The following is a 121,896-nucleotide window of genomic DNA, read 5'->3' on the forward strand; positions in this document are numbered from 1 at the left end:
GCTGATCATCAGTGATATTTTTTTAAGTGATCTAATATTCCAGGCTACTTCAATGGCACTTGGATAAATTGATATTCACCAGATTCCCCAGCCCATCCCCATTAAGAAGAAATTATCTTCTCTTTAGGAACCTGTTCAGCTTTGTCATTATGGCCTAGTAGACCCTGAGAGGAAAAAGAATATTGGGCTTTTAACTAAAATGGTTCTTTTGGTTTTCAGAAAATGATTGTGCAACTTTTTTTGTGCAGATACAAGATTCTACATACGAAACCCATGGTAGATTCAGAGAGAATTCCCTCTAGGAGTAATCTGAACCTGAGACTGTGCTTGCTCTGCCTAAACAAGTAGGTTGATTCATGTGTGTATTTTCAGAAAGAAATTAAATTCCAGGAAATTCAGTCAGGCTTTTCATATGTTTAAAAGTTTTCATCAGTTTTATTGTGATTTTAGTGACCATTTTCCTTCTGATGATATAACCAAATATGATAAGGAAATACAGATACATTCCCTATTGTAATTTCACACATCCTAACAATGACAGCAGCATTAGAATTTACAGTTACACAAGTCACTATTATTACACATCTTCTAAACTTTGGCTTTCTGCAGAATTTGCTGGCAAATGCTCCTGATGGAATGACTTAATCCCACATAACTCATTCTCAATATTTTTTCCATTTCCAGTTATCTCCAGTAGCTAAAAAAGCAGAGGGAATAATTTGTGTCCAGAGAAGTTGGTGTATTTTGAGGTCATACTTAATTCCAAGAAATTCACAAAATTAAATACTGGGTTATTAGTGCAGTGAGTCCAGCCTGCTTTGCTTAGAGGAGTCTCTTTTTCTCACCGTAGTAATTCTGTAGTAGCCAGGTATTCTTGAGGGCCTGGTTTCAACAACAGGAAGGCTCCTGCTCACTTCAGCATGCAGGCATCAGCTCAGGTCAGTAATCATGTTTTGCTTTGTTCAAATGTGGAATGCATAAACCACATACCAAGGACTGCAGATAATAAATTATTCTGTTTCTGAAGAAATACTAATAAGCAGGCACTGTCAGAGATGGAAAACACATTTACTGCCAGTATTGTTATTGTCTCATTCCTTATGAGACAATACGTAAAATGAAAGAAAATATTCTAGCTTCATATGAGAAATAAGGGGAGTGTTTGATAATAGTGGCCAGAAGTGAAGGAAACCTGCGTCATCGGCAAACGTTCTCAAAGTCGGCAGGATTTTGAATGGTTTTGGGAATCTGCTGAAGTTCACAAGCCAGGCCATACCTGGGTAACGCCAAACCTGAGTCTCCTGTGACTGGGGTGCCGCACCTGCCCACAGGGACCTGCAGGTCAGCTGGGGTCAAAATGGTGCTCAGCAGCTGCTAATCAACTCCCTTTGACACAGGGCACCTTGCAGGGTGGGGGAATCAAAGGAAATGCTGTGAGCAACAAGTCTTTAGATGTTAAATAAAATGCGGGAAAGGAAGAATTTCTGAGCAGCTTGTGAAACCAAGCTTCACTCCTGCCGCATCCTGCAGGAGCACTGTTAAGAGGTATTTGAAATTGAATGCAAGTCTCTTTATTTATGACCAGTTCAGCCTCAGTCGTGTTCTGTTCTGGAGAAGAAACTCTCCTTCGTTATTAAATTCTCCTGTAATTCTTTGTGTAACTATGAAGTCAAGTATTATTTGAACAGGTGAACAGTGAATTTTTGAATCATTGTTTTTCTCAAACCCTCCGGACTGCAGGCAACAGGTCTTCCTTCCAACCTCCATTCATATACTCGGCCAAGAACCCAGCAGAACCGAGGGGGAAGGACCTTCTCCGGCGCCCAGAGTGCAGCCGCCGGCAGCGCCATCCGAGGCAGGTGGGCAGCAGGCGCGAGGGGCCCGTTGGGATATGGGGAGTTGGGGGTGTTTGTGCACCTTGGGTGAGCAGCCTTCGCCTGTGCCCTGCATCAGAAATGAAGTGGATCCATTGCTCTATAGGGGTATAGGTTTTTATATACACTCACCTTCCTCTGTAAGTGTGCAGCTGGCTAAATCATGCCATGTGTAATTGCTGTTGGGAGGCAGGCACGAAACCACCTCGTTCTTTGGAGGGTCCAGTACCATGCTACTTGTGCTAAACAGCACCAGCATCTCTAGGATGTCCGTTTGATTTTAATGAGTTAATTAAAACTTGAATAAAGTGAGACTACTGAAAAACGCAAAAAATCTTCTTCAGCCGCTTCATCTGTGCCTTCCACGTTTAGTTTGAATGTTCTTGCTTTACTGGTCTAAACAAAGAGTATTTGAGGCCTCACAGAGAACACGGGCATCTGAGTTCACAGTGTGTTGGTTTGCTGTAAGACCGTAGAGTGAACTCAGCTAACGTTCCTCCTCGTTAGCTTGCTCGGAAGGAGTAGAGGGTGTGCGCAGAGGCTGCAGGCTTACCACCGAGTGCCACTGCACTCCACGTTATCAGTAAGCGTTTGATAAAACAAAATCTGGCAAAGCCAGAGTAAATATTTGAAACAGTATCTTCATTTTTTGACCAAGCTCCTCCTGGGAAGAAACTTGAGATTTGTTAAATCCCTTTGAAAATGTTGGTGCATCATGTGAAGGTTCCCTCGGGCATCTCTGCTGTGTGTTATGTACCAGGGGACTAACCAGTGGGTTTGGCTGCAGGTCTTGCAGGTTTGCCAAGAAGTTTGGGGCTTATTCTGCTCACACAGCTATAGAAGTAAAGTCGGCTGCATTCAGTGTATTGAAAAATACAGCTTTGTTAGAGAAGCATACCAGTTGTGACTCATTTATGGTACATTCTCATTATTTTTTCATTTTGTTTATTTTCAGCAGAGAACTGGTGGAACACTTAGTATTTCTGCAGTTAATCTGTGTGTTAACCTTGAGAATAACAGTGCAGGAAAAATTGAGCCTATGACATGAGAAGAGCCTAAAAAAATCTTGACTTGGTAAAATGAAGCGGAGGTGCTTACGAATCCTGTGATGAAACCCAGGAAGCTTGATTCAGCGAATGGGGTTTTGAAACCCACAAAGCCTCCTACCTTCCCCTGTCCTATTTACCTGAAGATATAAAGCAGGTAGAATTTTGTAATTGATAGCTAATCTACTGCTATTGAATCTGATAGTTTACAAATAATTGTGGTTCTTTGTGGCCTTTGATACCAATTACTCTCCTTTTTATGTACCACTAAAAAAGGGGGAAAATGAAGAAGTGTGTGCAGAGGGAAAGAGAGTCAAGGACACTTCCCTGGTCATTGACTGATTGATTCTGCCCCCAAGTAGGACCTTCAGTCATCGCTATGACTGCTGAGGCAGCCAATTTCTAAACTCTGTTTTATCTTAGAAATCCATTATAGGGACAGGAGGAAAAGGCAATTGTGATAATTTTTAATCAAGATTCCTAGATGGTTTCTTTTTTGTGAATGGGATTTGCTTTCCATCTAGTATCATCCTTCTTTTTAATATTTCTGCGAAATTTGACACTGCGGTAGTGCTGCTGGCAACATCTTTCTTCTTTTTCTCTTGAATTCCTTAAATTATTTAGATCCATTTTTTGTTTTAGTTTAATGATTTTTGTTAGGTCACAATAGAAGTTTGGAGTTTTGTTGTTGTCAGCTTTGATGTATAATCATCAATTTGACATGATTTTGGCTGCATCTTTCATCTGTAAGCATAATGGGCTGCAAAAAAGAATTTGTTTGAAACCAGTTAGAGTTATAGTCAAATGTTAATAACCACTAAGAAAGGAATTTTGTCTTGTTGCTTCTTTCAGTGTGTGTGGTCAGTGAAAGCAAACTGAACAGAATGGAAATAGCTGACATGCTTCTGGAATACTCCCCTACTTTGGGAGCTGGGGAACAGAAATGGCTCTTCATTATGTTTCTGTCTTCAATCCAGTTGAACTGCCGAAATGCAGAGCACTATTAGATTTTTTAATAGAGCTTTTCCAAAGTTCACAAGATGATGTAAGATGTCTGGGTCACAATTTTGGATAGATTCTTATGGAAAATGAGCCCAAACTGCTATGTCACCAACCTTATTTTACTGTGCCTGAGGCTGCAGAGGTCTTTATTATGAAGGGTTTTGTTTGTCCATCACTGAACAAGGAAGAAGACATATAGTTTGTATCCAGACTCTTCCAAAAAAGCACAGGAGAGTGTCTAGACACTATGAGAAAGAGTCTTTTCTTGGTTAAAAAACTAATTCCACCTGTAAGATTGGTATAGTTAAGAGGAAAATGAACCAGAGGGTTTGAGTTTGTCCCCCAAATGGGTCTTCCGGGGGGGTTTATTTATTTTCTTCTTTTGCTTAAACTGTTTTATTCACCTGTAACTGTAAATGTCCTTAACGATACCTTGAGGATGTCTGAACAGAGAAATGACAATTAAAACTTCCAAAGAGTAAAAACTCTCTGGAAGGCTGAGTATTAAAACCAAAACCCACTGCTGGCAAAAATTCCTGCTGCTTTGATTCACAGCCAATTACACCTTCTCAGAAAACAGTTTGTTACCCTTTTCCCAGTCATACCAGTTGGGACTACTTGGAGGTTATGAGTTCTAACCAATATAATAAAAGCTTAACAACATTTTAAAAAATACTCATCATGATTTGTGTATATGTGAAATAAAAGACAAGGAACATGATGACTTTTAATGTCTAAGAGCAAATACCACAGGAAGAGTCCTATCATATCCTGACTATTACCATTTGTATGCTTTGCAGAAAACAATCTGTGGAACTATACAAGAAAGAGAATATATACAAAAAATTTAAAAATAGAATTTATTTCTCATATAATTGATACATTTACTAAGCTGATAAAAACTATGAACAATTGTTCTCCAGACATTCCAATGAAGATTTGAAATAAATCCAAGTGTAACTTAAGTTCAAAGAGCTTGATTCTTCTTCAGTTCTCACAAGGTTATTTCAGAATTAAAAGCAGTTAGTTGAGTTCATCCGTGCAAATTTTAAGAAAGATTAGAATCAAACTGGATGTTTGGCTTACAGTGAAATGTACAGTATTTGATATCTTGATGATAATCAACTAGCAGTGTTGCACACTGCATATAAATACTGCTTTACTTTACGACTTTCTCCAAAAGTCTCTGTTTAGAAGCCTGGTAACAGCCTATCCAGTCTGTAAGATTCATGAGTGGAGGTGTCCCCAGACATAACATAGGGACCATTAGTTGGGTGGTTGATAACAAAACGCCAACGTCAGTCTTTGTCTCTGCCACAGAAGTCATAGTTTAGCTGGGCTGGGAGCACACTGATGTGGCTTGACATTCTCACTTCAAACCTGGCAGCCCAGAACTTAGGAGAACTTGGATTCAAACTGCATTTTATCTGAATAATCAGAGATGAACTTTTGAATAGGAAACTTTTTCCTTGTCTTTGCACAATCAAAATTGAAAGTAAACCTTGGAAAGCTCAGCGCACAAACCTAATGTTGAGTTTTCTTTCTCGTTTGCTTTTGTCCATTTAGAAAATCCTTAGAGATAGGACTGACATCATGTGAAACCATATGATGTTTAACTTTTGTTATTATCTGGATTTAGACTTTTACATCTCACAATGTGGATCTCTGTTATTTGAGCAAGAACGATGAAATAGCAATAGTAAGCGGTTAGCCTCAGGCTGGAATGGCTACCGAAGAATGAGACATACATACATTTTAAAATTTATTTATTTAGCATTTTCCCTCTAACTGGAAATATATGAAAAATCAGAAATTAATTTTAGGATATCATGGTTATAGACTTATTCACCCTCTCATGTTTTTGATTTCCCATCCTGGCTCCTCTCTTTCTGTTGCTGTTGTCCTTCCAGATCCAGGCTCTGCCCAGATTCACAGGTCCACACAAGACAAATACCTGACACAGAAGTACCTGCCTTGACTGTGTTAGCTGTTCACTCCAGAGCATGATGGTGCGTTGTAGCTTTACAACATAACAGTTGCAAGATTATTTAACATGAGCAATGCCACTGTTTCTGTATACCTTCCCAGACTGTTTTTCAGAAACACACATATGTTAAAAAAAAAACAAACAAACAAAACCAGAAGGCCCATCTTGAAGCGAGTGTGATATAGAAAATACCAACTATGGTGATTACATTTTCACACAGTTACTAATGTAGAAGCACTGTCATGATGGTAGGTGTTGCAGTGTTCTAAGTAGGTTTGGAAACAGGCACCATGCGGCTTCCCCCGTGATTTCTGTAGGAGGGCTCTTTCTTAGTCCTTTTAGTCTTAGGAAGCTGGAAACCCTGAAGTGCACTGTTTCCGATATGATTCAGAACACGTCGAATGAATTTTAGGTAACATTTAATATTAGCTGAACAAATTCAGCCAACCTCATGTGGTGAAAGCTCCAAGCTAATAGCTTCAGCACGATTCTACAGGCAATCTGCCTGTACCACAAGAGAGAGCCCTTGCTATCTTACAAGCCTCACTTACAAGAAATAGTATTATGCCTTCTAATTCTGCCTTCTTTCACTTTCCATTATGGGGCACTACACCACTGTTTTCTGTTCTGCAGCCACTGTGCACGACTGTCTGCACAGACTTTTCACCACTTCTGCATATTGCCAGGCATGAAAACCGAAACTCGGCATCTTCTTCTCTATGCTGAGATGACAAGCCATGCCATTTTTGATACAACTGTTACGTAAAGAGACAACAGTGTCTTCTTTCTGTCTGTTTCAGAGAATCACGGAATGGTTTAGGTTGGAAAAGACCTTTAAGATCATCCATCCAGCTGCTGACCTAGCACTGCCCTCTCTTGCCCAGGACTCTGACAGGCGCTTCAGCAACTGCATAATTTAATCCCCGAGTGATTTTCTGTGACTCAGCGCCTGCATTTCACATTTCGGTTCCCGGTGCCCTGCCCGCCCCTGCCCCTTGCTGCAGCCCGCAGGCAGCACTGCCAGCTGCCCCCACGAGCCTTTCTCATTCTCCCTGTAGGAAAGTTACACATCGATAGTATTTTTACAGGCCTGCAACCAGCCCGTGTTTCAACCATTGCAGGAGCTGATTGTGGCTCAGGAACGCTGCCTTAATGAATCCATGCACCTGAAGGGCTTAAAGGCAACCATGTCTGTCTGGACTTTTTCACTCTTCCATATTTGCATTTAAAAACACCATATGTGTTTAAATCCTCTTATAGAAAAAGAGATCCTGAAATGAAACGTGTTTGTGACTGTCACTTGCCTACCCAAATACCCTGATAACAGCTGGCTGTAGAGACAGGTTTTGGGGGTGGTGCACACACGGTGCATTTTTGCTCAGGCTCATGAGGTCAAATTCAGCTGAAGCGTTCAAGGTGCTGGTGATGTGATGGAACCGAACCAACTGCATTACAGTATAGGCCAAGAGAAACAGAGCAAGGTGTATGCTAGTTGTGTGACTGCCAGCTTATCGTGGTACATCGCTATCTATGACATGAATGAATGTCTGTCCAACTACGCTTTCCTTTTTCAGCAAGTGCTTTTTCTTCTGCTAATTTCACCCATGTAACTTAAACACTCTCCCTGCAGAGACACCTATATGGTTGGCAAACAAGACGTGAGTTTCTTGTAAGTGTGGGAACTTGAGATCCATGTTAGCGTGAGCTGGATCCCATTCCCATTGTCACAGCATTGTTTGCATGGGGTGATGCGACCTGAGGTGAGCTTGAACACTCATGCACGGAGTGCAGTTTTGTGTGCCGAGGGTGGCTTCAGTCCCAGCAGTGTATCCTTTCGGCACAAGGCTGGCTGTAGGTGCACAGTGACCCTGCCAAAACACTGCCCAGTGCTGGCTGTGGTTCTGCGTCACGTTGTGTTATTCAGTGTATCGCTTAATTTTATTCTTAATTGATGTTTCTTGTCTCATGATCTGAATATGCTTGGTGCTAGAGCTCACCACAGTTATTGCTCCGTACCCTACCCCTTTACGCTTTCCTCAGGTAAATTTATCACTTAATTCTTCAGGAACTGTGTCTCATTAGGGACTGAAGAGTCTAAATCAACACTTGGTGCACTGGTAGTAAATAAGCCATCTTAAGTTGTTCTCATTACTCCTTATTTTCAGTTCTTTCACCAGCCTTCTCCCACCACCCTTTCATCCTGCTATGTTTGCAGAATACGTAACATAAGATACTCCATTTCAGTTGGAGGTTCTGAAGACAGAAATTTCAAGAAACAGAAAGTTCTTTGTTTTAATAAATCTGATGTTGTCATATACTTCCCCAAATTCAGGAGAAATTAATTTCAAATGAAAACTCGTGAAAGAACTTCTGGGGGAGCTGCTTCTGTGCGTAGATCTCACATTCAGGAAATAACTGAGTTAGGACACAACAGTTGTGGCTGGGTAGCTATGTGGTAAATGCTTAAGATTAACCCAGTGAGGCCTTCAGAAGATTCCAAATAAAAATGTTTGCTGTAGCCATTACTTGCTTTGAGTAAGGTATATATATTCCATAGCTTTTGCGAAGAGTTTGCAGGTCCCTCAAAGGGCACTAAGGATGCGTTATTGTTGGCATGGGCTAGCAGTCCTCACACTGACCACATATGCTATTTACTGGATTTTCCCTGAAGTACAAGCGCTTACAGTTTTACATCTGCTAGTGTTGGTGTTAATAAATGACGCTGCTGCAAGAGGCAGTTAGGGTTTGAGGTGGAGAGAATGGAAAACATTTGTCTTCAATAAACTGAAGTGGTTTTGGGGCAGTCTTGAACACATGCCATGGAAACACAGCTTAGTCTTTAAGGAGTAACATTTCCCCCTTCTCAACCATCCATACTTTGTATCTTTTTCTAGGATGCAGATCTCGTTTTCTAGACTTGCACAAAATTTCCTTTGATACTAATATTAACAGGGTACGTACAAGCGTTTATTACGGCCAGGTAAGCCAGTGGTATAACGTAATGGCATATTTAGCATATAGTGCTAGCAAAGCTGGGTACAGGAGGGCAGCTGTCTGGAGATGATGGGGTCATTTTCCCCTCACATTTTCTTAGATAATACTATTCTTTGATATCTGTCTTAGAAAGGACTTGGGGTTAGTTTGGCTCCAGATTTGGATGTTGTGACTTACTCTTGAATCTGTGTTTCCTCAGTTTTCCTTTGCTTCCTGTCTTTATCCAAAGCCAAAGCCAGAAGTTCCAAAACAGAAAACCACAGGAAAAGCTGCTCTGGTAATATTTGTCTTGAGCAGAAACAAACAGCAAGAGAGATTTCCTGCAAAGTCATTTTCTTGTGAGGAATGTAGCCTGGATTCTAGACCAGATTTAGACTAGATTTAGACTGGCTAAATCTGCCTATTTGTGTATCAGTTACAGATTCTTATTTAAAACACATGTCTTTCAGTTCACCATCTTTAGTTCTTTTTTCAATCCCATTCAGCTTTGACAAATACATTTACACTTTACTAGAATATTGTATTTATTTCTTGAAAAAGGGTGAATGGACCTGTGATAAAATTATGAATTATAAGAATCTGAAGAAAGCTCATTTGCAAGGAACCGGTGTCACTGTTGTAACTTCCCACTAATGAGTGTGTTAAGCACTTCATAGTCCACATCGGAAGAAAAGCTCCTGCCCAAAGCATTTAGGCTGGAATTCATCCCACTGAAGTTTAAACACTGAAATGATTTGCTCTCCATCAGTTTCTGCTGTTTGGCCATTGATGCTGGATGGAAGCTGGAGCGAACAGACTTTCCACTCACAACGTACATACGTTCCATGTGCGGATTTTAAGCCTCGGCTAAAAATCTAAAGACTGGGGAGACGAATCTCAGCTTTCTGCGAGATGGACATTCAAAGTGAAGATAAAATCTTAAGAAACGCAGGCCCGGGGCAGAATTCCAGCCGTGGGTCTGTGTGTAAGTCTAACCCTGAATCACCCCCGAGGCACGCAGAGGAAGGGCTGGCCAGGGCTGTGACTAGCTGCAGCTCCTGGGGCAGTCCACTGCGACAAGACAGCGAAGGTCTCTCGATACACGTGTGACTGCCGTTACCAGCATAAAGGCTTGGCTGTGCACCTTTCGGAGGTCTTTGGAGGGGTCCCTGTTCGGATTTAAATGGAGGGAGGGAAGTGCTCCACTGCTACACCTGGGGTGAAGGAAGTTCAGGAGCTGCTGCAGAAGCGCAGTTTTGTGGTTGCAGTTAATACAATGCAAATATGTCAGCCAGGACACGGTGTACCAAGAAATGAGTTAGAAAGTCAGGAAAATGGGCACACCGTGATTGAAGGTGAGAAAACTGCCTGGGCCTCTGAAACGTTGTGCAGAAAGGAAGAACAACTCTTGGGCACACCTTGGAGTAGAGAATAGTTAAAAGCTTTGAGATCACAGATCCTGACAGTTGTTGCTGTGAGTTAGAAAAATGCTGCGCTGTCTGTGCTAGCGCAGAGCTGTACCAGCCACTGCACTTGGGAGAATGGGCTTGTAAATGCCTCACAGGAAAAAATGAAAATCTCTAATGCTAACGAGATGTGATGGCATAAACCACTGATGGACTGTAGAACTGTTATGTAAATAATACCATGTATTTTTAGATTTTTCAGAAGAGCCTTACGCAGCAAGGTGAGGTTGACAGACAAATATATAACCCAGTAGACCTGTAGTATGTTTCCACACCTTAACACTGGCCTTCTGAACTACGTAAGAGCAAGTAAAGGTGAAAACACTATATGACACCTGTTTTCACTAAATGCTGTAGATAAATGCAGGCGCAAACATCCATGTATTTGTACAGCAGTGATACACTTTTTCCTGTCACCTCTTTTCATCTTTTCAGTTTTATGTGAGGTAGCTTGTTTTGTGTACTACAAACTCTGCTAGTCTGATGATCCACGTATGTAGTGGCAGAACTTCCCTTACGCATTTTGCAGCTCTGTTACGAAGTAGTATACTGGGCAGGATATTACAGTTTACACAGAGCAAGGCAAGGAATCCCTGCAGCTCAAGGATAGTTGCTTGTCTTCCTGTTCACTAGTCCAGCGCTCTGACGGGCCATCTAATCCCAAAGAAATCCCTTTCCTCCATTCTGATAGTGCAATGCTAGACTTCTAACCACAGGAACATTTATCAATGATAGACTCCAAAATTAATTGTCCTAACCTCTTTTGCTTTCTCTCTTGGCTCTTACTTTTCAGGATAACTCTTCAGCATCTCCTTCCTTTTGTTCTAAGAAAATCTGACTGATGATCAGAAGTGAGTTTAATCATCCCTCCAGTCAATGTTCCGGGTTCACTTTTAAACTCTTTAGCCCAACATCACTTAAGCTGCTATACAGGGAATAAAGATAATCTTCAGCAGCCCTTCACTAAGTTATTTCTCTCTCTGTGAGACAGTGGATATAAATCTTTTGTATTCCATTCTGTCCCACTTGATCTTTTCAGATTCTTCGTATACGTAATGTTTCCATGTAATATAAAACAATTACACACACACACACAAAAAAAGGATTATGTGAAGATTTTTATTAAAGTCTACTCTGTGATCTCTTCTGATCTTTCTTTTTACTGGACACTTCTGTAAGTCCCCATTATATGTACCTATTCTTAGGTTCCCGGCTGGGAATCAAGTATACACATGGAAATAAGTTCCCCTGTAAGCAGCTGAAATAATTGTGTTTTATTAATTGTGTCTTTATATCCCTTGCCCATTGATCTCTTTGTCTCTACAACAGTACTCTCAATTCTTCTGCTTACACCCTTCAGCATTCCCGTCAAGCTGTACAGCAGGTCTCTAGGCAGCCTGGATCTGCACCGATGCTGACAAGCCGATAACTATGTGCGTGCAGATTGCCCAGGTCGTTGCTACAGTTGAGTAGTTCCTGCTTTTCTATTCATAAAGGGTCTAATTTGACTCTTTCCTCTACATGGCTACCAACTTGCCTGGATATCTCTACAAGTCTGATCACAGATGTGTAACTAGAAAACAATGCTGCCATTCAGTGGGCTGTGTAATTGTTGCTTTTTTGCAGTGAAGAGTTCTTGATAAGATGCAGTGCAACAAAAAGTACAAAGAATGGATTTAATGTTGTTGTATATTCAGCTGGTTTTGCATGAGACGATTAACTGAACTGGGTCTTTCCTACTGAATCAGAAACTACAAATAAGCATCCCTGCTTACTCACGGTGCATCTTTTTTCCATTTTCCGAGGGGAACGCAAATGGCGAATGTGACGCAGGAAAGGAGCACCATCTAGTGTTTAAAGAATAATACCGGAGAATGAAAAGTATGTGAAACGTCGCCCATCGGTTAACACATATAGACCGTGTAATTCTTTGGCTGACTTGTTTGCATATACGGAAAGAATTTATGTTGGAAATGTAATAATATGATGTTCTTCATGGACGTTGTGGTGACTGGGAGGCAGGGGAATGCAGAATGGTATGTCAGTCTGCACCAGGAACAGTAATTTGGAGCTATTTTTTTTTGCCTATTTGTCTCCGCTGGGAAAAGAAAGCTTAGGAAAATTTTTGGTTCCTGACCTCCAAAGAATGGAAATAATATTAGGCCAAAAACATTCACTCTTCAAAATAATGTAGAGCAATACTGTATGCAAGTACTATACATAACCAGGCTGTAGGAGAGTGACACTATTTATCTTGGCAGTGACGGTCACAATTAACGTTCTGCAAAATATTTGTTAAAATGGAAGTAACCGTTTAGCCTATATCTAAGCGTGCAGGTTTGGACTGACACGATGTGGGAGAGGGTTTGAGGGGGACAACTGTCTGTAGTTCCATTGTTCTGGAAAGCAAAAACCAGTAGATGTTTAGTGTGAGCTCTGAAAAATTCTGGGTTTCATCTCTAATTAAATCCCTGTATCTCAGAAGATACCAGACAAGAGACAAAGTAATTTTTGCTTTCTGTTTTGTGAAAGGAAGCAGTGTACACTCTCAGCCATTCTAATTTTGGAGCTGTGATCTCATTTTAACCAAGAGCATGGTACAGATGTGCTGCTTGTTATTGACTGGTGTTTCCTGCACTTCTGTAAACATGACAGCATGAGCCTGGCGCACACACCAGCTGTACTCTCTCTGCCTCCATATCTAATGATAGACTCTTTTTCTTGCATATTTTCTTTTTTTGGATAAAATGTGAATGTATTCAAGAACTGTGAATGCTTATATTCATGATAAGATAAAACCATTACAGTTGTAATGAGTTAGACCAGTCTCTCATTTTTGAGAGTAAATTCAGTTTTATTTCTTATGTGTTGTAGATGGCCTTGTTCAGCTGAAAGTGCCATTACTAAAATATTTGTTCATTTTCAGGAGAGAAAAACACACCAAAAAAAAAGGGAATTTCAAATATTTTCATGTTTAATGAGCTTTGTGGTCATTTTGGAAGTGTAACTGCTGTTTTGCTATATAGAAAATTTACTTGACAGTTGCACTATGGTTAGGAGTTACACTCACAAAATTGGCCCTCGCCTCTGAACAGGAGGGAAATACCTTGTGAGATGCTATTTATATTTGTTTTCTAGACATTGGTTAGCAACAGAATATCACCTATATCATCTGTGCATTCTGGACATGAAAACATGAAAGAAAGAAGCAGGTAAAGGGAAGAGCGGTTATATTCACAACAATTGCTGTTATTTACCAGTCCACATCTGGATCTGTTGCTGAAAACAAAGGGGGGTGGGGGGGGTGGGAGGGGGAGGGCATACATGAAATAAGGAACTTACTTCCCAAGAAGGGGAACTTCTGTTTACATAAATCAACTGTGAAATCAGGGGATTCTCCTGCTTTTAGTGTTGTGAGGAAGCTGAAGAGAAAATCAAAAAAGAGAAGTACTGACGGCAAAACTTTTGAGGATTTAGGAATCGATTCTGTGGTTTATTGCAAGATGTAAGTATTGACAGCAGTAGGAGCCATGGGTGCTCAGCACACAAAGAACAAGGCCACTCTTCATTAAGTTGATGAGATAATGTAACGGATCAGGGATAAGTGCTGGGGCACTTCAACTTGTCTAAATGACTGAGATAAGGAACTGGCAGCTTCTAAAGAGAGTCAGTGTTTTCCCTGTGTAATTCATGTTCTGGCAAATGACACTTGCCAAGGAAGAGCATGATGCTACCAGAAGACAGAGAATACTTTATATCTGGGAAAGAAGATACTGAGCAGTATATATGGAAGAAACGTTACTGATCTGTTGTCTAAGCACCATCAACACTTCTTACTTTCCACGTTTACTAAGAAAGCCTCAACTTTTGACAGAGCAGAATCATTCTTCTGGTCTGGAGGGGGAAAAAAAAAAAAAGAAAAAAAGTCTAGCCTTAGTTTGCAACACTTAATCTTTCAGCATAGCACACTTCATGTCATGTGAGTTGACTGGGGAGATAACTTCCACACCTCAGTTTCTATAACACATTACTCAAGTTTCTCTGACAGAACATGGGCTATTTCCTCACTCGACACATTTCTTATCAGTAGGTGACATCCGGAGGGGAGGACTCAAAGAATTCTGCAATCCCTTATGTCAAGGTCAAAGTGGGACCCACAGACAACGCTGAATGTCCAGGTGCTTTCTATCCTTTAACTCCTTTAGCACAGAATGAAAATACTGTCTGGGGGGTGAAGTGGTTACTTTTTACTGAGAACTTAATCAAGGCATTTAAAAATGAGGACAGAGTAAGAAGCTCCGGGGCATTGAGGCTTTCTGGATAACTTGGACTTCCAAACTGTCACGATTCAGTCAGATGAACCCAGTTCATAAATAGTATAATCCTAACAAAAACACCGTTGCAACCACCAGCTCCGACCATTGCAATGACCGTTTTCCCAGCAAGCCCTTTGTGCTGGAACTGAGGTTGGGAATGAAAAGCTGAGTGGAGTGGTTGCCTCCTGCTCTCGGGCGATGATGCCACATCAGCCTGCTTTCTGCGTTGGTACCCAGAGCGCTGGGCACGGGTATGGCACGGGCATGGGCATGTGCTGGGGGCCGGGCGCCAACAGAGCCCCGTGGAAGGCCGCGTGCCCCCCGGAGCAGCGTGGTCTCTCCACAGAGGGGTTCTCTGTTACAGGAGTTCTCTATCATTAACGCTGGAAGTGCCCTGGGGTCCGAAACGTGCCTGGACGTAGCAGCGAAGCAGGAACACATCACCCGTGTGGCCTGTGGCCTGCAGCCGCTCGCAAGGCCGAGCCCCCCGGCGCCAGAGCGTTCCCCCGGGGCCGCCTGCCCGCCCCGGGAGCGCCGCGGCTCGGAGGGGGCTTCCCGCAGCCGCCGGGCCGGACGGGGGGGGCCGGGCAGGGCGGGGGGCGCTGCGGGCGGCCCGCGGGGCCCCTCTGTCCCGCTGCCGGGAGCCGGAGGGCTGGAGCGCGGGGGGGGCCCGGCCCGGGAAGCGCTGTCCGGCGCGGCGGCGGCGCCCGGCACCCGGCAGCGGCGCGGCCGGGCCTGCTCCGTGAGCGGGCGGGCGGCGGAAGGCGCCGCTCCACGTCGGCAGCGGGCCCGGCCGCCCCGTGCTCCCGCCAGGGGCCGGGCCGGGGCGGGGCGTCCCTCCGGCTGGGCCCGGGCGGGGGGCGGCGGGGCGCGGCCGCACTACAAGTCCCGTGAGGCGGCGCGGCGTGGGGCCGGCCCGGCTCCCTGCGTGGCGGGCGAGGCTGCGTCGCGGCGAGGCCAGGCGCGGGCGATGCCGGCAGAGGGAGAGGAGGGCCCGGCGGCGGCCGGCGGGGAGGGCGCGGGGTCCGCCGGCGGCTCGGCGGGGGAGCAGGCCGGCCCCGGCGCCCCCAAGCTGTGCGGGTACCTGCAGAAGCTGTCGGGCAAGGGCCCCCTGCGCGGCTTCCGCAGCCGCTGGTTCGTCTTTGACCCCCGCCGCTGCTACCTCTACTACTTCAAGGGGCCGCAGGAGGCGCTGCCCCTCGGGCACCTCGACATCGCCTCCGCCTGCTTCAGCTACCACCAGCCCGAGGCCGCCGCCGCTGCCGCCGCCCCGGGGGACGAGGCCGCCGCCTTCGAGGTTCATGGCCCCAACGGCGCCGTCGCCGTGCTCAAGGTAGGCCCGGGGCCGGGCGGGACCTGCCGCCGCCGCGTCCCCTCAGCCTCCCCTCGGGCCGGGCGGGCCGCTCCCCCCGGGCCCCGTCGCTGCCGCCAGCCCGGCTTTGCCAGCGAAGAAAAGCGCCGTTTCCGCCGGCGCCGGGCAGGGCAGCGGAGCCGGGCGTTAATTTCAGGGCTGCTTCCCCTACTGGTGATTGCGCCGTTAAAGCGCCTCCGGAGGGGCCGCGGGCGCCGGCGGGCGGCCCAGTGGCGGGGCGGCTGTGCGGGAGCCACACGTGGAAAACGCCTTTCCGAGTAAATGGGGCGGGTGGGGGCGAGGGAGCGGGTGGCTGTCGGTTTAGGGGTGCTCACCCCGAAAGGTGCCGTGTGGCGGCCGCTCCCCGCCCGCCGCCTCCCGACCCGGCCCGGGCGCTCGGGTCCTGCCGCGCCCTTCCCGCAGCGGGACCCCCGGGAGCGGGGCGCCTGGGAGTGGGACCCCGGGAAGCCGCCTGCGCTCGGTGGAGAGGGGCCATACCGTGCCGAGCACCCGTTGCTGCTTCCCCGCAGGCACCGTGCCTGTGCACCGGCCGCGGGCGATGGACCTTGCTAGCGCGGCCCTGGCGTCAGGGTGCGATCCGTGAAGTCACCCGAGCGACACTGCCGGGTCCCTGCTGTTGGGAAGGGTCTTCTGCACACCTGGCCGACGGTGACGGTCTGAGCACCGGCAATACACGATGGTAGAGGACGGCTTTATAAAGCTCTTTGGTATTCTGTTTTGATAAAAATGAATGGTTGACAAAATAGGGAATCATTAACATACCTTATAAGTATATATTCTTATATATGTATATAAGAATAAGCACATTAACTGGAAAACTAATATGATAATAGTTTTAACTATATTTGGTTAAGGAAAAGCAACGTGATTGGCAGTTCTGCATGCCTTCATGTGTAAACCCTACCTTTTTCTTCGTATTGCTGTAACTAAAGATTTTATTGCTCTCTGTGAATCTGCCTTTATAGCCCAAGTGTTTATGTTACAGAAGTTTAAAACTGCAGACTCAGTGTAAGCTTTGATATTTTTTTAATAGCTAGAGGGTTTTTGTTCGGTTTTGGTTGGTATCTAGTGATTTTTGTGGGGAAACCTGCAAGAAAATACATAATGCACTTTCTGTTTTGAGGATTCTTTTTGAATAGGAGGGTCTTTCTTGAGAAACATGCACCTCGTGATGAGAACTATAGTAGGAAATAGTATATGCCACCTGTGTAATAAGTAACTGGTATGTCAGACGGTACTCTGGCAGCAGCCATGGGTGTCTTCTGCAGTCATGAGGATAAAATTCTTCTACTCAACGCTGACGCACAAGCATAAGGAACAGGGGATTTCCTTTTGCAGGTTTTTCCTGATATCTTTTTAGTCTGATGTTACTGTTCGGCCCATGCTTTTTGTATTAATTCCCCCCCCCATATTCTCTAGGAAAGAACTTGAATGGATTGGAGCTCTCTTCATGTTTCCCTTAAGGATATTGAGAAAAGGTGCCAGTTAAGGCAGTCAAAGTAATTTCTGTAATTAGCAGGGGAAAAAAAAAAAAATCTTCTACCTCTCATGTTGTTATGATGCTTGCCCTAAAGTGGTCAAGTGATTGCCCATAACAATGCTATTATGTTATAGGTGTTTATATAATAAATAAGGAATTAATGAAAATTTTGAGGGATATTGGAGGACCAACTGGCCTTTTGTGGCTGTGTGATTTAACAAGGGATAAGGCTTTCGCAGCTGGAATTAATTTTCTTCTACCCAACACACAATAGTTCTTTAAGGCCTTTAAAAACATCTTCCAGCTAAATTAGGTAGACTCAGAATTCAGAATGAATTCCAGATGTTAGATTAAAAAAAACCCCAACAAAAACCAAAAAACAACCCACCCCCCTGACTGATCTAGCTCCTGTTGAAATGTGATTTCATCTATCAAGAAAACATTACACACTGAGCATAAGGAGTCAAGTCAAATGTAGTCTTTGCCCTGAAACTCACATGCCTTCTTTTCCTCAATTTGCCGCTTGTTCAGAATTTCCAGATCTTGTGATCTGGTCTTTCCCATTCAGTATTATAAGCTGAGAGGAGCAACAAGAAATAAGCAACTGGAATTCTGGATTGAAATGATGGTGCTGTTGAGGAATGCATTATTTCTTCATAATGCCTCAGTTTTTTGCTAATGTAATGATTCCATCATCTGAATTGCTCAGTCTTTGCCATTTAATGGGAGCTGAGGACTGTACAATATACTTAGGTTTTTTTCTCAGTGTGATGATGATTTCAGGGAAAATGTACGGTAGCCTTTACAGCAAATAAGGCAAATCATTTATAATTTAGAAACGTAGATAACCAACCTGACACTTGCATGATTATAGCTTTTCTATGTATTTTCAACAGTTAAGTACATTAGAAGAAGCTAATTGTGGGTAAAAAGCTTTTCCATCTAAAATATGTAACTGGTGCCGTCACTTTAGGTAAAGGAGCAGAGAAAATTACAGATAGAATATGTTTGAGAATATTTTCATGGAAAGGGCCCGATCCTGCAAATACTTGCTGTAACGTGGAATGCTGGTAATACAGACAAGTGAATGTTTGCACAGTGAGGTCTGTCATTAAGGGAGAAAAGCATTAGCATTATGAATACATGTAAATGAACACAGGGGCCCATCTCTCATTTATTTTTAAAGCAGCATCTTGTGCTGACACAGCTCACTTGCTTTTGAAACAAAGAAATGCTGGCCACTGATGGTAGACTGTGTGTCTAGCCACTTGTGTGGATAACTTCTTTGTGAACAGTGGTGAGTTGGGAGGGGAGGGGAGTAGAAATTGCACAGAGTTCTTAAAGAAAAAAAACTTTGCTGGGTTATTGCCAAGCGGTAAGCATTCCAGACACTGCGGATTTTGGAGCCCAAATCCTTGAAAGTATTGGGCACCAAACTTGCTGAAATCAGAATTATTTAGGAGCTTTTACTCTAATTTGTCAATAATCTTTAAGGATGTGGCAGTGATTAATAACGGGGTGCTCGAGCTCAAGCAGTATTGCCTTAGAACCAAACACCATTAGGGCCTGACTCAGCTTAGAAGGTAGCTCAGCAGCAAAGGTGTTTTGGAGCTGATTTTTTTTTTTTTTTTTTTTTTTTTACTTTGCTGGTTAGTGGTTGCAATGCTTTAATTAAATTGGGCTGCCCTCCAAAAAAAAAAAAAGCCATCTGGCTCCAAATTTGCTGTTTGAGTGTAGCAGGATTAGTAAATCTTGAGAAATGCAAACTTTTTGGTGATGTTCCTTTTCACAAAAAAGCTTGAGGGAGAGTTCGTTTGTGTTCAGAAGAGGATTGAGATAAGAATGTTCACAAGTTAGCTCAGAATGGTGGGTCTGCTTGTTGCATTTGTTTGGACTCTAACTGAAATTGTTTAATATTGTCATCTGTGTTCCACTAGCGGGTCCAGGTAGAGGATGACAGTGGGTAGTTGTTTTCTCCCAAGTAATTCTTCTGTTTGCCATGTGTGCATCAGTTCCTGCAGGATCCTTAGTGGGAGAATATAGGGGAATGGTTTTAAGTAAATTAAAATGATTTTCCATCACTTATGTTAAAAAATACATGGGACTCTGGCTTTTCACTTATAGTGTTGCTGCTGTTGTCTGTAAGTTTACAATAATAATTCCTTATCTCTCACCAGTTCAGATAACATGGTCGTTTTTCTTCTTGCAGAAATGCCTCCATTAAAACATAACTAGCTAATGTTCTTTCTTACTGCAGAGCCACACAATAGTTTAGTACAAATAAGGATATTTTTTTTTTTTTGCAAGATTGCAATGTTGCACCTAGTTAAATGTTCTGTCTCTCGTGGTGGGCAGAAGCCAAATACTCAGAGAAGCCATGAGAAATAGGGCAAGCAGGGAAGTGTTCCTTCCTTTGATGGGTAAAGTGAATTTAAAAAATGTTTGCAAATTTGCCTTTTGTTTAGGAGTAGGGGGAAAGGGAGACCTAAAATAATTCTGTGTGTGGTTTAAAAAAAGGTCCATTTTAAACAACAAGCTTCAAAGACTAATTTTGTTTAATCAAGAAGTATCTTAAGAGATTCTCAGGACACTCTTGTACTTGTGAAATAAGGAAGATGGCTATATACATTCAGCAAAAACTGTTCAGAGGGAGTGGAAAACTCCATGCGAGAAGGAAGACTGTGTATGTGAAAGAAGGAAGGCAAAGTAACAGGCAGGGTGGAACAGCAGGGTACCAAATAATTCTTGGGAAAACTACTTAAAATAGGGGAGGGAGAAACTTCTGCTCTGCTTTCCTGTTTTAGTTGAAGGACCATAGCTGCTAATGACCCAATCAACGTGTAACAATGACATCAGTTGTAAACTGAGGATGCATATGTGCTGCTCAGCAGAGAACTAGGGCAACTGGGAATTTAAAAACAACAAGGAGCAACTCCAATAAAAAAAAATTAATGGTTTTCTGAAGACTATTGGGGAGAGGATAATGGGACAAATTGTGAAAAAGGCTTATGATGTTGAACTAGTGATGAGCAGAAGTTCATTGCAGGTATGACCTAGATTGACCCCAGGTGAATTGCCTCATTAGTTGGGTTGTGGTAGTGAAGCCAACCACTGAAGTGTCACGTTCTGTGTTAGTGGAAACTTTGAATTCTTCGTGGTTTTTTGCTGGAGCACACTAAAACATAGCTTTACAAGGCCTGTGTGCAAGTCTAGGTGAAGGGAATATAGGCCCTCAGATTTACCAGAAATGAAGGCTTGGCACTGGATAAAACTCCAAAGGAAATACGTTTGTGCTAGAAATAAAAGGGGAGATGTTTACTCTTTGCAGCAAGTGACCGGAGGCTGTAGATTTCAGCTTGCTGCTGTGGCCCTAAACTAACAGTGATGGCTGTGTGGATTGATGTTCCCCAGCGTCCAGTTCTTTGACGCTTCGTGAGAAACATCTTAGACACTTCTAAATTATTCTTGTCCCATGTCTTTTTTTTTCTTTTGTTTTAATGAAGGAAATGTTTTCCTCCAGTATCCTGTGAGCAATCAAGATTAAAGGAAACTAATTCCTATTTCAGATAAGAAATATCTTGCTTACATGCATTTCTTACCGACTGAGAAAAGTGAGCCTACAGTGTCCTCTTGCATCACTATTTGGTTTATTTCAGTACTTGATTTGACTTACGAATGTTTATTTATGTGTCTTAAGTCTTCCCATGTATGATGTACTGAGATGAACTGGAGCAGCAGCTACAGGAGTAACTGTGTCTGTTTTATGATTAACTTCCTTACACAGCACTTCAGAGCCATTTGCCGTCAGGTGTTGCGGGTGTTAAACTTTATATGGATAAAAAAAGCCAAATTGTAAAATAAAAATCTATCTCTGTGATTGCTGAACACTAAGATGGCAGATTGCTGAGCCAGAGGGACCACCCAGGGAAGCATCAATTCTTGTTTGCCACATAGCCTGTGCTGTCTTGTAATTAGCTGCTCTCAGGGTCAAAATATGGTGGTAAATGGATCTTTAGTTTGACTAGACAAGAAGTGTTCTCAGATCAAAACTGAAGACTAATTTTTGCCATTTGTGCTTTACACAGCACTTGCTGTACTTCCTTTGTAAGGAAATCCGTGTGGTTTGCTGCTCTTCACTCTTCTGCAGCTATACCCTGGACAGGTACCGTCTTCCGAGGTGACAAAGGCAACAGGAAGCTATTTGAAGTGGTCTTTAAAGGGTAAACACAGTCATTTGCCCAAGTAATGAGGGTTTTTCATGGATAATGCCACTAAACAGTTTGGGAGAAGGCAGGAGGAAAACTGGCTGAGAGGTGAGCGCTCTGTGTGGTTACAAGCTGAAGGACTTAGGTGGGTGTCTCTTAACAAGTGTTAACATCTTGTTCCGAGCGTAGGGTGTACTACGGTGAACATGCTAGTATCGGCTGGTGTCAGCTGCTTGTTCTAGAGTGGCAGCTGAGAGTGTATATTGGAATAAAAATGACTTTTCCAAGTGAGCACCTGCAGTGTCAGTTACCATCACTTACTCTCTTGTTGATACTTGTAGGTTGTCATTTGACACACTTTGAAATGACTCTTACAGCTGTGGTTCTTACTGAAGCTTAAAGATGGGTTTGAGTTCTAGCTCACTTATTACCTAGTTATGCTAACAACTGTAGGCTTGTAGATTAAATATTCTTGTTAGGCTTTTTGGTGTTAAATATGACCTTTCTGTAGAAGTCAGTTAGCTCGTGGGATCATCGAGTAATAACAGTATGTAGATTTAGTCATTAATGTAGGAGGCATTACAGTGCCTAATTAATTTGTTGGTTTCTGCTGGTAGTAAAGCAAGTAAAAAAAAGAAAATGGGAATCTTACTGAGTGTGTGTGTGACTTTTTTTTTCATAATGTAGATTTGTAGTTATATATTTAAATAACACTGTGTAAAATTACAAGATGATACTACTGTATTTTCTTACGTTTGAGTATAAAACCAGAGGAAAAAAAAGTGGGACTACTTCTAATGGAAAATGGATTTGGCATGAAAGTAAGGGATGTTATGTTTGCACAAGGTGCACCTAGTACGTTGGTGGTTATTTTGAATCATGCTGGTTTGGGGTGATGATACCTTGCTGGTTTGCTAATTATCTGGTTTGGGTTTTTTATTGCACTTGGAATTACTGTATTCATATACCAAAGACTTACAGTGATCTTGTCAGCGCTCTGGTTCTTTGTGTTGTAGGCTGCAACTCGTCAGGATATGACATACTGGCTTCAAGAACTTCAACAGAAGAGGTGGGAGTATTGTAACAACCTTGACGCAGCAAAAAGGGACAGCAGAACTTCCCCTACACCAAGTGATTTTTCCAAAGGTCTTGTTGCCAAAGACAACCCTGGTACGTTGAAAAATTAAGTATAATCAGAATGCATGTTTCTGTTCAGTGTCAGTTAATCAGTACAAGCATAGCACTGGGGTAGAGAACAGTCTTAGGAAGCTTTTGTCACTTGTTATCAAGTAACTCTGTAAACTTTGTGTATGTTAATGATGCTAAGATTATTTAACGTAAGTGTAATTTTATGTGTGATTTCATGTCTTATGAAACCTGTTGGTTTCTTTAAAAACAGATTTTTAGAAATGAAGTAAAATGAAGTAGTCTTATGACTAAGTTTCATTAAGTTGCAAAGTACAGTTTAGGTTAGATCGTTGTCTTTCAGTAGTTGCAGTATCTTAAAAGCTTACTGTGTTAAGTATCCTGAGATGTAAATGAGTTTTTAACGGGAACAGGTGTATTTTGCATTCTGAATTACCACACTTTGTTCCCAAAAAAGTATGGTGTGGTGAATCTATCTGACTGATGAAAATTTCCTGTCTTTTAAAATGGGAAGACATTTTGCACTGATACTACAGAAGTGAAATTCAGTCTCAGTAATAATCTGTAGTCAAGCAAAATGTAAGTTTAGACTGACATCAAGAGTTTTATAAAAATGTGTCACTGTATCGTGCAAACTTGCTCTGCATTTTTGCAGAATTACCTTGTATTCTGCAAATAACACTGGTTGAGCACTTCTGAATTGTTTTATTCCTGAATCATTACAGAAATGGATTGCTTCTTATTTTTGTTACCCATAAATAAGACTGAGTAAAATCCTGTTCTGTGCCAAGTTAGACATTAGTAAAACTCTCTTGGGTTTAAACAGAGTCTTGAGGTCAGACATATTTCATCAACAGATTTTATATTTTGTTCATTTCAATTTGCTTATACTGTAAAACCAGAAATGTTAAGCTGTTGTCTTCCCCACCCTTCTCGCCCCTCCCCTGGTTCAGGTCCCATGCTGCAGTATTGTCCTCTAACCCAGTTTACTGCTTTAATTTGAGAGCAGTCTGCTTGTAGCTGCTTGCTCAACCGCAGCTGGCTTCAGAGTACGTGTTTTCATAGGGGCTCAGCTTGATGTTTCAGCTATCCCAGTCTAACAGCTAGTCACTAATTAAGGAAATGCCCAGCTTTCTCCCTTGACGTAGCACTGGTGCTAATCTCATCCTTCCTTACACTAGCGCAGGGAGTGCAGCCAGCAGGAAACAAGTTTTTCTCCAGGTTGGTTTTTGGCCAGGGTAGCTTCCTGATGTGGTTTGCTGTAGGGGCAGGTGAGTACCAGCATCAGCCTGCGAGAGTTGTTGGTAACGTGAAGTGGGGTGGTTTGGCACCACCTTTCTGGCAGCAGACAGCCTGGTTAGCAGCTTGTTAAGCTATATGCAGCAAGAATGTATGTGTCTGTGTACAAAGATGTAACGGCTTGCAGGCGTTGGAAAGGGCAGCAGGCTTTTGCTCTTTCAAACATTGGCCTTCCTACCTTCAGCCTCTCACTCCCTGCTATGTAGTCCACCTTTTTGCATTTTGTGGTGTTTGTCTGACCCTGTGTTGAGTTCGTTGAGGTCAAAAGTTAGCCAGAAAGGAAGGTGAATTTTTTTTTTCGGCTAGATTAATGAGCGGAATATATTTACTGTGCAGTCAGGTGACTTCCAGAACTGATGGAAGGAATGGAGGGAACAAGTCATAGCAATAATGAGGCAGAGCAGCTACATACAGGAAGGCAGTGTAAAGGAGCAGGCAGGACCGCCCTCTTGGCAGCAGGTTGTTGGATCAGACCAACCGCAATATGTAACTTGGCCCCAAGTCTCTGTTCTTTCGTGTTTGTGCTGCTTCCCTCAGAGCGTAGGAACAATGTAAAATTAACCCGCTGTCACTGCGGTCTGCGTAGGTACTGTTCCCTCACTCCTGTTTTGCATCTAGCAGTTGTAATCCAGTCACTTTAGATGACTGATCGGATATTTTCCTTTCTTTTAAATCACTGGGGGGTTTGCAGATCAGCAAGCTGAACCAATTTGTGTAAATTGTAAAAAATATTCAATTATTATTAAACCCAGAGCAAGGAATGTCAAGATAAATTGCATGGGCTGAGTAGACCCATCCATTTAAGGGGCAGCCTGCAGTTAAACTGCATTATGTATAACTTGAAACTGCATCTAGAGTATCTCATTTTTGAGGACAAGTCACGATAATGACTTTACCATAAACTGAAGTGTTGGGATTTCTTCTGGGGAAAAAGAGTGAAGACCCAGAGTGATTGATGATTGTTTCTTCATTTTTAAATAAGTACTCCAAAAGTTTCCTGTAGAGTTGGGGGGCTGTTAAGGCTCTGATTCCATGTTGATGACTACAACATGTGTCTTGTTTTTGGTTTGGTTTGTTGTGTCACACCCCCCACCCCACCCCCAGTAAATACACGTTCAATGATGTGCTTTATACTGGAGCATAGAAATTGGTTTCTTTTGCTTTAGTGCTTGAGTACAGATGCTACCACTAGTGTTTTAAATGGGCAAGCAGTCTGTCTTCAGTCTAGAACCAAAATTGCTCACTGTAGTCTTGCCTGTTTTGTCCTGTCCCCCTGTGGTGTTTCCCCAGCCCCAGTTTAGAAATCTGGACTAACTGGAATATAGGTAAAGCTAAGGTACTGCTTTTTGGATCAGGCTTGACAAGTTTTTAAGAATATTCAAGGTAGTGAAAAATACTCTCAAATACTTTTTCAAGTGGGTTGTGGGAAAGCCGATGTTACAAAAATGAATCTGTAAGATTTGTCATGAAGCTGCCTTACTACTGTGGAAGTCAAATAAATGATTCATTCTTCATAGCATATGGGATTTTTTTTTTTCTTGGAATTGATTGAATGTTAATGTAGTTTTTATGATTTCAGTTCTTAGTTATGCTGTTCCTCAGCTCTTAATTTGCATTAATAAAAAATGGTATATGATGTATTTATGAGATTGGTTTGAAGTAAGTTGAAAAACAAGGTAATTTTTTTGTGGTGGTTGCATTAGCAACCACATTATATTGCTGTGCTGTATCTGGTGCATAGTCCGTACCTCTAACCAGTCAGCTGGCTGGTCTAAGTGGCGTTTCACGTACAACGAGCAACCTCAGGAAGTCAGAAAATTCGGCCAGACTGATAAGCACGCCTGCTGGAGGAAATGCATTTATTACAAATTCAGCTCTTGAGCAATTAATTTACCTGGACCATACTATAAAGAGACTCTGTAGTCCTGTCAAATCATACGGGTAGAAGAGGAAACAAGCTGTAAGTACAAAAGCGGAATGTGAGTATTCCAACTTGGGGTTAGGTGCCCACGTGTTGTTTGGCACAGGGATTGGTTTGTTCTTTTTTCAGGGTGGTTCATTTTTTGGTTTGGTGTTTTGTGGTTTGTTTTTCTTTTGTGGAAACCTGTTTATTATCCTTCCCCTTTATTAGACAGTGAACATGATCAAAAGTTAGTTTTATCTAACTTAGGTGAATTTTGTTCTGCTCAAGCAGTCAAGGTCCAAAAGAATTTGGAATTTAGTTGGGCTCATAAGGCACTGAAGAAGTTTCTATCAGCACTGTTCATGAAATAAATCAAGACAGTGTAATTTATACCTGTATTTGGAAGATGACATGATACACTTCTCTTTCAGATACCATTTTTCAAGGGTTTGATAGATTTGTAGTATCAATGATGTTTTTTATATTTGATATTCTGTATCACAAAATGTTCTGTCTTTACCTCTAACTTTCAATATGGGCTAAATAAAAGTAACCAGCTGCTGAGTAACTGGGGGGTAGAGCTTGCTTAGGGATGGTCTGGCTGCTAGTGCCAAGTGATCCTCAGAACAATGACTGGAAGGTTCACCAGTGATAAAACAGGGTATTGTGATTTCCCAGGATTTTTCCCTTCATGCAGAGAATTAAGTCAGAAGCCCATCCAGTGTGTTACTTTCTAATGTAACTGCTGAATCAAGCATCAGTGTCCTCAACATTTTTTTTTAATTTACTCTGTACTTTGTGAATGGTATGGAGAAGAGTCTGAAAATTACATTTGAGCTTGTTTTTAACTTGCCTGTTCAGAGGGTTTGTAGAAGCCCATGAACCACTTCAGGCTTCTCTACAGTGCTTTTGCTATTCATAGTATATTCCGTATTCCGTGTTTCCTATTCCCTCTGCCTGCTGGAGGAGGGGTGAGGGAGAAAGCAAGCTATCCAGGATAACGGGAACGCTGAGGTAACATTGCAGTACAGATCCTACAGCATGTCTTGGACAGTGGTATGTTGGAGGCCTGGTGAGCTCTGTTGGATCAGCTGGGATCCTCTGGACATTTAGCTCTGGCTGAGGGGTAGTGCGGGTTTCTGGCAGGTTCCTGTGGAGCTGTTCAAAGGCTGTGAGTGTGCTGGCATGTGTGCAGTGCCAGGCCGGGGCTGCATGTCCCCATGGCTCTGTCCCGGACCTGCAGCGTGGCCGAGGTGCGCAGGGGTTGGGCTGGTGGGTTCAGGTACAGCTGTGTTCAGCTTAACCAGAGCTGCTAAGTCCTGGCTGAGCCGGTGCCCCCGTGCCCGTGGGCCTGCGGCGCCCGCCCCAATGTTCTTGGCTCCGGGGACGCGGGCCGGGTGTGCACAGCGCTGGCTCAGGCCTGTTAAAGCTCACTGACTTGCAGCAGCAGCGTCACTTGTAGGATGAAGCACAGCCTGAAAGCTGTGTCACGGTGTTCTTGTGACACTGTTCCTGAATTAGGAGTTCTGATAGACCTGAGCTTGTTTTACAAAGGGGTTTTGTGGATTAATAATATTCATCTATCTTAATTTATATGGCTTTATAGCTGCTTAAGCTAGATGAATCAGTATTGGCTAATTGATTGTAAATCACTCGTGAAATAATACTTCATGAGCGTCACACAAGGCCTGTTATCAGAAGTATGTGGCTACAGTGAAAGCTCACTGAGGAAAACTGTGCTATTTTTAAAGTTCTTTTGAAAAAAGCATTTAATAAAATTATGTTGCAATTTAAAATAAAACCCTAACTACGTTACTAGCAGTCTTAGTACTATGTGACTTCATATAGCTACTATTCTTATACTTACTGAAAGTTTTACCTATTTTTCTTTCTCTCTTTGTCTCTGGTGCGTGTGTGGTTTTTTTGTGTGTGTGTTTTGTTTTTTAACATAGATTTGAGTGTCCTAAGTCAAAATGCTTCAGCAGAGAGAGCTAGAAATATTCTAGCTGTGGAGACTTCTCCTACAGACCTGGTGGGAGAACAAGCAGCTTCCCAACCTGCACCAGTCCAACCGAGTGCCCTCAATTTCTCGCTTAAACAATGGAGTACCGAAATCAAGTAAGTTGGGAACATGGAAGAAAGAGTTATTGTGAGATTGATAGTAGCTGGCAGAATAGAATCTGTTTCCTACTGAAAGATGTGTGTAGGTGGAGCTTTTTAGAAGAAATGAGGGTGATGGGGTGGATCAGTATACTGGACTGTATCTCTTAAAGTGTAACTTTTTTTTTAAAAAAATTCTAATTATTTATTTGAAAGGCATAGCTGAATGTCATTGTGTAGCATTACTGATACCTGAAAGGGGGACTCTAGACCTGTAAAGAACTTCTGGTGGTGGCTTTGCCCTCTGAACCCAAGCAGGGAGCTGGGAGTTTTATGCTCAGCTAGTATTACTTTTTATCCCTCATTGTGTAATGGAGCTGCTAATTGGTAGCATTGTAGCAGTCATAGTATTTAGTGCTTATGAAATATTTTTAGTGATGAAAATCAAAACAATATAACCATTCTTCATTTTTTCTTTTAAAAAAATAAAAGTACATGGCACAGATTTGAAACTGATGTAGTTTTGAATTCCTGAGCAACAATGAGGCAGACCCCTTCTGAACAATAGCAAAACCACAACTTATCCCCTCAGTCTTAATGGGTTTACTCCTTAGTATTAATTGCTTTAAGGAAAGCAGTCCTACTGATTTTCAGCTCTCATGTTACAGTTTCTTTGTAAATGTTTTTAGACTTTGGTCTGCCTCCATAGATGGATCTTCCGCTTCTACTCAAGGGATATGATAGTGCTGCTGCGGAGCAATTCACAAAGCAGAGCTGTAGCCTTGGTTAACTTAACTCGCAGCCCAAGAGGGATGTGGTCTAATGTTGTTCACTTTCATCAGCAGTGCTGAGCTAAACAGATTCTTTTTAAAGCTTTCCTATTAAACACAGAGTTCCAACGGGTTTCGAAGTGGTGTTGGTTTGGGGGTTTTCTTTGGTTGTGTTCTTTTTTTTTTTCTTAAGACTACTGTGTAGACCATTTAAGTTATAGGAAAGATGGTTTATGGCTGGGTTGGGAAATATGCAAATCCTGTTACTACATGTCCTGTTTAAACTGTAGCCTTGTATCGTTTCTTGGCTTTGCATAGCCACTTTGCTTTGGTAGAACTAAAATTTGGTCATAATAGAAGGAAAATAATATAAACCAGTTTCTGTTAGGTAAATTCCTGTATACTTGAAATGATGTTTCTGGCTTTTTAAACTTTTTTTCTGGATTTTTTGTTAGCTTTTTTTCTGAATTGCAGATGATAACGCTGTGGGAAAGTCTAGGTCCAAGTGCAGTGTCAGGGTAAGCTGCTCGGTGTTGCTGGGTTGATGTGTTAATGTTTCTTTGTAACTGAGCAGAAAGGCCACAGTGGAGTTGTGGGTTGGGAAGCACTTTTGCTTGGAGGGAGGGGTTGCTGGTGACAGTGGCCAGCAGATACTGTAGCACGGTATTCAGGAGTTAGCCCATACAAGAAAGGCCATCTTCCTAATGGCCTGGAGTCCTTGCAGATCTCTGGGAATAAACATTTAAGAAAATTCCACACTGAATCTTTCAGGCTGAATGCCAGCCTTCACCATTCCACTCTTTCTGAAGATATTCAACTGCAGTGGTTCATCTGTCTGAAAACCTTCCTGGGAAAATAACGTTTGTTGTATCTGCTAACAGATTATTTTTTTTTTAATTCTGTGTTAGGTTTTTGTTTATTTTTTTTTATATGGAGTGCTTTAGTGCCCCCATGTGCACTAAATTTTAAAGCAGACATTCCCCCCTGCAAGCTGATACCAGTGGGAAACAGTGTCTTTTTCAGAATTGCTTGTTGTGCTCCAACATCCTCTTCTGAGCTTTTGAAAAGTCATTTTGCAGAGAATTTACTGAGCTGGCAGCTAAAATCTGAAGTGTGTGTAATGTGTACAGTTGTGTACTACCTCTGGCCACATATTCTGTCATTGAGGTAAGAGCCTGACAACCTTGTCAAGAAGCTATTTAGCTGTGTGGTAATATGCTAGAACCTCTGACAAATTTATTCATATTAGCATAGGCCTTGCAGTGACATTTCTTAAAAGCTATGGACTAGCATTACTCCTGCCCATTTTGAGCTAGCAGGTCAAGAGCACCTAGGTTCCTGTATCTAGTAAGGTAAATTTGCTCTGAGACTTGAGTCTGTAGCAGTTTTTACGAGAAAGGTGGATTTTCTTCAGCATAGGTTTGGTTAGGGACAAGTGAATTTTCCTTCTGATGGCTATCGTCAGCTGCTCCAGAGAGGGGTAGGGCATGTATCATCTTAATTTGGACTGACTTTGCATAAGTATTGAAGATAATAATTATTACATGCTTCCACTCCCTATATTTTTTGTTCATTTAGTCCTGCAATGAATGATGCCAAATTACTAAGCAAAACTATTCAGTAACAGTGTAAGGGTCCTTCAGATGGCAGCCTTTCTCATTACGCAGCTTTGGTTTATGCTCAGAGCATTCTGAATGGAACTCCTGTGAAAAAGCATTAAGTGATCATTAAGTCTTGTATTTTAACATATGCAGTCTCGTTTGCCGATCAAGAAGCGACAGGTGATCTCTTACTGCGCTGAACAGCATTCTTTGAGCGTGTATCACAAGAAGGTCTAGTTAGTTATATTGGATCTATGTGTGGAACCAGGACAAGATTGTTAATATTTCCATAACAGTGAAAGCTAATTATTAATCTTGGTAAATTAAAATTACGTAGTAGCATGAATGTAAAAGCTGACTGCAAAAAAAACCCCACTAAAATATTAGCAACTCTATTATAGTAAACGTGTCACAGAGCAGTACTGTTATGTTTTATTGTTTTCCTCCATTCTCTAGCAATTCTATGCAATTTAGGGGAGGGGTGGGATCTGATCACCTTGGGAATGTGTGCGCACTGTCCAGTATCTCATTGGATTGTGACTAATTTTGACCCCAGCCTTAGAGGATGGCTCAGGGTGTTTTTTAAAACTTCAGAGTTTTCTCTACATTGCTGGCAGCTTGTGTTTGTTAAGAACCTGTTTGGTGCCTTAATCATTGCCCTTCCACCTGAACACACGTATGGTGTGTTTGACAGAGAAGTTATTGCTATAAATAACTGCATTTGCATCCTAGGTAGTAGTGGTGAAATAATAATGGGAGAAAAGTGAAGAGTGTCTTGGAGTTAAGCCACGTGTGTACTTAAAGTAATTGAAGTTGAAACATGCTTTTTAAAATCTATTTTCAAGTACTTAGTTGTGGCGTATATAGACACTTAGGCTGGAATTTTTTTCATCTTTATGCTGTCAGCTGCTTGTATCTCTTACTTATGCAGAATATAGACTTGGAAACAATTAAAGTAAGTTCCTATTATCTAATCATAAAATAAGACTTATACCCAAAATATATCATTAGATCCTATGTCAGGTCTTGTGTCGTTTATCCAATTGTACTTGTCACACTGTGCTTAGGAAAATAAATACTGTCTTTTAAATTCAGCTACCTACTTTTAGTCTGATAGAAAGCAATGAAGTGGTGCTGCTTCAGTGCCCTTAATAATTCTATGCAAAAGCTTTACAAAATTCAGCATCAGCTATAATTATTCATGGACCTAACAGCAGGTTTTGGAAAAGCTTTTCTAGAAGTTATTTTATTTGACTTCCTGTTCTGTGTGGGTTTTTTTCAAGCCTTAAAAGGTAGTGTTCAGATGGGCTTTAAATACCAAGTTGACCAAGAGCAGAACAGGTGGTTATGGAGTTGCATGGTGAGAGTTCAGCTACTACTCAGAGAATAGCTGTAGAGTTACCAGGTGACACTTAATAATTTTGGGTGCCTTAGGAAATTTGTCAGTCGTCAACCAATTCGATCTATTTAATTGGAATGGAAGGTCTGAACAATGAAATGAGGCTTCAGTGTTCCCCCAACCAAAACTGTGATTCTTTCTGGAAGAAGATTAAATGTGTAGTGTAATTCAATCTTTGTCAAGTGTGCAAATTGATTGTTGGAATGGTTTTATTAATAACCTTAAGGATTATTTTCAAATTGTACATGATTGCATATCCGTTCACCAGACTACAGGAATTTTGCACTGTGTAACGATTAGCCTAGGGTTCACGTTGATCAGATGTTAAATCTCTTGTGAAGCTGAAAGACTGGGTTGGATCATCACATGGCCTTAAAGGTGTAACACGGTTTACTTTCTGCTTAAGGTTTGAGGATTAAGAAGAGAAGATGCGGCTGATGGAGTGAAAGCGCCCTTGTGGGCCTTCATCTTATGCAGACTGTAGAAAATGCTGAGATACTAAATATATCTCCAACTTTAAAATATTAAACTGATTCATATGGCTTGATGTAGAATCTCCTTCTCTATTTGAACAAAGACTACAGTACTGGGCTACATTAATACTCAACAGACATAAGTGTGGAGTTAAACATTTCTGATTGCATGATGGTTGCGGGGGAGGCTGGGTAGGATAATCTCATTTTGCTCATGAAACGTACTGTTCTTCTCTAGAATTATTTGGCTGGAATTTAGAGGTTGCCTCTGAAATGTTCCTGCAGATAATTGGCAACGTTCTGCCTTAAGAAAGAAAAACTGCTAAGGAGTCTGTCATCAGCGATTCAGCTACAGCAGGTCTCCTGGGTGATCCCAAGTTTGATGTTAATCCAGAATATAAAACTGTAACATAGATGTGTTTTGACTGCATGCTGTTCTGTTTAATGCTTGGCAGTTATTCTAAAATTCTAAGCTACAATAGCTGATTCCAAATCTTAATTTTGTTTTGTTTTGTCCTTTTCCCACTGCCAAAACAAGAATAAAACAGAAGATGACACAAAAGACCATAGCGGTCTCCTAGATATTAATATCCTGTTAAAGCAAAATAGTTCTATTTGTGAAACACAGCACTGTTGATAGTAGGTGCTGTTTAGTAGGATATGCTTTAATTTATTTGAGCTTTTAATTGGTATTGGTTTTATCTGTGTTTTAGCTTAGTTTTAGTTTGCAGTGGTTGTCTTGAAAACCCCTTCATAAAAACAATGCAAAATGGAGAAGTCACTTTTCCTGTTGTCTTTTTCACAGAAATTCAATGTCCTCTTTAAGAAAAGGAAATAACGAAAACCGCAAGAGCATATTTTATACCACTGAAGAGTGGGAATTGCTGGATCCAACCCCAAAAGACTTGGAGGACTCGATGGCCCTGGAAGAAAAGAGGAAACACCTGGCAGAAGGAAGTAAAGGTAGGAGTGGGAGGAAGGAAGGGGAGCATGTGCCCTACTTTCTTTACTGTAATGTAGTGTATGACGTCTGTCTCCAGGGCGTAAGTGGAAGCTTATCTTTTCTTCAAAAACCACATTCAGAGCTCTGCGCATTCTTTTGAAAGACTTGACTCCAAACACATTGCGAGGAATTCCCTGCCATTCAGATACCGTAGAATAAGCACAAAGCCTTGTTGTCCACTGTTTCAGGTTCCCTGAGCATGTTAATTATCTCCAGTCTTGTCACTTGAGTTGCAAAGTTACAGGATGAAGGGAAATGTGGAGGCTTCTGATTACTTAGCTAAGTGTCGCCCATTGGAGCAGAATTGCCTTTAAAGTATGTGTATATATATGTTATATTGGCTTGCTTCTGAAACTGCGGAAAAAAGTTGGGATGCATATGCAGGGATAGGTCATCTGTGCATTGTAACTGGTTCTCACATTTGACCGGTGTCTGGCATAACGTTGTGAAGATTTTCACAGCTCCTTAAGAGCATTTCAGCTGCCATCCAAGTGATTCAGTGTGTTAGAAACAGTCCTGCTCTCTAAGAATACTCCCGTGGTTACATAAATGGAGGTGAAACCTTACTCTGAATGCCTCTTAAGAACAGTATGCTGTGATACCAGTGATGTTTTGGTCTGATCACCTCTGAGCTGTTAATAATTTGAAGCAAAATTTACTTTGGTATAGTTAAGCGTGGTACCTTTTATTTTCTGTAATGAATTGTAAAGTTCTTTTTATGTCTTATTTCGCAAGTATTAATTTAAGAGCTAAATCTTACCTGGGAGGGGAGGAGACTGAGCTATTTACTTTTCCCACCAAAGGAAGCAACTTGGAAAACACGGCATGTTTACCGCTCTTATATTGGGCTGTTTAAATGCTGCTTAAAGTCTAATTTTAATGAGCATATTTTTAAAAGGAAATCTGAATGCTTTGGAATGTCTTTTTACTAAGTGAACTGAACTAGAAGAAATTGTTTTATGCAGGACTGACTAGTTCAGCTTTTCCATTCGATTTTGGCCGCATTCCACACAAAACAAGGCGCCCGTTAAAAGACATGATTGGATCAAGCAAAAACCGGAACAGCAGTGACTCTTCTCCAACTGAGTGGTATTCTGGTAATGGCAACAAACTCGTCTCTGAACTGCAACTGAAGTATCAAAGCCAGCAGGAAGAGTTGGAAAAGCTAAAGAAAGATCTTTTGAGCCAAAAGGTAATTAAGCCTTCAGGCAAAGTGCACAAAAGCAAATGGATCTGGCCAGTGGTTGTGAGTTTACCCTTTCTGGCCATCTAACTGCATTAAGAGCTGGTTGGTGGTTATAAAATAATGGTGCTAAATCAACCTTTGTTTACAAAAAGTCTTGAAGCAAGCAGGACCAAGCTTTACATCTGTTGAAGGTGAGGTCCCTGCACAAAACTTTCATTTGCGCAGTTTATTAGCTCTCTTGCTCACTCTCTCACCAAGCAGGTTTTGTAAATGGTAGACCTAACTGTGAATCTGTGCACGTAGTACTGCCCTCATGGAGTGTTTGTGCCTTCTTCATAACAAGATTAAGTATCTTGGCTTTATCTAAAAGAATTTCTACTGAATTTAAGAAGAAATATTTTTTAGTTTTTATATGGAGTTGCTACTTTTGCTATTAGTGTTTTCTGTTGCGTGAGATAATCAAAGGGAAACCAGAGAAGGAATTTGAGCCCCATATTTACACCCATTTTAGGTGTTACCTCTCCTGGGACTACATTTGTGCTTCTGAGAGAAATCTCACTGATACAGTGCAACACTGTTCACAGCTGCTTCTGTTTTAATAAGAAGAGAAATGGCGTCTTAAGCAGCTGAAGATAATTTCACTGTTGATACTGGGCTAGATTTAGAACTGTCGTCGATGCCAGCAGCATACAAGTAGGATGTTTTCCTGACAGCCCGTGTGACCAGACAGATTTTTATACTTTAGTTACTTTTTAGGGAGTAGATAGGAAATTATAACCTGCTCCACAGCTGCTGCTTACAGGCAGGATCTTCTATTGTGCATGTCCCTGTTGTCTCAGATTGTCTTGATAACTTAATGGTTGTTGGCATGTATGTTACCAGTCTGGGTTTTGTTGATTTTGATAATTAAAATGGTTATTTGTCACTGAACTATGCCCATGAAATCATCCAGCTGTTCAGTAATTGTTAAAAGTTCAGCCCGGTGCCATTAAGATAATACCTGAAAAATGTTTTAAGTGCAGCGAAGGAAGGAAGAAGAAAATCTAGTTTAGCAAAACCTTTTCCTCAAGATCCAAGGGTTTCTTCCCAGACCTCTCTGAAGACTATGGCTTATTCTGGGTGTAGCTTTATGACTTTCCAAGTCATTGTAAACTTCCAGATACATTATTGAACTAAAGTTCTCAGGAATTCCATAAAAACAATTCCTATTTCTGTCCTTGTACCCTTAATTAATGTCAGAGAGCTATTTAAAAAAAAAATTATTATTTTTTTTTAAATCCCAGCTTTAACAAATGTTATGAACGCTACTAGGGTTGAACTTGCCTTCCCATGTTTCCACAGGGTTAAACCATTAACTAAAGATGGGAACTGGCAAAGGTAATTCAGATTAGTGAGACTTCTAAGTGAGCAGTCTGCTGCTCGTGCTTTCTTAGCATTTATTGTTGATCTGGATATCTTCCTGTGTATGCTTTTTTGGTTTTTTGTTTTGGGTTTTTTGGTCGTTCTTTTGAGCTTTTTTGGGGGGTATATGTTCTTTTTTTAGTGGGGTGGGATTTTTTTCTCTGTAGTTTAGCTTTCAGAGAGCTTTTGGTAGTAGCTAAAGCAAACTCTTCCAGTATTTCTTTTCTTTTAAATTTCACTTTGACTTATTTGCATGTAAAGCCTTTGCTTCTCCAAGGTCATAGTAGAATCTCGTTTCAGCAAGGAATCAAGTAGGGTTTTACTTACAGTGTAACTCCCTTAAAAATCAGCTGTTCTTAGGCGTGTGTACCTCTGATTCCCCAAGCAAAACACATGCAGCTTTCATGGAAGCGAGTAAATGTTGTAGTTGTCCAGGATCTATGCAATCCTGTGAGCAAAAGTACTTGTCCTTTAGTGTGAGGGAATAGAAGATGAGAATGGTGGAATTGTTAGATGAATGTGTTTTCAAAATAAAGTTCTAGTTCAGAGCCTTCAATGCTGTCTTCTTTTGCAAAGACCACAGAAACTCCTTTTCTCCCTTGTGGCAAGCCAGTTAATTACTTGGCTGATTCTGTGGCAAGATTTTCTAAACAGCCCTTCAAAGACTTCCTTTTCAGCGAAGCAGCATGCACTTTTCTTTTTTCCTTTAATTTTCTCTGCATTTGTCAGGGAAGAGAGCAATTAGTTTTCTTTCCCTTTTCCACGCTGTAGTGTTCACCTGTTAATTTTTTGGGCTTAAGCCCTCTTTATATTTATCTTCTTACAAGTAAGCCTTTTTTAGCTTTCAAATAACTGCTGGGCCACAGCTGTCAACTACTCTGCCCAAACTTGTTGTAGCCTTTCTAGGCAGGATTCTTGGCTCAGGGAAAGACATGTAAGTCATCTGTATAGGCCAGTCACGTAAGGTGTTAACCTGCTAGAAATTGTGTCGTTTCTTTTTTTTTTTTTTCCTTAAAACACCACCATGAAGTCTTCTGCAAGCTGATGATTCAGGCGCAAAACCCATTCCAAAGTTGTCTTTTGCTTGATGTTGTAAAAGTTATTATTCTAAGTTATAAAACTTTTTTTAAAATTCTCAGGAACTTGTGCGACTTCTGCAGCAAACGGTCCGATCTTCCCAATATGATAAATATTTTGCAAGCCGCCTTTGTGAAGGGGTTCCCAAAGACAAATTAGAGCTGTTGCACCAAAAAGATGACCAGATTTTGGGTCTCAACAACCAGCTTGAAAAGTTAAATCTGGAAAAAGACAGTCTGCAGCAGGAAGTAAAGAATCTGAAATGTAAAGTTGGAGAACTCAATGAGCGGCTGGGTATGCTGATGGAAACTATTCAAGCTAAAGATGAAGTGATCATGAAACTGTCTCGCCAACTCAGCGAATGTGAGGACAATACATCCTCTCAAAGCGGAGCAGTAAATTCTTCCATGGCCACCTGTACTAATAAGGAACTACAGGAACTGGACAGACTAAAAGTAAGAGCAGTGTCTCTTGTCTTGATGGATAGGGGAATCTCTACTCCCTATAAAAACTACTTTCTAGTCTGCTATACTGTTTGAGGAGGTCACTACAGCAGTTCTCCAAGATACTCATCAACTGAGGCTTTCTCTGCTTGGAATCTACACTTTCAACTTTGTTATGTGGTAATCTAAACAGAACTTTTATGCTTTGAGCTGGTCTGTACATCTGTAGTACATGTACATCTGTAGTACAGTGTCCAGTACTTTCAGTAATTTAATCATTGGTGTGGAGGAGGAGTGATGTGAGGAGTAGTCAAAGGAACAGGAAAAAGAAAGGGTAAGAGGAAAATACAGGCATGGAGGAAAACAACTAGAAAGCTTATTTCTTGGGTTTAGATTTTTTTTTTTTAATATTGAAAGTGAGGAAAAAGCATGTGGAATAGCAAAGGGAAGCTCTGAGGAGAAAAAAAAAAAAGGAATATAAGCACCTCTCTTACTAGTGCTACTCCAGATGTTATCAATGTGCTTTTTTTCCCCTCTAAACTACTTCAGTCAATGTCTCAGAAGTTTGTAAGACCTTGAAGACTTAAGAAGTTTGTAAGTTAAAGAGTTAATGAAGTTACCCACTTATCTCTAAACATGCTTTCTTGCCTTTGGATAAATGTTGTATTCCAAATGGATTTAACATTCCAAGGGATTTGGAATAAAAGGAAGTAACTTAAAATATGTATAAGCATTCATTAATTTTGTTTCCTATATGTGAGCCCGCAAAGCTTTAGAAAATAGAATTGAAGCTAGAAATGATGGTCTTGGCAGAAAGCAGGCTGAAGCCCGTAGGTGCTGTGGGGCGTGGGGGTACTGTGAGCGCTGGGAGGGCACTGGCATGCCCCTCTCCCGCAGCCTCAGCTTTCGGAGGCAACACTGCCAGCCTGGGGCCGCGGGTTAGGCGAGGCAGCTTGTCCCTGGGGGTTTATGGGTTTGTGTGGAGGCAGCCATCAAAGCTGTACATCACCTGAGGCCTGGCGTTTGCCCCCCTCCTTGCCTGGCATGTGAAGCGTTCTGGCTGCTGCACAGCACGCGGTGGGTTCTGCAAGGTGTTTGTGTGGGAGCCCCATGGTGCTGGTGCTCTCCCCAGTGCATCCTGGCTGTGCCTGCCTCCTGGCAGCAAGGGCAGCCCGCTGCTTCTGCTGGGGGTGCAGGGCGTCTGTGCTCGTGTTTGGCATGTGTGTTTGACTTGTGAAGGCTAAAAATAATATTTTTACTTGATCCTGGTATGTTTTATGCTAAGTCCTATTCGTAGTTGCTTGTTCTGTATTTGAAGGTATACTTTCTCTGGTAGGCATTTGCTGTCTGTAAGATTTTTTTATTAAAAATCCAGTTTGCTTTTTTTATCAACAGGACAATCTTCAGGGTTATAAGACCCAGAATAAATTTTTAAATAAGGAGATTTTGGAACTTTCTGCTCTACGAAGAAATGCAGAAGCAAGAGAGAGAGAATGGCAGGCAAAGGTCAGACTAACACAGCATGTTCTTATTTTGGCGATGTCTAAAGCAGTTCTCAAAAATTCAGTTGTATAGCTACGCAGGGAGCATAACTGTGGAATGGAAATGGAATAGCTTAAGTGTATTAAATGTAATAATTTAAAAAATATCTCCCCTAAATCTAGTCCTTAGACTAGGTAATCTTTTGGAATGGGTTCTTGAAAGAAGTAGTTGACTTTAAAATATTATTAACCATTGGAACTTTTTCGTAGCTTATGAACACAGGCATGTATATTTCTGAAACATAGTTTCCTCAGAATCAAGGCTGTAATAATTTCATTGAAGTATACAAAAGACAGGATGTGTAAAGATTTGATATGTCACTAAGTAGAGCTTTCTCCTGGACATGACAGACGATTGTGTTATGGTAACTTTGGAAGTGTGTTTCCATACAGATGAATTTGAGTGTAGAGAAGTTGCAGGTAAATAATGATTTCCCTTGCCTGGGGCTAGGAAAATGCACACATCCATAGCTAAGGCAAGATACCTGTTGCTATGGTTTGGTAAGGTTTGCTTTTATTTTCTTGGAAACGATGCACACAGCAGCCCAGGGCTAAATGCTGTGTTTTTGGCATGGGGGTGCATGTGTACAATTCCTACATGCTATTACCTGACTTGTGTCTTTAAAATGCCATTTAATTTCTTTCTGTTTAAACATGTGTAGACTAAAGCTGTTAATTTAAAAGCACAAAATGGTCGAGTTGTACTTTGTACAATGTAATGATAATGAAAGCTTGCTCAGATTTTCCACATGTAAAAATACGTGTGGTAGAAAATCTCTGGTCTGCTATTCTGCCTTAAAAGACTTTATGTAAAAAGCCACAAGTGTCTGCGGTGTCTTTCCCAAGTACATTGTATACAGAATTTTACAGTAGTGTAATATAATGCATATATAACTTTTGTTTTCCACACATAAGAGTTGCTTTATGTCTTATGGTGCTACAAAAATGGGGAAGTAAAGCTGATTGTTCTTGACTTACAGGTTTCTAAAGTGACGTAAGCTAATAGAATAATATCAAGCCAGATTTTAAAAGAAGTGTGGTACAAAGTAAGTTTCTGAGGACTTATAATATTATATATTGTTTTCTGCAGTATACTAGCTTGGAAGCCAAACTCTGTCAGATAGAAAGTAAATATTTGATCTTGCTTCAAGAAATGAAAACTCCTGTTTGTTCTGAGGAGCAGAGTCCTGCTCGTGAGGTCATCACACAGTTACTGGAAGATGCCTTGAAAGCAGAAACGAATGAACAACCAGAACAAGCATTTTTCAAACCACACCTGGTCAGGTAATTTGGTCCTATTAAAATAAATGTATGAATATCTTGGTTAATGGACCCAGTTCTAAAACTGGAAAACAAGACAGCAGGGATATAGTTGCAGGATTAGGGGTTTCTATTAATTTCCCTTAATGAATAACAGTATCATCATGAAATCCTTTTGGCTGTATAAATACTTTTATTGCTTTATTTGAGACACAGTATAGAACTTGGACTCAGATGTTCCCATATAGCTGCTGAAGGCGAGCTGCTGAGGAGATGGGTTCGTTTGAGCTTGACCATGTTCTTACACAGATAGCTGAGTCTGAGTAGTAGTGCCTATTGGAATATGGGGATGAAGTCTTTTGTATATGGGATTATAAAAACAACTATTAAATAAAGGATATACTTTAGAAAACAATTATTATTTAAACACGTTAAAACTTAAACTATGGTGAGTGTCTTGAGGGATATTTGAAGTAACTTTAGGATGGGAACGTAAGAGTTTCAGGGCTACTGAACACATTTTTAAAAGCCTTTTCTCTTCCTCCCCCCTCCTCCGTTTCAGTGAATATGATATATATGGCTTTCAGACAGTCCCAGAGGATGACGATGAGGAGAAACTAGTAGCAAAATCACGAGCTTTGGACCTGAGATCGCTTTCCCTCAGTGAAAATCGAGAGATCTCCACAGGAGTGAAATGGGAAAATTATCTCGCAAGCACAATGAATAGAGAGATGATGCGTAGTGTAGAACTGAAGAATCTTATTCGATCTGGAATTCCACATGAACATCGTTCCAAGATGTGGAAATGGTGTGTCAATGTCCATGTTAAAAAATTAAAGGAAAGCACTGTTCCTGGGTACTTCCAAACCTTGCTTCAGAATGCTCTGGAAAAACAAAATCCTGCATCTAAACAAATTGAGTTGGACCTCTTGAGAACTTTGCCAAACAACAAACATTATTCCTCCCCAACATCTGAAGGGATCCAGAAGCTACGAAATGTGCTGCTGGCATTTTCGTGGAGAAATCCTGATATAGGATATTGCCAAGGTCTCAACAGGTATGATTTTGCAAATCTTGAGTTACAACGGTGCAGTAAAACCATGCATAATGAGCCTTTCAAATCACATGTATAGCAACATGCTTTGGGCAGCAATTTGCCTTATAGGTTGTATGTTAAAATTGTTTTAAGAAATAACTATGACATTTTTTTCTAAACAATAAATAAACAGAAGACCTGGATCATGAAACCTGTAAAATCATATTGGCAAAAGAACTGGAACTGTAATTAACTCACATAAGAAATGGGCTACATAAATGTTGTTTTATATTGTCGTCTTGTCAATTGTAGGGGATCTTTTTGCTTTTGTGCACAAGAATTTGTTAGGTTTTTTGCTTTTTTTTTTTTTTAAACAAGCAGAAACAAATGGTTGAAAGCTTTTTGTACTGTTAAGGCCACAAATTTGAGCATTTCCATTAGGATGTCTTCAATCAGAATTGCAGTAATAAATTTAAGGCTAATTCTCGTGTTACAATGCTAAGAAAAATTTGAAGTCATTGCCATTGGTGTTTGCTGAAATAGTTTTGGTACTTTTGAGATCTGTAGTAAGGGAAGGTGCTATTTGATAGCAGGTGTATTAGCTTAACACCCTCCCCTCATAGCTATAATATAATACCAGAGATGTCAATTTGAGCACTGATTTATGTACTAGAATAGGGTAAAAGACTTCGGACTAGAGCAGCTTTATTATTTGAAGCTGCACAGAAGTAGTAGTAGAATAGAGGCAGTGAGTAATGTAGTAGAGGTAGCGAGGTGGTGGTGGTAGCAGCAGTAGTAGTAGTAGTGAATAATGCAGTAATAAGTATCCCTTTTTCTGAGCATTCATCAGTAGGGGTAGTGACGTTTTATAGGTAAGTCATGCATTTTTAGTGTTAATATTGTCACTGGCATGTCACAAGGCATGTCTGAAGAGCACAGCTGTTGCAATCTTGGAGCAGCATGTCTCTGGTGTGTAGAAGGTATTAGAAACGCGTTTGCTAAACTTGAACTCTGTGCAGAATAACTTTTTCCTGGGTCATTTTTGGGTTTCTTGTAAATAATTCTGCATTTGGGTATACTTGCAGAAGCTAAAAGCAAATTGGGTATTTATTTCACGCTTCAGTCCTCTTAAGCTTTTAAAGTGTGATCACCTTGTTAAGCTGTGTAACATCGGAAGCAGTTCATATTGTTACAACTCTTCTTGCATACAGAAATAAAATGAGTTTACCTGAAGAAATATATTGGCGGTAACCTTTCATATTCAAGCAGCTGTTAGTAACATGAAGAAATTCTTAGAACATGCTTAGTCTGGAAAATTTTAGAGCTTTTTCTTTTCCTTAAAGACAGTGGTAGATAAAGACAGAAGTATTACTTTATATCCATTAAGATAAATGTAAGTCAACTTGCTAGAAAGGATTTTTCTAAACTTAAAATAATTTTGTGTGAAATGCAAGAACCATCTGTTCTTTTTCTTCTTCAATAAGGAAAGACAAAAGTCTGGGAATCAGAGCAGTATACTTAGGTTTTGGAAGCTTCTCGTTATTTTGGCTTAGTTCCAGAAAAAAACAGCATCTAGCAAAACACTTTACCTTCGCCTTTATCCGTTTACTTATTAAACTGAATAAAAACACTTGGTGTGACTGAGAAGGCATCTCCTTGCCCCATCTTAAACTTCATTAATGGTTTTGCTGTTTAGTGCTCTCCTGTTATACGTTTATTTCTGCTAAACAGAAACAAAGGCTTTATTGTGATTGTTCTTAATACATTTTGTGATACTATAATGATCTTTTTTTTTTCTCTCCAAATAAACCCTATTTTTAGATTGGCAGCGATTGCGCTTCTGTACTTGGAACAGGAAGATGCTTTTTGGTGTCTAGTAACAATAGTGGAAGTTTTCATGCCTCATGATTATTACACTAAGACACTGCTAGGATCTCAGGTATGTGCTCTGCAAAAACAAAGCCTGGTCCTGTAAACTGCAGCCAGTCAAAAACTTGGTAAGTGTCTGGTCAGCCTTTTGGGGGAACGGGTTGTGACAGAGGTGAGTTCCAGGCACCAGGACCCTTGTTTAGACAACGACTGAGTATAATGCTGGAATACCTGCTTGGAGCTCCAGTCCTTAACGCCTCTTCTGATTATTGGCTTTACAATGTTGACTGAGCCGATTTATTGTTTCCTTCCTCAGAATTGCAGGGGTGGGGCAGTTATGGGCTCTGGAAGAGTGGGGGTGAGAATGCATTATGCAGTACTGTGAACAACATACTCTAGCACTCCTCTGCTTCCAGGTGATGCTCTGGTACGTGCTGCCTCCTTCCTCCAAGTCTTCCCTCAGCTTGTTCCGGTGCTCCTGCACCAGGGCAGCACTAGTGACCTGTAGCAGGAACACAACATCTGCGTGTGAGGAGCCCTGTGAGATTAAGGAGGGTGTGGATTAAGAAGCAAAAGGTTGTGTCAGCAAGGGTGGTGTGCCTTGGGGTGGCCAGGTATGCTTTGGGTGGATCTGGCTTTGAAGTGTTAACTAGACAGCCCTAGGTTTCCTGGTTAGCTCTTGACTTGCACTTACAGATTGGTAACAGCCCTACTTTGAATGAGATGTGTTGGAAAGGTAGGAGCGATAACATCATATTTCTCATCTCTTTAGGTTGACCAGCGAGTATTCAAGGATTTAATGAGTGAGAAGCTTCCACGACTCCATGCTCATTTTGAACAATACAAAGTTGACTATACTCTCATAACTTTCAACTGGTTTCTTGTGGTGTTTGTGGACAGTGTCGTTAGTGACATCCTTTTTAAAATCTGGGACTCCTTCCTATATGAGGGACCAAAGGTGAACTGAACAAGCTAAGTTTTTTCAGTTATTACCTGGTTAACAAAACACTGTGGTGTTACTGAGTGCAGGGTGGAGGAAGGTTGTTTCACAAGAAACCTGTCAGTTAAAATCACTGGTAGGAAAAGAGGGGAGAAAATGTGCATGAATAACCAGTCAAAACTTTTTCCATTTTATCTGTGTTTTGCAAGTTGAAAGCTTGAGTTACGTAGAAGAATTCTAAATGCTAAGTATTTCCCTTTCACCGCCCATTGCTTCAAGTTTGAAAAATAAAGCTTAGGCAGTGCTGTTTACTCCTACATGCAGCTGTCAATCAGTTTTAAGTAATTATATCAAAATGAGAGCTACTTTTATAAAGAAGAAAGCTTAAGTGAAGGAGGGAAAAGTTAGAAGAATTGAAGAGGTGTAAGAATCAGTTGTAACCAAGTGCCAATGTTTAACTTGTCTTCGCAGCAGCTACTTGTTTTATTTCTGCAGACATTTCAAGTACAACTGACAGTGACTGTTGGGATTCCTATCATTAAATTAAGGGGTGGGGGTGAAAGAATTTTCATGTGTTCTGTACTTGTCAAATTGCAGTGAAAGAAAATCGGTGCAGGAAAAAAATCATTGCATTCAAACACAGTAATAACTACAGCAGATGTTGTAGGCAATTGGAGAGAATAATAAGATGAGTAGACAAAATCTGTGTGTTAATCAGATTTCTTGTTGGTCTCATTTGGTCTCATCTGAGCATTCAAACACACAGTGGTATCTTGGTTGTGTGTTGATTCAAATCAGTTTTAAGCATCGTGGTATGTTGTGAAGGCAGCCAGGTACAGACTGACAAAGTTCAGAACTTACTGAAGCCTTTTCAGAATGAAGGGAAATAATGCTTCTTCCAGCTCGTGCCAAAGATCATTGACAAACTGGTATTGTAAATTCCTTCAGCATCAGTCCCCCGGTGTGCTGGGAAAATTCAAGGCATTGGAAAACAACCCGTTTAAAAAGCAGAACTTAATTTTAGCTCTGAAGCAACTTAATGAATACACTCAACAGGCCTGGTAGTGTTTGTTTTACAACTGAATTAGGCACTCAAAACTTAAAAAAATTTGTATCCTATAAACCCAGCATTGTTTTCTGGATAGAACGGTAGAATACCTTGTCTTGGTTTCAGGCTGCAACAGAAGTTTTTGGCAGCTTTTGGAAATGGGGGACAGGGAAGGAAGATGGAGGGAGGTGTGATGAGAAAGTGCAAATGCAGCTTGTAGGAAGACTAACGCTTTTCCTTTGAGTTTATAATGGATAACTGTGAGAATCAGTGCATTCTGTTCTTACAAAGAACTAAACATTGTATGTATTTTTATCAGGTAATATTCCGATTTGCCTTGGCACTTTTTAAATATAAGGAGGAGGAAATCTTAAAACGGCAAGATTCAATGTCCATTTTCAAGTATCTTCGCTATTTCACGCGCACTATACTTGATGCCAGGTGGGTGACTCAAACTTGTGTGTCATTGAAAGAGTTGGGGGGCACAGAAATGGTCTGTTGTGGGTTTTTTCTTGTTTTGTTTTTATCTAGATCTTAATTTAGAAGCAACTAGAGATGAAATTGACTACTAAGATTTCTCATGAGTAGTTTCGTCTAGCTGCGACAAAGGCACAAGTGATGAATGTGTAACTGTAAATTTTTAGGTATGATAGACACTACCTTGCCATGTTGGTCTTGTTTAGCCATTGTATCATGGTAGTAACACAATTTCAACCACAGGTGAAGTCTTCCCTTGCACTGCAGATGCAACTTAAGTTGTAAAATGTTTTACAATAATACTTGCACCAGGATGTGTTTTTATTTAAAAACATGAGCTATGACCCACTAAATTTACATCTCTTATGCATCATCAATACATAGGCTAATGCCGCATAACTCCAGCTGATTTTAAGATATACTTTGAACGAGCAAATAAATATAAATTAGATACTCTTCTGTTCTTCCAGCCTTGCATAGGAATTACAGTTTCTAAATTAGGGTCTAGTGTTTTTAGGTTCCTAGTTTTAAGACCATAGAGCAGCAGATTAATCTTAAAAAGAAAAGCTCTGTTGGGGTTGATTTAATGTCTGAACATGTTTTGCACAGATACTGAAACTCACTGATTTAGAATGTAGTAATTATATACTGGAATCTGAGGTCTTTGTTTTTACCGTAATAAAATCCCTGTGAAATTAGGTTTATACTTTGGCTCCTACTGCAAGAGCTATATATTATTTTTACTTCCTGTGTTTCAGTTTTGACTGGAGAGAAGTTAAAACTGAATAGTCTTACTCTGTGCTCGAAAAGGATTGCTGGGACTGATGCAGGGGGAATGTTCTGCAAGTGATTTAAATGGTAAAAGTCTTGATAACAGATGTTGCTTCCTCTGCTGAAACCTCTCCAAAAACTCCTGAGAGGGAGTTGCGTGGTGCTTTGTATTTTAGCATTCCCCGTTTTGATTTAAAAATGCTGGGCAGTTGTTGTACTCAGCTGTTTGTGACCAAAATAAATGCTGACTCTTGATTCCAAATCTGGAAGTGAGAAGTATGTGCATGCTCTTCCAAAACTCAAGTACATATTTTTAACAGAAAACAATTAATGAAACAAACTTGGGGATATTTTATAATTGATAAATAGGCTATTTTATAGCTTATAATCAAATGTGTAATATGTAATATCAGTAGTACCACAGCATTATTGCCAGAAACCAGAGACTGCAGAAGAAAAGGGGGGAGGGGGGGAAGAGGGGAGAAAAAAAAAAATCCTTTTGCTTGTATCTAATTTGAACAAAATTTTGATATTTAATCAGAGCTGCAGATTTGGCTTTCCCTTCTTTTTCCAATTATCTAACAAATGATGCCTTGGTTCTCCTGTCTAAACTTTCTGGTGCTGAAATTACCTATTTTAAAGATTTCTAATATTGCTGGAAGAGATCTCATTTTGGTGTTAACAAAATGAGCTAATTGAGTGTCTTTTGGCAGATGGCGAGTTCAGGTGAGGACAGAATTCAGTGCATCAGAGATATTTACAGCACAAATATGCTTTGTGCTGGTCTGTAAATATCTGTTCTCGTAGGATTTTAAAAGTTGGAGTTGAAACTAGTGATGTAGGGCCACCTAGGGGATATGAATTTGCCTGCTAGAGCTGCTAAGCATGAGTCAAGCTGCTTGGTTTGCTGTTCTACCATTTTGTACAAGTTTTACAGCATCAAAATTTAAACAGTACAAAAGCATGTAGAGTGATGCCTTTCCTGATACAGATAAAAAAATCATCTTGTAGAGGAAAAATTCAGGATTATTTCCATAGAATTTGTGGACATCCTGAATGGGTCAGAAAATTATTTTGCACAGAATTTATAAGTTTAACCTCTCTAGTGGAGAAAATTCTTTCCAGACATGTGCGTAATTATACTCTAGGTTATAGTATGTCATAGTTAGATTTTTCTACAGGTGAAAGTTGTGTTCCAAAGCATGTTACGCACTGGCAGAGAAGCTGTTGGAATACATTCTCTTTATAAATAGCAGGAAAATGTTCTTATTCACCCAAAAATACAAACCTAGGGAGAGCTTACCCTTAAATAAACTGTCCAAATAAAATTTCTTAATATCTGTGTTCTGATTAAGATAATATCAGATCTATTAATCTGATAATTAAACTAGAACAAGTTAAATTCCAGTTCCCCTTTTACTCTTAGTAAATAAAGAGGTTTGGGGGTTTTTTGGTATAGATCAACAGTAATGATGTAGTTAACTCTCTTTGGCCTGATCAGGCAGATCAGTTACTGGTTTTACTGTGACTGAATAATAGCATGAGGCAGCGTGACTCTGGCAGGGTGATAGATACTCTTGTCATGTTTTGCTATGCGAGCTGACAAGCTTGAGTTGACACTAGCTCCAAGGTGTCTGTGCTCCAGCCAGCAGAATCCCAGAGCTTTCTCATTGTATGGTCAAGTTTGGCTTGTACGTGTGTTGTATTGTCCTTGTCTGTGTCTGTATTATCCCAGGCTTTATCTGGTCTCTTACATGACTTCTTGGATAACTTGAGAGCTGACTGTCCTGGGACTGAGTGAGGTTCAGTGATTCCATGGAGGAAGTTACCCCGTCTGTGCTGGGTTAGCTGCGTGTACCAAGCGTTCGGTCTAGCCCATGGAGCTTTGGTTAGCAAGCTTACGGCTTCATTCAGTGTTGTCAGGGCTGTAATCACTATAGTGTTAGATAGAGTTTGTAGGTGGCTTTGTGAACTGTTTTTGATTAAAAAAACCAACAAAAAACCCCTCTGTGTTTGATAACACTTTATCACTTGAAATAACTTGAAAACCGAGTGCTTTACAGAACTCCCTTGCAGTACCGATAACATCTGAGACCAGTCAGGTATGTGAAAGAGACCAGGGGTATCAGCCACATACTACATACTGATATGGATGAAGTACAAAACTGATTTAAAAAAATACAAAATATGAATGATTGTCTTTTAACGTTGTGCAATCTTACAGGAAACTGATTGGTATTGCTTTTGGAGACCTGAATCCTTTCCCGTTACGTCAGATCAGGAACCGGAGGACCTATCACCTGGAGAAAGTACATCTTGAACTAACTGAACTAGAAGCCATTCGTGAGGATTTCCTGCGTGAGCGAGAGACATGTGTAGAAAAAAGAGACCTTATTAGTGATGATGAGGAGGATAGTTGAAACTACTCAACATAAACTTTTCTTTGGGATCATGACCAAAGTGAGTTAACCTCCAAAACACTTTATTAATCCTGTCAAACAGAATGTAAATTGGTTGCTTTTGGAAATATGCAGGACAGATTTCCAAACCCCAGCACTTTCAAAAATACTGCTTTGTATGGAGGCCAAACATTTCTGTTTACATTTATGTTCATGGAATTGTATGTAGGGCACTTAATATCTGTCTCAGTTTAGTCAATCAGCTGAATTGCCAGTTGTTTTCCCACAGTGCACTGTTAGTGCCTTTATGTGAAACAGTAGTAAGGGAAGTCCACACTCTGTTTACTACATTCATCGCCATTCTACATTTTTTGATGTAATTGTGGGTTTTTTTTGTAGTGCAGGTTCAGTGTGGGAGGACATAGTTTTTTTGGTTTCAGGTTTGTTTGACAAATGGCTTTCATCATGTTGTCCTTGAATAAACTAGCCATTCTTGAGGTCATAAACTAGAAAAGTATGGAATGAAGCACAGGAAGAACTTTTACATTCCTTTGTCTTGTCCTGAAGTGACGTGAAGTGGATCATCAAAGAGAACACTTGAACTTATGTACCTAAAGTAAAGGTAAAATAAGTACCTATTTGTCCCTGAATGTTCAGTGTGTACTGAAACAGTGAGATCAAACATCATTTATGCTTTTCTGGGCAGCTGTATCGATAAAGTTTCTTATTAATGCAAAGGAGTTTATAGATCGAGTTCTGTTTAGTCAATTTTATTTCTGTTGACTTTTTTGATTGCAGTGTCTTAAGAAAGCCACAACCAAAACCCAGCTGTTGTGACAAGCTCCATTCTTCTTCCATAAGAGTACCATGTTTCAGTAGCTGACTGGTTGTGTATCTGTTAAAGATTTAGTGCTTGTTTTTGTTTGGGGTTTTTTTTGTGTTTTGTTTTATTTCAAAGCTTCTTCCTATTTAGGACTTAAAATAAGATAGTCTTGATCTTTAAGAAGAAACATAGCATTCTTTTTGCATGAATGTGTAACTATTGTACGATAGCAGTAGCAATAGGATTCCTAAAACAAATATTTATTAATCAGAGGAGCCTAAAGGTCACAGCATGCACACAGAAATTCAGGATCCTTTTGCAGCAGTAAAATGCAATATTCTCTTAATGCGCTCAGCTTTGCTGTGAGCATTGCATGCACATCCTACGAGACAGCTGTAAGGAAGCGCTGGGTGTTCAGCTGTAGCGTTCCTGGCTAGGGAGGTGTGACTGGAGGCCACTCGCTGTCATTTGATGACTAGCAAGACTCTAAACGGTTATAAGGACGAGGAAGGTTTCTCTCTTGTTGGTTATTATCTGGACTGTTGCAGTGTTCTTTCCTGAACTGTTAAATCTTCAGGTTGTTGGGTTGACTTAAATGTTGTGTCTGGATGCGTCATGCTAAAACTAGCGTTCAAATAAGGCAGCAAATGGCTCAGCTCTGGGGAAGTGGTTAATTGTTAAAAACCAAAACTGGTGGTCGGGAGCAGTCAAGTGCATCAGGCTTCTACTTTGTGTGTTTTCTTATGGTTTTCTGAGAACAAGTTGAACTACTTTATCAGATATACTCATGTAATTGTTTTCTAAAACAAGTGTGTACAGGGAGAAGTCCTGCTTCTGTTTCGCAGCACTTTTTCTTTTTTTTTTTTTTTTTCCCCAGAGAACGTATTTGTAGCCTTCTCTAAATAAGCATATTATCAGTCAGTTTATCTGGAAGGGAAGCATTTAATCAGTGGTGAACATTGTAACTTACAGGACTACTTCTGATATAAAATGTATGCTTCTTATATGACACATAATTTTTATTTAGTCAACAAATACTTGCCAATGAGGGACACATGGTATGATCATCCTGATTTGTATCTTGTCTTCTAAAATGTCCCCTACCTTGTCTATTGTCAGTAGTTTGGGGGTTTTTATTCCCTAGTTACTCTTGATTGTGTACTTGAGTTTATTAGGCAGGTTTTTTCATATTATTGCATGTACTGTATTCTTTTCTTACTTAGAATCAGTGTTTGAATATAAAAATAGGACCAGGTTTTCTAGTTACACTGTCTTGGTTTTGAAAGAGCTGGTCTCTAAATCAGTCTGTAATGTCTACTTTTTTTTGTTTTAATCTTGTTTTCAAGTCTTAAAAGAAATCTTTCCAAGCTGAAGATCTTCCTTCCAGTGGCAACAGTAGAGATGTTAAGAATTTAGAAGTATGTACCCACCCTATTCCTACAGGTCTATTATTCCTGGGTTTCAAGTCTTTGCTATGAACTAGCCCTGTGACTTCAGGAGATGTTTCTAGACCTGAAGTCTTCAGGTTGCGAGTTTAAAACTAACTTTAGGGCAACTGTTCAGGAAGTTCTCTAGCTGACAAAACATGACCTGCAGTGTTACAGGACCATTTGTTTTTTTACAGTTGTGCTGATGGTTAAATTTGTGTGTGTGTTGCTGTGTTTCATTATATAAGTTGTAACCCAATTGTACAGTAAAACTAAGTAGCTCAGTTTCCTAAGCCACTCTGTGAATCTTAATACATGAATGTTGGGAAGCTTATGGAAATCACATTGGCTCTGGGTATTTTGTTAGCTTGCAAATGTGAAGTGAGTTGATGCTGTACACTCAAGTTGCCAGTGAGCTGCTGGCTTCATTTTGTTAAGCATCATTACTGATGCCTTAGTTAAAAGATGAAAAAATTGCAAAGGCATCTAACCTCTGGCCGCTAGAAGTCTGCACAGAACAAAAATGAGACGCACGTAGCGGGAAGCAATGTCAAGGGGAACTTGCCTTGCTGTTGCAAATGTTTTTGGGTGGTTATTAGTCTTCTAGTGGTGCTTATTCTGGTAACTTTGAGGAGTAGTAACTAGTTAGGGACATGCAAGATACACAGGCAGTATTTAAACCCAATGAAATGAGCAAAACCACAGTGTGACTCAGTGGCCTGGGAAAGCTGAACTGCATGGATACCAAGTGTTTGTATTCAGGGGTAAACTTCTGAACAGTGCATGAGGGTTTCACATTCATGCCAGCCACTTAGCAGAGCTGCTAATGCAAATACAGACTGCTAAGGCTATGTTCTGCCTTCGAGGTCATGCATGTATGTGCAAAGAGTTCCTTACACATGGTTCTCAGTATATGTGATGTAAACCAAACCACTAAGTTGCATCTTGCAGAATATTCCTTCATCTTTATACATGTATGCATGGCTTTCCAGTGAAACTTCTGTTTACTTGTTTAAAACTTTCTTTTAAATAGGCAAAAATTGGTGCACTACATCTCTAGCTATGAAAACTGCACAGTATTTCAGCTTTACCTGTACATGTGTACAGGTGGTGTTATCCAGTGTTATCAGTTTGTTCAGTGTCTTTTTTTTTAAAAAAAAATCAGCTATGTAATCAATGAAAAGGATTTTTTGTTGCTCTTTAGGTGTGTTCTGTGAGAGATTCTCCCTTTCCCCTCAGTCTTTGTAAACATGGTAAGATATTTCAGCAGAAAGGGAAAGATTTTTTTTTTTCTTCCTTAAGACATCAGGAATGAGTGAATGGTCTTACATTTGACAGAGTTGTATATTCAGTCATGCTTAACTGAGAAATGGAAAATTAATCCATCTCATGAAATTGTGTAGCTGTTTAAGTGAATGTTCCCTTAAGTGCCATGTTAGAAATCAGCAATATGCGGTACAAGAAAATTGAATCACAAAACATAAGTGATGTTATTTTCATAAAGATTGATGTAAATAAAAAATTTATTACTTTAAAGCTTGCTCTGGTTCTTTTTGTGTGTGTGTTCATAACATGCAAATAACTGCAGGTGCCATCAGAAGAAAACAGTATTAAAGCTGGTGTCTTTGTCTGGTAAGCTGATTTGAGTGTATAGAGGAACATACATTCAAATTTGGTGTTGAAGCATGAAGACGTGAAGTATTAGAAGTGTTGCATGCAGGTGATGCTGACTGGTGACTTGTGGTTGGTGTCCTTGGCTTCTTGGGAGGGGAGGGGAGGTGAAGTTGACAGGGAGCAGACTTCCTAAGAAACGCATGTATTTGTATGACGCCAAAAGCCTCTTTAGTAGTCCTGGCCACTGATGTTCTCCTAAAGCCTTTGGTAGCCAAGTGTGTAATTTCAGCTCTTTGAAAACTTAACAATATAGTGAATTTGGAAATCTAGCCTCAATGTCTGTCTTTCAGATATGATTTTTGCATTTTGGAGCTACCTTGATTCACTTGAAGAGGCTGTCGGGTACCTCAGGTGCTTCAGATAACTTAATGGCTAAATGTTTGTGAGGGAAGAAAAACAAGAGTTGAGACATCTCTTTAATTGCGTGTCCAAGCAGGTCATTCACAGTAGAGGTAAATAGTGCACAGTCTTTGTCCTCTGTATCTGCTACAGGATGGGAAGCTGTTAAAAGTAGATATTGGCACAGAGAGGGACTGCAGAACAGGATAGAGAGCAGCAGCTGAGGCAGAACATGACTATGGTCTAAGGACCTCCTGTCCCATATACCAAAAACTTAAGCCAAAGGAATAAAAAGAAAATTCTGGGAAAAGCGTGTGTAGGGAGCAATGGTCTCGCTTGCGGACACTTGGCATGTTTAGCGTGAGGAGGCTGTGTTGCCCTAGCAGCTGCTGGGGCCTGTTAAAGAACAGCTGAGGCTCCTGTTTCTTCCTTGGGACTGAGCTGGAGACATCTGCTCTCTGTGGAATTGCAACAGGGATGCAAGCGTGGCTGATGCGTATAGCTGATGTATGTTGTTAAATACCTTACTCCTAGGAAATGCACTAACTTAGAAAGGACAAATGCAGCTCACCTGCTCTGAACTGAGACCAAAACCTGCAGTGTCACGTTCTGTTCTGGGTGTCTCAAAGGTGCAGAGAACACGCTGAAGTCTCCTGGCATTACAGTATATCAGGTGTTCGTTCTGTGGGAGTCTTAGAAGTGCTAAACATAGCTTCATTATCTGCTGCTCCTTGACCTCGCTGGAAGCAGAACCCATGTAGTGCTGAAGATTTAAGAATTCCCACACATGGAGTACATTCACTTAGATAACACAAAGGAAGGGAGTGCTCTGCCTTGGAAGTTTGCCCCCTGGAAAAGAAGGTAAAAGGTTCAATCACAAGGAAGTTAGAGTGGTATTTTCATCATGATGTGCTGCAGAAGCCATGCTTCTCTACAGTGACATCCATTACAATGCTAGCTTTGCAGCGGGTTAGACTAGAAAGCAAAACCGAGGACTGGATGTGATATTAAAACCACAAATAGTTATTGAATAAGAAAATTATCTGTCCTCTACCCTAAACTAGCCTGGGGTGCTGTAAAGAGAAGTAATTAAAACATTCAGCACTAGAATATACCTGGTAAATAAGGTGTCTTTGGCCTTAATTAGGATTTTACTGGCCTTAAGTGACTGCATCTTGCCTGTGTGTTTCAAATGAATGTAGCTTTGGTGTGTACAGGACAGCTGGATGTCTGCGGTGAGCTGCCTCAAAGGCTTCAGGCTTGAGCTGATGAACTGACTCAGTGATGTCTTCAGGTGCAGTGACTGGTGATTAAACTGTGAAATAAGCTGTTTACCTGTTTTTCTCAAGTATTTACACCTTACATACACCCACGACCCCTCGGAACATAAGGTACGGGCTTTTTTATCACTTCCTAAAGGAGACTGGGGGGTGCGTGGCTGGAAGTTGCTGTGCCGTTTGCTTGTGCTGCCTGCTTCAAACACTACTCAGCTTTGAGTTTTCCTTCCTGTTCATGTCCTGTATGCACTTAAAGGCTTTTGCCCTGATTGCCAAAGGTGTTACAAAGAAGACCGAGTTAGTGCTTTAAGGGTGAACAATGAAAGAACCATGTAAGAGCAACATCTTACTTGTGCATAACCTGTGCTTTGGCTTGCAAACCCTATGGATGTAGTGTCAGGGATGAGATTCAGTCTCTTTGCTCTTGGAGACCTTGCAGGGCTGGCCAGCAGATATTAAATCAGACTGGGGCTGTTCAGGATCTGGGGGGAGCTTGTGCTGATTGGAAAAGCAGTTGTGGTCTCTCAGGGGCAAGCTGTGCTGCTTTGTCCCGTTGCTTCCAGCTGGGAGTGAACCGAAGAGGTGGCCTGCGTGTGCCTTTTCCTCGAGAATTTTGTAGGAGGATTGCTGTGACTTTCACATGATCATACCACGTTGCAGAATGAAAGGTGAGGAATGAAATATCTTCATTTCCTTGGCAAAGGGTTCTGAATTCTGCTGCTGCCCTTTGAAACCTTTACTGTTGCTCCTGCTTCCTGCCCTCTGCCCTGTGCAGTATCAGCTGCAGCCACTGTCCTCCTGGAGCTGGGTGGACCCCCACTCCTGGGGCAGGCGAGTGGGGCGCAGGTCAGTTGTCCTGGCTTGGAGCAAGTCTGAAACAGAGTTTAATGGCAGTAAGAGAAAGCGCTGCCTTTAGGCACTTGCCGAGTATAAAATTACTTTAAAATTCATCTATCTTTGCAACTTGTTGCAATGGAAACGACTTGTAAAATAACCATATATAAATAGGCGTAGCTTTGTGTTATCTTAACTGCGTGGAGGATGGGAAGTGAAGGCAGCCTGGCCTTCATATTTGATTTTGAAGGTGTGAACAATGCCACATCATTCCTCATTAACAAATGTTGGATATTAACTCACCCAGAAGAATTTAAGGAGACCAAACGGTACTTACTTCAATTACCGTCTGCCAAATAAAGAGGGAGAAAATCTAGTTTTACAGGTTTGGGGAACCTTTTTAAGACAGAAGAATAAACAGATGAAGGATGTCAGTGGTGGGGGCCAGCGCCTGGTCTGGGGCAGCTTGGGGCGCTGTCACGGTGGTGGTTGGGGATGCCCAGGAGGACCGGCCGCCCGTGCCTTCCTTCTGTGAGGGGGGACTTCTCGAACCAACCGGCAATTTCACCGGGTAACACTGAGTCTGGGACCACACAACATCGGCCTGTGTTGAACACAGAACAAGGCTCGTGCAAATGAAGCGCCTCTGATGAACCTCCCTCTCAGCCCTATTTCCTTGCCGTTGCCTTCGTGTGTCCCGAATCTCCCGGAGCCGCGGAACCAGGGTCCCCCCTCCGAGGGCTCCCGGCACCCGGGAGAGCCGCGGGGGGCTGAGGGCGCCGGGGGCCGAGTCTGTGCCCCCGGCCGGGTGCGGCGATGCCAGCTGCCGGCTGTGCCCCCTCCCGCGGCCCCGGCGCGGCGGTGCGGTCCGTGTGCCCGGCTGAGCCCGCCCCGGTGCGGGGCGCCCCGGCTGGCGGCGGCGGGGTGAGCGGGCCAGGGCGCGGCCGCTGCGGAGGAGGCCGCCGGTGCCCGAGGCGAAGGCGGAGCTGCTGCCGGTGCCTGGGGCGGTGCTGGAGGGAGGAGCCACCGGGGCGATGGGGGTCGGGGGTCCCTCCGGGCACGGGGCAGCGCGGCCCGGGCTGTGCCCCGCGGGTGGCGGCCGCCCCTGCGGGCCCGGAGCGCGGTGGACGCCGCGGGGACACCCGCACCACGCGGGGGCTTTGTTTCACCTTCTCCCTGCGGGCGGGGGGCGCCGGGCCCGGCCCCCCTCCCCCCCCGACCCCCCGCCGCCGCGGGCCCGCCGCTCCTCAGGGGACGCGAGGGGGCGCGGCGGCCCCGCCCGGGCAGCCCGGCTCCGGTGAGCGGCCGCCGCCGGCACCGCCCCCCTCGGCCCTCGCCCGCACAGGCGGCGGGGCGGCCCGGCGGGGGCCCTGCGTGCCCGGGCGGCGCCGGAGGAGCCCGGCGGACGCGGCCGGTAAGTGGGCGCTGCCCCCTCTTCCCGTTCCCCCGTCCGCCTCTCCGCGGTGCCGCCCGGCGGCTCCCGAGCCGCTCCCGCCGCGCTGGGGGCTGGGGGCTGCAGCCCGGCGCCGGGGCGGGCTCGGGGGACCGGCGGGGCCGCCCGCGCTGCCTCAGCCTGGCGGGGGAGCGGCGGGGCCGGGGGCCGGGCGGCGGGGGGCAGCCGGGAGGGCCGCCGTGCCGCTCTGCCTTGGGGTTACCCGGCCCCCCGGTGCTTCCAGCGCGGGCCGTGCGTGCCAGCCGCCCCGCCGCCGCCGGGGGAGGCTCCCCGGGTCACCCCCTCGGCAGCGGCAGTGGCGGACCCGCCGCCCTGCTGCCCCCGCGGCCCGGCTGCCTGGGGCCCCACGCGTGGGTGCGTGTCCGCACGGGCATCGTGCGCGCCCCGGAGCTTCTCCTGGCCGTGCCGCCGGCACCCGCCCGGGCCGGTGGGTTTCGCGGTCCTTCCCGGGGCGGCAGCGGGGTCCCGCCGCGGGTGCAGCCTGGTGGGGGTGGGGGGGCGGCTGTCGGCCGCGGAACCGTGGGGCGAGGGCGGCCCCGCTCGGCCCCGCGGCAGGTGGCGGGTCGGAAGCACTTGCAGGTGTCCGACCTTCCCGCGGCCCTCACCCTCACTCACTCGCCTGCGCAGGGGCCGTGCGGGCAGGGGCCGTGCGGGCAGGGGCCGTGCGGGCAGGGGCCGTGCGGGCAGGGGCCGTGCGGGCAGGGGCCGTGCGGGCAGGGGCCGTGCGGGCAGGGGCCGTGCGGGCAGGGGCCGTGCGGGCAGGGGCCGTGCGGGCAGGGGCCGTGCGGGCAGGGGCCGTGCGGGCAGGCCTCGACGGCGCCGGCGGGCCGGGGAGCGGGCGCTGCGGCAGCGGTGCGGGGAGCGGTGCGGCGGGGCTGCGCGGGCCTCCCGGTGCCCGTCCGTCGGGGCGCTCGGCGGCGGCGGCGGGGCCCGGGCCGGCCGGTGCGTGGCCGCCGCGGGCTCCCAGCTCACGGCCCGGTGCCTGTGCCCGGGGGTAGGCTGGGGGGCGGCACTGTGGTCGGGCACCCCGTAGGGCGTTAGTGCAGGGCGAGCTGGGGAGGGGATCCCTTGGGATCCCTCGGGATCCCTCTGTGTATCCCGGGAGGGAAGGGCTGGCGCGGCGCGGTGTGTGCCCTCCGTGGGCACGCAGGTAGGGACAGCTGCCTCCCTTTTCTGACAGCAAAACGTTCAGGCTGCTGTTGGTTTCTGACAGGAAAATATTGAAGTGAAAATAAGGGTTTCCTGAAATTAACGTAACTTTGCTTTGATTAGGTTTGTTTGAAAGCAGAGGGTAAAAACTACACGGGGTTTGCTGTTGGAATTGCTTAGTCTTTTCTAGGACAAAAAAGAGAAAGAAAGGGAAGGAGAAGGGGGAAAGAAGAAAACGCTTTAATGCCTACAAAAATCTGTTTAGTCTTTGCATAAAGTACCAAAGCTATATGACAATATCACTTGAATTTGTTCGGTGTTTTTTTGGGGGGTGGGTGGGTGTTTTTCAGGTGTTTCTTTGGTTTTTGGTTTTGTGTCATCTGCACCCCCACCCCCAGTTACTAATTTTAAACAGTCCAGGTTTGATTCTAAATTGTCCTGCTCACTTTCCAGTATTAAAAACCAGCTTACAACAGAAGTTGTTACTTTGTTGTAATGCGTTTTGGATTTTGCTTTAGTATAACTTGTTTGGTTATATAAAAACATGCCACAGGGGATGCTTCTGAGTTTGGCAAAGGGTTTAATCATGTCAGATGTGCTTGAGAAAGTAAGATTATCCAGCTCTTACCTCAGTCACTTGTAACTGCTTTCTTCAGTGTAAAAGATACCCTAAGGAAAAAAAACAAACACGTAAGGGTGGTGACAGGCCAAATGATCCAACAGTTTTGTTCACACCTCTGTTTTCTCTGCTCCTGCTCTCATTCAGTGGTGGGTAGACATTCATTGTGGATCTGACACGTATAGTCCAGTCATTGATTGTCACATAATTTGGTAGCGCCAGACTAATAACTTACCTCTGCAGGGAACCCTTTTTTAAGAGAGAGAAACAGGACTGACTGACTTCCACTCCTCTTAAGGGGGATTCTGTCACCGTCTTCAGAAGAGTGGATTTCATTAGATCAATTTCCTTTACACGCCGCACAAGCTGCACTAAAAAGGCATTTCTCTACTGGAATAAGAATATCTACATTCAGATTTTGTACTGATATGAAATACACGTGTTTTATGCCTTAGATCACAATGGGAAACTGTGATCTCTTAGTGTAAATGAGATCCCGTTTTATGGTGTGACAGAATTTAGGAATGTGAAGAGATTAGGCGGGAGGTGTTTCTAGTGCCTGAAACTGGAATCTCAGAGGTCTGCATTCTATTTCTGGGTTTGCTACAGTTTTGTTACATGTCTGTAGGAAAACCATTTGCATCAGATAAACAATAGTTTGCCACCTTGTGACATTTGGGATGTGTAAAGGGGAGCTGGCTGCAGGAGTAAAAGGTGAAGTATCATATACCGCACTGTGGGGTATCGTGAAAACAGGGTAAGGAAGATGAATTCTGTATTGAAATGCTCACTGGTAGGAATCCTAGAGGAAAGAGACTGGTATGGAAGAGATGGTCCCAACATAGGGTGGTTGCAGAACAGATATGGCACGTTCCGTGAAAGAACACAGAAGGTTATCTCTGCAGAGCTTGCCTCAGAACTCTTAAAAGTTCTGGTCTGATCCAAAAATCACTGTAGCAGATTCCCCCGTCCTGGTTTTAATGAATTCTGGTGCAGACCCAAAGTGATTGGGATGGTTCTGACTCATTGCATTGCGATATTGTTTGGGCACGTGCCCCAGAAGCGATAGCATAAAGAGTGTCTTAGAAAAGCAGGTTGGCTGTCGCTATTTCCTCGGGTCATGAATGCACAGCTTCTCTGTCTGAATGTGTAAGCGATGAATGACCATCTCTAATTCAGCCTGCTTTCACTGACCAGCATGAGGAAATCACTGACCAGAGGAAAAAATTAAGGCTCTCATTCCTCCTTTGATACACTTGTGCTCTGTACTTGCAAGTGGAGTCTGACAAAAATGTTGTATTTTAAACCTTTGAACGTGAAACCACCTTAGTTTCCTAAGATCGGTACATAATAGCTGGGGAGGGTTATGCTTATGCTTGTGAATGGTGGTTTTATTTCAGATTAATTTTAAGTGTGTGAAGGTGATCTTTCATTATCTCATCGCCTTTATGCTGTGTATTTGCTAATGACAATTGTCTTGGATCATTAAGTGTGGGATCTATTTTGGGCATCTAACTGTGACTTGGGTGAAAGCCAGCGAGAGATGCCTGCAGAAGTAATGAGAATGGAAGGCAGTGTCAGATGGTGCAGAGTGATAGACATGGGGAACGCCAGCACATCGGGGATACGACTGGAGGGGCTGAACACTTCGGAACAGTTTTGTGTTCAGACTTCAGAAACGGGGCTCTAGGCTGACCTGGGTGCTTTAACGGTTCCTTGGTGTTGAGAGTGAGCTTGCTGGTGTTTGATCTTTGCAGAACAAGGGTGTGAATTAAAAGATCAGCAAAAGGGGTGAGATTTTTCTGGTTATTTTTGAGGTAACATTGCATGGATTTATGCATCTGCAGAGATAGGTATGTTCTTTGGAGGATGCTGGGAAATGAGTAAACTTGTCAATCAAACATAAAGTGATGGTTCCCAGAGGCATCTTGGGTGGGTTCCCCATCCTCAAAGCAGTGTTTGTAACTTGCTCTTCTGAATGACAGACTCTCTCTCTCAGAACAATGGTTTTCTTTTAGGTGTGTTTGCATTAATGGTTTTTGTAGCTACGTACCTTGGATTCTGATGAAGGGAGTAGTCAGCTTGAGGGATTTGTAGTCTTTGGGCGAGTCTCAGCAGTGTCTCCTGAGATGTGAGCATTTTCTCATACTTGACTCTTGCCTCCACTCAGAACTTAATCTTGCAATTCAGGATGAGCACAAGGTTTGGGGGTTTTAGCAAGGCTTGGCTTTGTCCTTTGTTTGCTTTTTCTGAAGTTTGTGGGTGTTGAACTAGGTCTTGCACCAACACTTCAAAAGATCCTGCTCTGGACAATTCCGAGCAGCATTATGTAAACTTACTATGGAGCCAATAGCTCAGAAATGTCCTCGTTATTGTAAATGCTACTAAAGCAGTCATTGTAGTTTCAAGCCTTGAGCAGTATTGGTCAATGAGCTTTCTCTGAGATTACGAAAGGTTGATTGAGGAATACAATAATTTGCTTACAAAGCAGAATTTGAGTTGTTTGTTTTCATTGGGAGGGAAAAGAGACGTTTTCATCCCAGGCATGAACATGGCTTTGGGAAGGGAATTAGTGACCAAAGTACTAGAATGGGTCACCTGGCTTCATCTTGAAAAACAGTAAAAATATAGGCAAAGTAAGGAACAGCCAGAAAACGCCTGAGAAAGTATGGGGATGGAAAATGGAAGCAAAAAAACCCAACCCACTGTAATGCATCTAGTGGAGGCTCACCAACACGAGGGTGGATTTCCAGAGGATGTTTAATGGTGCTGTGCTTATTCTGGCTGTCAGTGTCACTGCCTGTGGGGTTTCTGTCCTTTGCCGTAGGTGGCTGGGTGAGGGAGGTCATTGCTAGAGCATGGTTATACTGGGAGGTGTGGGAGGCAGACCTGTTCCTGGTGCAGGGTTTTGAGGCAGGTTTGAACAGCTTTGTTAATGCCAATGCATAGTCCTCATGGAGCCCTTAGGAGAGCCACCACAGCTGTGGTGGAGACCACCAGCAAGGCTGCTACGGGGAGCATGAAAGCTGCTGCTAGGAATACCTTGCACTTCCCTCTCCTCCACGAGGTGCCTGCAGGTGTCTGTTGTGCAGTGGAGACGGTAACACCTGAAATATGACAGAAATGGATGTGTTTTGGGCCTGTGACAGATGCGTGTCAGTCATGGCACGTGAAATATGCAGGCTGTCCCATGAGGCGTGCAGTTATGCGTCCTTCAAAAAGGAGAGGATGCAGTTTTGATGTATAGCTGAAATACTTCCCATTATCTGGTAAGAGTGAAGCTGTGGGTCCCTTGGGGAGAGAGAGTGGAGCTTGCCCGGATAATGCCGGTGCCTGGTATCTTCTCCTTCCTCCATCCTGGACGAAGAGCATGGAGGGGAGCACGCCGCAGGCTGGCCGTGGGCTGAGGCTCCCCACCTAACGAGTATGGTGTGAAAGGGAAAGGAGTGGAGGGGAGCGAGCGGTCACAAAGTCACCCTGGATCTCCTTTTGCTTTGGAGATGGCAATTGGAAAGGGCGCACTGCATGCAGGTGTGCAGGTATGGTGGGAGCCGTCACGGAATTACACAGAGTTGTTCGCAGGAGCATGGAAGCAGGTACTGCTGCCCGGCTCGCGTGTTCTGTAACTGGTGCCAAGCGCCGGACACAGGGACGGCCGATTTTGTTGATAACCCTTGTTGTTACTGGGTTTTGAAAGAGTGACTGTTATTCCCCAACTGGTATCAGTGTACATGTTGATGCAGTAGCCCTTCTGCTTGAAACAAAGCAATCGGGTAAGTTTGTTCTAATGTGTAGGTTTTGCTGACATCAGCCAAAAAGTTATGTACAAGTGCTAAGAGACTGTTTCTGTTCCTTTGAAGCAATAGAAGGAGCATATCTGGAAGGGGATTGCATTGATACTTGGCATGCCTCCCATGTGTTAGAAGCCCATGGTTTATAAAAAGGAAGGTGGAAAACAAAGCAGCCGTTTTTTTTTCTGAGGTGAGTGCATGACAAAAGCTGGTTGCGTTTTGACAAGTAGTTAGATATTTACAATGTATTTGCTGCTTATGGTGTGTGCTTTTGTTAGAGAAAAATCTTAAAAGAAATATGTGTGTTTCAACTTGGCAGGAACCCTGCCATTGCTCTTGGTACTTTGTCCTGTTTTATAAGCCTGGTAATTTATCAGAATAGCTGGATCTTCTTCCAACATTGGATTGAGTTTATTTCTAAAGGATTGAAATAGAGCTTTGTTTGCTTGTGAAATATGCTTTGCAGTGTGCAACAGTCAGATGCCAAACACTGCTATTTAAAATCATGTGGGAGCTGTACAGAAATAGAGAACCTGGAAGTCCCCAGTGAATCTGAAGCAAGCAGCATCTGGGATTCATAAGAAAACGTACATCACATTGACAAGTACAGATAGGCTGCTGAAGCCTAGAGATGTGTGGGAACAGCTGTGCCACTCAGTGCAGTTAGACTTTGTTGTGGTGCTAGAGGCCTTACAGCTATTTTACACTTTCTGATCTAAATAGTGCGTGTTGTTGGGGTCATTGGCGATAATGCTAATGTCCGTCTATACGGGAAACACCAAACATTCCGTAAGCTGGCCAGCTGGTTATTGTGTTAAAATCCAACCTGTTGACATAACCTACGATGTTGTGTGGGTGTATCCTGAGGAGTAATGTTATCTTTGATCATCTTCTCTTCCAAAAGTGCCACAGCATAATACACTCCCAGACGCTCAAATGCACCCAGGTGAGGCTTATCTTTCCAGACCTCACAGACTTTATCAACTTAAAAGACTGTGTTCAGGAAATGAATTTCACAGTTACACAGAATACTGCATGCAAGAAATGTAGAGAAAGAAATGTCTTTCTTATTTGAAACATCTAGTGTGTGATAAAAGGTGTTGCAATGAAAACTCGGTGGACGGAATCAAAATGCCTTTTTGCAGCAGCAGTTCTGGTTTCCGTGTGCCGTCCTGCCTGTGTGCTTCAGAAACGCCGCCTGACATCGGAAAAAAGGAGACGCTGCCTTGCAGTCTCCTTGGTTTGTGGTCTGACTGCTGACACTTCTGTGAAGAAGCCTCTAGTGCTGATTCTCATGCTAGCTCTCTTTAGCATAGTGTGGATGCTTCATTGTCTGTAAGTCTGTTAAATTATTACTTGGTTGCTTTACTTCTGTCACATTTATGTTTCAAGGCGTGTTCTGTGCTTCTGGTTAAGTACGTGCTCAGGTACTTCAGCGAGGGATGAGAACACTCTTCGCTTACAGGCGTTCACCTCTTTCCAGATTTGGAGCCTCACTATTTGGCTGAGACTGCTAAATTAATTCTTTTGATCAGTGGTAATTTTGGCCATGAATAAGCTACAATGGATCCAAAGTGACTATACCAGAAACGTGTTTTACTGATTTTTTTTTTTGCCTGTTGGAGGATTGTAATCTGTGCCATTCTTTCTTGATATTACAGTTGCGATATCTTTGTGCATCAATGAAAAGTCCAAGTATGGCTTTGTTCAAGCAACAGAAGGTGGAGGATGTTTACGAAATCGGGGAAGAGCTGGGAAGGTAAGTTTGTACTGATGACACCACACTGTTCTAGAAGTTGACACATGGTGATATTTGCCGCATCTTAAAACAATGACTCTGAATGATAGCCTAAACCAATTGTAACATACGACGATAGAAACACATCCCTTTACAAAAACTGCGCTTTGGATAATGTTTAAAATTTTTTTAGGGTAAGTGTGCTAACTATTTTTCCTGTTTCTTTCCTTGCAACTAGGACAACAAAAGGTATGTTTACATTGTCTTTTGTAGATAGGTGTCACCTGTGTCTGTGCTTTAGACTGAGCTCACCTGTGGGTTCCCTGAACAGCTGGGAAGCAGGAGCGCCTGGTGCCCTTGGCTGGGCTGCGTGCTTCAAGCCGCACCGCACCGGACGGCTGCTTCAGCTGGCTCCACGCTGGGAACATCTTCATATCTGCCTGCAAAACACTGCCTGTGTATGCCTGAAAAGATTTACCTGTCAATATTTCGGCAGGACTGGCTAATACCTGTATCTAGCTTTTAATCTAGAAAGGCTTATCTGCAGGTATTAATTACAGGTGGAGTTAATGAGCTGTAACTTTGCTTAACCATAAGCACCTGCTTAAGCACTGTGCTGTTTGTGAACTGGGAGAGACAGGGGTCCCCCAGTCCCTGAGCAACATGGGGGCTCTGGGTGAGGAGAGCTGGTTGTCATTCAGAGTCCAACCCTCCAGTGATTTTCTTTTTAATATGCAAATAGCTAAATTAGGGCAATAGGCATGTTGGCTTCTTTCCCAAAGTCTGGCAGTTGGTTTTGATAAATGACTGTGTGTATGCAATTACCCTTTTTCAAGGGCCAATAATTTAGTTACATTAAAACACTTCAGTTGAAGCTGTTTCCCTGCCAAATCTTAGCCTTTTCATTCCCAGCGATTTCATCTTTAGAGTTGAGAATATTTCTTTTAAGTGAGTTGTTTTTTTGGATTTGGGGCTTTGTCGGGCTTTTTTCCCATTACCTTCCCCGTCAGGAAGGCCTCAACTGTTAAATTTTCTGTAACTGCTTACGTTTGAGTATTGATAGTCCTGAGAACATCAGCCTGATAGTGAAAACAGCGAGCAGTAAAGAAATGCAGTGTATGTACGCAGGGTGTAAAAGGTGTGTTTTTTGTAACCTACGAGGCTCTATGCGCTGTAACAGTCAAATTGCTAAAATGAGAAATTGGAAACTGAGCAGCATATTTTTACTTTGGTTCCTGAATTGGATTTGAAAATCCAGTGTCTTTTGAGATTACAAACCTCACTCTCCACATCAAGCTGATGGTTATTAGACCTTTTGAATGGAGGAGTGTACTCACAGCAACCTGGCAAAGGCTGGTGGGGGCTGTGGGAGCCTGCCTGGGGGGCTGTGGCTGGCGAAGGCTGGTGTGCTCACAGCATCCCTCCTCCTTCCCTGGCTGCGTGTCGCAGAGACGTGGCTGGTCCCGGGCTTGTGCCGTGAGCTGGTATCACGTGATGGGCTGGGTTTAGATGAAGCTACAGTCAGATATGGAATCTGAAATTATTGCCTTTTTTAATGGGTGTATTTTCTGCAAGAAAGACCTTTTGTAGATAAACCAGAAGAAGGAGGGGTATACATGAGCAGGTGCCATCCTCACGCGACAGAGGGATATTAAACTCCACGACGAAATCACGTTCCAGTTCCCAGCGTTTTACGTGTAATACTCCTTGTAGGTGAGAAACCCAGTGTGACTTGGTGCTGAGGTCTGCAGGCAAAAGTGTTCCCTGCAAGACCTGAAGGAAGCAGGCGGATTGTAACAAACAGACCTCTGCTGCCTGTTTTGGTTTCTTGGGGAAGCCCTGTAATTGCACCTTGTGAGAAGAGGGCCACAAGACTGGGATTAGCTCCCTTACTCTGAGCGTCTTCAAGTTGTGTACTTTACACATGCCCATGAATATAATGTCACACCATCTGTGGCAGCGTGTTCTCACTTTCAGATTTTCCAGGAGCTCTGCAGACCTTTTGTTTCGGCTGCGTGCTACATGTGGGGTGTCGCTGGGTTATCATGCCTCTGGATCTCTGAGCAGCACCTACTGATGCTAATGCTGACCGATGCCCTGGAACCTGTAGATGACATTTATTAGTGCAGTATTTTTGCAACAAGCTGTTAGCTGCTGACAGGTACAGGATTAATTTATTATCATTCTGGCAACAGAACTCACTCAAAAAACAAAGGTTTTCAAACATCTGTGACGAGTCTGTCCTGCTTGTGTACTCTGATGGAGTTTGTGATTTCTTGAGAACAAAAGTAGGCATTGATAGAGGCGTAATGCTTGTTCTAGCTCGGATTCAGACAGAAGTTAAAATACAACATCTCAGTGACAGAGCCAGCACCTGTTCCTCTGAAAGTCTTTGCACAGCACGTATGTAATAGGAGCCTCCTTTCCTACTGCAAGTGCTCTGCGTGAGGCTTAGATAAATCTGGTCTGGTGGTGAAATTAGACACTCCCTGTCACTGTACAGCACTGAAGGTGGCTGCAGCAACGGCTCTGCAGATCCAGCTGCGTAAAATGCTGCAAATGGCACATTTGTGGCTCCTCAACAAGGTCATTCTCGGAATCACTGCTGAGCTAGAAGCAGCTCAGGTGGTCCTGGAGGTGTAGCTGTCTCCTGTGGCAAGGCAGTGGTGTGAGAGAAAAGTCTTTGCAGAAAGGGGGAGCAGGTTTTCCGTAGCTGCAGCTGTGTGCTGTGACGAGCTGCCTAGCTCCAGCCTTCCCTCAGTCATTCAAATATTAATCTTAGGTTTACAGTTCTGTTGCCTGGCTTCCCCCAAGGGTATGTGCAGGGATGGGCCAGTCAGTCTGATGTGGCATTGAAGAGGCTGCTGATGGGCTTGTTTGCTCTAGCAGCTGTACTTAGAAAGGTTAGCGTGGCCTTGGCTGGGTGAGAGCAATACTTTTATTATCATGTATGTGTATTTAAAGTTACTTCCTGCAAGATAGGATCAGCCGCTTTGTCAGTGTGAAGTCTGTGGGGACTGAGGTTCTCCAGCAGTAGCTGATAGGGAGCCTAAAAAAGAGGAGCCTCTAGAGTGCATTTAGCAAATTTTAGCATTTTATAATAGAGAACCTTTCGACATCTGTAACACAGCTTATTGCTAGAATATTGAAATTTTTTTTTCTTTTTCAAAATTTATGATAGGAGAAGGGAAGAGTTTAGAAAACTTAACTGAATATTAGTATGTTATAGGGATATTTTTTTAAATGCCCTCAGTTATATTAGTTAGCCTAGAAGTCTGGAAGAGCTAGAAGGCAATGCAGTATAAAGTAATCGGTGCCTGCAGAGGTAGCAGAAGATTCTCCTCTCTCTCCCACCTTGTCCCAAGGGCAGTAGGTGGTGTGATTTGGGAGTATGTTATACAGTCCTCCCAAGCATTTAGTGCTATCACTCTTTGAAGGCATCGGACTTCCTGGTAGATTCAGTTTTGTTCTGTGTCTGAGGCGTTGATCAAAACCGGATACCTCAAAAAATTATTGTGCATAGAATGTTTTCAAGATGTGTTCGTTCTCAAATGTGAGTTTATGTTGCTAGATGTCACTTTTATTCAAGTAATGGCAAACTGCATCCTTTACCATTGATTTAATAAACTTTTTAAGAAACCTACTAACAATTTTGCCTGTTTTGAGGAGTATCCTGCCGTGATGTAGCAGCAATGTGTGTAGCAGATCGCTGGAATGGCATGCCAAGGCAAGGGAAATGCTTCTTGAAGAATGTGAAGGAGTGAATGCAAACTTGTCTGCTTGTGAACATGCAGCAGGTCAAATAACCACTGGTTCCTGTGGCAAGGGAGGTGGCAGCAAGAGAGAACCAAGAATGGAAACTCTTAAAGAAGGCCAAAGCAGGCCAAGAGAAGGAAGAACTGGCCTCCTGACCTAGTGATACAGTTCCCAGGAAGGTGGCAGCGACAAAACTCGCTAGAGAGCCTTTTGCCAGAATGTTTCAGGACCTGTGGTTTGGATGGGTAGCTCTGTCTAGCTGCACAGAAGGAGTTCTTGTACAAACCTGCAGGAGCCTTTTCCAGTTGTACTAGCAAACACTGGCGGTGGTGGTAGGTGCACAGAGGGTGCTAGAATTTCAGAGATGTGCTGTGTAATTTAGAAAAGGTTGTACCACAGAGTCATTAATCTGTTACCTACATGTGTTGCCAGCCAGGCTGTAGAGAGCTGTTGACATCTGTGCCTTCTGGGCAGTGTCATGGTGGCATGTCACGTCTGGGCTGAGGGTAGGAAGTGTCACGGACCTTGTCGGGAGGTGTTTCCTGGCAGTGCCCATTGAGGCGGCGTGCTCCCGCTGGGCAGTGTGTGGCACCGCGCTGTCCCGAGGCAGTGTGCCGCACGGCGCAGCTCAGCGCTCTGCAGTGCTCAACAGCTTAGGCACGCGTAACAGACACCAGTGCTACCATTACTAGTAGTGTTATTATTGGGGTGATGTGTCTGGGTAAGGAAGTCTGCCCCTGCCCTTCATTATTATTTTACTGTAGGAAAGGGGCTCTGCCTCCCCCCCAGTGTGCCAGCCTTACCTGCCTGTCCAGTTGCCTGCCTCGGTGACGATGAGCGATGCTCATCTGTAGCTTCAGCTTTTGTCTGGCTGTGCCGAGTTGTCTGCAGAGGCAGGAGATCTTGCACGGATACAAGATGCATAGTCTGATGAACTCATCTTCATAGGAACTCAAACCCAAGTCTTTCAGTCTGCATGAGGAACAGGAATTTTGTTCATGTGCTACTTTGAAATCTGCTGCTTTGGGAAAGACAGACAGACTGTTGCTGATGCAGCATGGTGGCCACTGAGAAAGGCAGCTGGCACGTCTTTAAAACTGTAAGAGCTTTTCTTCTGACAGGAAAAACAAGTAGGGCTTGCTGAAGTTGTGGAAACTAGAGCGCTGGCGTGGCTGTTTTCTGTGGGGTCCTGTGCCTCAGGAGTTCCTAGAAGCCCAGGTTAGTGCCTGGTTAATCAGAAGGTGACCTGAATATGAGTGGACCAGGCTTAGACTGTGGAAATTAATTTTACAGCAAGGCTGTGACATTTTTATGCATATCAGGATGGTCTGTGTTTCACTTTGAGGAATTTGCTGCTGTAGGTGCTTAAATATCACTACTTAAATATCACTGAGTTGTCTCCTGGGTTTCTTTTAATAGCGGTTTCGTGATGAACGTTGAGCTAGATCTTTCATGGTTGGCCTGTGATGCCTCCCGTACCCCGCTGCAGCTCCCTGCGTGCAGGCTCAGCCCTGCGCACCCAGGCAGGGGGAGCCTTTTGGTCTGAGCAATGCTTCACACACATTACTGCTGGTAATGGGACCTTGGGACTGGCACGAGTGCTGTTCTGACAGTGTAGCTGGTAATATTTGTTTATGTAATGAAAACAAAAAGCAGAGATAACTGAGGTATTCTTTGGGGGAGGAACTTGGAAATCCATGATAAAAAGTGCTGTCATCCAGCTAGGTGGACTCCCTGTAAACAGAGCAGTGTGATTGCAGCTGGGAGTTTTACCCTTAACACACATCGCACAGAATCTTCACACCAGGGCTGTTTTTTCTGTCTATAGGAATGGTTCACTACTGGGCTTTCTCAGACTTGAACCTTAACTCTGCTCTTAGATTAAGTTATAATTGGAATGAGTTCTTTAAATCTTGAAGAATAGCCTTGGATTATTTTTTCCTACAACACACACAAAACAAGTTTTTGCTTTTGATGCAAAATATAAATTCAATTATTGAGCACTAACCAGCACCTCTATTACTATTTATTGTTACAAAAATCTTCTATGTCATGTGTTTGATGTATATTGAATCTTTTGCTGAAACAATTTTGGCATCTGGTACTTGGTCACCTTCCCGATGGTTGTAATCTGCTGTCTGATGCAGTCACTATTTTTAGAATTTTTAATTCCTTCTAGCAGAGTGAGTAACCTTAAGTTTTTTCCTTTTCAAACAGATTTCCCTGTTAGTTCTTTCAACTGTTTCCAAAATCTTTGATTTCTTACAGAAAGTGCAGAGAAGATATTGAGATTTTTTTGTTGTTTGTTTGTGGGATTTTTTTCTAATAACAAAGCTGCTTTACCTACAGTAACTGAGAAGAACTGGCCTTGGTTATTTAGAACTAGCCTTAGCCCTACTTTAGTAACAAAGTCATGTGTTTTTTTCAAGGGAATTCCTTATTACCACCATCCATCTTGATGATGGAAGTGATCTTAGTGTATCTCCTCAGTCCATATCTGGCTTTGAAAGTATAATTAGAGCTGGGTGACCCCAGTGGGTATTGCTCAGAAAACTCAAATTCAGTAGCATCTTTAATCACTGAATATTAGGCTTAATCCAAGTCTTTGCTTTGCCATTTCTGTAAAAATAAAACTATTTTTTCCACTTTGCATTGCAGTAGAAAGCAGGTGGAAGTTTGAACAGCTGAGAAAATAGACCCTGTATGGTATTCATTCCATGCTTTTGAAATGAAAAATGTTACTTATGAGTAAAAATACACTTAAAATAAACATAGTGCAGCTCACCACTGGACTAACAATGATAAAGCATTGGACAGATTATTACCATCTTATGCAGAATAGGGCTTGCACATACTTCTGATGGTCAAGCTTAATTTGGCTGAGGTGACATCTATTAATCATTGTTAAAACTCTACATCAGCAGTTTTAAGCTGGAGTGAAAACCTGTTGTAATAGCTGAGCGTGATGCACAGTGATGCTTTGGTGAGGAGAGACGTAAAAAAATCACTCACATCGCCGGACTTCTCTGGCCAGTGCCCGAGTGTTTGGGTTGGAGTCACTGGCCTGTTCTGGGCTGCCCATAAGGCAGGTTCAGTTACCCCCCGAGTGAGTGACTGTGTATCCTGAAGCCAGGACTTGTAACCTTACTACAGAATCTACAGCTTCTGTGAGAAAGGTTTTAACCTCAATATCTGAGTTCTGTGGACCTACAGTCCTCACAAAGAGCATTTCCAGTGACCTGTCTGTTTGCTATGTAGGCAGAGCGGAGGGAACAAATAATGTAGCTTCTGTGCTATCCTGCTGCTGGAGGAGATTGTTTATTTCAGTGTAGTAAAGATTAAATAAAATGAGGAGGCAACTTCCACTGCTTATTTTGGCAGACCAGAAGAATCCACAAAGAACAGTGAAAGGGGAGTTTCAGCAACCCTTTGTGAATTTGGACTTCCAGATGATTTCCTAATATCTCAATTAAAATGCCAGCATGATTTCCATCTGTTTCATATATGGGGAAGGAGGAAAATCATTTAACCATTTAAAATACTGTTGCCCTATTACAATTTATCTGCTCCCAGGTATGTTATGTTCCGTTGATATCCAGCTGGATTTGGACCTTTAAGCCCAAAGGTACAGTGTGCTGACCTCCTGCGTGTAGGTTGCACATGCGCTGGTGTTGCTGCATAGCAGAGGGAACAGCTTATCAAGTCAGCTATTCCTGCTGAGCGTGAGTCAGCTGTGACCTTCCCTGCGTCTCTGGACTCTGTTCATTGCCACTCTGAGAGCTGACGTTCAGTCTAAAAAGCTACGTGTGATAGATAACGTGGGGAAAAATTTTTATCGTGTGCATTTTATTCTTGAGTGTCAGATTACTGAGATCATTGAGACAGAGTGCTTGCCAGGCTGTGAGGAACCTGCCAGAATCGCTGGGCTCGTGCTCGTGCTCACCGCAGACTCTGCTCCGTCAGCCTCGGGAGCTGATAAGGGCCATGTTGCTTGTTCTTGCGTGGTTGGGAAGTTTCAAAAAACATTTAACAGCTTCAGGAGATGCCAGTGATGATTCAGTAGGTGGCACGGTTTCTTGTGACTCAGGGCTAATGACCCAAAATGGTGTTGAAGGCACTGGCTGTACTGCAAATAACATGTTACTTTATTGATAGCCTGTAATAGCATTGCTCAGAAACACTAGATTTTTTTAAATCTTGCATTGAATTTCAAGTAGTTGATTTGCTCTCTACTTGCTGCAGTACAGTGGATCCTTCTGTTTGAGTCCGTGTTCCTTGACCGTTCTGACTTTCCTCTGGCAGCGGCCAGGATGTGTTGGTTACCTGTGCATGAGCTGTAAAGAACTGTGGATGAAAGGTGCCAGACAGCGATGTTATCTAGAGATGGGGTATGTCCAAAGGTGCTCAGCACCTCCCTGTCATGAATATTGAAACTTACCCTGTAAAGTCACTGTATTCTAGAGTACTGTATAACCAGCTAGTAAAAACATGCGTTGGGGGTGAAAATGCCAGTGTATTTAAACGTGGCAGCTGATTTTTTTTCCCTCTCTTTATATAAAGTAGCAGCTCATTAGGTTTAAAAAGTAGCAGATTGTTGGAGTAGTGGTACTTCTTTCTATGACATTAACTGGTTTGGTTAGAAGTCACCCTGACACTGCCTGAGCACTTAGCGAGCCTGAAATGAAATCATGTTAGTTATTTCTCATATCATAACAATTTTCTTTCAGTCTGTATCACAGGGTTGTGCTAAGTTAGTGATATTTCTATGATAATCTTGTGCGAAAGGCGCAAAAGAGAGCCATAGTATATTGTGAACTGGAATTACTTCTGTATCTTTGACACATGTGAAGAAATTATCTACTTTTTAGTAGCCAAGCAAGATTCCTGTTTAATGCTCTGTTAAGAAACGTTTTAGATTATTCTGCCATAATCTGGTGTCTGTCACAGTTTAGGTTCTGTATAGTTGCTTTAGGAGAGGTAGCCACTTTGTTTGCGCTTTGTCTGGGGAAAAAAACCCCAAATCCCAAACAAAACAAAACTCACTTTTTATTTGCAGCTTAAACAAAGTACAGTGGTGTTTGTGACAATTTTATTTTTAAAGCTCTTTATGAAGTTATAAGAGATGTCAGTAGAGTATTTAACAGATTAAGGTTTGGGGTTTTTTAACTTTCATTCTGTTAAGTCGTAGGGAAGCAGCAAGATACTTTCCCTTCACTGACCTTGTCGTGGCAGGATTTCTGTTTTGTTGTTTCAGCTATTGTACTCTAGTTTCTTTGTAAATATCGTGCTGTTGGACATACTATTAATTTACTGCTTAGGTTAAGTTTCTGCTGTACCAAATCCTGGTTTAGTGTACAAAACCCCTAGTCTTCAAAAAATAAACCATACTACAAATTATTGCTATAATACATTTACAAAAGGCTTCCAGTTCTTTCTGGCTGTGACCGCAGGCTTCCTACAAAAAGCTTCCAGGAAAGTACTTGTATGCATGTATTTTGTGAACCTTGCACAGCCTTTGGGTGAGCTGTGTTTCACAGATGAGCTGAGAGTGTACAAATGGGTTGTACAAGAAGTTCCTACCAGGCTGCTGTCCTCTCTGCTGGGAAGAGCATGCAATCACAACTAGCCGAAGTCATCTCTGAAGCGTAAGGAAAGAGGGAGGAAAGTATTTAGCTTGATAAATTACATGCAGTAGAGCAATTGCTCTAATCACTTAAATTTGAGAGGAAAACAGCTTTTTCAGGCCTGAGTTTTTTTAAGAAAGGCATTCAGCAACAATTCTCAAGGGCTTTCCTTTGAAAGTTAACAAAAATGCAACCATGAAAGGATAAGATTGTTAGGGTAGTTTTTTCAAGAAAACGAAATAGAAGTGAAAAAGATGGAAAAGTAATAAGATGCAGACTTTCTAAGCTTGAGATTGCCAGTTAAAACCAGCCTGAATTTAATAGTGGCAAAAAAGCATGATGAACAAAACCATTGACGTAAAAACAATTGTTGTAACTGAGAATAAATGACTCTTCTTTGCTGAAACTAAATAAACCAACCTCTTAAATCTAGAGAAGTCTTGCATTCAGGTTAGCTAGACACTATTCACACTATTCTCCGTGATTATGTTTATGTATATTAACTTAAGAATGTAGATATGATGATTTCATAGTATATTTTTAGGATTTGTACTTGCCTCTAACTGTAGACTATGCAGAATGAAAGCAAAGGATGCTGTAAGCTCGTTCACTGGAGAAAGGACAGTATGATGCTAACAGAAGGTGAACCTGACTTGATTTATGACATAGACTGTGAAGTAACTGATTGCTGTCAGTAAACATAAATAAAATTGTTTTCAGGGTTAAAGATAGCACACTGACTCAGTGCTCAGAGAATATATGACACTGGATAGGGTGTCATTTTTTTTATCCTTGCTGTTGAAGGAGCAGACATAATTTCTCATCTCATTAGAGAAAGAGAGCCAATGACTGGCAAACTTTTCAAAGTCTAGTAAACCTAAAATTAGATCTCTAAGCTGTGTTTCAGCTTCCTAAGCACAAGCAACCACATACGTGAGTTGCGTTGTTTGTCTTTGGGGTAGGCTTTGTAATAGGAAATAAATGCTTTTAGGCTTGCATTCCCAGAACTGAATGTCCTAAATGGGAAGAAGAAGGGAGAAATACAAAAATCATAGGTTTATTCAAATGGTGATCACTGTTATATATTGTGAAAGCTCATTTTTTCAGTTCTCCTGTAAGCTCCTTCCTATAGTAAGGTGGTGTTTTTTATTTAGTGCCTTGTGTACGTTGTTGTGCCCCAAACCTTGCTTTTAGATACACAGAGTGCATTTTGGGGTGTGGGGAAGGATGCTGCGAGACTGAAACATTTACCCTACTCTTCTATAGAAAATTATCTTAAATCAGAATTGTGTGTTTGTAATTTGATGCAAATGTGAGTTGGAACCATCTAGTTCTGTCGCACGGGTACAGCTGCTGCTTTCAGGGCGCTGCTGTAAGGTAGGATGAAGTGACATGCCTGAGGCTGTTCCACTCTCTGTCCGATCTGAGTTCAGCACCCAGGTGTTTCTGTTTTCCTCAGTACGTGGGGAGGAAGCAGTTTAAATTGGATCACTCAAAAACGTGAAAGTTTTCCAGTGTGTCTTTTACCTTCCTGGTGCGTAATATAATTCTGAGTTGCAATCAGGCTGAGTCTTGTTGCCTTCCTACATCGCATGGCTTTGAGGCTTCTGGTGTGAGGAGGTTCCTTCAAGGCCCTTACATTGCCCGGAAGGTAATCACACCGTTAAAGCCAGCTGGCTGCCGTGCCAGCCCCATTTTCTTTAGCTCTGCTTCCATCTTGAGGGATGTGCGCATCCGAGCAAGAGCTGAAGTAGGCGAGGAATAGCTCAGCATAACCTTGTTAAAACATAATAAGCAACAACAAAACATGCAAGGGAGGAGAGGATCAAGGGGAACGGAAGGTCATCTCCATTTCGCTGGAAAGCATTTTCTTGTGTCCACTGCAGTTTAATGAACTTTCCCATCTGGTGCAGGCAAAGCAGCTGTGCCGGTGTCAGTATTGCCGCATCCGTACCGCTGTGGCTCAGCGTACTCCGCATTGCTGTGTCCCATTCTTCTCAAATGGGAAGAGGGAACCGTCACCTTTTTAGGAATTTTCACCTCCCTACACCTGCTGTAGGTAAAAGTGAACATATAAAAAGCATAATAGATGTTTATGGCACCATTCAAATAATGAAAAAAAACCCAACTGTGTGGAAAATGTCACAGCACTCTCAAAAATAGCTGGCTGCAACAAGGTCTTTTACCATCTCATACCAACATACTCTTCAGGCCGGTCCCCCTGCTGCCTTCTCCTGGTCTCTCCTCAGCCAGTGTGCACTCTCTCTCTCCTCTCTACTTCTTCTCTCTCTTCCTTGGCTGCCCAACCTCTTAACAGAACCAGCCACAGCTGCACCTTACCCACATCAGCCAGCCCACAGTTGTATATTATCGATGGTAATTAACCCAGCTTCATTCCTCTACAGAAAGTCTTGCTGTGTTTTGGTTTGTGCAGTAGGCAGTGGTGGCACCCCTGGCCATGTGCTGCTGGCCCTGCTGAGCCGAGCGGCCTCTCACCGCCAGCAAACAGCTCCCAAACTGGAAACAAAAGGAATTCCAGCTACATGCTCAGATCCTCTACTGAGTTTTCAGATGCTCCGTGAAAAGCAGGGTTAAACTGCCTTGTGTGCACGGCGGTCTGCATGTGCCTCTAGGCAGGGAAAAGACTGGCTGAGATGCTGTTAGGTTTTATTTCATTTGCCTTTCTGGTCATGTGTTTTTGTGCAGGAGTACCTAGTGAATAAAAATATGAATGATTATCACTGCAATTCTGATGATGGCTAGAGGCATGAAATTTGTAGGTCTGACTGTGTGCTTACCCCTTACAATTTTATTTCATTTTTCCAGTAGCACTACCTGCATTTTACAGACTTTGGGAAATGAAGTACAGAAAGACTAAGGTGTTATTTTCTGTCAAGTGTGTAGGAATCTGATTACTGCTAAAGTCAGTGGGAAATTGCTGCCTAAAATCCCTTGCAAATCTGTTCCAAAGTAAACTGTCCTGGCTCATCTAGGGGACTGAGTGTCGCCTCTTGATGGGCAGAAAGCCAGAGCACTGTCCTTTTCCAGGTTCACTAACTTTTCAAAGAACTTCTTGAAAACCTATTTCAGTGTAAAGTGTATGTGTCAACGTGTTCTAATGTATCATCCATTTAATGGGAATTTCAAGTTTTAACAACTACCAATAATAATAATAATAGTGATGATGATGAAGATGAAAATCCTCTTTTTTAGAATTCTTTAATGAATGAAATTAAGCTGAACATGAATGGAACATAAAGAAATAGGTTGACCATGCAGAAAGGGAATGTGTGTGTGGTGTCTGGGGAAGAAGTGGTTTGCTCTGCTCAAATGACAGAATCGGCTCCCTGACCTTCTCCCCACCCTGGCCTTAGGGAGCCTGGCTGCAGTCAGGTAGCCTGTACTGTCATCTCGGTGTTTTGTTTGCATGTTTCCAGTGTTTCATGACAGCTACTCAGTGATGGGGTTTTCCTGGACTATCAGGGGAAGATTCATATAAACCCGCAGCTATGCAGATAGCTGCTTGAAGGCCGTCATTACTCCAGTGCTCCGTAGCAATGCCGCTGTTATGCGCTCAGGCATTCCGAACGGGCTGGCTGCACTCGTGTCGTTCTCTCAAGTCACATTCTGCCCCAGAACGTTACCCTCCAGAACCCGTATTAAAAATAAACTTTGAAAAAAGAGCAAGAAGTTATCCTGTTATTCTGGATTGTCCGGTTTCTCTCTTCCCCACGTCCTTTCCACATCCTCTCCTGAGCTGCACAGTTAAATAAGCTGAACTTGTGTTCCTCTAAAGCATGCTTCTGGACATGGACTCCAAACCACCCAGCAGTACTGTCTCTGTGGTCTTATTCAGCGACAGATCTCCTAGATGATAGTAGCAATGCGAATAATAGGTTATCTTCCTTGCTAGGATAAGTTCTCTTATTAACGATGGACAGATTTGATGTCCTACCAAATTATATTATAACTGATGGTTTGCAGCTGCTATTGTTTATACTCTTGAGCTAGTAGCACAATTGAGGACAGCCTGTCTTGAATCTGTGACAAGGCTTTTCTACAGCTGTCCAAAATATTTCTGAAAGGGAACAAACTTCATTACTTTAAAAAAAAAATAAAAATTGGAAGTGTCAGCCTCTGAGCTTATCTTGTGTGCGTTTTAAATACTGCTGTTTATGATCCAATTCATCTTCATTTCAGAGATATACTTCAAGATATGATTTTTGGTGGAGTTGTTGGAAATTTGGACATCTGAGCTGTGAAATTTAGTTTTGAGTCTTAAGATCAGCCACAGAACTCCCCATGTGAAATGAAGCAAATGGCTTAACTTCTCACTGCTGCCAACTCGGGTGTCAGAGGCAGACCTGCTTTCCTTTCCTCTGCTTTTTTCTTAGCCTAGGTGGAAAGTTTTGGGAAGCTGAGGCCGTTTGATTCTGCAGCGTTCAATGAAAATGCATTAGGAGCTGCAGAAACGGTGTTGCGTCGGTCCTTGGCTGTGCAGGCTCTGTGGTTAACAAGAAATCCAGAGTGTGTCTGACTACGTACGATACCAGTGAGCCACCCCCTCCCCTTCGTGGCTGTCCTGGCCGCCGTGTGAGCTAGTCATGGTGCCTGGGGAGAAGGCAGAGCGGCGTGCTCGCCCTTTAACGCTTGTGCAAAGACTTTTCTCCCTGCCTTTGAGGTCTTCTCGTGGTGTACTTGAGCGTGTCAGTGCTTGGCAAAGCATTGGGCTGCTTTGCGGAGAGGGACACCAGCTGCTGCTTTGTGACAGTCTTCAAGGTGGCTGGGAGGTCCTTCAGCGTTACCCTGTGGTGCTTTGATGGAGCCCTGGGAACCGGGGAGCAGGCACGGGCCAAGCTGGCGTGCCCTGCAGGGGTAGGGAAGGCTGAGGCTGGGCCATGGGCAGCACCACATCTGTCTTAAATGTCCGGGGCTAAGAAATGGGGCATTTGTGTTTTGCCCCGTGCCTTGCAGCCTCTTCTCCTCGGTCACAAACTCTCTCAGTGAAGGCTGTCTGCACGAGCCTGTTTTTACGGGATGAAGGAAATTGCAGGAAGACCAGGACGTGGGCAGGCAGAGTGGGTGTTCCTGGGTGTCATGGCTTAACCACAGCCGGTGACCGTGTACCACGCAGCTGCTCCCTTACTCCCCCCCAGGGGGAATGGGGAGGAGAATCGGAAAGGAATGTAAAACTTGAGGGTTGAGATAAGAACAATTTAATAATTGAAATAAAATAAACCCAACAATAATAATCATGGTAGTTATAATGAAAAGGAGGGAGAAGGGCAGAGGAATGAAATCCAAAGGGAAGGGAGAAAGGAGAACAAGTGATGCACAACACAGAATTGTTTGCACCCGCTGGCCGATGCCCAGCCTGACCCCAAGCCAAGCCCCCTGCCCCAGCTTCTGTACAGGGCACGGTGTCCCGTGGGATGGAGCATCCCTTTGGCCAGTCCAGATCACCGGTCCTGGCCGTGTCGCGCCCCAGTCCCCGTGCCCCACTCCACAAACCGGGGCCCCTGGCTGCTGTCCCATTGTCACACCAGAGCCAAACCCCAGCTCCCACCAGCACCACGGCAAAAATCAGCTGTCCCGGCTGAAACCAGGGCAGCGGGTACACGTGCGGGGGGGAAGCGGTATGTTACAGGGGAACGGGTAATGCAGTGAACAGTTGTCCCACACTGTAAGTATGTAAAAGGAGAAGTCAGGAATTCCTGTGCCATGTTGTTACTACTTTTGTCATCTTTTCAGTAAACAAAAATGTACAAAACCTACAGTATCACTAGACTTTTTAAATGCAAAAATGACTGTGTTCGTTCCCACAATCAGCACTCATAAAATAATATTTTCTCCTGGAATTTTGCTGGCAAAATTTATGTCCCCAGAGAGAATTCAAGGAAGCGAACAAAGCAACATTAGTGCCATGTCTCTTTAGAAGGTCTCAACCAAACAAGATGCATGGCTTGCAAAAAAAGAACAAAAACCAAGAACCTCCTGAAACCCACGGTGTTTTACGCAAACAGCTCTCAGTGCTACAGAACAAACTCTTTTAGCAGAATGTTTAAGGCAAGTTTGGGGCTTTTGTAGCAGCTTAATTCTCTTAAGTTCTCCAGGGTTTGCATGAAAAGATAAAATCAGGAGGCAGAAATATGAATCAATTAATGGATTCGACACATGGCTGCAGTCTCCATTCCATTTGTGATTGATGATTCCTAAAGGCATAAATACAACTGTCCCATCTGTTCCCGCCTCTCTCCTGAGAGGTGTTTAGGATATGTATGAAAATGAAAACCAACGAGAAGTACTTCAGGCTGTCTGGTGGTGTTTGTACCCTTTGAAATGAGAGGCTGCCTCTGCCACGGAGTCTTAGCTTTTGAGAGCAAGCGAGCACCAAATGGCAGCCATAATTTTTAATTTCTTTGCCATGGTAGATTTAAGACAGACTCCAACCAGCTGTCTGTGTTAACGAAGCACTAGGTACATTATATAATTCTGAGGTTCTGAATATAATTGCTGTGTATGCTGCATAAAATAAGTTCCAACTGTACTTGCATCTCTCATTTCCCCTGCCAGTGAAGGATACAATAATAGTGAAAACAATAACAGTTCGGTGCTTCTGCAGTGTAGTCGTGGGGGGTTGCACTCAACGAGCGTGGTTGTGTTCCTTATAGAGAGATCTTGGCTGAGAAAATCACAGTAGCCAAGGTGAAGGGTAGCTGTAAGATGAGTCTTTGCCTTGTGAGTCTGGGTGCTCTGACTAAGGAAATTCCTGGCACTGGATGTCTACTCGGGGCTGGAGACCGGCCCTTTGGTGCAGGGTGCGACCTGTGGCATGCCATGCGCGGTGGCAGGGCGAGCGGGGCTGCTCCTGGGTGCCGGCAGCAGCTCCCTGCCTTGCTCTGTCTGCTTGTAGAGCAGCTGGACATCAGCAGGGACTGTGAACGTGATGAGACAAGAGGCTTGGGCAGGATGGTTCCTTTGGCGGTAGGGTCTTGCATGACTGCAGCCTTCACACATGCCAGGCAAGGGGAGCGATTTGCACTGTTCTTGGAGGCTTCCCTGCTTAATTGATTAGTTGACGGTGGCTCCCTGGCCATATAGCTTCCTAGGATTTCAACATTTATTTATGCCCCTTGGTGGAAATGCAGTGAAATGTTTTTGATTTTTTTTTTTTTTTTTTTTTCAAAAGTGTGGTTTTGTCAGGTAATCATTGGTAAAACCTGAGCCTTTTCTGACTAAGGAATGCTTGGTGGGGTATGGAGTATGTGTGGCAGACTTAAAGTTTCCATGTTTTTCATTCCAATTAACATGAAAAGGGCAGAACATGGGTTTGAACTGGGGCTCCTTGCCTCTGAATCAGTGAGATTCTGCAGATACTGGCCAACAGCCTCTTCTTGCTTAATCCCTGCCCCCTTTTGATATCAAGTTGCCAAAACAAAAGGCAGCTTCCGTGAAGCAGTAGTTTTAGCCAGACTTTATAACTAAAGTCCTGTTCTGTTTTTACAGCTTTTACAGCTTTACAGTTTTTCATCTCACTTTTATCAGGAAATGCATTGTACACTTAAACAAAGCAGATTGAAGTGCATGACCTTATCCATGGGCTCAACTCTCCAGCTCTCTGGTGCACCTTCACTGTCACAGTAGTGTTTGTAACAGCACATACGTGGCCCGTGTGCAAGGTGTGTTCTGTGGTCTTTTCTCTTTCTTTCCCTCTTGCCAAAAAGGAGTTTGATAAATCTAGCAATAGAAAAATAAATAAAAAGAAGTAACCCTCAGCTTACAGTTTCTGGCAGAGGAGGTTTGGGATGGTAATAAACTGTTCTTGCTACTTGAAACCGCGGATGTGCTCAGGTGGGTGATGAAGTGCTTGAACTAGTGTCCAAGCAAAAGGAGTCAACTTTTCCTTCCGTTCATACTTTTGTAGATTATATTGCAGAGATACTGCTTCAAGACTTGGCAGCAGCAGCCTGCCATCAGACTTACCAAACGCAATCTCCAAACACTGCTGCTAGAGTAATCTTCCTTGACAGTTGTTCTTGCTGCTACAGTGCTTCCCCACTAGCTCCTTGTTTTCCACCAGCTCAGATTCGGTGTCCCATTTTATTATGTATTTTACACATCGCTATGTCTGGGTCTACACTAATAATTAGTTACAGGAAGGTAAAGTAATAAAAAATTCCAAGGTACCATTGGTACAAGAAGGTTCATTAGAATGTACATACTTGTTCAAAAGCGAGTGTAGTTTATTTTAATACTTTGTATGAAAGTTACTGAAATCACTGAATTGGTGAAAATACCGGGTGGCTTCCTATTGAACGATGGGAGAGAGAAGTGAGTGGAACTCATCCTGAGTGGCACGGGCTGGCCTCATTCATGTTTGAACTGACTTAAGTTTATGTCAAGACCAAACGTTCTTACTCCTCACTGTTACTTGGGCTGGAGGTGCTTGAGCTAGGAGAGCAGTGAGTCTGCATCAGTTGTGTTTGAAAAAAATAATATCAATGCTTTTTGTACTTTAACCTAGGTTTTCCTTTTTTAAAACATGACAGTTTCTGAATTTCTGTTTTTTAAGATCTAAGGAAAACTTGAGAATCAGAGAACGTGTTTGTGTCCAAACAAGGAAACTTTGCATTGGGTGAAAAATCTTTATCCTAACTTGCTTTTCGTAAAGACTAGTTGAAATTGAGAGTTTGTGATGAAACCTCAAACCATACAGGTTTCACGTAACTTCAGACTAACAAGTACCTAGGTATTTTCATTAATCAACCTAAGGAGTTAATATTGATTTAAATCTGTATGCCCGGTACTCTTTGCTTAATTTAAATAATACAAATTTAAATCAAACCTAAAAAGCTACAGGTCTTTAATTAAATCTGCTGAGCAGTCCTTCATGAAAAAAACGTGTTTCTGTTTAAGCATGGTTTTTGGTGCTTTTGGGGGTCACTTTGGCGAGGAGCCCCTTCCGTTCCATTGCACAGCACTGACTGTTCTTAACATGTCTGTTAAGTAGCAGCAGACGGAAACGGACACCTTTGTGCTAAGCAGCGTGCAAATACCCACAGGCGTTCTGTGTGGAAGAAAATCTCTTTCCTGTTTTGCTGATGAGGGAAAAGTGAATTGCTATAGGGTATATGATACATACATGGCAAAATTCAGATCACTCAAATTCCTCCAGTACTTAAGCTACAGACCATCCTTTTCCCTTAATTTTTGTAAGGCAGAGGTAGCTCTCTTAGCACATCCTGTGTGGACTGCTGTGTAAACGTACAGTAATGGCTTATGATTGAATTCCTTCGTTTGTATGGCTGGGATGATTTAAGCATTTCTAAGATATAACACAGTTGTCCCTTCAAAACAGGAGGAGCAAAAGGATCCTCTGAATAATCCCTGTTTCATTCCACATTCTTGCCTTATGTAGAATTTGTATTACTCAAATCCTACTTTAGTTGCCGACCACCTTTCTTAATTTTGATATGACATCTGTCAGCTTGATCACAGTTATTTTTTCAGAAGACACCTGAGAAGGAGGGAACATCGTCTCTGTGGAGATGATGCCTTCTTTAAAGTCAAACAGTGCCTCTCAGGAGCGTGATGGAGAAAGAAAAGCCCCCCCGAAGAACAGGGCAGGTTCTCTTACTGTGCCGTTGAAGGGTCAGTAACAACCGTTCCCTCTGGAGGGGTTCTCCGCTGACACGGCTGCAGCCACGGGTGCTGTTCTTTGAGTTAATCGTGTGGCCTCCACGTGTTCCCCTCGTAGGAGATCAGGGGCAAATATTGCAGTCGGGCTGGAATATATCTTACTTTAGGAACCACAGCAAGGAAAACCTTATTGGCAAACTGCAGCTACATGCCTTATAAATTTTAATGCAGCCAATTTACTCCTTGGTACAGTGGGACATTCTAGTAGTGCAGTGAGAAAGCTGCACTTACTGTAGTTACATTTCCAGCTAATTCATCAAGCGGAGTGCAGAAATATGAATAAACCATTATCTTATTTGAAAATTGGTTACTGGAGGCCAGTTCTACATTTCCAAAGGGTTATCGATCCTTTGAGTTCTTTTCTGAGAAATTATTCTTAAGGGAGGTACCGTAATGCATGCGTGAACATGCCATGGTGTGTTGCAGACGTGAATGCCTTAAGCATTACCCAGTGAAGGAGCGGTAATTTGAACCTTTTGGGACAGATCTTATTCATTTAAACATGAACTGGTTTTTAGGGATTCTAACATCTGTCCTCCCTCCTTGTCAGACCCTGCTCGGTTTTGCTGCATTTCAGGCGCAGCAGGAGGCTGCCTTATATGCTCAGGTGACTTTAATTGCAGAACTCTGATAGTCCCCGCTACTGTACCAAGAACAAGCTTGTACGGTTAGCGGTGTTGCTCAGGGGTTGCACCTTTGTATATGAATAGCTTGTTCGGAAAGTTGTGATTATATGAAAGCTTAAAGAGAATTGTTGTTATCTTCTTCTCCTTGCAGTGGCCAGTTTGCTATAGTGAAGAAATGTCGAGAAAAAAGCACCGGTGTGGAGTATGCTGCTAAGTTCATTAAAAAACGTCAGAGCCGGGCCAGCCGTCGAGGGGTGAGACGCGAGGAAATCGAACGGGAGGTTACTATTCTGCAGCAGATCCTGCATGCCAATATCATCAAGCTGCACGACATATATGAGAACAAGACAGATGTGGTCCTCATCCTTGAGCTGTGAGTAAGGGGACTTCCTACCCTCCCGGGCAGGAGGAGGTAAACAGGACCCGGAAGGCACTTGCAGGGGTTGCGGAACACGGAGGCGGTGGCTGTGGTGTTCTGCCTCACAGATCTTGGCAGGACGATGGAGTGAGGTTGCTGGTAAACAGGCCCCCCAGTTCCTCCACGTGCCCTGGGGATACAGGTGCGCGCTGGCGTCAGCGAGGCGGTGGGCACTGAGCCAGGGAGTGCCGTCAGCTTCAGCAGTGTGCTGGTGGAGGCGTTACCTCGTGCCTGCCTAGCGCTGCCCTGGCGTGAACCTCAGAGGGAGAACCGATGGCTGCTGAACACTCGTTTCATTTTCCTTCCTGTTTTCGTCTCTCCCAGTGCATGTGAAGCCATCAAGCCCTTTGCAAACCCTGCAGCCATGCCGTTCTCACTGCTCCAGTATTTTCCTCATTTAGAGGAGACTGGGGGAAGAGGGGAGGAGGGCAAGGGAAGAGGTTTTTTGATCCTTAGGCTTTGGCTGTTGGGGATGAGTAGCAGCAGGGCAGGGGTGAAGAGCTGCTCCCTCTGCTCGTGTCCTGCCATGTGATGGGGGGCAGCCCTTGCCATGCAGGTCCTGCTGACAAGCGAGCCCCCCAGCCAGGTGACCTGTGGGCTGCCCTGGCCTCACCCCAGGTCACCCATCGTGACCCTTCGGGCAGCCAGGCTGCTGGTTTAGGGTGACTCTCCTAAACTATATGTTGGCTACATACCGCAAAATGGTTCATGCTGTGGAAGAGAGGTTTAAGGCAAGCTAGCAGCAGCCTCTCTGTCTGGACTGAGGGGACAACGGCTTGTTCTGCAGAACCTGTGCGTGTCCCTTCCTGGAAGAGTAAATGCATAGCCCAGGGAAGCTGGAAGTGTGGTCAGGAGTCATCTTCACAGAGCCTTGGCTTAAGGAGCCTTTGCTTAGCTGAAACATGAGTTTGTATTTCAGGGGGTCACCTTTGATGCTTTTGTCTGTATTTAATCTTATTGACTGAAAAGGAGTGGGAGAACCTGGCTAATAGGTGTTTACCATGCAGAGAAATGCTGGTTTATTAGAACAAGAAGCAGTATCAAAATTACCAGTCTCTGCAATAGCTATTTAATTACCTGGTGGATTTTGTTTGGCTGTTTGTTTCACCAGCCTAGAAATACATCCCAGAGCCACTGACTGTTTCTTACATCCTACTGCCCTTCATTATGGTTGATGGAACTGAGGTGAGATGTTAGAGACGGATGCAGACCACAGACTAACCATGTAATCTCTTATAACACAACTTGCTTTGAACATGTTCTGCCTCTTTCAGAATCCCTAGCCGGGCAGCGTGAGATCCACTGTTTGGGCAGACCTGCCGGACCATGCTTTTGCCGTATCATTTTAACAGCATTTCAAAGGCGTCATGTTTTGGGCATTGCGTGCAGGGGGTTGGTTATGTGACGTTAACCTGAATTGTGTGTGGAGGGTAAAGTTTACAGTCACTTCAGTGCTGACACTAATGCATATGTTTTGGAATTTCTTCAGTTTTGTAAAACGTAACGTGATGTAGAAGGACTACAATAAATTCATCAATAAAGATGAATAGAAGGTTCAGGGTTTTTTGAGGAAGAAATACCCTTATTTCCAGCCTGGGCAGGAGAGCTTTGCTCTGTGTAAATAGCGTTTTTGCCTCTTGGTCTTACAACCCAGTATGAATCAAAATTATATTGGATTCCGATGATGTGACTTAAGGTTGTATTGGAGGGGAAGGGACTAGTGATATCCCAAAAGAGTAAAGTGTTGCTTTTGCAGGGCTAGAGCAGGACACATAGACCAGCTGCAGCAGTTTTCATTATTACTAGCGTGCAATACCCAGGGAAGGTTATTAGAGTAAGTAGCAGATTGATCAGATAGACTGAATATACTGAAGTGTCAGATGCTGCAGAAAATTGATACCACCTTAGGTAGGTCACTGTAATTCATTTCACCTTCCCTGGCTCACCCCAGCGATGCAAATTCTTCACTGTGAAGTCAGGAGGGGAACCAAGTCGCTTGCTGCTGCGTGGCTTTCTGTTCTCAGTGCTATTTGCCCAGCATTCCGATGACACTAGATTTAACCTGCCGTGGCTGGGAGGTCGCAGGAAGATCACTTGCACCTCTACATTGCATCTGCAGCTGAATGCCGTAGAACGTTTGGATGTCCCCACATTTAATAGTGTTACGGTTGGTGTGTGTTGTGGTTTAACCCCAGCCGGCAACCAAGCCCCACGCAGCCGCTTGCTCACTCCCCCTCACCCAGAGAGATGGGGAGGAGGATCAGAATGTAAAACTCAAGGGCTGAGATAAGAACAATTTAACAGCTAAAGCAAAAACCACGCATGCAAGCAAAGCAAAACATGGATTCATTCACCACTTCCCATGGGCAGGCAGGTGTTCGGCCATCCCCAGGTGAGCACGGCTCCATCACACATAACAGTTACTTGGGAAGACAAAAGCCATAATGCCAAATGTCCCCCCCTTCCTTCCTCTTCCCCCAGTTTATATACTCAGCATGACATCCCATGGTATGGAATACCTCTTGGGCTAGTTTAGGTCACCTGCCCTGGCTGTGTCCCCTCCCAATTTCCCACACCCCCCCAGCCCTCTCGCTGGCAGGGCCCAAGGAACCGAAAAGTCCTTGACTGAGTATAAACATCACCCAGCAACAACTAACAACATCAGTGTGCTATGGATGGTGTTCTCACATCATGGCCAGTACACAGCCCTGCACCAGCTACTAAGAAGAAAGTTAACTCCATCCCAGCCGAAACCAGGACAATGTGTTCGTTCCAGAGTGATTTCAAGAAAACTTTGGCGTTGCCTAATTCAATTACTGAGTGAAAAAATAATCTGCCATGATAAAATCACTTTTTCGAGAAATGAAAAAGGGGAGGCACCAAGTGGCTGGATCTCTTTATACTGAAATTTACACTGGGATAATAAGTTTGGGTGAAACTTGGTTGCCAGTCTGGGTGTTTCATGGCTGAGGGTCAGGACCGTAATAGAAGTGAGTGACTCTGTGTGCATGGATGATCATATGTCCAAAGCATCTCCTGTACAGTTCACAGTGTGCTGTTGGTCTGTCTTAAGCAGTTGAAAGGGTTGTAAATTATCTTGGTGCACGCGCAGATTTATATTTATGTGTATTTGTGTGGCTCGGCATTCCTAATCTCCGCTGAGAACCAGGGACACCTGAACACTGTCACACCAAGCAGGGAGTAGAGTCACGTGCTTGTACTCATCAGAGCCAGGAGTGGAAGCAGCTCATCTAATAAACGGAGCTTTTGTGGTCAGGAGCTATGGTCTTGGCCTAAGGGGATGAAATTTGTCATGTGTTGAAGGCAGACAGACATCAATTTAAGCTTTCTGGGGCTGTGTCCTGCTCTTTTGTGCAATCAATACCACCTAGTTTATAAAGCTCTGAGTCTTAGAGGAGCTGGGCAGAAGATGACATAGACTTTATCTGTCAATTCATGGTAATGAAGTAAAGACGTAAGTGAGGAGACACCCTGAGGTATTCTACTTACTACAGTTTTTAGGTAATGAGTAATTGATGCAATTTTTCTGTATGTATGACCAGGAAATACAGAGACTCTGTGGCTCAAGTTCTGCAGACCATACGTTCCCTAGGGCACCTGCCTCGACCTTGTGTGTGTAATCCAGGCTTTGATCCCGGAGTGAGATGAAATAACCACTAGCTTGCCAGGGGAGCCAGCATTTTGGCCAGGGAGAATTCCTGAAGATTAATGTGACTGCTGGCAGGTGGCATGTGAGCGATGATAAGCATCTGTTACTTTTTAAGTATATGCCTATGGCCAAATGTTGGCCTTCGTAGCCAGTGCTGGAAAACAGGAAAGGAGCTGGCTTTCTGTGACTAGCAGCTACTTTGTGCTAAAATAACCTCTTGCTTCATTACCTTCTGCTTTTTCCTGTCCTCGCATGGCCTGATATGTTTTGTGTGTCCTATTGTCAGGCTGTAGCTTATTGCACTTCTAAAAGGCTGGATGCAACAGAGTTCTGACCTGATTAAGGCCACTGCATTCAGCTGCTGTATACAAATTGAGGATGATGATAATTGCTAATAAAGATAATTAAATTCTCTCTATAAGCAGATGATCTCTTCTCCTGACACTCTGATATCAGAGTCGCATGCTCCCTGTGGTTTATCAAAATAAGTGTTACAGCACCTGGCCAATTAATCTCGCGTTAAGCTGCAGTGGAGTTCAGCTTCAGAAGGATGTCCCCAGTATTCCTGATTAACCGAAGAAGCTACCCTGGTGTTTAGAAGAGTCTGGGCTAAAATGTTGGCCCTGTCCCACACCCACTGTGCTGGCACAGGCAGGACCATCTCCTCTTTGTGCAGGGTTGACCCTGCAGTGCCATTCCTCCCGGTCGGAGCAGGATGGGCATCGCTGAGCCAGCTGCTCTCCGGCGCGGTTCGGCAGGCGTGCGCTTTGCCCTCCTGCTGCGCTGGCTCAGGGATGTGCTCCCCACGGCGCTCTGTGACCTGGCTGCTCTGTCCCTTGGGCCCTGCTGTGAGGCTGCTGTGCCCCAACAAGCAGCCTGAAGGCAGGTGTGATGGATATGCCAGGCCCCTCTCCTCTCGTGGTGTCGAGGTCGTGGACACAAAATAGACAGCTGTTCCCAGGAGTGAGGCAGCGTTGTCCTTTGTCTTTTATTAGACTTAGAAGGAAGAGCAAAGGTATCGATTCCCTTGCTGCTCTGTTTGCCCTGGGAATAAGGTGACATGGTGAAAGGGAAAGAGATGGAACCAGCGGAAGGGATTTTTCTGTAAGCCAAGGTCTTTTGAGAAAGGAGCATTTGCTCTTCTACAGGTGGTGCTGATTTAAAAACCACACCTCCCTGGATGTCCAAATGTAACCTGTAGTGCAGTTATGAGTGTTCTACTGCAAAGGAGTGAAGTGCTGAACTGCTTCTTTGTCTGGGATTCCATAAGGGCTTTTGGGATTGCTTGTCTCTTCTGCCTGAGGGTTTCTCTGAGCTCAGGCACATAACTTGGATAAGAATGATCCTGCACTACACTGCTTATTGCTCTGTACTCAAACCTGTTTTTAAAGCCTGAGTCTTTGTTAAGGAGAAATAATCACACATACTGAATTTTCCTTTAGGTGGCTTTTAAGATCTTTGCAGCTTAGGCTGATGTGTTGGGCTGTTTGTAACGTATGCTGATCTCTGACCTTCAGAAACTGAAATGCTTATGTAGTTGTAAGAGGGAGCCTTTTGCTGAAAAAAGTAACAGAGGGACTTCAGCCTTCTGGAATCTTTTTTATGCTGTACCTGTATTCTGTACCTTGGAAGTCCCTGCTGCCTTGCCTGATTCAAGGTCAGTGTGAACTGGAGAAAAGGGAGAATACAGCAAGGAGCTAGCACGTAAATCTGCTGCGATCCTCGCTCTTGCGGGCTGCGCAGTTTCTCCAGTGATGCCTCAGGTGTTGCTGGCTGCCCGGGACGTTGTTGAGGTTACCAAAACCCCTGGTGTGCCCTGAGGAGCTAACCCAGCCATACTAAGTGACCACTCTTGGGGGCAGCAGGAGAGACAGGGATGAAACACCTCCAGTCTGGGCAGCTGAACAATTTTCTGACACTCTTCCGTGTAGCGAAGGAGATTCCTCAAAGGAAAGTTGCCAGTCTCCTCCACGCAGGCAAGAGGCACGGACATGCGACAACCTTAGCACAGTCCTCTGTGCCAGGGGACGGTGATGGAAGGGCTTTTGCCAAGTGGCTCAGCTGGGTGCTCGCCTCGAGCGGTACATTCGTTTGCAGGTGTCGGGAGAGCCGGAGGCTGGGCTACGTGAGCTGTCAGCCTGGCCCGAGACAGAATTTGGTTTTATTCTTAGTCCAGGTTAATGAGTCCACCTTAAGGAGCAATCAGCAAGGACATTGTGCAGGGTAAAGGGCTGGCATGGCTGGCTTCGGTGTTCCTGCGGAGCTGTGCCGCTGGCTCCTGACGCCCCCGCCGCCCTGCCTGCCGGGGGGGTTGCTTCAGCGCAGGTTGACTAGAAATCATTAAGGAAACGGGGTTTGCCTGCTCGCTGTGCACAGATTTCACCAAGAGACTACCAGGTTTTGCTTACCGATTTCTTTACTGGCTTGTCACAGTCAGCGGCAATAATTTTTAAACTAAGGAACCCAGGCTCCTAAACCTACTGCAAGGCGGGGAAGAGACTGTTCCCTGGCTCCTGAACGCACAGGGCGAAACACAACCTGCCCAGCAAGGCTGATGGTGGTGCTGATACCCTTGGCACGTGTCACCTAAAAAGAAAATCAGGGACCAAATAAGAGTCTCAGGCCACGTAACTGAGATTAATAGGAAGGTGGAGGCAGCAGCCAGGGACAGCACTTGCAACATATTCCTAGATCATATAAGCTTATTTTTGTTTGCCAGGCATTTTGTTGTAACAATTGAAGCACCAAGTGGCTTCTGCTCAGGTGAAGTGTCCTGCCTCGTGTTACTTAGAGAGTTTCTGACTATGGGGGAGCTGCGAAAAAATACCTGGTAATTGATGCTCAGGTCAACAGGCGCTGTGTACACTGCTGCCTTTGGACAGCATGGCGTGCTGCCACCCACAGCAACAGCAGAAGCTGGGAAATAAGCCTTTGTGGCCTTTGACACATTATTCTTGTTTGCAGCTGACTTCTCTTTGTGCTTCTTGTAGCTGTTGACCATAGTTTGCTCTGGCGGAGGCGGAGCAGGAGTCACCGCCTTGTCACCGCCGGTGCTGCGCAGGGGCCAGGGGTCAGGCCCTGTCGTGCACAGCGGGGGCCGAACTGCGGGAGTCCCAGCACTCAGTCCCAGCATTGGGACCTGCCGGTTCTCTTACAGGTGTTTCAGCAGACAATGGGCCAAAACCTTGATGTCTGAGATGGCTGCTGGATGCCTCAGCGCCTGCGCTCCGAGTGCTGGGCACAGGTGGTGGCACACCTGAGCCCAAGAGCAATGGCCGCTTTGTGGGTGCCCCAACAACCAATCTGAATGAGAATAAATTCATAATATCAATGGCTGGAAACAGTAAATGTAAGCAGAATGATAAGCAACATCTGCAGCCAATACCCCATTCAATACCTAGATCATCCTTTTTCATAATATATAGAAAAATAGCACTGGAGCTCTCAATACAAGGCACGAAAAAGAAAATAGAAGTCTTATGTACTAAATACACGTGGAATGTATTTCAATTTCAATGTGAAAACTCATAGTAACTAATAGCACTTCCTTGATCTGGGAAAACAATTTTAGGTACCTTCCAAGCCGGTACGATCTACTTTCTTTTTCAAAATCCAGCACAAGGAATGCTTTCCTATCAGTTGTGTCAGGCAAGAACCTGTATGAGAGCGTGTAATGGCTGTCAGGCAAAGAAAAGAGATTCTCTTGGCAGATCTGGCTGCCTCATGTTTCTGATGGCAACCGGTAGGAGAAGTAATCCTCTAACAGTTGTGGACTACTACAACTTGTTCCATTTCCTCTGTCTCATCCAAAAAGAAAATGTTGAAAGATAGCAGTTGAAGTGGTTAACGTCAAAGCCTTCCTATGGAAATATGCGTATGTCTGTATGTTCATAAAACGATGTACCTTTTTCTGGTCCTTTATATGCTTGATGAATCAAACCTTGCAGCATCAATGGATTACGGAAAGCTAGTCCTTAATTTATTTACAGGGGGGAGAGCTGCAGCCAAAAGGAGGTTTTGGCCCACCTGGGACCAGAGCACAAAACACTAAATTACCTGCAAGAGTGGCCTTTTTCTAACTGTATGGAGGTTTTTTGTTACTTTAGTTTGCTGTGCTTAGGTTTATTTTATGTCTCACAAAGCAGTAGGTAAGTGGGTGTTTTCTGGTATATTTTGCAGGGTTTCTGGAGGAGAACTTTTTGACTTCCTAGCACAGAAGGAGTCTTTGAGTGAGGAGGAAGCAACCAGATTCATCAAGCAGATTTTGGATGGTGTGAATTACCTTCACTCTAAGAAAATTGCTCACTTTGATTTAAAGGTAAAGATAGTGATTTAGACTTACTGTCGGTTTTTAATGATGGACTGTGCCTTCTACAATTTGTTTGATATCTGTATTTGATAACATGCCTAAGACAATAGGGAAACCATTTTAAATGCACCTCACAGCTGAGTGCTCCAAGGAAGAGAGTCTCCTTCATCAGGCCTGTGGTAACTTCTGGATGGGCTTATATGTTTACTGACTGAGAGAAAGAAATTGTAAGTCTTTATCCTTTAGGTGTTTGCATTTGTGGTACGATCCAAAGCATGCTGTTTAAAAAAAAATACATTAAAAAAATTAGAATTATGTGCAGAAGAAAGGCATTTTTGGGAAGAGGAAGGCCAGATCCAGCTACAGACAACCGTTGTTTCCAGTCCCCGCTGTGCTTGGAGTCACACACCCGTGCGGTCTGAGCAGCCCAGGGCCTTGAGAGCCCATCGCACAGAGCTCTCTTCCTGCCATCTCAGGTGGCACCGATAGCTTTGGCCCTTCTTGACTTTGATGTCAGAACACCTGGCCTAGGCAGTGCAGAAGAGACCATCTCTCTCTGCTCTTGGTAGTGGCCTGCCTAGGTGAACACCTTCTCTGAACCTCGGAGCCTGTTGTCCGTGGGAATGAAACTCTTGAGATGAGGAGAAGGTGCTTTTCTCAGCGGCAGACTCAGCTGCAGACCTGCCTGCCTCAGACGTTGCTGTTTCCAGAAATACATTCAAAATGCACTTATCCCCTGGGATAAAGTAGAATAAAACAGAGGAGGGAACTGGTTTAAAATGAAGGAAAAAGGAAGAAACTCCACTGCTAGATTACCTGGTCCTTGTCCTGATTTTAAATCCAGGTTAGTTTATTATTAATTACTAATTATTTGTGTGCTAAGGATAGACTCCTCCTGGATTCTCGGGATCTATATGCTGATCCCTTGTGCTAAACATGTGCCTAATGCTGTCTCTGTCTTCAATTGCTTGGTCTTGAGTCGGTGTTAATGGCATATACGTAGTTGTTGCAAATGTTGCAAATCACATTTAAACTAAGAAACTGGTTAGAAAACTACCATCCAAATCTTCGTGGCATGCGTGTGAAAAGGCATAGGAGATATTTGAACATACAAAGGATGTGCAAATTGATTTTGAAATGACTAAGTGAATCCAGAAGCCAAAGACTGAAAGTTTTCACCATATATTAGAAAACAGTGTAATAACCAGTAATATGAAATTATTGTGAAAATATAAGTGCAAATTTTTCTATACTGATCTCTAGCTGCTAATTTTGATAGTTAATACCAGTAATGTCAGGTGGACAATGAAGATGTTACCGGATATGCAAGACAGAAATCAGAAAGGATAGGTAAAGAATCATTTCACTGACAGTGAGTGCCAAATGACCTAAAACATATTCACAGAATAACTTTCCTGGGTTTTATAGGACTGAGTTTGGAGTTGTGCTAGTGTTAAATTAGACATGCATTTTTAAGCAGTGATCTGATTAGATAGAGGATGATTCATAATTATCTTGTCACTTGACAGGGCTCCATCGACTGCAGTGGAGCTACAGTGACTTAGACCACCTAAGGAATAAAATAGTCCAAGATGTAGTGACTGTGACTTTTTGCCGTTTCAGTCTGTTCCATCTGCTCTAAACAAGCTTACATCATGTATCTGGGGCAAACGCATGTGCCCTAGATCCATGGAAGAAACCCAGACTTGTTAGCCTGAGGTTAAAATATTCTTGGTCCAATGACGATGACAATAAATTATTCACATGCTTTCTTTCCCAGCGCAGCTCTGACTGAGTGTGTGTGTTAGCAGGAGCTGCTTCCACATTAGGATCTGCTGAGAGAAGGCAAGGCGGCTGCCAGCAGGGAATCAAACTATCTCACTGTTGCTCTTGAGCTTATGATTAAGTTATGACAAATTAATGCATTAATGCTCTTAGTGGGAGGTAAATTGAACCCCTCGTTTACTCTGAAACCTGTGAAATAGGGCCATGGTAGGGAGTAACTAAGACTGAGGAATTTAATTGGAGATATAAGTTTATGAAATATCCGTTATATCTAGCAAAGAAAGTCAAAGTCTGTGGTTGAAAAAGTTAGTTTTATTGTTACAGTTCTAGCTTCAGCTTTTCTCTACAGTGCTGTGAGAAATGCTACATGTTCTTTTAATAGCTTGCTATCATACATGAGCTGGGACCTCTGATCCCAACTCTTTCCATTTTCTGGGCTGTACAGATAGTAAATCCTAGACCTTTCCTGGCCTTGTTGTTGCAGCTGTGAATTTAATCTCATAAAGAAGAGTATTTTCCTTCCCTAAGTAGCTTCAGATGTGACTAGAATCCCTCAAGAAGCAGCCAGGAAGACATCTTCCAGTGGGTTACAGCTGAACAGAAATAGCGAGGTCTCCCAGTGTAAACTTGACAGATCAGTAAAATTACTGTCAGTCAAAACCCTGAGTGGTGCGGCTCTCCGTCAGGATGGAGCAGTGCCAGTCCATCTGTGCACCGATGTCTGCACCGCTTCAGCTACTTGCTGCCGGCTACCTGCTGCTGCGTGGGCACCCGGGGTGTAACGGAGGCAGATCCAGGGGGTCAGGCTGTGACGTTTTCCCAGGAGCCCGTGTGGGCCAGGGATGTAGCTTCTCTCAAGATCAACTGAGCTTCCACTGCGCGGTGTATTAGTGCTGCTGGGCTGATCATCTCCTGGTGTTACCTTGTCAGACTGGGGAACCACATGCAGTTGTGTGAAAACCTTCTGCCTCGCTGGAAAACAAGGGTGGCTTGTTTTCATCCGGGTAATAGACATCATTAAGAAAATAAGCTTAGGACTGCTAACAGGAAAACAGAGAAAGGCAGATTTTGCATGAGATAAAGGAAGGAAAGTATTACTCTTACTAGACTTGCTTTGCTTTTGTGGAGTTCGGGTCCATTCAGTGATGTCAAGTTTCACAGTCGCCATCCTTTTATCAAAAGAATGAGTTGTAAATGGTTAGGCACAAGTGCTGTGTATGTGAAGAAAAAAAAGCACTTGACCTCTGTTACTTTCCCAAGATACTAATATGATAATAACAAAAATCTGTCTTCTATTTTTAGCCTGAAAACATTATGCTTCTAGACAAAAATATCCCTATTCCACACATCAAACTCATTGACTTTGGCCTAGCTCACAAAATAGAAGATGGGGTTGAATTTAAAAACATTTTTGGAACTCCAGAATTTGTAGGTGAGTGACCAGTTCCTTTGTCTTGTATGCCAAGTTCCATGAGGAAGCTGAGACATGTTTTCAAAGTTAAGGAGTGAGGGACAGAGGTATTTTGAATCTCATTTCTACCAAGGTGACCTGAATCTAGAGGTTTACTCTGTTTTTCTGGAATGGGCGAAAGGTGCTTTCTGTAAACCAGATGTGCTACTCCTGTGAGGGTGGGTTGCTGCCAAAGGAATTTAGAGACATAAATTCAGGATTGAGATTGTGAAACCCTGCAAATACAAATTATAATTCTTTACTTGTTGCCTGGGGCAAGTAAGCATGCTGCATTGTAGTACAGAGGTACGCAAATACACGGGTAATGTTGCTTTCTAGATAAAACTGCCTAACACTGTGCACCTTTTGTGTACAAAAGCCTCCCCTCCCCTTACATTTTCCACATGATTCTTTTTTTTCTTTTTCCTCACTGATCATAATTCTAATCTGTCTTGATTGGATTTTACGTTAATCCTACCCTTTTCTACTAGTTTCCGTTAGAGGTTTTGGGGTTGGTTTTTGGGGGGTGGGGGGCAGGGAGAGAATTGCAATTCATATTCCAGTTAAACACAATTATTACAGACACCTTTCTTTCATCTCATTCCTTCACCTTGGTCTTTTCTCTTGGGTAAGGTCTTATCTGGGGGAAATGTTTCTTACCAAGATACCAGGGTTGACGTGGATGCCGGTGTAGGCTGGCATGTAATTTCAGTCTCTTCCTAAGGGCTGTTTCTGACTGGCCATTGGAAACTAGTTTTAATGGTACCAATTAAAACCAAAACAAAAGTTCAGATTCTTAGGAATAACGGTATCCTTTGAAGGTGAAATAAATTATTATTTGTTGTAATTTGCACTGTAATTAGTGTAGAATACTGCTTCACCCTTTGAGTTGCGTTACGCTCCAAGTTGCTCTGCATAATCTCTTCTGGACACCCATGGACCTGAACTCCTGTCAGGGCTGTGAAGCTAGGAACAGTGCAATCCTGGAACTACCCTTCCTCTTCCCACTCCCCTTTCTCCCTCATGGGAATTCTTGCCATGCTACACGGTTCAGCCTGGTAAAAAATTGTTACCTCAGTTGCTGCTGTTTGATTAATTTTTTCTTGCAGCTCCAGAGATAGTAAACTATGAACCGCTCGGACTAGCTGCAGATATGTGGTAAGTTTTTAACATTTTGTTGGGGTTTTTTTCCCCACATTGGTCTACTATTACTTTTCCCCAATTTGCTGTGAATAGAATCCATTCTACTGCAACAAATCAAAACCAAACCACCAAAAATCTTAAGTGCCATTAGTTATTACTCTTTGTTTGGTTTTCCCTTTTTTATGCATTCTTTTTAATTCAAAGACAAGCATTTAATTTCAGCAAAATTACAGTGAAAAACTTTAATGATGGCAGTTATAGAGTTAACAGTTTGCCACTGTCCGCTGCAGAGGAGCACTCTTAAAAGAAAACATGTTCCTGCAGTGCTTGTGACAGCTTTATTTATAAGAGCACTGCATGCAGAGGAGACCTGCCTACTAATCTGATCCACTGAGAAGGCAGACAAATAAAACAGCCTCGCTTCCATTTCTTGGTATTTCTGATGTGTACTGTAGAAAATACCTGCTGAAGCAGAAATATATAAAGAGACTTCAGATATCCTTATTACTTGAAGTTATATGTAAAATTCACATTTTCCCTGAAACACTATTCATTAAGAGAGGTATTAGCAGTTGCCTAAAACCACAGTGGCTCTCCTGCCTCTATAGTAGCTACTATTGACTTTTTCGTATCGTGTACATCAAGAAGAATACAGGTCATGTAGAACCCTTGCAATTAATCTCCTTTGTTTTTTAGGAGCATAGGAGTCATCACCTACATACTGTGAGTACTACAGATTCACTCCTGTAGAAGCGTTCCTAAAGCTCTGTTGCACTAGTACGAAGCAGCTCTTCCCTTTTGTCGTTTGAGAAAAGAGCTGCACACGCAGGTGGCCGGTGGTTTGTCTGGTGGGCAGATGTTATCCTGCAGCCTTTCCACGCTCAACATAAGGGGTAAAAGAAGAGGGGTGCCCTGAGCGGGTAAAGAACAAATGTCTCTGGCAGCACTGGGCATTTCTGCCTCTGACGGGACCCAGTCAGCTCCAAATGGTGGAGGATGGAAAAGTCCGAGGGTATTGGTGGCTTGTAGAAGGGCTGTGAGCTACCAGTGTGTGTGTGTAGGATAGAAATAGCAAGTGGAATAGTACCATTTACAAGGTGAGTTATTTCAGGCAGAAACAGGGAAGTTCTAATTTGCTTGTAAAGGCAGCAGCCTGGATTACTAGGTATGAGTATGGTCACTCATATTTAAAGAGGTGAATTTAAGTTGGGGCAAGAGCAGAGAAGTTGACCCTGCAAACTGAGAATTGTCTTACAAGAGAAATACTGGCTTGTTAAAGCTTGTGAAGCGAAGGCTACTTGGCACTATCGTTGCAGTCATTAAGCACAGGGGGGGGAAAAAAATGGTATTTTTTGGAAGAAAAGTGTGTCAACTGGCGATGAATAAACAAATGTGGGAAACTATGACAAGCTCAAACTGTCAAAGAAATGAGGTTCCGTGGGCATCCTGGGGACAAGGAGTCGAGAGAGTTTTAATTTGGGGCTTGACAATTTGTGAAACAGCTTGTGTGACAATGGATGCAGGCAGTGGAGGGACAGCACTCACTGCTTCAAGAACTCTTTCCTCTGGTTTGACACTAGTGTTACAGAAGTGGTCAGGGAGCCTTGGACCTAACTGCTTCCACTGACATCAAGCTCCTGAGACTGCTGGGGAGCAGCGCGTGGTGCATACCGCATGCTTGGAAATGCCTGTCCCTAAGGTTCCTGCCCTGGGCTGCTGCTGTTCCTTGGGACACAGATGGCTCACGTGCTGCCAGGCTAGAAGAAGGTGCGCTCTGTATTAGAGGGGTTTGCCCTATGCAGCTCAGGGCTCAGTACAGGCATGGAGGCTGGCAGGGGAGGGACTGCCTTTTCGGGGTGGAACATAAATATAGTGGAACTAAATCCACTCTTGGGCTATACCCAAGGCTTAGAGCCCCAAACCTGTAAAAGTGCTATGGTCTGAGAAATCGGATTCAGTGCAACAAATTCCCTTCTGTCCTGCGGGGCAGAAATAGATGGGGATACTGGTTGAGCCCAATCTCTGGTAAAGGGGTTTAAAATATTGTCCAGAGCCTTGCTTTATATCAGCACTTGGCTCTTCAGTGACACGTGTGCTTAACAGGACGCTGAACTTTGTAAATCACTGGTTACGTGTGCTCCGAAATGATGAGAGGAAGGCTTAGGGCTTGAAGACGGGCGGGTGGGGGTACGTGCCACGCGATGACAGCGATGCGCAGGCGGCCAGGTACCCTTGAGGTTTGCCTGCTGCACCGAGCTCTGTCCTGGGGAGGACAGTGACGCGGCTTACTCTGCTGTATCCCATGGAGGACATCGGGTTCACCCGGCTGCAATAATGGCTGCCATAGTAATGAAGGTTGAAAATTGTCTCCAGACAAATGATCAGGACAAAAAGAGCACGCTTTTTATGATGTGAGGGGTCAGCTTGCATGGTGTGCTATGTACTAGAAATTTGTATGTCTTTAACTGGTATTGCCTGTTAATTTTGAAGCCTTTTCTGAAGAACTCTGAATAAATGGGTTGTGTTTAACGCTACCACCCACTTTAGCAAACACGCAGCGATCAAAGGGATGACATCATGAGGTGCAGAGAGCAAAATGCATACAAGTCCTCAACTCAGTAACTGGTGGGGTGATTCACTGGGTTCTAAGGGTGAAGCCTTTGTTACTGAGGTCTGCTCTTAGATATTTAGAGGCGCTGAGTCAGGATATGACAAAAGTAATTTGCATTAGGTGTGAGGATTTGAGAATCCTCCCATTTCACAGAACTCAAAGCTGAGTCCCAAACAGAAAAAAAAAAAAAATATCAGAGGAGAATAGAGCACTGTTAGCTTGGGCTTCCAGCAAAGGGCCAGAAGGTGGAATTGCAGCTGCTTCATGGCACAGTTTGGGGAAAGGGAAAAGAAACCAAGGCTCCAGGGCAGGTTTCCAAGCTTTAGTTTTGGAACAACACCTGTGGTCTGTGGGGAGGTGGCTGCTTGTAGCCGCCTTTGTGGCTAACAGAAGTGGAACAAGCGCTTCAGAGGGAGCGTGTAAAACCTGTTAAGGAGCGAGATTGACTCTGGCTTATGGAGTGAAACATACTGCATCCAAGACAGCTGGAGCACCTCGCACTGCCTTGCTGTGTCAGCTGCTTTGGTGTCATGGTGTGATTGTAGAGGGAGAGGAAACACTTCACGCACTCAAACGGTTACGCTGTGGATGAAACCACATGTGGTGGCTGGGGACTGGGCTTAATGGCCCGGGTGGGCTCGTCTAACTTTCTCCTTACCCCCAAATTCCCAGTCAGCGTGGTACTGGCAGTACAGATGGGGTAAAAAGTCTGTTGAGCAGGATCGTATAAGCAAGCAGTGTAGTATTCAAAACCTGAATTTAGATCCCAGGAGTCTGCAGTCTGTTTTGAGCCTGCTGCACCCTGAAGCTGCTGTCAAAGCTAGACATAATAGATAAGCCTAACAATAGCCCAGAAGACTTTAAAAAAGGGATGAGATCAATTTCCTTGGTATAAATAACATTTCCTGTAAACCAGACTTTTGCAAGTCAGCATCCCCGTGGATTGGGGGAGGGAGGGAGGGAGGGGAGGCAGGGCCCGAGGAGTCTGCCAGGAATCTGTTATGGCACTTGAGTTTTGTGGAGCAGAGGTAAATCATCATCGAAGATGAAGGTCGTCAGTCACAGTCAAGAGCTAAGCAGAGCAGGGTGACAGCTTTTTCTGTCTAAGTACAGATTGCTGAATGGCATTTTCTTGTTACGATATCTCCATTATATCCTTGCAGTTGGAGCAGAGTGCCAACAGAATGAAGTGTTGTGTTGTTCAGAAACAGTTGGGTTTTTTGCAGCCAGCGTCCTTTTGTTTGTGAGTTCCTTTCAATGAGCAGCACGGCTGTACCCCTGCGGCAGAGCTGGCCCCTCGGCAAGGCCACGCACCCGGCCGCCCATCGCGCGCTGTTCTGGTTCCAGCTGGGCCAGGTCTCCTGGCTGCACGCGCTGTGCGGGGGAGCTCGGCGGTAGCGTTGCGGACAGAAAAGCAAGAGGGGCACGGCTTTTCCTACCCGAAGAAAATCTGTAGGAACATTGCTTTACCTGCTTGGAGTCAATACCCCACAAGCTTCTGCCTGGTATTGTTTGTGGGTTTGCAGGGACAGAGGCTCTCCTCAGCTTTTTCTAGTTTGATTAGCAGCGACTTCAGTGAGACGCTCAGGAGAGGAGACTCTGCGTTTCTACCTGTGTGCACGCGTTAGTGCTGCACTAGAGACTGCCAAGAGGAATCTGACATATAACCGCAGGTGTGGGCAGCCAGAGCTGGGCCTGGTATTTCCCACATGGCATGGCTGCTACAACAGAAGATCCACAAATGCCCTGAGAGTACATTACACAGTCACTGTAATTTCATTAGGGGATGTCCGCTGGGTTTTTTTTCCAATTGATTCTTCTTTCTGGCTTATCTAGGCTTAGTGGTGCATCACCTTTCCTTGGAGAAACTAAACAAGAAACGCTTGCCAACATCACAGCTGTGAATTATGAATTCGATGAAGAATTTTTCAGCAATACCAGTGACCTGGCAAAAGATTTTATTCGGAAACTCCTGGTGAAAGATACACGGTAAGTAGAAATTCAGAAAGATCCATTTGTCTCTAAGTTAAACCTGTTGAAACGCAGGCTGATGCGTGATCTGCAGAGCTTTCCCTGTGGCGGCTGTTGCCATTCAAGAGCAAGGCTGCTGCTGTGCCCCTAGGTGATCACTGCACCCAGAGACCTGAGAAAAGGAACCAGGTTGCAGTTAAATTTCACTTTCAGGACTGAATTCTCACCTGAGTCAAGCTGGTACAGTAGGGTGTAGGTGAAGGGCAGAAAATGATACAAAATCTCTAGTTCAGGGTAACTACCACTCCAATATTTCGATCTATTATGAACTACTTGCAAGGAGGTGACACGATCCCAGAATACGCTCCCGGTAGTACGAGGGCAGAAGAATCTTCATGTGTTCCTTAAGTCTCTCTGCATCTGTTGCAGTCACCTAGAATTTGTGTGACAGCTATGCAGGTTTCTATTCCCAGTTTGTAGGAACTACAGACCTTTTTTTTCGTTTTTCTTGCTTTTAATAATGAAGTGCACGCAGAAGTAGCATCTCCTTCCCTGTAACCCTCTTTGTCCTGGAGGGAAGTCTGGCCATTGCAGTTCTTTCTAATGGCTTCATTAGGGGAGAAAACAGGTATTAGAGAGAAAGAGGCAAGCTGTTAAATGGTCAAGGTTTCTGCAAATCCTCAGGCCTTGGAGTAGGTGGGGTTCGATGAGAGGTTTGCATGGGTCTGCCAACCTCCTCTTAGGAAAGGACAAGTCAGTGATACTGGTATTTGTCACGTGTACGGGGGCAGTCCCTTGTGTTTCTGCCTTTGGTTCTTGGTGCTCTCAAGGTGCCGTTTACTGAACTGCCACTGTGCAGAAGGAGGTTGGGATTGATTGGGTTTGATCAGTTCCTCGCAGAAATGTTGCTTTCAGGAGCTGGCAGCTCTGCAGCGATGTAGCATCGTGTTGCGAAGGGTGGTTTGGATATAATTAAAGTTGTGTACCTTGTTTCAGACACAGTCATATCAGAGGTATATGGAAAGAATTAATTTTCTAAGCATGTAGGATGAACAAAACAAAGTAATGTTTTATTACTTTTAATGGAAGGGTACACAAAAAGTACAGGTAGATTCTGATCAAGTAAGAATTAAAATTGTGTGGAGTGAGGACAGTTCCTTACTGAAACTTAGAACAGTTACAAAACTACACACAAGCAGTATGCCTCATGGAGAAACATAACCCTGACATTTTAGTTAGTCCTGGTGTTGTCTCGATAAATACTTCATATTGAGCCTAGGAGAAGTGCAGGTTAATGGACGTGTGTACCAAACATTTCTCATTCAAGACTGTGGTTTTTTTTTTTTGTGGTGATGTTTTTTAGGAAACGGCTTACAATTCAGGAAGCTCTGTCTCATCCGTGGATCACGGTAAGACCAAATAAAGAAGACAGATCTTTTACCATGAGCAAAGCAGAGATGATATTCTCACTCTTATTGGTGTGTTAAATGGAAAAGTGCCCTCCAAGTACATAGAGAACCCTGGGTGTCTCAGAGATGCACCGGGAAGAATCTGGTTGGGTCTGACTAAATCCTTGCATTTTGGCAAATGACTTCTTTAATTGTTAAAACTGTCAAAACGAGGGTGACAAAGCTTTGGTATTTATGCACATTGCAGTATCCCACAGTAGTCTGGGCTTTGCGTTTTTCCATCCTTCTTCTCTGTTTGCATGGATATATACTGCCTGTTGGGTTTAGTGTTTTCTTTGAGTTGAGAGTTGACTATAGCCAATGTGGGAAATGTAATTTCTCTCAAGATGTAACTGCTGTACCAGGTGTGCTGGTTTGCTTACATTTGTGTGTCTGTATGTGTTTTTTCATCACAAACATTGCTTGCTTTTGTGGATAAGTCTCTTATTGAAAATGCGTTTAGCTAATCCCAGCATGACTGATGAGGATGTTTGAAATTCAGTTTTTGCTTTGCATTGCACAAAACATTAACTGGAGTGTTTTCAGGGTTGTTGTTTTTCCTCTTACAAACATTGATAGCTTTAGTACTGTTAACTGCTAAAAATTAATATGAAAATATATTGCGGCCTTGTTATTTACTCTTACCACATCGGAATGAATGCACATCACTTGTTGCATTCATTTTTGGGTTTGTGTGTGTGGTTGGGTTTTGTTTTTTTTTTTCTTTTAATCACATGCATGAAGGAATATCTGTGAGAGCAAAGAATCTTCCAGCATCGTGGAAGTTCAGGCTGCATCCTTTGTGTAGAGTTTTTGCATTACTGCACTGTCTTGTAAACATTCAGTAATACTGGTTCCTCTGTCTGACGACTCACCAGCTGAAAGAAGAAACAAAAGTCCAAGAAAACAAGAAGGCTGAGAACACACAGCTGAAGACAAAACGCCTGAGAGAGTACACCATAAAGTGCCACTCGAGTATGCCTCCCAATAACACCTACATCAACTTCGAGCGCTTTGCCCGGGTAGTAGAAGACATTTCACTCACGGAACGGGGTTTCAGCACTTTGGCTGCAACCCACGATTCCCTGCAGGAGGACATCGATGCTCTGGTTTCCATTTATAATGAGAAAGAAGCCTGGTATAAAGAAGAGAATGAAAGTGTGAGGCACAAGCTGTCTCAGCTGAAGTATGAATACCGTAAAATTGAATCCCTGAAAAGACACCTACAGGATGATATCAAGACTGTAGGTGCTGGTCTTACGGGCATAACCAGGAAATATGCTGATCTGCAGAGTCAGTATGAATCTCTCAGTCAGGAACTTTCTGAGGAACTCAAGTGGATACAGGACTTAATGAGTAGTTTTCAGCTGCAAAATGAAGCCTATGTGAATGGGAACTTTGACTCTGTTTTCAACAAAGATATTAATGAATCACTAATGGAGCTGTTAAATAGATCTCGCTGTGAAGAATTCCTTGCAGGGTTGAATCTTGATATAGCAGAATCAAATCAGTGATGTAGATCAGGTTAGGTGCGGAGTTTGCTGCCTGTTTCAGTGCACATCATTTTTAAAAGCTTTTGGTGCATACATTCTACACAAAAACATCACCTACAATGAAAATTGAAATTCTGATGTATTGCACGAGATTCTGACCAAACCCTAAGCTCCTGGTGGTTTGTAGTGCTGAAGGCTTTTTTCCCTCATGTTTGGTGTCTGAACTTGCAGGAACTAGATTATCACAGTGGTGTGGACACATCTAACCCTGCAGCCCTTTGCGTTGCCTATATCATACTTCTTCATGTAGTACAATTCCTGAAGATTGCTAAGTAATTAACTTGGAATAAAGGGTAGGTCACTCTGTCCTTACTAGAAGCTGGATGCCTGGAAACTAATAAATGTCTTGTGGAAAATCTTTGGTGGGATGAAGGAAACAGTCATGTAGACCTGCTGCAGGCAGTTCTGTAAGCCATAGGAGAGAAGTATTTGCAAAAGTTAAATCTGTCCTGTAAAACAAAGTAAATGGTGCAGTAACGTAACATTTAGCTAGTGTTGTGAAAATTCTCTGTGAAATGGCTGCCGATCAAGAAAAGTGACGATTAATTTTTAGGCCTGTTATGCAGGGTGAAATCTTTTACCATCAAGATGTTAGCTGAATTTCAAACTAACGGATTAATCAACAGCTAAGTTTCCTGTACCAAAGAAACCCTATTCAAAAGACAGTTGGGAGCTTGTAATGAACTGATCAAATAAGCATGTATGTAATTTTACAGTGCAAATGTTAATTTGTGAGTGGTGAGTGATAACGTAGACCTCTCCTTTGCTTCCTACATTAAAGAGGATGACAAAGCTACAACTAATTTAATCTGTGGTGTGGGATTTGAGGCTAGTGTTCTCGGTGTGAAGATTTTTTCTTAAGTTTTAGAAAGTAAAAGACAAGTTGTCCCAAATTTGAATCATGCCCTGCAGTCTTGTATTTCAAAGAAGTAATTTGACTATACTGTTTTAATACGCACAGATGTACCCATCTCTTTTTTGGACACAATAAATATTTATGCAGTGCACAGTTGTTCCCTGGTGGTGAGGTTAGTGACAGACAAAGAGATGTCACGCTTCTGTGTGCCGAAGAGAGTTGCCAGCCGAGGTTCTGCGGTAGCTCACAGCTCCTTTGCTGAGCTGTAGGAGTTGGCTGAGGGTGCCTGCTCCGCTGCTACCAGAGCCGGCGAGGTGGTAGCAAGTGCCACCGTGTCGCTGCTCGCCTCCATCTAGAGCGGATCTTTGAATATATTGGACTGTGCCTTTCACTGCTCAGCCTCCCTCCTCCTTTTCCAGAGAAGTGAGTGACCTAACTAAATTGAACTGGTGTTGTTCATCGTGTTATTAAGAGTAATGTTTCCTACTTTGAGATAAAACAATAAAAGCGTACCCTCATCCAGTCTGTGTAGAGTACAGCGGACCCACTGCTACTGTGCTGTCATAAAGATGTGCAGAGGCTGGTGAAAATTCAGGGTTCTGAAAACAGTTACTCGACAGGGGTATTGTTATTCCTGTCGTTGTACTGGCTGGAGATGGAAACTGGATGTGCTCTCCGTTGCGTCTTTGTTGTAAAAGATGTACAAGTTTCAAAGGCTCTGAAGTAGTGTAGGTAGCCAGGAGATGTCCCTAGGAAGCTGCTGTCGATGGTTGTGGAGAATTGGGCTCTGCTGTGACAAACAGTGTTGAAAATTCTACTTATGTCCATTTTTTTATTCTCTTGCAACGCTTCAGTCATTGCTCCTGCAGGTTCCTTTGAGCTGGAAGACCCACAAGGTGCTGTCTAGGGGAAGCAGAACACTGGATTTTGTATGAGGGATAGTGTTTTTAATTCTTAAAAAGTAACTTAAAGCCTATTGAGAGTTAATATCTGCAGAAAAGACTTTCAAGAAGGAGAGTCTGCCTTCCCTCAGCCGTGAGCTCATATTCTCCGATCACTGAGATTTTCTTTATGAATAAATGTACTGGCAGGATGAGAAGGAATGTTACATGAGGCCACCCTGTTCCTGAGCGCGCTGGGGTGAGGTTAACGTTGCTGTGCCTCAGCCCTTGGGACTGGTGCTCTCTGAGCTCAGGCGGTCACTGACACGCTGCCTTTGGGGGGATATGCTGCTGGCGGAGAGAGTGACAAGGTCACAGGTTTGCAGGCTGCTAGAGATGCAGAGGCAGATACTAACAGTCTGGGGTTCTGTAAAGTGAGCTGTTTTGATTCAGCAGTGGTTCTGCTGCTGAAAGGGCACTCAAATTTTTCATTATGATTGTACAGCTGACATTTAGCCAGTGACATTTTTTCCACTTCCAATTGATTTCTAGTCAGCGTTTTGTCGCACCACGCCAACTGTTTGCAGTGTGAGATGATATTTAATGCTGAAATGTCCCACTGCTGTTGTATGCAAATGGTGCCCACATCTAAATTAGAAGGAGGCCAAGCTGCAAGCTTGGCTCCTTGAATTGCTGTTGAGATACCTGCACAAAAGCTACACCTATACAGAAAAGTGAATTTGTTGTCTCATAAACATTATCAATTATTTTGCTGGGAAAAAAAAAATATTTGAAACATCACTGATGTGTCTTCCATCCTCTGTTGTTACTCTTGCTTCTTCAGGTGTCTAGCTTGGTGGCTTGGCAGTTGGATTCCAGTCCAGCTCAGTAAAAATATTTCTGGGTTATCCACCTCCTACATAGGCAGATCAGAACTGCTGGAATGGCTGTCACTGCATAGACTCCATAATCTTTGGAGGGTTGATTCCTGGCCTTTCCCTTTTCACTTTTGCCAGATCTGGTTTTGAATTCCCTGCCCTGCCCCCCACCCCCCCCCCTCAGCCTGTCGAATACAGTTTTCCGGTCCATGCAGATTTTGGTGTGGTTTTGGAGTTCAAAGGCGCTATGTTTTCAGAAGGACTGTGTCAGGGTTTCTGGATCATCTGTTCCTTAACACCAGATTGGCATCCAAAAATTTTAGGCAGGTGTCTGAATTCTGATATCTAGATTTTTTTCTTCCTGTTTTTCCGTTGGTATTGTGATCTTTTCCTCATACATTTATTTCCAGGATATCAATGCCTTGTGCTCTCACACTCTGGGTGCGGTTAGAGGACAAAGCCTCAGGTTTTTTGGATATGCTTTAGCATCTATCCTCATCACTAATACTAAATGACAGCTGTTTTTGTAATAGTGATGCCAGCAAAACATACTGGGGTGAGTTTGATGGAATGCTGTGAAAATGGCTAAGGGATTGGAGTGTCTATCAAAGGGGGAGAAACCAGGAGAGCTGGGATTGTTTAGTGCCAAAAAGAGAAGGCTTGAGGGGGGATCTTCTCAATCTGTATAAATACATGCTGGAATGGAGTAAAGAAAACAGAGCCAGGCTCTACTTGGTGGTACCTGTCCAGTGACCGGACAAGAGGCAACAGGCATAAATTGAAGTAAAGAAATCCCATTTAAGCCTTAAAAAAAGCTAAAAAACTTGTTTACTAAAAGTTCAATCAAACACCTGGAACATGTTGCCAAGAGGGGCTGCAGATTCCCCATCCTTTGAAACCCAAGTGTGACATGGTCCTGGGCAAGCTGCAGTAGCTGACCTTCCCTGAGCAGGGGGTTGGACTAGATGGTCTCTAGATACCCCTTCCAAACAGCCGTTCTGTGATCTGTGGTGAGTCCAATGTTGACCAAAGCTGGTCATGGATTTACTTTTCTTGGGCCACCTTCTAATTTTGCTTGGGGTCTGTCATGCTCAGACTAATTGCAGAAGATTGCTGGCAGTGGCCGGGTACTGAGAACCTTCTTGAGGTTCTGGTGAGCAGAGAGGGTTCTACCGACCAGCTTTGTGAGACACAGGAAAAGGGCTGCTCTCTGGTACCACCTTAATATTTGAGTTGTAGAGTGTTGCTAGTGCTCTCCGAAGTTATTCCATGTTTCACATTCACATGAATTCACATGTTCTCCACCTTCAGATCTGAAGTGACTGCCTCAAACTTGCCTGTGATGTTTAAATCAGCCTGGTGAAAGAAGAACCGGTAAAACCACAATTCAAAAAAGATGCGCTAGAACAAAATGAAGAGCCACATGCTGGAAATCGGGAAAGGGCCCTGAACATATCTTTGCTTTTACAATATCCTTGTAAAGGGCAAAATGTGAAAACTTTGATCTCAAAATGTGGAAGGTAGCCCAGGACCTAACAGTGTGATGATGCTGGGTTTAGTCTTATTCTGTCGTGATTTCTAACAGGAATGTGCAAGCCCCCTGTGCAGCATGCTGCATGCCACAGTGCCACTGATGCGCTGGCAACAGTTCCGTCTCCTTTCTGCCAAGCCAGCGTGGAACCTTTTTGTTGCTCTCCCAATGCCTGGGAGAAAGAGGGACATGGATAAAGGCCAGCTGATAGGAGGTCAATCCAGAGAAAATGGAGATGGAGCTGTTGTGCACTGAGAAGCACCTTAGCAGCTTTACAAAATGAAAGCATTGCCTTAGCACCCTCCAGCATCCCCTTAGTTACATCCTGCTTTTGTTTGGCTGTCCTTCGTCCTGCCCTTCAGCTAGAAAGCAGTTGCCAGACATCTTGTTTGTTTTTTTGTGCGTGGATCATTATGAATAAGAAGGGAAAAGTGGAGGTTGGAGCAAAGTCCGCGCCACTTTACACTGGTTTTAGGATTTTGTTTGAGCTAAAGGGTCCTGTCCAGGTACAGGGGGGGAATTCTTCTGAATGATTCTTCTGCTTTTTCCTGTACAAATCCACAGCTTCCCCAGCCAGCATTCTTTGCAGCCAGCTCCAGACCACACAGAGTCGTAGTATTTTATGCACCAAAGGGAGCCAGGCAATAAAATTGCTCTCTTATCTTCCAGCCAGTGGACAAGCGACAGGCTTTGGTTCGGCAAGCATCTGTTGTTAACATGGAAAACTTCAAAAGGCAATATGCTAGAAGACGATGGAAGGTATGACAGTGAGCCTTTAATCCTCCTCATGTAAGGCTTCCCAAGCCTGATGCGATCAGAGGGCAAGACGGAGCTTGAATGTAAAATTGTAATGCGTGGTGGATAAATGAAATGTGTTTGGGTAGGTCAGCACTGCGTACATGTGGTCCAGTTCTCATTCTCCCCTCTCTCTGTAGCTTTCTTACCGCATTGTCTCATTGTGCAACCACTTCTCTCGTTCGCTGGTGAAAAAGGTCCTCATGCAAGATGAAAGTTTGGTAAGTATGTTTCTCAGATGGGAAGAAGAGAAGGACGAGTTCTACTGTGCAGTTATTTCTGTGGTCCTTATGTGGGTACGCAGCCCAGTGGGATGGCAATGGTTTTGAGTGGGAGACCAGACGGGACAGTGGCATCCCTGGTGTGTCTTTAATGCTGCTGTAAGTTGTGTCACTGTGACAGAAATGTTGGGCAAGGAGAGCTGGTGATTCTGTAACAAACCCTTCAGGTGCTAGCTGCATTTCTTCTGTAAAGGAGCTGCATGGAGGCAGCAGATTATGTTTGGATAGTGTAGCAGTGACCGTGCTGTCTGATGGAGAAAGGAGCAGCTGCAGAGAGAGTCCACATGGCTGCTCTTGTGCCCAGCTGTGTGGTGGGGTGGGGGGATGGACCCCTGCAGCGCATGTGACCTCCTGGAGTGAAACTCGGTGTGACATTTCCATTAGCTCTACTTTTCTCAGTGGCTGATACACTAATAATATTAGAACATCAGGTGTAGGAGCGTGGTACCTCATTTATGTGACTGAAGCATTGTGGCCTTTCTATTTCAGAGAAACTGCGAAAGTGACAGTGAGGATCTTCCACAAAGAAAAGCCACTCATCAGAGGAGAAGCAGCATATCATAATGTAATGAGAATTCCACGGGCAGGAGATAGAGGAACTTTCATCATTGCTGAAAAAAGCAGCCCTGACAGCAGACGTTGCCTTCTTTTCGGAGTCCTTGGTATGATGCTTCTCACTCCTCAAGACTACGCCAACAGCTGGATGATGTTATGAAATGCCTACTGAGCATTTTGGAAAATGAGGGATCCAGGTTCCCAGGGAAATGCTGCAGCACAAGCACCGAAAAGAGTGCTTTTGTATGTTGGGCATTTCAGTGGTGCTTCAGTCTCTTTGTGATATCAACCGCGCTCAGGATGTAGGGTTTCTACTGATACTCTTTTACTGCAGAGTAATTCACATTCCACACAATGATTAAGACTGCGCGCATTATTATTTCAGTCAGGGAAATTGTTACTGAGTCTTAAGGAAAATGTTCTATACCATTTTTATATTTGTTAATAACATAAATACATGATGGCAGACATCTGACAGGTTTTGTTAGCTGTGTGCAGTACTCTGTTACTGCTGTCATTGAAGAGAAAATCGCAGTGCCGTTACATACCGCAACCTTGATTCCATGAACGTAGCAGTGAACAGTCCTGTTCTGCAGTAAGAACTGTGCTCTGGCCATCGTCTCTGGCTGAAGACTAACACAACTGCCACTGCCAGTTTGAGTGCAACTGATTCTGGCGACTGGGAGGATGAGAGAGGCCAGGGCAATTTTTGAATGAAAAAGAGAAAAAATTGCATAATGACTTACACGCACCCAAACGCAATACTTTTACAGAATGATGGCAGGATGCTTCATCAGAACAGGGCACTTAAAAACCCAAGGTATATGAAGAAATTGTTTTTATTAGACTTTGTCATTGTTTTAATTTATTGTCAGCAAATTGGAAATTCATTAAAAGCTGTTTGTGTAGGTGCTGTTTACATGTAACCCACACCACAAACATCTGTGTGTTACTCAGGGGACTGTATCCAACACGGAGGAAGTAAGCACGTCGATACTGGTGTGACGTGCCAGGAAGCTGCATCATTTTAACTTCATTAGTTTCTAAGCCAGTATTGTTCATTTGGTATCAAAACCTGCGCATAGACTAAGGCTTTTTTTTTAATCAAATATATTAGTTGTTAGGCGTTCTTATTTATTTTGCCATTTAATAAATGAAAACATCGGAAAGCAAGCCTACTAGAAAGAACTACAGACTGACAAGGAAACTGGTTTCATTTGGCTTTATGGTTGTCACTTCTAGGCTGAGGTTTTAGAGCTGAAAGTGTGAACTGGTGTTGAAAACCAGTATCGGGTTAATTTTGCCTGGCTTCCAGTTTCTAAGAAAGAAGTAAAAATGCGCTACTTTTATTTGTAGTTTTATATCTTTGCTTAAGCAGAGACTAAAATGTGGCTGAGGAGAAAGTATTTCTAAGAAAAGAAGATGTATGAGAAGCACTGGAGGAGTGAGGCAGAACGTAGAGTTTGAGGGAAGAGATACAAAGCGAAGGCGGCGTGTGGGGTGGGGGAAGGCAGCGTATGGGGTGCGGGAGGCAGCAGAGAGGGATGGGAGGGATGCACAGGGAGTGGAGGCGAGCTCGGGCTTGGAAGGTTGAAGGAAGGGAAAGTGAATGCAGGTATAGTAATTGTGGAAGCAGGAAAATGAATGTTTTGCAAATATGTCACTGCATTTTGATGTTAGGAATTTAATTTCCTTTCATTTCATGTCTTGGGCTGCCACAGCCTGTGACATGGGCCTGGCTGCAGGATAAGGAGCAGGGCATGGGCTTCTCTTCACAACCGATTAAAAGGTCTGTTTCTGAGCTTTCTGTGTAATTGTTGAGGCAGATTCCTCAAAAGCACCATAGTAATGTATATATTAAGAGAGAGCAGTAATGGAAAAACCTGCTATTTCTGTATTGGGAAGGAATCTTTCATAAATAGAACACTAAATATATATATATATTTGGCTAAAAAGCTGCCCAGCTGACCTACTGAACTTTGCTTCCTGCGTCCCCTGCCCCACGCGCTGCCGCTGGTGCATTCCCCAGGCTGTGGAACACCAGGCAAGCTGGGGGCCAGCGTGGCTGCCGGCATTGCTGGGGTCTCAGGGACCCTGGCTTCCAGACATGCCAAAGTGGTGGGGTGGCGCCTGGAGCCCTGGGCTGAGCACCTGCTGGGGGGGGAGGCAGCCTGGGGAGGGGGCAACCAGTGCGGGGCCTGGCCTGTGCTGGGGCTGGTCTGTGCCGGGGCTGGCCTGTGCTGGGGGTGGCCTGTGCTGGGGCCCGGCCGGTGCGGGGATCGGCCTGTGTGAGTGGTGGGGCCTGGCCTGTGTGGGGCCCGGCCTGTGCAGGTGGCGGGGATTGGCCTGTGCGGGGCCCCGGCGGCCTCTGGGCCAGCTGGGAGGCAGCAGCAGGGCAGTGCGGGGCCCTGAGCTCCGGCTGATTGCTTCTGCATTGATAAAAGGTGTGGGTTGGTGCTTTAACCAGGACGTTACGGACCGCTGGTGGCGGGCCATCTTCGGCCATCCACTTGCCCTAGTCAGCTAGGGACAGCAGCGCTGCTGAGCCACCGGCAGAGCAGCAGGGCTTGCCGTTGTCTGTGGGTACCTGGTGACCCGGCGTGGCTCCCCAGCAGCCCGGTGTGGTGGCCCAGCGTGGCAGCCTGGCATGGCTGCCACATGGAGCATGACGCTCGGCACTGGGGCCAAGCCATGCTGTTCCCAGGCTGGGGCGCACTGTGTGGGTCCAGCCTCCTGTCCTCAGGGGCAGCACTGCGGCAGTTGGGGAGCGTTACCGGCATGTTGGGGAGCGTTACCGGCACGCTGGGGAGCGCTGCAGTGTGTTGGGGAGTGTTGCCAGCGCATTGGGGAGAGTTGCTGGCGTGTTGGGGAGTGCTGCCAGCACACCGGGGAGCACTGCGGTGTGTTGGGGAGTGTTACTGGCGCGTTGGGGAGCATTGCAGCATGTTGGGGAGCGCTGCGGGTGTGTTGGGAAGTGCTGTGGTGTGTTGGGGAGTGTTACCGGTGCGTTGGGGAGCACTGCGGTGTGTTGGGGAATTCTGTGGTGTGTTGGGGAGCGTTACCGGCACGTTGGGGAGTGCTGCAGAGTGTCGGGGAGTGTTCCATGGCTTCCTGAGGCCGGTGGCCTCTGCATTTACTGCCCCGGCGGTCCCGCAGAGCAGGGGTCCCGCTAGCGGGGCTGCCTGTGTGGCACGGGGGGCACCGCCTGGGGGGGCCGCACTGCGCTGCATCGCTGCAGGCTTTGGGGGGCAGCCCTGGGGTTCCCTTTGTGGAGGGGGGGAGCTGTAGTGCGCTTCAATAAAACAGCGTATGTTACAGAATTTACTTTCTGGGAGAAAAATCTATTTTCTGGGTATTGTTTATGAGCAGCAAGGAACCTGGAGATAAGCGGTAAGTCTGGAAAAAAAGTGTTTTTATTAAAACCAGACTGTTTTTATTGTTATTTTTGTGGCAAAGTCCTTAAATCTGTTTGGCTCTATTTTTATTAAGTGAAATGCTGATTTTTACGTGCTCAGAAGCAGTACAGACGGTCGAAGATAACATGTATTACCCTGATTCACTAATAAAATTTCGCAAAGCAGCACGAGTGCCCTTCTCTTCCTTTCCTCCCTCCTTGCCCTGCTGGCTGGTGGTCGGGCTGGGCAAAGGAAGTGGGGCCCTCCCGGGCGGGTGCGGGGCTGTGGGATGGGGCAGTGCGGAGGGTGGTGGGATGGTGCGGTGCGGTGGAATGGGTTGGGCCGGGGTTGGGCTGTGGGATGGTGCGGTGTGGTGCGGAGGGCACTGGGACGGGGCAGTGCGGTGCGGGGAGCTGTAGGGTGGTGCGGGACTGTGGGCTGGGGCAGGGAGGTGTGGGGGGCGGTGGTGTGGTGCAGGGCTGTGGGGTGCGGCAGGGCGGAGGGCGGCGGGAACGTGCGGTGCGGTGCGGGGGGCAGTGGGTGGTGGGACGGGGCAGTGCGGGGTGCAGTGGTGCTGTGCGGAGCTGTGGATGGGGTGGGGAAGTGTGGGGGGCAGCGGTGCGGTGCGGGGGGTGGTGGTGTGGTGTGGGGCTGTGGGATGGTGTGGGGCGAGGGCGGGGCCGGGGCAGGGCGGGGCCGCTGAGGTGCCGCCGGGCACGTGGGCAGGGGGCGCTGCGGCTGTGGCTGCCGCTCCCCTGGCGGCCGCGCGGGCCGGGGCGGAGGCGGGAGCGGCGGCGGCAGGTACGCGGGCGGCCCCAGCAGCGGCAGCAGGGCTGCGGCCCGCTCCCCTCCCTCAGGGGTGGGCGGCTGCGGCGGGGGCAGTGCCCTGCCGGGAAGCGCGGCCCCGGGGGGTGGGGAGGGGCCTCAGGGCCGCCGCCGCCGCGGGTCTCGGCCGCTGGCGAGAAAATGGCGGTGCTGCCGTGAGGGGCCGCCTGCGTGCCGGGCGCGTGCCGGGCGGGGCGCGGAGCTCCGGAGCTGCCGCCCCCCAGCCCCACCTCGGTGTCACCCCGCGTGGCGCTCCACCCGCTGCAGGCGCTGGCTGCTGGGGTGGGGGGCTCGGGGGGCTCCCGGAGGCAGCAGGTCAAAAGGGCTGTTTCAGGAGGAGCCCTGCGGCGTGGGACCGTGGAGGAGCTTCGTGCCAGCTAGCCCGCTGGCCGGCGAGGGCAGCAGGTTTGGCGTTAGTTGCAGGCCGAAGTGGGAGGGAAGGCTGGCGGCACCAGCATGGGTGGCTTCCCCTCAGGATGGTGGTGCTGGGACCACAGCCCTGTGGCCCAGCGAGTGAGGCGAGCGTGACCCTCAACCCTGCTCCGGGCCGGCTCCCTGCATTGTGCCTGTGGCCCCTTTTTCTCTTTTACTAAGTGGCATCATTCCTGTCCACGTCGGTAGGGAGGCCAGGGAGGCTGTGTGTGGTGGGGAGCAAGAGGTACGCGTGTAACAGCGTGCTGTTGAGGCCTGAGGAGGGCTCGGAGGTGTCACCTTTTCTCACTTTTCCATGTGGTCGCGCTCTGAGTTGGTTGACGTTCTTCATGCTTTGTATGTCAATGTCCGCTCTGTCTGTCACGTAAATGTCAAACTTTATTGACTTCATCGTGCAGGTGGCATGTTACTCTCAGCACAGGTGTTCCAGTGCGAGGAGTTACAAGCAGCAGTCGGCAGGCACGATGTACTGGCGGGCCCGGGAGCCGAGTGGCGAGTGGGCCGCATGCGGCTGGGGTAGGGGAGCTGAGTGCCCCTGGGACTGGCCAGAGCTGTGTCCGCTGGGGTCGGGCAGGTGTGCTGCCAGGCCCAGGGCAGGAGCGGGATGGCGAGGCAGAGGCTGTGAGGAGCTGGGAGCATGCCGTTTGCTGATGGATCGTGGGCCGCATCAGACTGAGCGACTTTGCTGAGGGAAGAGGGGTTTGAGGAGAAGCCTCAGGGAGCCCTGGTGGGGTGGGGAGCGGGCCTTGGCAGCATGACAAGAGGGGAAGGCACGGCTGGCATGGCTGTGTGTCTGGAGGTGGTGTTTGCACGGGAAGCCTGTGGCTGCGCCCTGTGCGCAGCATGCCCCACATCAGAAACATGGCACTGTTGGCTTATTCAGAGGCCTGATAGCATGGACCTCTGACTCTACCTGCCCCTCCGCCTGCCAGAGCTTAGTTTCCCAGGTTTCTCCTTGCAGTGTCGTTGTTGGTGTGGTTTGCTGTTAGTTTTAAGAAGTTAGGTGAAGAGGCCATCCTTGAGTGTTAGCTTCTTCCGTCAGTTTTCCACAACATGTGACCATCAGTCTCAGAGGAGCGATGTTTTCCTATCCTACTCAGAACTGTTCTCAGTCACAGGCCTTTTTAAGGTGGGCTCAACAAAATCGGGTAAGAAAAATTGTTGCATCAGTAGTTCCTCAAATACTTTCCCCCCCCAAGGATGAGCCTCATGGGTTACATACGACACATTGTTAAAAATGGCGTGAGGTACCCTGTAGTAGTGTGCGTAAATTGTCTTAATGTAATAATTATTTAGTAAAAAAATTTGAAAATAATTCAGCTGCCTTTTAAATCTTTCTATTCTACCTAAAATACATTGTAATGTAATGTAACAGTAAATAAACTGTTGCCATTCACAACAGGTCTCCCTCCAACCCTGATGGAGTAGCAGTATTAAACACCAGCCAGGCACGCTGGCAGCAGTGTTTTTGTGTTTTTTTGTTGTTGTTTTTTTTTTTAAATTGGTTGGAAACAGAAGTGCTGAGGTACTAACAGACTGACTCCTGTTCTTACCTCTGCTGTCAAAAGTGGTTCCAAAGAATGTTTATCAATATGGTGATAGGTGTTTTATATATATAAATATATTTATACACACATATATTTGGTATTAAATTTGAATTTCATTGATTTTGAAACATGGAAAAGCATTTCTAATGTTTATCTTAGAGCCTCTCGTTACATTGACAAAATTACAGGAAATGCTAGATTGAGTTTAGTCCTAGTCACGCAATTCAAGTAACAGAAAACAATGTAAGGATGGAGTTTTGGTCTCAGTGCTGAGCCTTAGTTTTGTCTCAGTGCCTGCTGGGCCTTTAAAAGCTGCAGCACACAAAGTCAAGTCCTCAAAAGCCTGCAACAAGTGAAGTCTGATTTTGAAATCTGAGTGGCTCAAAGCCTGTGATTGTGAAAAGTTGGGAATGTTTAATACTACTCTTGTCATCCATTTCCTTGCATCTGCACCTGGGTCAAAGCAAGAGGAAAGGCTTTTCTCAGTCTGGCACGGGAGCACTCTGTAACCTAGTGGTAGCAGAAGTCAATATTTAAATAAGCAGCGTCGCCCGCACACTGTGTGTCTGTGCCTGTATTTATACTGTTACGAGCTGAATCAATGAGTTAGAGACTCCAGGTCGTGGTGTTATTCTGCCAGGAAGTAATCCTACAGGAGTCTGTGGAACACCTGGAAAGGTATAAAGCAGGCAGATGTGTAACTGGAGTAGATCCAAAGCCCGTTACTGGGAGCAGATCACTTACCAACAATGGTCCGTCATCCCAGGGTGCAGAAGTAGACCCTGCTACTTAACAGGCTTGTGGCTGGAGCCCAGGGATGTGCCATTATGCAAATAGTGGCCTGAATTGATTTATGATTCATCTTTTGTCTTAAAGACTAAAGAATTATTTGAGCTGTTCCATTTGATGTGTAATGTTGGAAGAGGGATATTATACAGGAGAACATAGTATTTTTTTTAAAGTTAATCATGCAAAATCACTATAATTACATTGTAAATGGGACTGTGGTAAATGAAGCAACTGATCAGTTAGCAGGGCAAGCTGTATAAAATGATTTAGGTCTCTAGCTTGGGGCTTTCTAGAGCATGTGAGGCAATTCATAGTTTTCTTGTCGAGCGTATCCTGGTGTTATCTATGGAGAGATAAGAATAGATATGCATGTGGACATACAGGTACCTTGGCTTTTGCCGTAGTTGATAGATACAATTTTTTTCGGACCACGGTCAGAGGAACCTGAGTAATGCTGCTTACAGGAGGGGGATCTGTGTTTTCTGCATGCAGACGTCTCAGTTGCGTGCAGTGAGGTTGAACCAGATCTGTCCTTCAGCTTCTGCTCTTTGGAGCAGTAGCTGCTTGTTTCCTTCCTGCAATTTCTTTCTAGTTAGCTAATACCTGTATTGCAGAACTGATTTCCTGGGTCTCTGTGCTCAGAACCAATTGATGTAACCTTATTTTGCTTTGAAAGCTGAAGCCATTTAGCCTGCAATGGTATGTGCTTTCAATGTGTTTTAACCTAAAATACATAAATTGTTCTTGTGTGGCTTTTGGCTAACAGAGTTCTCACCTTTTCACAGCTAAGAGCCCTGATCACTGGGGTAGAGAACAGTGCTTACTCCCTTTGGTCTGGGCAACCTCCAAGTCCTGCATGTACTGTAGAAGCAGCTGCCCCTCTTGCAGCTGGGCTGATCGGAAGACTTGACCTTCCCCACAGGAGAAGGTTGGTTGGTGCCTGGTTCTAGGGAACAGTTCAGAGCTACCTCCAAACAGCGTCAGGCACTTTCCCACAGTCCAGTACAGCACTGAAGGAAAGGAGCCTTGAAAACGAGTTAGATTTCAGGTATGCCTTTTTTTCTTACCTCTCCTTGTGCCTTTCTGGGGTAGTTCCACATTCATCCCACTGCTTATGGGAATCCTTAACTTTCTTCAGGTAATGCGGAGAGTATAGGTGCTTTCTGCCAGCTTCAGGTGGAAGGCTGAAGGGCTTACCCAGCCCCAGTCATCCTTCTGGTTTTGTGGCAAAGCAGACTTGTGGCCAGTCTAAGTGCCACACTACAGTCTGTTCTTTCTATCCACCGAACTTCATTGCTAGGAGGTTTGTCTTTGCCCTTTAGTAGAGGAGGAAATGACTGGGAGAGGAAGGAGTTTGCTCTCCTTCATGCTTGCCGATTCTCGATACAAACTGTTAAATGTAAAAGTGATCCGAGAGCCTGGGTTGACAACTGAGCCGTGGCAGCCTCGTTTCATCTGAGCCCTCTTAGGAAAGTGTTGTCAGCTGGAATCCTCTTCTAATCTTTGCTTTTTCTCTATGGCTAGTAAATGTGACCTTCTTTACAAGTCACAGCATTTGAAGAGCAGGGGGCTGTGTAGTAGTAATTCATTGTTATTCTTAGAGTCATCTAGGACCCATTAAGAATTATGGAAACTTACTCTGTCACGTTTAGAATGATTTGAAACCTATGACAAGGTGCTGAAAAGCAGTTTAAAAGCTTTTTTTGTTTTGTTTTGTTTTTTTTTTTAAGATGGTGCTGAAAAGCATTCAGTGTCTTTCAAGAATGGCACCTCCAGCTGTTTAGCTTAACCTGGTGTAATAGGTCACTGTACTTAGTACCCAAGGTATTCTAGTTCAAAAACCATGGCTTTACTTTGAACCAGACTATAGGGACTGCAAGATTATTCTTAAGTGGCTGTTTATGGGGTTTTAATGCACTTCAGAGGGCTGGCAGTTTGCTTGATATACTGAATAAGTAACTGTAGAATTACAGCAAGGTTTGTGAACATCAGTGTATCTCAGAGTTGCTGTTTTGTTTTATTGGGAGAGTTCTCTCAGCCTCTCAAACGTGGGTGACAGGGTGCTCCACGGTGAGGTGACACAGACTGCGTACTGTAGCACAGACTAAGTGCAGGAGATGGCTTTCTCAATAAGATCCGTATGTGCATAAGGAAAATCTGCCAGCTTACACTTCTCATAAAATAGTGTGGAAAAAAGTGATGCAGTTTTCATGCAAATAAAAAGTTTGATTTTGCAGCATAATGTGAAGGAGACAGAAAATGTAACTTCATTTTGTAAGGGTATGTTCTACTTGGGGATATTTTACTACAGGGTGGTTTTGAGGTAGATGGGATGGGGAGGCAGGGCCTGCATTGCCTGGGAAACATGATGACCTTTCTGTAAGAGTATCTGGAAGGAAAAGACCTCTGAACACAATCGCTAGAGAACAGAATGAAGATAAACATGCTAGTACGCTTCTCTAAATTATCCCAGGGAGTGTGTTTTCAAGACCATGTGGGTTCCTTTCTTACTGTCTTGCTTTTGGAGTTCTTGCTCTCTTCTTTCCGCAGCAGCTTTCTGGCCTTGTTTCCCCACTGCAAAATGTACTCCACTCAGATTTTTCATTTGAGTGCACTGGCAGTTTATTTCTTTGAAATGTCACACTGGGAGAATTCCAGATGTTCATTCTCTTTGTTTTGAAACTCCTTTCAAGAGGCTACAGACTGTTACATATGTGGCTGAGAATTTTTTCCCTTTAATGATGGTGAATGTATCGTTTATTCTGTTTAATGGCTTTGGCTCCACTGAATGAAGTAAGTCCTAATGGACTGTTCAGGTGGGTTTCACTTTTGAGAAGTTCAGGTGACAAAGTTACATGGGCCAAAGAAACATGTTGGGTAATACAGGCTGTTTCACCACTGGATGTCATGCCTAGCCTGCCTCTCTTGGTGTAGAACTGTCCGTGCACACAATTAGTCCTGTGTTAAAGGTAGACCAGGCAGGGTGTACTCAACCACTGAGTCTATTTGCTGCTGGAAAACTCTCCTAATAACAGGAGAGGGCCATAAAAGTCTCTTCTGACAACTTCAACCTGAAATAAAAACGAAGCAATACCCAGGTGAAGCAAAAATGGGAGTGCTGCCTGCAAGTTCGGGACGTGACTTTCAGTGCCTTCTGGACAGGCAGTGCATGCTCTGCATTACAAGGTCTGCACTGGCAGTCTGTCGTGCCTCAACTTCAAGCAATTTCTGTAATTAACACTAATTAAAATACTTCTGACCTGCTGTGATCTGCAGTGCTTGTCTCTCCCTTTGTTGCGGCTGTTACCGCTCATGTCTAAGGGGATGCATGATCTTTAATAAACGTTGCAGCACACAATCTGCAGGCACTTTGAAAGTCTCTGGGCAGAACAGTTAATCGGGGAGACACAGATCAGCAGTCCAGCCACAGCAGGTGAATTTTAGAAAGGAAGATGACTGACCTGTCCTTGATAGTGGTTTTGCTGACATTTGGAGCTGCTTAGAAAATGTACTGAAAATCAGAGTGTGAGGTCTGGGGGTTGCTGATGGATATGTATCTCAGGCAAAGCAACTCTATGCCTTTGGTTTGAGTGGTGCTTATTAGGATGGCAGCTTGCTTTGCCCCCCAAAAGGATGTGTAATGGACAGTACATTTAAGGGGAAGCAGCTGAGGAGGTATTCTATATCTGCAAGGTGTTATTTGTCTGCAAGTGATGTATAGATGCTCTTCTGAGGCTGTGGTGGATGTAATGATTCCTTCTCCTGCTGTCACCGCTTCTGTAAAACGTAGCCTGGAAGGACCACCAAGTGATAAAACTCTTACCACTCCAAATGGCACTGTCCTCTGACAGGAGGCTTCCAGCTATGGGGCTTTCAGTTCACCTGGGTAACAGGACTGATGGTCTCTGAGGGAATCCTTCAGGCTCCAGAGGGGTGGCCAGAGGCAGGCACTTGCCGAACAGCCTCCTGTAGGGTTTGGGCTGTGTTCCTGACTCTGCAAGCGCAGAGGGTGCTGCACGCAGATGGCAGGGAACATCTGCAAAAATAATTTGATTCTCTTCCACTTCCTAGTGGAAGCATTGGAGAAAACCCCTCCCCTGAGGCTGCGACAAACTAACTTTCCTCAGGAAAAAGTTGTGCTATATGGGACCAAAAATCACCTCCCAAACCAGGTAGTCTGTTATCTTTGTTCATGTCTCCTGCTTGAGCATCAAATGAGCTTAGTGAGGCTTTCCTAGGATACTGACAGAGCACGTGGCCCTAAATGACTGTAAATCAATATGATTCCATTTCACTCCACTGCTCCTGAGTAATACAGATGGTACCAACTCAAGTAAATACACATCACATGGCAACGCTTGTCATGCTACATGTTATATCTGTACTAAGATCTGACAGTGGATGGTAAGAGGTGCTTTCCCTCTTGAATCTCAGCACCTGAATTTAAGACTGATAAAGCAGTTAAACCTTTAATTTTGTTATTTCTGTCGGGCAGTTTAATTAAGCCATTGTATAGTAAATATTATTAAGAGGTAGCTAAAATGTTCTTTCTCGTGGTCTCTTGTAGTATTAGTGTCTTTCTCAGTCTATTTTGAAACTAATTAAGCCTACCCAAGATAATGTGCATTAATTAAGAAAAATATATCTAGCCTACCCAAGATAATGTGCATTAATTAAGAAAAATATATCTAGCCTACCCAAGATAATGTGCATTAATTAAGAAAAATATATCTAGGCTTGGCTGTAACAGGCCAAATGACAGAAGACATGCAGCATATTCTGGGACTGTGCTGAGGAAAGGGAAAGAGCACCTGATCAAAAAGTCAAGGTTGATAAAAATAGCTGCTTTCTACAATAGACATGCTCTGCAGTAAAACTCAGATGCAGGGAGGCAGGGGTTCTGGTGTGCCTGCATCCAGCTCTGGCTGTGGACAGGGAGTTGTTACTGACCCGACAAGTACGTGACAATTGGGAGTGGCTTGTTCAGACTTTGGTGCAGTTTCTTACAAAAGGTGTTGAGTGTGGTCATATGGGAATGGTCTAAGTGATTAGTGGTAATGAAAAAAATATTGGTGTGGTAA

At 44.0% G+C, this 121,896-nt stretch overlaps 2 protein-coding genes across 11 annotated transcripts; both read left to right on the top strand.

The window, feature by feature from the left end:
• The first annotated feature begins 15,548 nt into the window (after window positions 1-15,548).
• Window positions 15,549-52,649, top strand: TBC1D2B (TBC1 domain family member 2B). 2 transcript variants are annotated; one of them, XM_055806128.1, is made up of 13 exons: window positions 15,549-15,997; window positions 22,738-22,891; window positions 28,022-28,187; window positions 33,218-33,375; window positions 34,381-34,607; window positions 37,142-37,534; window positions 38,918-39,028; window positions 40,154-40,347; window positions 40,886-41,380; window positions 43,181-43,298; window positions 44,001-44,186; window positions 45,536-45,657; window positions 48,689-52,649. In XM_055806128.1, exons 1-13 carry the CDS (start codon window positions 15,635-15,637, stop codon window positions 48,882-48,884), a joined length of 2,883 nt encoding a protein of 960 aa, XP_055662103.1. In that variant the 5' UTR covers window positions 15,549-15,634; the 3' UTR covers window positions 48,885-52,649. The 2 variants fall into 2 exon arrangements, with proteins under 2 accessions (XP_055662103.1, XP_055662110.1); XM_055806135.1 differs by lacking the exon at window positions 15,549-15,997 and adding an exon at window positions 21,680-21,829.
• A 3,844-nt stretch (window positions 52,650-56,493) lies between these two features.
• On the top strand, window positions 56,494-110,762 carry DAPK2 (death associated protein kinase 2). Of its 9 annotated transcripts, XM_055806224.1 has the most exons (13): window positions 56,495-56,651; window positions 62,319-62,439; window positions 63,911-64,008; window positions 83,844-84,065; window positions 91,960-92,098; window positions 95,177-95,306; window positions 96,434-96,482; window positions 97,164-97,190; window positions 100,915-101,067; window positions 102,413-102,458; window positions 108,866-108,955; window positions 109,132-109,212; window positions 109,762-110,762. In XM_055806224.1, exons 3-13 carry the CDS (start codon window positions 63,932-63,934, stop codon window positions 109,834-109,836), a joined length of 1,089 nt encoding a protein of 362 aa, XP_055662199.1. In that variant the 5' UTR covers window positions 56,495-56,651; window positions 62,319-62,439; window positions 63,911-63,931; the 3' UTR covers window positions 109,837-110,762. The 9 variants fall into 9 exon arrangements, with proteins under 9 accessions (XP_055662155.1, XP_055662148.1, XP_055662171.1 ...); XM_055806180.1 differs by lacking the exons at window positions 108,866-108,955; window positions 109,132-109,212; window positions 109,762-110,762 and adding exons at window positions 63,398-63,584; window positions 103,376-105,062 and having other exon boundaries at window positions 56,494-56,651; window positions 62,319-62,443; XM_055806173.1 differs by lacking the exons at window positions 108,866-108,955; window positions 109,132-109,212; window positions 109,762-110,762 and adding exons at window positions 63,395-63,584; window positions 103,376-105,062 and having other exon boundaries at window positions 56,494-56,651.
• The last annotated feature ends 11,134 nt before the right edge of the window (window positions 110,763-121,896 follow it).

This window comes from Falco peregrinus, chromosome 1 (assembly GCF_023634155.1).
Source record: "Falco peregrinus isolate bFalPer1 chromosome 1, bFalPer1.pri, whole genome shotgun sequence".
In the NCBI taxonomy this organism is placed as follows: domain Eukaryota; kingdom Metazoa; phylum Chordata; class Aves; order Falconiformes; family Falconidae; genus Falco; species Falco peregrinus.

Excerpts from the sequence above, each read along its gene's own strand:
- TBC1D2B (XM_055806128.1), top strand. The coding sequence starts at position 15,635 with ATGCCGGCAGAGGGAGAGGAGGGCCCGGCGGCGGCCGGCGGGGAGGGC. Across the intron at positions 39,029-40,153 it reads AGAGAGAATGGCAGGCAAAG|TATACTAGCTTGGAAGCCAA; the intron begins GTCAGACTAACA and ends TGTTTTCTGCAG. Across the intron at positions 41,381-43,180 it reads TATTGCCAAGGTCTCAACAG|ATTGGCAGCGATTGCGCTTC; the intron begins GTATGATTTTGC and ends CCCTATTTTTAG.
- DAPK2 (XM_055806180.1), top strand. The coding sequence starts at position 63,932 with ATGAAAAGTCCAAGTATGGCTTTGTTCAAGCAACAGAAGGTGGAGGAT. Across the intron at positions 95,307-96,433 it reads TGGAACTCCAGAATTTGTAG|CTCCAGAGATAGTAAACTAT; the intron begins GTGAGTGACCAG and ends TTTTTCTTGCAG. Across the intron at positions 101,068-102,412 it reads CTCCTGGTGAAAGATACACG|GAAACGGCTTACAATTCAGG; the intron begins GTAAGTAGAAAT and ends GATGTTTTTTAG.